Consider the following 121,896-nt stretch of genomic DNA (forward strand, 5'->3'; position numbering starts at 1 on the left):
GCTCCCAGTTCTGGATTATTGCAATGGGTGATATATAGGGCTGTCTGGGCATCTAGTTCATTGCCTGCAAGTAGCCCAGAATATGACGGCCAAACTTATTCTACAAAAACCTAGATGAGTTCTTGTGTTCCATTTATTAGCAGAGTTCCACTGGCTGGCAATACAAAAGAGAATAGAATTTAAATTATTTTATCTCATGTTTGGAGTACTGTGAGGGGAAGGACTGTGGTATTTGGCAGGGAAATTGAACGAATGTGTGTTCAGTAGGCAACGGTCAGGGGACTTATCCATGTGTGCTGCCAGTTAAACACTTACAGATGAGGTTAAGACTTTTTCAAGCAAACATAAGAACATTATCATTGACATACTTGGATAGACCGAAGGTCCATCATGCCCAGAATCCTGTTTCCAACAGTGGCCAATCTAGGTCACAAGTACCTGGCAAGATCTCAAATGAGTACCATAGATTTTATTCTGCTTATCCTAGAAAGAAAGTGTGTATTTTCCCCAAGACCATCTTAATAAAGGCTTATGGACTTTTCAGATAGTAAATTATACAAACCTTTTTTTTTAAAACCCTGCTAAACTAACTACTTTTACCACATTCTCTAGCAACGAATTCCAGAGTTCAATTACACACTGAGTGAAGAAATATTTTCTTTGATTTGTTTTAAAATTTACTACTTGGTACCTTCATTGCATTCACCCTAGTCCTAGCATGTTTAGAAAGGGTAAACAAGTGATTCACATCTATCCATTCCACTCAGTATTTTAGAGACCTCTATCATATCTCCCCTCAGCCATCTCTTCTTCAAGCTGAAGAGCCATAGCCACTTTAGCCTTTCCTCATAGGGAAGTTGTCCCATCCCCTTTATCATTTTGTCATCTTTCTTTCTGCTCTATCTTTTTTGAGATGCAGTGACCAGAACTGCACACAGTATTCGAGTTGTGGTCACACCATGGTGCTATACAAAGGTATTATAACATTCTCATTTATGTTTTCCATTCCTTTCTTAATAATTCATAATATTCTAGTTGCTTTCTTAGATGCCACTGCATACTGAGCAGAGGGTTTCAACGTATCAACGATGACATCTAGATCCTTTTCCCGGGTGGTGACTCCTTACATAGAACCTTACATCATGTAGCTATAGTTTGGGTTCCTCTTTCTCACATGCATCACTTTTCACTTGCTCACATTATATGTCATCTGCCATTTGGATGCCCAGTCTCAAAAGGTCCTTTTGCAATTTTTCATAATCCTCTTACAATTTAACAGCTTTGAATGACTGTGTCATCAGTAAATTTAATTACCTCACTAGTTATTCCCATCTCTATTATCATTTATAAATGTGTTAAAAAGCAGTGGTCCCAGCATAGACCCCTGGGGAATCCCATTATCTTCCCTTCTCCATTGAGAATACTGACCATTTAACCCTACTGTCTGTTTTCCATCTTTTAACCAGTTCTAAATCCACAATAGGACATTACCTCCTATCCCATGTCGTTCTAATTTCCTCATGAGTTATTCATGAGGTACTTTGTCAAATGGCATTTAATGTGAGCAGGTGCGAAGTGATGCATGTGGGAAAGAGGAACCCAAACTTTAGCTTCGTGATGCAATGTTCCATATTAGGAGCCACCGACCAGGAAAAGAATCTAGGTGTCAACATTGATGATACTTTGAAACCCTCTGCTCGGTCTGCAGTAGTGACTAAAAAAGCAAACAGAGGAGCCCTTTTACCAAGATGTGGGATAAAGGGCCCTGAGTTGGCAGTGGGGGCCATTTTTCCCGCATGCCAGGGCCCTTTATACCGCAGCGGGTAAAAAAAAAATGCCCCCCCCCCCCCGCACACATGGTCATACAGCAAGAGAACTCTTTACTGAGGTGGCAATAAGGGCTACCGCACTAACCTGGTGGTAATCGGGCAACACGTGGCGATGCCCGATTACAACCGGGTTACTGCTGTCAAGGGGGGGGGGTCTTTTTTCCCTGGAAATGGCGCACGCTTGAGGTGGGACTACCGCCAGTGGCCACAAAGAGCCCCAGAATGTATTATTAAGAAATTAATTGAAAGCAAAAATCAGAATTTATAATTTATTTACTGTATTATTTATTTATTTACTAGGATAAAAGGCCTGTTTCTGACACAAATGAAACGGGCGCTAGCAAGGTTTTCCTCGGAGTGTGTGTGTGTTTTACAGAGTGTGTGTGAGAGTGAGTGTGTGATGGAGAGAGAGTGAATGTGTGAGTGTGTGTGACAGAGAGAGCGATACTGGGTGCGAGAGTGTGTGTGTGAGAATGAGTGTGTGCCAGGGTCCCCCCTCCCTCCCACCCTCTCTCCCAGTTTCAGGGTCACCCTCCTCCCTCCCTCCCAGTTCCTGGGTGCGCCCACCCCCCTCCAAGTTCCAGGGTCCGCCCTCCCTCCCTGTTCCAGGGTCGTTGCCCCCCCTCCCTCCCAGTTCCAGGGTCATTGCCCCCCTCTCTTCCCCCCCCCCCCCTCCAGCCACCCTGCGATATTTAACTGCAAAATTAGGGAGCTGTGTAGTGTAATAAAACGCACCTGCAACGTTGTGAAGCTGACTCCGTGGCTTCACTGAAGTGAAGGGTTCGTAAGGTCCGTCAGATTCGTCAGTCTGTCACCATCTCTCTCGGCCCCGCCCTCCCGCCTCTGATAGGTCCGCCGCCCTTGACGTCATCACGTTTTGACGCGAGGGCGGGGCTAAGAGAGATGGTGACAGACTGACAAATCTGACGAACCTTCGCTTCAATGAAGCCACAGAGTCAGCTTCAGAACGTTGGAGGTGCTTTTTATTATAGTACAGATTAGGATTTATTTACTGCCTTTTTGAAGGAATTCACTCAAGGCGGTGTACAGTAAGAATAGCTCAAACATGAGCAATAGGCAATTACAGCAGCAAAAATATTCAAAAACAATATAAAGTATGGCATGGTATACTATTTACAATTTCATATGCACATACATTAGAAACCGTTGTACATCACTAGTAACTTTTTTTGTAATTTTTTTTAAAAATTTGCTGTGAATAACAAATTATAGCATGCAGTTGTTAATTTAGTGGGTGCTCGGTAAAAACATGTTGCCGTGGCTGGACTAGTGAGAAGCAACGTGAACCTCAGCATCATCGCACCTCTGCCCTCCCTACCATCACTTTAATCATATGTCAAACTTATATAGAGGTATCACTTCAATGGTAGAAAAATTCCTGCTACTTAGCTCAGGGTCAGAGGAGACAAGCTGGGGACCTCTTCTTGCTCATCAATAGTGCCACCGCTCTAACAATGGTGAACAGTGTAGAAATTTAAAAAAGAATAATAGGACTTCCATTCGTTGTTCTATTCATTCCAGTGGCGTTCCTAGGGGGGGCTGACAGCTGGGGTGGATCGCCGATGCGCCCCGCCCCCCCCGAGTGCAGCGCCCCGCTCCCCGGATGCAGCGTTACCCCCCCCCCTGGTGAAAGAACCCCCCCCCGGGTGCACACTGCTGGGGGGGGGTGCCGCGCGCACCTGTCCTTCGTTCGTTCCATGCTCCCTCTGCCCTGGAACAGGTTACTTCCTGTTCCGGGGCAGAGGGAGCATGGAACAAAGGACAGGCGCGCGCAGCACCCCCCAGCAGCGTGCACCCGGGGCGGACCGCAACCACCGCCCCTCCCTAGGAATGCCACCGATTCATTCTAGAGTCCATATTCATATATTCTTTAAACAGTTGTTCTCTCTTGTCCTGTTCTCAACACAACGTGTGTTTTGCTTAAAGCGCATCATCACGAGAACTTGAGGAAAGGACTGAAAAACAATCTTCACAATCTAAAGGTGCGCCGCCCTGCTCTTCAGCGGCTGACTGAGCTAAGTAGCAGGAATTTTTCTACCATTGAAGTGATACCTCTATATAAGTTTGACTTTGTTGAACAGTTTACATCATTAAGGTGACGGGAGGGAGGGCAGAGATGTGATGATGCTGAGGTTCACGTTGCTTCTCACTAGTCCAGCCACGGCAACATGTTTTTACCGAGCACCCACTAAATTAACAACTGCATGCTATAATTTGTTATTCACAACAAATTTTTAAAAAAATTACAAAAAAAGTTACTAGTGATGTACAACGGTTTCTAATGTATGTGCATATGAAAATATAACACTGAAACCAGAACGATAGAGTTACCCCAGAGTTGTTGCAGTACTATACTATTTACAATGTCAACACAATAAGTAATGCCTTTGTATTACTCCATGGACTGACCACACCTCAAATACTGTGTGCAAATCTGGTCTCCGCATCTAAAAAAAAAAGATATAGCAGAATTAGAAAAGGTACAGAGAAGGGCGACGAAAATGATAAAGGGGATGAGATGACTTCCCTATGAGGAAAGGCTAAAGCAGCTAAGGCTCTTCAGCTTGGAGAAAAAATGGCTGAGGGGAAGATATGATAAGAGGTCTATAAAATAATGAGTGGAATGGAATTGGTGGATGTGATTCACTTGTTTACTCTTTCCAAAATATTAGAACTAGGGGGCACGCAATGAAGCTATTAAGTAGTTAATTTGAAACAAATCAAAGAAAATATTTCTTCACTCGACATGCAATTAAGTTCTAAAATTCATTGCCAGAGAATGTAGTAAAAGCAGTTTGTTTAGTGGGGTTTAAAAAAAAAGGTTTGGACTGTTTCCTAAAGGAAATGTCCATAGACTATTATTAAAATGGACTTGGGGAAAATCCACTGCTTATTTCTAGTATAAGAAACATAAAATGTGTTGTAATGTTTTGGGATCTTGCCAGGTACTTGTGACCTGGATTGGCCACTGTTGGAAACAGGATGCTGGACTTGATGGTCCTTCGGTCTGTCCCAGTATAGCAACACTTATGTTCTTACATAACAAGAGGGAAGAAATGCCAGTTCAGATGTACAGGCGGTGACCATGTGTTTATGTGATTTGTGCTGTCAAAATTGACTTTCAACTGTTTTCTTAAGTTAAACAATAACATGGCTCAAAGATTGTTGCGTGTAGGACCTGGTGTGAGATAATTCCTGTCCTGTCTGGCTGGGATTACACAACAGAAGGCAAACAGGCTCAGAAGAATGAAGAGACACTCAGGTGACACTTCTGGAGTGTTAACCCTCATATCTGACAAAATATTATTATTATTATGAATTGGGATTTTTTTTTTTTTTTAAGAAAGTCACTCAAGGTGGCAGGAGTGGACACAGGGATCGGGGCCTCTGGGCAATAAAGGTCATGGGCCCCTAATAGACTATCAAAAATGACTAAACTAAATGGAGCCTAGGGGAGAATGGTCACCATAGTGGTGTGAGCCCTCGGGCACTACCCTATTGTCAATCTGCCCCTGCAAGGCAGCAGACAGCAATTATAAGTCAAACATATACAATAGATAATTATAGCAGTAAAAAAAAGTCAAACAATAAAGTATGGCATAGTAGGTTACATTACAATGTCAACAGAGTAGCAATAAAGCATTTTAATAGGCAGCATAGGATGTAAATAAAGATGGAACATAGTGAGGGGCATAATCGAATGAAAACGTCTATCTCCATGGGCGTTTATCTCCGAGAACGGGTCCGTGAAGGGACGGACCGAACCGTATTTTCAAAAAAAATAGACGTCCATGTTTTATTCAACAATGTGTGAGCTGGGCGTTTTTGTTTTTCAGTGATAATGGAAAATGAAAGCGCCCAGCTCAAAAACGAATAACTCCAAGGCATTTGTTCGTGGGAGGGGCCAGGATTCGTAGTGCACTGGTCCCCCTCACATGCCAGGACACCAACCGGGCACCCTAGGGGGCACTTTAAAAAAAAAAAAAAAAGGTAAAAGAGCTCCCAGGTGCATAGCACCCTTCCCTTGTGTGTTGAGCCCCCCAAATCCCCCTCAAAACCCACTGCCCACAAGTCTACACCATTACTATAGCCCTAAGGGGTGAAGGGGGGCACGACGACTAAGCATTAAGCAGCACAATTGTAACAGGTAGGGGGGATGGGCCTGGGTCCATCTGCCTGAAGTCCACTGCACCCCCTAACAACTGCTCCAGGGACCTGCATACTGCTGCCAGGGAGGTGGGTATGACATTTGAGGGTGAAAATAAAAAGTTGTGAAACATAATTTTTTGTGGTGGGAGGGGGTTAGTGACCACTGGGGGAGTCAGGGGAGGTCATCCCCGATTCCTTCCGGTGGTCATCTGGTCATTTAGGGCACTTTTGGGGGCCTTATTCGTGAAAAAACAGGGTCCAGGAAAAGTGTCCTAAATTCTAGCTAAAAACGCATACTTTTTTTCCATTATCGGTGAAATGCGCCCATCTCTGTTCGGCCGATAACCACGCCCCAGTTCCGCCTTCGCCACACCTCTGACAAGCCCCCATCAACTTGTCCGCATCCGCGACGGACTGCAGTTGAAAACGTCCAAAATTGGCTTTCGCTTATACCGATTTATTCGTTTTTGGGAGATAAATGTCTATCTCCTGATTTGGGTCGCAATATAGGCGTTTTTCTCTTTCGATTATAAGCAGGATAGACAGATAGGATAGAGTAAGAGTAACAGGAGTAAGAAAATAAAGGGCCTAATTTAAAGAAAATTGTACATGAAGTCAGAAAGGGGCATGAATATAATCTCAGCTAGGGTAGGAGTGGATAAGCTTGTCGTGTGTGTGTGTGTGTGTGTGTGTGTGTGTGTGGTAAGTTAGTTATTTCTTAAATTAAAGGCCTAAATGGAGAGCCAAGTCTTCAGTTAAGTGAAACCTTTCAGGGAGTTCATTCCATAGTGTGGGGTTACTCCAGAGAAGGCTCGCTTGCAGGTATCACATCGCGTGTGGTTAAGGATGCTCCTTGGGAGGACCTTAGAGACCTTAGAGGTGTGTAGAGGGAGAGCCTGTTCCTCATGCAAAGTACAGAGAAGATGACTGGGTGAAAACGATGATGCTGTATGATCTAGGATTTACTGATCAGCAAGAATGACTCGACACAGCCATGTTTGGGCCCAAAGGCCTGCCTCAGGAGTCTTCTTTAGACTACAGACTAGGTGTCACACTCTAGAGGAGATTCTAAGTGTGATTGCAGAGGGCGTACGGCGCTATCAGCAGTGCTTCCCGCCTTTTTAAATATTTACCATACTAGCAAAAAAATGTGCAACACTTCTGTACAGCAAGTGAAATTGACAGGAATCGCCTACACAATATGGGAAGAATCCTGAGGCAGGTCATTGGGCCGAAACATGGCCATGTCGAGTCATTCTTGCTGATCAAAAAATCCTAGATCCTACAGCATCATCGTTTCATTCAGTCATCTTCACCGTCTCATGAGTGTGATTTTCTCTGCGAGGTTTTTGTTCTTCTCTATCCCCGTTTTCATGCACAGTACCCATCACTCATAAATATGAGAATTTCCAGTACATATGGTTACTCTGACGGTGAAGTAACAGCAGAAAAAGACCTGCACGGTCCATCCAGTCTGCCCAACAAGATAACTCATATTTGCTGCTTTTTGTGTATACCCTACTTTGATTTGTACCTGTGCTCTTCAGGGCACAGACCATATAAGTCTGCCCAGCACTATCCCCGCCTCCCAACCACCCGCCCCTCCTCCCAACCCCGGCTCCGGCACAGACCATACAAGTCTGTCCAGCACTATCCCTGCCTCCCAACCACCAGTCCCGCTGCCCACCACTGGCCCTGGCACAGACCGTACAAGTCTGTCCAGCACTATCCCCGCCTCCCAACCACCAGCCCCGCCTCCCAACCCCGGTTCCGGCACAGACCGCACAAGTCTGTCCAGCACTATCCCCGCCTCCCAACCACCAGTCCCGCTGCCCACCACTGGCCCCGGCACAGACCGTACAAGTCTGTCCAGCACTATCCCCGCCTCCCAACCACCAGTCCCGCTGCCCACCACCGGCCCTGGCACAGACCGTACAAGTCTGTCCAGCACTATCCCCGCCTCCCAACCACCAGTCCCGCTGCCCACCACCGGCCCTGGCACAGACCGTACAAGTCTGTCCAGCACTATCCCCGCCTCCCAACCACCAGCCCCGCCTCCCGATCCTGACTAAGCTCCTGAGGATCCATTCCTTCGGCACAGGATTCCTGTAACCATTTGTACTGGAAATTCTCATATTTATGAGGGATGGATACTCTGCATATTTAAAACAAATGGACCACCAGAGTACTTGAAGAACAGTCTCCAGCGAGAGAACCATTTTATAATTTTCTACAAACAGTACCGAAGTTTCCGAAAGCAGATAAGCCACCTTTGCAAAGAATTTTCTTTGTAACTTCTAATGAAAAAAAGAACATCCGAGGTCCCTGTGGATTTAAATATCTCCCATACATTGGAATTATCAGACTCGGCGAAAATTGGTATCTTTTGTTTTTCATCAGGTTAGGGATTCGGTTCTGGGATTATATTTTAAGACTTCCGATACTTCGTTCATGGGTGAGAGAGAGTGCAGCAGGTGTTTTCTCTGCTGTCTCTAAATGGACACAGTCTAGATGGAAGAAGTTATTGGAGTTCCATTCCATCGAATTAGGAGCTTCTTCCCAACTTACTGTGTAAATGTTGCATTATCAGAATGGTCGATGTACGTTCTATGAGCCTTCTCAGTTGAGATTTGTTTCTTGAAGAAAAGGGTGTAACCTCTGTTTGACCCTCCAGTTTTGATTGTCTAGGATTATTGTTTGAAGTCGGGTCTAGTGAATATGAGGAGAGGGGATTTTCTTACTTATTGCTTGTATTTGTTTTTCCTAAAAATGTCCATCTTTCCATGGATTTACTCTTTTCGATCCTATGTGGACTATGTTTAAGTTTTATTTTCTACTTTTGAATGTATATTACAATTTCCTTTGTTTAGTAATCTGAATTTCTTGTAAAAGAATTATGTCTGTTGTAAAAATTGAAATGCAAAGTGAAAAAAAAAGAAAGAAAAAAAAAGCAGCTTCAAATAAAATCATGTTCTTAATTGTCATAGCATTACAGACCTATGAGGAATGAAAGTGAGTTCTCATCCCATAATGTTCATCCTATTATGATATAAAGAGTTGCCTAATATCAGAGTTATATAAGTTTAAAATACATTATAATAACCTCTCTCTCTCTGCCCTTACTGTCACATGGCAGCTTTTTAAAAAGGGATAATTCAACTAATTTTAGAACTATTATTTAAGAATCTGGCTGTGTATCTTTTTCTAGTAGAGGGGCAATTAACTGACTGGCACTCTGAACGCAAAATTTTCAAATTTAGCTCCTAGATCTGGTAACATATGTTACACTCCGCCATCTCACAAAGACCTACCTACTGACTGACCCACCAGATGGAACCTTGGTTGGTACTGGTTTGTAAACATTCATCTCCGCTAGCTGGAGGGGGGGGGGGTCTTTCACTAAGCTGAAGTAGCGTTTTTAGTGTGTGATAATGATTGGCGTGCGCTAACCCCTAGAGATGCCCATATTTCTCTAGCATTTAGCACATGCTGAAAACGCTACCGCAACTTAGTAAAAGACCCCCATGGATTGTTATAGTGACTGAGAACTCCAAATCCCAGAATGCCAAGGACTGGCTTCAGTTTTGTCCAACTAACTTATAAAAGGCCCTCTGGAATGCAGTGCAAAAAATCCATTAGAACAAGATGGTATATTCCTCACATACTAATAGAATGTGTCTTCCCACTGGGATGAGTATTGGGTGTACCAAGTAACGTAGTAGCATAGTATATGATGGCAGATAAAAGACCTGTATGGTCCATCCAGTCTGCCCAACAAGATAAACTCATTTTACATGGTATGTGATATTTTATATGTATAACCGAGTTTGATTTGTCAGATTGAGCAGTGTTTCTTTGCATTTTTTGGAAATTTTGGACTTTTGCAAGACCTAGATGAAGGTGGCTTTGCCGAAACACAGACCGTGTCCAGTCTGTCCAATAAAATTTGAGTTGATACCCCCAACCCCCAATCCCGAAGGCTCTGTGTGCTTTTACTCTTGGCTCCTGAACAATTTAAAAAATAGAATTTTTGAAGATACATCACAGTACAGCTCTAAGTACGGACATCTATCTTTTTGTAAATCAAAATTGAACTGGTCCAAACAATTTCAAATGGCAGGGGTGATAAATTAAATATCCATCAAGACCCAATGCTCACATATCTCTATCCAAATTATCTAGATGTGCCACATCAAGCCAAAGATGGTTGGGAGGAGGGGCTGGTGGTTGGGAGGTGGGGATAGTGCTGGGCAGACTTATACGGTCTGTGCCCTGAAGAGCACAGGTATAAATCAAAGTAGGGTATACACAAAAAGCAGCAAATATGAGTTATCTTGTTGGGCAGACTGGATGGACTGTACAGGTCTTTTTCTGCCGTCATCTACTATGTTACTATCCAGCTTATAATCGAAAGTAATCGCCGGCTATTTCCCGACACAAATCGGGATATGGCCGGCGATTTCGCAAAAGCGGCAAAAAGCATATATTTGAAAGCTACATTTGTGATAGCTTCGCCGCTTTCCCTTCGCCTCGCCGGCAAAAGTTCAAAGGGGCGTGTTGGCGGCGAAGCGAAGGCGGGACATGGGCAGGCTTGGGCGTGGCTACCAGATGGCCGGCTTTCACGGATAATGGAAAAATAAAACCCGGCGATAAGCAGTATTTCGCCGGGTTTACTTGGTCCTTTTATTTTCACGACCAAGCCTCAAAAAGGTGCCCCAACTGACCAGATGACCACTGGAGGGAATGGGGGATGACCTCCCCTTACTCCCCCAGTGGTCGCCAACCCCCTCCCACACTAAAATTATTAAAATACAAACCTTTTTTGCCAGCCTGTATGCCAGCCTCAAATGTCATACCCAGCACCCAGACAGCAGTATGCAGGTCCCTGGAACAGTTGTTGTTGGTTGCAGTGGACTGCAGAAAGGCAGAGCCAGGCCCATCCCCCCCCTACCTGTTCCACTTGTGGTGGGTAATGTTGAGCCCTCCCAAACCCCCCAAAACCCACTGTACCCACATGTAGGTGCCCCCCTTCAGGCCTTAGGGCTAGGGTAATGGTGCACACTTGTGGGCAGTGGGTTTTGGGGGGGATTTGGGGGACTCAGCACACAAGGGAAGGGTGCTATGCACCTGGAAGCTAATTTGGTCGTTTATAAAAGATGTTTGATGTGCCCCCTAGGGTGCCCGGTTGGTGTCCTGGCATGTGAGGGGGACCATTGCATTACAAATGCTGGCTCCTCCCACGGCCAAATGCCTTGGATTTTGCCGGGTTTGAGATCGCCGGCAGTTTTTTCCATTATTGCGGAAAAACAAAAGTGGCGATCTCAAACCCGGCGAAATCCAAGGCATTTCGCCGGCCCACACCGTATTATCGAAAAAAAAGATGGCCGGTCATCTTTTTTGAAAATACGGTTCCGGCCAGCTGTTGCGCCGCCGCCAAAATAGATCGCCGGCGACGATCGATTATTCCCCTCTATGTTACTATCAAGCCAAAGACCTCAGTAGTGAGGGAGGGAGTACAGGATACTACAGTAGATATTTTTAAAACAGAAAATAAAAATTACAAAGGGCCGCAATGGGATTTGAAGTGGTATCCTCCAACCAGCTGCTCTATTAGGCTACGCCTCCACATGGATGTCTGTATGATTGTTTTATAATATTTATTATTTATTTTACAGATTTATAGACCACTTAAAGCGGTTTACAAAAAGTGGTGAACACAGTAAAAATTCAAAGGAAGGGAAATGAACTACAATAAATGTATATTAGGGCTGTTCATTTAACACGATTAATTGCGTTAAAAATATTAGTGCAAGAGAAAAAATTTAACTCGATTAATCGCATAATGCTGCTCTCGCCAATAAGGAGGGAGAAAAATGACAAAAAGTTGAATGTGAAAGATGTTATAGGGGAAGAAGTGAAGGGAAGAAGTGAAGAAGAGAGGAGGAGAGAAAAGAAATAGTGAAGAAAGAGGAGGCCCTGAAAATAGAGTTCAGAGGAACAGAACCAGAGACAGGCAATAAGATGATTAAAAAAATAAATCAGACAACAAAGGTAAGAAAAATGATTTTATTTTCAGTTTAGTAACTGAAGTACAATACGTCAGTTTTCAGAATTGACATCTGCAGTCTATATTTTGCACTGTACAGGTGAAAATCTGAGGGGGACACTTTATGCGATTAATCGTGTGATAACATTTTTAGCCACGGTTAATGGTGCAATTAAACTTTATATATATACATAAAAAAGTTTAATTGCACAATTAATCGTGGCAAAAAAAAGTTTAATTGCAGAATGAATTCTGTCAGAAAGTTTTAATCACACAATTAATTGCGGCAAGAAATTTTTAACGCACGATTAATCGCATAAAGTGTCCCCCTCAGATTTTCACCTGTACAGTGTGTGTATATACACACACACATATATATATACTGTACATATATATATATATATATATATATACACACACACACACACACACACACACACATACATATACATACAGTGCAATCCGCTTAAGTGCAAGGGTCTGGGACGAAAGAAATACATGCAGTTAACCGGAGCGTGCACTTAACCGTTGTGACCCAAAGAAGCTTGACATCTGATAAACATATGTCTAGTACTGTTTATTATACGTACAGTCTCCATTAACTGACGTTAGGCTTACTTGAAGTAATCATTCATAGTCCTCTGTACACTCTTGTGTCTGAGTTCCATAGACTACGTCTGCCAGATGGTAAAAACTGTCATAGCACTGACATCCAGTGGCCTCCAGATAGGCCCGCATGGTGTTGAGACTCTCTAGCGCTCTTGCAAAAGTGACAGGTTGTTGAATTTCGTCGGCATGTGCCTCAATGCTCATTTCCATCATCTGTTTCATCATCAGCCGTTGCCTGCATGTAGACGCATATCTCGACATCAGTGCTGTCGTCAACTGTTTGTAGATCGTAATCAACAGCTACGTAGTGATGAAACTCCTCTTCAACACCGGCTGAGATGTCAATAGCCTATTCATCTGACGCGTTTGCAACAGCTGCATCTGTTTCGTCCCTCTCCACATCCCTAACAAAGCTTGCCCGCTTGTAGCAGTTCACAGTGGTTGCCTGTGTAACATGATTCCAGGCTTCTTTCTGCATATGTAGGGAATCCAACAGTGATAGATTATGAGTCAGTTCAACAGCACGATTATCCTTGCCAGTCTGGTCATCCAAAACGCTCATCAGACATCGTAGCACAAGAGCCCGATAATGTTGTTTGAAATTGGCTATTATGCCTTGATCCATAGGTTGGATCAGAGAGGTAGTGTTTGGTGGCAGGAAAACCACCTTGATGTAGACAGCCTGACATCACTGTGTGCAGCACAATTATCACAAAGCAACAAAATCACTTTTGTGCCCGCATTCTAGTGTCTAACTTCTTTAGCCACTACTTCCAAATTTCCCCAGTCATCCATGAATTTGCGTTAGCCTCGTATGACACAGAAAGTCGCTTAACATTCTTGAAGCAACAGGGCTGTTTGCTCTTTCCAATGACTAGTGGTTCCAACTTCTCACTCCCATCCATATTGCAGCAAAGGAGGATCGCCAGTCAGTCCTTCTAAGTTTTACTTCCTGTAGTTTCATCTTGTTTGAATGCAAGTATTCCATCAGGAATCACTCACCAGTAGAGACCATTTTCGTCAGCATTGAAAATGTCACAAGGTACAAACTTGTTCAAGATGGTAGGAAGAACTGAAACAACCCAATTTTCAGCACCAAAGTCATCAGTGTCTTGTTTTTCACCATGCTATTTCTTGAATTTTATGTTGTTCCTCTCCTTCCATCTTTCCAACCATCCAACAGTGGCTTTGAATTCAGTTAGTCCAAGACTTTCAGCTAGCTGATTAGCTTTCTCCATAAGCAGTGGACCACTGACAGGAAACTATCTGCTTCTGACTTGAGAAAACCACCGAAGAAGAGCATCTTCTACCTCCTCAGCTTTTCCTGCCCGTTTTCGTTTCCGGTGTGGATTTGTGTTGTTTTGCCAGTCTTCCAGAAGCTGGTCTTTCTGCTTCAAGATACATGAAATTTGACTGGGATTGACACCATATTCTTTAGCAATAGATGCTTGACTTTGTTATCTAATTTTTTTAAAGAACTTCTATTCATTCAGCCAGTGTTAAAGTCTTACAGTTGTGCGACGATGACGACTCCGGTGTACACTCCAACAACATTCTTTCACTTATTCTGCCCGTGGCAGTTAACCAACGAGATTTCAAATTTACCGCCCCTTTGTCACGCACCAATCGGCTTATGTGGAGTCTTTCCTGCAGAGGAGCGGTCTTAAACCATGCATATAAGTGAATCTTGCACTTATTAGTGGTGCGTGAAACCGAAGTTTGTCCCCATAGAAACTGATGGCGCCAAAAACGGGACCAAAGTACGGCATGCAGTTAAATCCAACGTGCACTGTATATGTATATACAAAAGTCCATCAAGCCCAGTATCCTGTTCCCAACAGTGGCCAATCCAGGTCACAAGTACCCTGGCAAGATCCCATAACAGCACAATACATTTTATGCTGGTTATCCCAATATTTATATAAGAAACAGATAGGATACACTACACATACAGAGGATGTCAGAAATAGTAATGGGAATCGGAAGGGAAAAAGGGAGGTGGAGGGTGAAGCCAGAAGGGAGAGGTCAGGTACTCCTGTTAAGTGAGTACTAAGACTCTCCTGATTAGTTTTGATCAAAGGCCAAGTTAAAGAGCCATGTTTTTAGACCTATTTTGATTTGTGGGAAGGTTCACCATGAATCACATTAGGGAGCGAGTTCCAATAGTAAGGTGCTGCAATGAAAAAAAGCAGAGGAGCGTGTGGTTTCCATAGTAGCCTTTTTTGGGCCGGGGAGAATTAACCGATGACCATCCAATGAATAAGGGGAATAAGGAATAGTAAGCGTTGAAAAATAGCCAGGAACACCTGCTCTAAAAGTAAGTGAGAGAAGCTTAGACTGAACCCTTTGTGCGACCAGTAACCAGTGATGCTTTTCTAGCAATGGTAGGGAGCTGTCGTAACGACGTGCATGACAGAAGGCGTATGGCTGTGTTTTGAAGCGATTAAGTGGTTTTTTTTAATCGAAAACGAGGACAACTTAGGAAAATGATATTACAATAGTCGAGCCTTGTGATAAGTCAGGACAATAAAAGAGAATGAAAGGAATTAAAGTCAAAATAGCATTGAACAGATCGAAATTGGCGTAGGGTGAAGAAACCAGTTTTACAAACTCAGGAGATATGCTGATCGAAAGAGATAGGAGTCTAGGATAACTCCCAGATATGGCCATGTCACTCTCCTTCTTTTAAAACATCATTGGTTATTAGTCACTTATCATGCCCACATAGGCGGTCGGTGGCCCTACTGTTTGGGGAGGCTAAAGGGGGCGGGGTTAGGGGTGGGGCGAGGGGTGGAGCTTAAATCCATAATTGTCTGATAACACGCAGAAAAAATAAATAAATAAAAATAAAAGTCACAATCGCTCAACTGCAAAACACTATGCACAACTTTGTGCAAAAACACACTCAGAAACTTACTGTACCATAAATATTACACTGGGCAGAACCTAATACACCAATATACCACCCATACGGAAAATGCAGACCGTCAACAATATAAAACAAGGGATCATAATATCACAATTCTCATGTACAGCCACAAAACACCCTAATTCATGTTTAATGTGGGATAAAATGCCATAAATAAGTAAATAAATAAATATAAACTTTTAATGTTGAGCACCTGATTCTCAAAGTGGACATATTCCAAACACTATAATGACAATAAAATGATCTTTTCTACCTTTGTTTGGTGACTTTTTCTGATCATGCTGGTCCAGTATCTGCTGCTATCTGTTCTCAGTGCAGGTCAGGAAGTCATCCTCATTAAATATCTCCCTGGCAACCCAGGACACCTCCAGCCCAGGGGCGTATCTGCGTGGGGCCTCAGGGGCCCGGGCCCCCGCAGATTTTGCCCTGGACCCCCCTACCGCCATCAACCCTCCCCCGCTGCCATTGCTTACTTTTGCTGGCGGGGGACCCCAACCCCAGCCAGCCGAGGTCTGCTTCCACCTGCCGCTGCCGTAAAAACTTCTTCTTCAGCCGGCGGGGGACCCCAAACCCCCGCCAGCCGCCCCGCGGTGTTTAAAATTCATCTTCGGCCTCCATGGTCGTGCTGCTGTGATAGGCGCTGTTGAAATCCACTTCGGAGTCTGACGTCGCAGCACGTACAACGTACAACGACGTCAGACTCCGAAGTGGATTTCAACAGCGCCTATCACAGCAGCACGGCCACGGAGGCCGAAGATGAATTTTAAACACCGCGGGGTGGCTGGCGGGGGTTTGGGGTCCCCCGCCGGCTGAAGAAGAAGTTTTTACGGCAGCAGCAGGTGGAAGCAGACCTCGGCTGGCGGGGGTTGGGGTCCCCCGCCAGCAAAAGTAAGCAACGGCAGCGGGGGAGGGTTGGCGGCGGGAGGGGGGTGGAGAGAGTCATTGGTGGCGGTGGGGGCTCGGCGGTGGGGACTCGGCGGCAGCGGCGGCAGCGGGGGGGGGGGCTAAAATGTGCCCCCTCCCTCTGGCTCTGGCCCCCCCTACCGCCGGAGTCCAGATACGCCCCTGCTCCAGCCACCCCCTTCCCCCGCTCTCCCAGCAGTAAGGTAAACAAACCATAAACCAATTTCTACAACAGGACAAGGCTAGAGGGCTTTCACTGCAGCTCCTGCTGTGAGGATGGAGGTAAATCAACAATTTAAACCCCTCAGAGCACAGCAGGGTAGGCTTAGCCTGTCCAAGCCTCTTATACCGGGCGCTTATGCATGCCCACTTTTAATAATTCTTGCCCATAAGGCGATCTACTCCAATTCCCCTTCCTACCTTGCCTCCCTTATCAAGCCTTATTTGTCCTTTTGCCTCCTCCGCTTATCCGGTACACTTCGTCTCCACATCCCTCCCCAATCTTGAGACTATAAGAGACTCAGGGGATGATATTCAGACTGCGGGAGGCAGTTTCCGGTGACCGGCCTTGAATATCCGGGTTTAAACTTAATTGACAAAGCCAATATCCAGCACTGGCCACAAAACCTAGCCAGCAATAAGTTGAATATTAGCGGATAGCTGGCTATATCTTACTCTCACAATATAAATGGTTAGCCACTAAGCACTGACTGGGAATATTCAGTGGCAGATAACCTACTATTACTACTACTAATTATTCTATAGCACTACTAGATGTACGCAGCGCTGTACACATTATATACAGGTACTTTCTCTGTCCCTAGAGGGCTCACAATCTAAGTTTTGGTACCTGGGGCAATGGAGGGTTAAGTGACTTGCCCAAGGTCACAAGGAGCTGGGAATTGAACCCAGGTTGCCAGGATCAAGGTCTGCTGCACTAACCATTAGGCCACTCCTATCTTCCACTGACCAGTAATGGGTAGCCGGTTAAGCACTATTTAACCAGCCAGGAGATAAGAATATTGTGGAAGGGGAGGGTCAGCCTTTTTCTGTGTTGCTACTACTTTCTGGAATTGGTTACTGGCTTCACTACAACTGGAAGCTTCATTTCTTAGGTTTAAAATATCTCTGAAAAACTTACCTCTTCAGTAAGGCTTTTGGGTCAGCCTGTGGAGTGGGCTAGTGCACATGGATAAACTGACATACACTACTTTTCCCTTCCACTTCTTTCCACTCTATCCCTCCCTTTTTTCTGTTCAGATATTGGAATTCCTTTCCAGTTTCTTTCTTTTTTTCCCCCCATTAGTATTGCAAAATTGCCCTGTTTTGTGGTATATCAAATCGAATACACAAACCTAATGTGCAAAATACTGGCAATCATATAATTAAGACGGCACAGTAGAACATTTAAAAACAGAAATATGATATAATGTCAGCACAATACAGTGAAACACCTTAAGAGACAGCAGAAGGGACACACTGACACACTATAATTCACAACTGATCACAAATTTAACCCCCCCCCCCCCCTCCGTATATCATTTCATTGTCGCTAACGATACTACCAGAGAATAAAAGAATTAACGGTGGCGATTATGAGGAGGTGGTGGTGGTGGATTGGAGGCCTGCAACAGTTCCATTTGGGGCTGTTGCTATGTTTTTGTAAGACTCAATTCAAGATTTTGTCATCTAATTTGAAAGAAAGAGGTTATCGCTCCATAGTGCTTTGTCAAGCCTACAAAAGACCTAAATACAGTATCATGAACCTTTTCCTTTCTCTTTAATGTTTGACATCATTATGGGCCCCTTTTACTAAGCCACATAGGCGCCTACACGCACCAAATACGTGCCAAATTGGAGGTTACCGCATGGCCCTTGTGGTAATTTCAATTTTAGTGCACATAATGGACGCGCACCAAGTGGCATTTGACATGCGTAGGTCATTACCGCCCAGATTATTTACCCCTAGGTCTATAGCTGGCGATAAGGTCTCAGACCAAAAATGGATGCGTGGAAATTTTGATTTTGCCACACATCCATTTTTGGCAAAAATTTTAAAAAGCAGCCTTTTTTACAGGTGCGCTAAAAAATGGATTGGCGCGCACCCAAAACCCGCGCCTACACTACCGCAAGCCATTTTTCAGCATGCCTTTGTAAAAGGACCCTTTTGTTTCTAAAACATCTAACTGGTCAAATGAAATGAACAACGCCTATTCGACGACGCCATCTTTGTGATGTGAGGGCAATGAAAGAAACTATGAGCGGCCGTGCTTGCTTGTAAATGTGATTCTGCCATCAGATGTTTACTGTATAAGACTATCTTATGCTTATTTTTAAACATCCCTTTTCATAGGAAGAGCGGCAGTGTTTGTTTCAAAGCAGCATGAAATCGGTACTCGGCTGTTACAATTGAAGATTCCACGCTAGCAATTGAAAGTACTCAATGCCCCTGACGAAGCTTATGTGAAACAGTGGCCCCTTCGGGTTTCTGTATAAGTTAAGGGCCTGATATTCAGCCAGCAGTGGGCAGCGGTTTTGCTGTTCATTGCCAGTCTTAAACCCAGATATTCAATGCTGGGCCGTTTCCGGTGACTGGCACTGGAGATCGGGGGGGGGGGGGGGTTAGCCACTAAAAATGTTAAATTGCAATATTCAGCACTAACCAGTTAACTTTGGCAGTTAAAGATAGGACCGCATAAATACCTAACCTATTTGACTGCTAAACTTATCCAGTTAGGCATCGAATACCAGCGCCTAACTGGATAAGTCTTGCGATATAGCCGTTTGTGCACTAGGCACTAACCTGCAATATTCAGCAGAGATAACCAGTTATCTCCCACCAAATATTAGTGGTTTGGTGCAGATATGCTAAATAAACAGTCAGTGGCCGGTCAGTCTGGTCAGTCTGGCCAGTTAGTTTTAAATATCGGGGGTGGGGAGGGGGGTAAGTAAATAACTTCTGCATATTTTGTGGAACATTGCACAGTTTTGCACTGGCACAAAATATATTGGTATATTAAAAAAAAAAAAAGTTTTTTTTTAGACCAAAGTTCATACAATCCATGTTACCAGCCTTAATGCTTCAGTTTTAAACAGGGTGTTTGAGGTCTTTTCCTCCAGTTTCTAAGACATATAAAAGTTATGTTCTGTTTTGAATATACAAAACTTTGGTTGATCTTTTGACATTTATCTAGTTCATAAGAGCGTCAGCTAGGTTTTATGCCATCTCTCAAGTGTGAGTTTCTACACATATATCACCATATTGCTAGTCTTTCAGTTGCTCCAGTAGCAGTTATTACAGACTTCTAGGAACTCATTCTTCATGCCTGCAAGCTGTAGACGGAGAATCTGCCCTCAGTCTGCCCAAATTACTTCCTTTAGACCCCAGTTCACCTCTGGCTTTCCCTTCACGGCTAAGGATCCTCTGTGCCTAACCCAAGCTTTCCACCACAAGGCTGTTCCATGCACTCACCATCCTTTCAATCAAGCACTTTATGAAAAACATTTCTATGCAGCTTTACTCATCAGACCTCCCCAGCCCTGGCATCTTTCCCAGTACCGTCTTAATTAAGCATAATTCTTGCTTTTCAGATTAACATCCACCTATAACTGCACCTTTCCTAGACCATTTCATTTTTTTGATGGTTTAGCTTTCATTAGTACTTCTAAAGATGAATCTTCTGCGCATGGTACTACCTCTACAAATGGTCTATCTTTTGATTTTCTGAGGGGGCTTGAGCGAACATTGCTTATTTTGCTTCATCACAAGCAGCTTTGCTCCCTGCATCTATGCAAACAACTTTCAGCATCATTATTTAATGAGGCCAAGCACTGCCTCCCGGCTTTATGTACACATCCCAACATTTGTGCACACACATATCTTTTCAGCCCCAACATGCTCTGAACCGCCCAGCCATTTAAGGTTTGTCACTGGCAGAAACTAAGGGCTCTGGCTCCACATAATTTCCAGTCATCTAGATTTAAAGGGATAAGTATCCATGGGACTTCGCCAAGAAAGCCCATCTTCCACAAGCTAGGCGATCCAATCATCCAATGTGTTACAGGCACAGGAGAATGCAATGAGATAGGACAGCACTGCAGCCTAGAGCAAAGTTGGGCTGTGTAACAGGTGCAGGGACTCCACTAAGTTTTAAAAATAAACTCAAGAAATCATATAGTAAACAAAAGAGACTGTGTTATGTTTATCCACAAGCACAAATTTCATATACAATCCGGATGTCAAATCCTAGAATCATAAGGTATAGAGGGAAATATCACTTTTCTCATTTTTGATTTCAGATGCAGGTGCTACAAAAGTTGTGTGTGTGATTTATAGTCTAGGTTCCAGCTGTACCTGTCACCACTATGATACCTATTACTGATATATGGTATAATCTATGCAGATGAATCTGTGAGAAATACAGAACGTGTTGCTTTTGTTACACAGATTTCTTGAATAAACCTTTGACCATTTTTAGGTCTCCAGCTGGCCTGGTAAGTATTACGTATACTGCATCACAGGACAAAATAGTCCACCCAGTCACAATCCCCCTAATTCTATAAACTTGAGCACTCAAATTTGCACGATCATGTTACAGGATAAGGTCAGTTGTATATGTAACTTAAATTCAATGATTGGCTGTAATTGGTACAATTTAGCAGTTTCATGTGTAACTGCCCTTTGTCGCTCTTCTATAAGTTGTGCGCTCAAATTCCAGACTGCACAACTTCAGGGGGGGGCGGACGTGGACCTGGGAGAGGCATGGGTGGGTTGTGGGTGTGTCATACAGTTAACACACATGCAGGTTAGGCTAGTGTTGTTCTTTAATGACAGTTGCGTTATACGACAGTTTTCATTATAGAATCTGTACTTAGCATGCATCATCCCAGCACCTAAAATTTTGCTGACTTTTTTTTTTTTGTTACATTTGTACCCCGTGCTTTCCCACTCATGGCAGGCTCAATGCAGCTTACATGGGGCAATGGAGGGTTAAGTGACTTGCCCAGAGTCACAAGGAGCTGCCTGTGCCTGAGGTGGGAATCGAACTCAGTTCCTCAGGACCAAAGTCCACCACCCTAACCACTAGGCCACTCCTCCACTGTTGCCACTATAGAGATTCTACATGGAATGTTAATGTTGCTATTCCACTAGCAACATTCCATGTAGAAGTCGGCCCTTGCAGATCACCAATGTGGCCGCGCAGGCTTCTGCTTCTGTGAGTCTGACGTCCTGCACGTACAGTGGGGGAAATAAGTATTTGATCCCTTGCTGATTTTGTAAGTTTGCCCACTGACAAAGACATGAGCAGCCCATAATTGAAGGGTAGGTTATTGGTAACAGTGAGAGATAGCACATCACAAATTAAATCCGGAAAATCACATTGTGGAAAGTATATGAATTTATTTGCATTCTGCAGAGGGAAATAAGTATTTGATCCCCCACCAACCAGTAAGAGATCTGGCCCCTACAGACCAGGTAGATGCTCCAAATCAACTCGTTACCTGCATGACAGACAGCTGTCGGCAATGGTCACCTGTATGAAAGACACCTGTCCACAGACTCAGTGAATCAGTCAGACTCTAACCTCTACAAAATGGCCAAGAGCAAGGAGCTGTCTAAGGATGTCAGGGACAAGATCATACACCTGCACAAGGCTGGAATGGGCTACAAAACCATCAGTAAGACGCTGGGCGAGAAGGAGACAACTGTTGGTGCCATAGTAAGAAAATGGAAGAAGTACAAAATGACTGTCAATCGACAAAGATCTGGGGCTCCACGCAAAATCTCACCTCGTGGGGTATCCTTGATCATGAGGAAGGTTAGAAATCAGCCTACAACTACAAGGGGGGAACTTGTCAATGATCTCAAGGCAGCTGGGACCACTGTCACCACGAAAACCATTGGTAACACATTACGACATAACGGATTGCAATCCTGCAGTGCCCGCAAGGTCCCCCTGCTCCGAAAGGCACATGTGACGGCCCGTCTGAAGTTTGCCAGTGAACACCTGGATGATGCCGAGAGTGATTGGGAGAAGGTGCTGTGGTCAGATGAGACAAAAATTGAGCTCTTTGGCATGAACTCAACTCGCCGTGTTTGGAGGAAGAGAAATGCTGCCTATGACCCAAAGAACACCGTCCCCACTGTCAAGCATGGAGGTGGAAATGTTATGTTTTGGGGGTGTTTCTCTGCTAAGGGCACAGGACTACTTCACCGCATCAATGGGAGAATGGATGGGGCCATGTACCGTACAATTCTGAGTGACAACCTCCTTCCCTCCGCCAGGGCCTTAAAAATGGGTCGTGGCTGGGTCTTCCAGCACGACAATGACCCAAAACATACAGCCAAGGCAACAAAGGAGTGGCTCAGGAAGAAGCACATTAGGGTCATGGAGTGGCCTAGCCAGTCACCAGACCTTAATCCCATTGAAAACTTATGGAGGGAGCTGAAGCTGCGAGTTGCCAAGCGACAGCCCAGAACTCTTAATGATTTAGAGATGATCTGCAAAGAGGAGTGGACCAAAATTCCTCCTGACATGTGTGCAAACCTCATCATCAACTACAGAAGACGTCTGACCGCTGTGCTTGCCAACAAGGGTTTTGCCACCAAGTATTAGGTCTTGTTTGCCAGAGGGATTAAATACTTATTTCCCTCTGCAGAATGCAAATAAATTCATATACTTTCCACAATGTGATTTTCCGGATTTAATTTGTGATGTGCTATCTCTCACTGTTACCAATAACCTACCCTTCAATTATGGGCTGCTCATGTCTTTGTCAGTGGGCAAACTTACAAAATCAGCAAGGGATCAAATACTTATTTCCCCCACTGTATGTGCAGGACGTCAGACTCACAGAAACAGAAGCCTGCGCAGCCTTCTACATGGAATGTTGCTAGTGGAATAGCAACATTAACATTCCATGTAGAATCTCAAAGAGTAGCAAAATTCCATGTAGAATCTCCAATAGTATCTATTTTATTTTTGTTACATTTTTACCCTGCACTTTCCCACTCATGGCAGGCTCAATGCAGCTTACATGGGGCAATGGAGGGTTAAGTGACTTGCCCAGAGTCACAAGGAGCTGCCTGTGCCCTGAAGTGGGAATCGAACTCAGTTCCTCAGGACCAATATCCACCACCCTAACCACTAGGCCACTCCTCCACTTTTGAGAATTTACCCCAATGTGCCTATCCTAAAGAGCTTATTTGTTATGTTTGAACACAGGGAGATTAAGGAGTAGACAAGAGTCTGATTTGCAACCTGGAAGTCAAAGTTCAGAGTCAGAATCCTGACAGCAGCAGTCCCACCAGTTAATTCTGATGTCTACAAGCCGCAGAAGGGCCTTATTCCAAAAAAAGCTTTGCTTTTGTATTAGGCACAGAATAGGAAAAGTTCTTTTGGAATAAGGTTAGAAGGTTTGGAGATAAAAATAAGCAAAAACTGTCCACAAGTAAAGTTTCTCAAGTCCATTTCTGACCAAAATATGCATCTGCCCAAGCTCAGCGAAGCGCAGTAGCCAAGCTGTATGGATAGTAGAGGCACAAAGAAATAAAGTGGTTTGCTCAAGGTCCCTCCCAAGAGTCATTTGAGAGGGAAGAGGAATGGAAGTCTTGTACAGTACAGCTGCTGGACCAGATGGGCTCTGGCAAAGAGAAGGCCTTGCAGAACAAAGGCATTGCAAGAAGAGGCAGTGGGAGGGGACCAAGAGTGAGATTTCAGTGCTCTGAATAACAGTTGTGTCTTGTGAATCAGTAAGTGATTCAGTGTGCAGACTCCATTCAGGTTCTTCAAGATCTGCTGGTGGGACACAGATTACCTCTAGGCTTTATGCTTCTTAGTTTGATTTCCTCCCCACCCCCATATATGTTTTTTGTTTCCTCATTTATACTTTCAGGAAAAATAAGGCATACATTTTGGTATTATGAACACATTTTTTCTTTTGCTTGAGCTCCCTCATGCTTTGCATGTTATTAGTGAATTGCCTGCACAGTATTCCTGTACAGGACAGAGCCTGCATCTCGGTTTGTTTAGCAGTGGGAGAGAGTGAAGAAGAGGCACTTTAAAAAAAAAAACATTACATTTTTTTTGGGGGGGAGGGGGGTTAATGTTATAAAAATATAATTTCTGAGGAGATTAACTAGAAAAATCTCAAATCTTAATGGCTTTGTCTGCTCCTAACATCGACTCAAGTTAGTTATCTACCCATCCCCCCCCCTCCCATCACAGCAACTTTAAACAAAGCTTCAATTATAAACATTTACAATACATGGGTTGATTTATTTACAGAACACACTTATGCATCTGGAATTCTACTGTAACAAAAAACTGGAATAACAGAAATCAAGTCTACGCCTAGCACTTAACACCCATCCCAGCTCACACCCTGGCATGGGATTAATTCACATATGGCAATACAGCATAGTCTAGTAATGAGACAATTTCAGGCGCTTTACAGATAATGTGATGAAAGTTCTTTGTCAGACCTGAAACACTAACAATTAGCTGGCATGCAAGAAAAAAAAAAAAATATATATATTACATCAAGAGGGCTTGGAATCCTTCTGCACTTTGTTGGATATAGCCTTGAAGCAATAGCACCCCCCCCCCCCCCCAAAGGAGGATTCTGAAATTAAAGTACTTTCAGAACTACAAAGTCTGTTTGCAATCACATGGCCTGCCAGCTGCCACCCCTGCCTCCCTCGCCCGCCGGATCTATTTCAGACCAAACTGTCAAGCTCTTATGCAGTGGTTAGCGTAGACTGCCTCTGATTATCAGAGAAAATGACGCCATGGCCTTATCCTTTCAGATTTCTTCTAACCCATCCACAAAATAAGATCCCAGCTTTGTTTTCACTCAGCTGTTGAAACAGGTTTTGGGGGAGGGGTTGTCTGGTAATTCCCTCTCTCTTTCTCCATTTTCTTCCAGCTCAGTCAGAACCTATGATCCTGTGTGTGGTAGCAGTGGTGTAGCCAAGGGTGGGCTCGGGTGGGCCCAGGCCCATCCACTTTGGGTTCAGGCCCACCCAATAGCAGCACATCTATAATGTGGCTGGCAGGGATTCTCAAGCCCCACCAGCCGAAAACTCCCAACTGTCCCTCCTGCATACCTTTTAAATAGCAGATCTTTGCCTGCAGCAAGCAGTGACTGATACATACTGTTTACACAGACCCCGAAGCCTTCCCTCTGATGTATTCCCGCATATGCAGAAACAGGAAGTTGCATCAGAGGAAAGACTGTGGGGCCAGCATGAGCAGTATGTATTAGTTGCTGCTCGCTGTTGGTGAAAATCTGCTATTTAAAAGGTATTCAGGGAAGGGCGGATGTTTGAGAGACCATATGGATGCAGGCAAGAGAGGGAGAGACCAAATCACTTGTAGGACAAGGTGGAGTTCTGCCCACCCATCTTGGGCCCAGGCCCACCCAAATTTGGGTGTCTGGCTACGCCCCTGTGTGGTAGAGATAGGCTGTCATTTCAAATACAGCGATACCTCAGTTTTCGTCGATAATCAAGTCTGAAAACAACGAAAACCGAGGCAATTATTTCCATATGAATAAAAACACTGGAAAGCAATGGAATTGTTTGGCTAGACGCGCAGGGTGATGCTCACACGAGAAACGACGCCACACTGAGCAGGAGAACGCGTTTTCGCAAAATTAGCAGCGAGGACACGTGGGCACGCCAACGAAATCCGAGGCAACTGACAAAAATCTGAGAAATTTTTCACGAAAAAAAAGACGAAAACCAAAACAGATGATAACCGAAGTCAACGAAAACCGAGGTATTACTGTAATATAAGAAAGGTCAACAAAATAGCCCATGTCCTCGTATGTTATTAACAATAAAAGCAACACCCTCCCAACACACATTTTGTGGGGGATTTTTTCTTCATTTGCCAATATTGGTGCACTCTTTCAGTAGTGCATACCCTCTTTGCAAATAATGTGCATTCTTAACATTGCCCCCACAATGAAATGAAGACTAACCAAAACAAAAACCCAAGGAAGCGGTACAATTTAGGGGGTGTAGTTTTGTGCATGAAAGAGGAGCAGGACATGGGTGTGATCCTGTGTGATAATCTTACGGCTGCCAAACAGGTAGAAAAGGCAACAGCAAAAGCTAGAAGGATGCTTGGGTGCATAGGGAGAGGAATGGCCAACATGAAAAAGGAGGAAATAGTGCCTCTGTATAGTTGCTGATGAGACCTCATTTACAGTACTGTGTACTATTCTGCAGACTGTACCTTCAAAAAGATATAAAACAAGATGGAATCTGTCCAGAGGGCAGCTTCTAAAATGGTCAGTGATCTTTGTCATAAAGCATATGGTGGACAGACTTATAGATCTCAATATGTGTACTTTGGAAGAAAAGCGGGAAAGAGGAGATAGGTATCCTATGTGGCATAAATGCACAGGAAGGGAGTCTCAATTGAAAGGAAGCTCTGGAATGAGGGGGCAAAGGGTGAAGGGGACAAGGGGACAGATGCAGAAGTTATATGAGGAAATACTTCTTCACAGAAAGGGTGGTGAATTCATGGAACTGCCAACTGCATCCTGGTGGAGATGAAAACTATCTGAATTTAAGAAAGCTTGGGACAAGTATATAGGATCTCTACAAGAGTGAAAGGGAGAGCAGATTAGATGGGCAGATTGGAGAGGCTGCATGGTCTTTATCTGCCTCTATTTTTCTCTTTTTCTTATTAAAACAAAATGAACAATATTGCAAATGACATGGGAAACAAACAAAATAAAAAGTTTTGGACTGCCCAGCCCTAGTGTCAGGAACTTCCATTCACAATCATCTGGGGGATTTTTCTTCTTTTGTAACAGACCCACCCTTTCAAAATGGCCACCAAGAGTTGAAGTCTTGCGAGGCCGCTTCAACTCTTGGTGGCCATTTTGAATCCCTAGACCGTCACAGCAACAGGATGCAGGGCAAGGGCAGCGCTCTGGGCAGGAAAGAGGGGGCTCTTTCCTGCCCCAAAGAGGTCACTAGACCACTAGGGCAGTAGATAGTAAGTAAGGGATGAGGAGGCTAGGATAGGCCCGCCCGTTTGTCCAGAAATCCAGACAAACGGGCGGACTGGCAAAACCCGTCTGGACATGTCCTCAAAAAGCGGGTAAATCCAGACATATGGTAACCCTAGATGGGGATGCTGAGACCCACCAGCCAAGTAAAGACTGGTGCTAATTCCAGCTCCTTGTTTCCAGCTCTGAGCGACAGAAACAAGCAGTGGACAATAGTGGCAGTCCATTTATTGGCTGGAGGGGCTCGGCATCCCTGCCAGCAAAGGTAAGCCTAGTATGCTCGCACAAGGGAGGGGGTGAGAGAAGCAGGTGTTGCCCCTCCAGTCCACCCCCGGCACCCCAAATTGCAGGGCTGGCTATGCCCAGAAAGAGAGCCCATTGTTAAAAATTTACCAGCACCCCCCCCCCCCCCCCCCACTCCAGTCTGAGGCCTGTTACTTCACAAGCCTAGGAACAAAGGTAAAGTCTCTCTACTTCAGAGAAATGTCTTAATCAGGACCATGGTTGACAGGGATCAAAAAACACTCTGTAGCTTGTGATTACCATGTTCCAAACAGTCTGTAAATTTCTGCTCTCTCTCTCTCTCTCTCTCTCTCTGAGTTTCCTGGTCTAGCCCAAACAGCCCTCAGAACAAGGCTTACAAGTCTTCAAATTGAAAGTTTGCTTACCTCAGCCAGGTCACAATAGTAAGACATATGGTGTAAAGGTGTATGACGGTACTTCAGTTCTTCCTTCCATGGGCCCGCTTAACCCCACTCTGGCCCTGCCTTTTATATTTCCTGGTTCCTGCCCTTTAAGCTGCACCCCTCTCATCTCACTTCCTCTCTGGACAGGACTAGTGCAGTGGCGTAGCCAAGGGTGGGCCTGGGTGGGCCCAGGCCCACCCAGTAACAGCATACCTATGATGTGGCTGGCAGGGATCCCCAAGCCCCACCAGTCGAAAACTCCTAACAACTGTCCCTCCTGCATACCTTGTAAATAGCAGATCTTCATCTGCAGTGAGCAGCGACTGATACATACTGCTCGCACCGGCCCCACAGCCTTCCCTCTGATGTAGTACTGCCTATGCGGAAACAGGAAGTTGCATCAGAGGGAAGGCTGAGGGGCCAACATGAGCAGCATGTATTATGCTGCTCGCTGACAGTGAAAATCTGCTATTTAAAAGGTATGTGGGGGGGGGGGGGAGGATATTTGAGAGACCATATGGAATGCAGGCAAGAGAGGGAGAGACCAAATCACTTGTGGGACTTCTTCTGCCCACCAATCTTCGGCCCAGGCCCACCCAAAATTGGGTGCCTAGCTACGCCCCTGGACTAGTGGTTTTAAGGTGGTTCAGAATATTTGAGGGATCCCTTAGGGGCAGCATTCTGCATACCACCTCACAGTTTGCTTTATGAAGCAGTCAATTGGTACCCTAGAGTCTTTATAGACTATTCATGTTCACTGAGAATTCCTCTTTTCAAAAATAATAATTTAATGATTGTGAATAGCTTCCAATTTTTGTGATATTAAAGTGTCTTATTTATGTAAGACACAGAGAGCCATTTTTGGTTATGAGAGACTGACTTTTGATAGCAAAAGATCAGAATCTGTCATCAGAATACAAGCTCAGACAGGTCGAGGGTGTATCAAACCCTCAGCAGTCATACTGGCTATGTATATCCATCTTTCATTAATGTCCGGATGACTACACCCCACTATTTAGTGTATGCAGCATTTGCTATATTAAATTATTTTGTTTCAAGGAGGAGATGCTGTCCCAGGCACCAGAGCATGGTCTTGACCTGGCACCACAAAACCAAGCTGGTGCAAGCCAAGAGCTTAGTAGGGATGTGCAATGCACTAAAATCTTCAATTCCTTTGGGCTTTCCCCCAATTTGTAGATATTTCATTTGTTTCATTTCACATATTCATTTTTATTAAAAAAAATTGTTAACATACAATACAACTTAATACCTACTAACTGACTGGAGTATCACCCATTGGGACAGATCCTTGACCACGAGAAGACAACAAATCTGCAACTGAATCTTCAGGATCCACGCGCCATATCAAAATGAACCCCCAGATATTCCGACTAACTAGGGGAAAGAAAACTCTTGGCCATATTGACAATCCAACCCAGATGCTGAAGCAGCTGGACTATTCGAGACGTGGCTATTCGGCTCTCCTTGATAGACTTCGTTGGTATCAGCTAGTCGTCCAAGTAGGGGTGCACCAGAATTCCATCCTGCCTGAAGCAGCCACCATCACCTTTGAGAAGGACCATGGTGCTGTAACCAAGCCAAAGGGCAGTTCCCGAAACTAGTAGTGCTCCCCCAAGACTGCAAACTGGAGAAATTGATGATCCTGACGAATTGGAATATGAAGGTATGCCTCTTGACAGATCCAGGGAGGTCAGAAACTCTCCTGGCTGCACAACTCCTATCACTGAATATAGGGTCTCCATGCAAAAGGGAGAAACATGCAAGGTCCGATTCACCAGGAATCCTCCTTTTTGGGAACCTCTCTCTTTTGGAGGGATTGGAATCACTGCCCACAGGACCAAAAGCCTCTACAGGGTCTGACGGACTGCTGCCATCTTGTCAGGAGACTTGCAAGGCATCTGGAAGAGGATGACAAAACTCCAGCGCATAGCCGTCCTTGATAATATCCAGGGCCCACTGATCTGATGTCATGCAGGCCCACCTCCGGTAAAACAGCTGCAACCTGCTGCCAATGGGCACCACCGGAGGCTGGGCCCCCACACCCTCACTGTAAAGCCCTGGCACCTCCAGAAGCCCCATCAAGACTTCCCTGCCTATTGCCCCGAAAGGAACGAAAGGACTAGCCTCTACTCCAGTAATGACTACGCTGGGCACCTGCCCCTCGACCTGACTGATACCTTCTCAGCTCCCTAAAGCATCCCTGACCTGATGAACAGGGAGCTGAGCGGGACCTATCCTCTAGGAGCCAAGGCACCTTGGATTCTCCCAAGCTCTTCACCAGCTTCTCCAATCCCCAAAGAGCAACTTGCCCTGGAATGGAAGCCAACTCAAACAAACCTTGGAGGCCACGTCTGCCAACCAATTCCAGAGCCATAAAAATTGCCGTTCCGCTACCACCAGAGCCAGGTTCTTTGCAGACATGCAGACCAAGTCCGAGAGAAAGGCAGTGCCCAACTCTAAATTAATGACATCTGTAGACAGCTGCGAGGTGGATGTGTGCGAGAGGAAAGCAGACCTGCCCCATGTAACCCCCACAAATTGCTGCCTGTAACACCAAGGCTGATACCTCAAAGGATCACTTCAGAAGAGCCGCCATTCTACGATCTCAAGGGTCCTTAAGAACCACCCCACCCTCTACAGGAATAGTTGTCTTCTTGGTGACCGCCGTCACGTGTCCACCTTAGGGACCCAGAAAGACTCTAGGTCTGTCATAGGGCGCTGACAAATCTAAGCCATCGCCTGACCAATGCGCAAGTGTGAATCCGGTGTCTGCCACTCATCCTCCACCAGCTCCTGCAAAGCCTCATGATACGGAAAGGTCTGTGGCGACCGGCACACCCCCTTTAACAGCGGGTCACCCTTCCAAGACACCAGAGGGGAGTCTTCTGACAATTTGAGAGCCTGTAGGACCTCCGCCAACAAGGTCAGCAACTCAAGCCACCTAAAAATCTGAACTAAAGGCTCCCCCAGGCTCTCTCCTAGGAATCCCCCTGATCAGCATTCTCTGAGAGTGGGAGCACCGACCTGAGAAAGCACCTCGAGGTCCTCCCCAGCAGCAATGCGGGTCTTCTTGGCCCCAAGGGCCACCCCAGGAACCCCAAGCGACCCCTCTGGGGCCCTGGTCACCGGAGAATCCCCCAAAGCTTCCACAGGTAGCCCCCTCTTCAGGCAATAAGCCTAATGAAGAGGACAAATTTGGGGGAAAAATTAGAGACCATACCTGGTAAGAAGTGGGCATCTCTCTCCCAAATACAGCCCCGCAGCACTCAGACTCAACATGGTGGACATCCCCACCAAAACAGTGTCTGGAGCACCATGCGCCGAGCGTGCATTCTGAGTAGCCTCCTTACTTTGCTGGGGAGGGGGGGACCTGATTCCTAGTCAGCACTAGTCTCCACCTCCTTGCACGAGGCAAAAACCGCTGTGCACAGAGACCCCCCCCTCCACATGCGCACTCTGCCTAGGAGGCCATGCCACACCGTACCACAGCAGTGTTCAGCCACAAACGTCCCACCGCAAGACGCAGCTCACGGCAACTGGCCCGTCCTGCAGTGCTGTTCCAGCTATGGGCTCACCTTAAGGGGGACAAGGTTGAGGCACACTACTCACCAACGAACAGCAGGTGGAGGAGAAAATGAGGGGGAGGGGCCTAGAGACCAGAGTATACACCCCCCAAAGGCACAGGGGCCCAAGCCCAGATACTTTTTTGGCAGCAGCAAAGAGACAAGTCTGCTCCAGGTCACCCCTGAAGAAATCCCTTTTTTATTATTATTATTATTTTTTTTTTTTAATTGGGGCCAAACGACACACCCAACCAAACAGCAGGCTGCACAGTTCTGCTGGGAGACTGAGAAATACCGAGCAGGTCAGGGTTGCACATCTGTCACTATTCAACAGTTCTCAGTCTCCCTCAGCTGGTAGAAGAGCATATTACCCATTCGTCAGGAATGGTCTTCAGCAGACAAGAAGGGTATGTAAGGCAGGTCTTAAAATCTTTCACACACAGGCATTTGTTAGTCTCCATGTCTGGCTTGGTGGATAGCAATAGACATTGTAGCTAATTTTTGCATTCTAACCATTTCATAAATATCGTCCTGTCCTATTAACTATTGTAGTACCCTTGTTCAGGTCATGTGGTTTTATTCTATATAAAACAAAAAAAGTTTTGGGTGTGGAAATTTGAATCGCTAGACAAAAAAAAAATAAACAAGAAGTCCACAATATGAAAGGTGCTCTTGGCCTGGATTGGCCGCTGTCTTTGACAGGATGCTGGGCTCGATGGACCTTTGGTCTTTTCCCAATGTGGCATTACTTATGTACTTATGTTCTTATAAGGAAGGAAAATGCCTCAAAGAGCTCAAAAATAGCGATTTACAGAGCTGAACAGATCAAAGAATCCTTTCTTCATTATCGGCAAAAAACCTTACTTGTTAATGTCTTATCTTTTTTTATTGTAATTTTTTTTAAAAAACATTTTTTACTGGTTAGGCCATGCTGTATTAAGCTATGGCGAATCAACAAAAGTCCAGATCTCAACTACTGCTGCCAAACCCAGCAATCACAATATCAAAAGCACCAAAACTTGTTATTGGCATTTTTCAGGCACTCAGAATCAGATGTGCTGCCGATGCAAAGCAACCCCCGCTAACCAGGACCCTGAAGCAGCAGAGCAAAACGCTGGCCATCGTCAGCCTAGGGCGAGGAGAGCAGAAAACGATTCAGTACAAGTCCTTCAAGTGCCTCTCACAGATATGTGATTTAATGTTTCACCACGAATAAATGCCAATAACAAGTTTTGGTGCTTTTGATATTGTGACTGCCGTGATTGCTGGGTTTGGCGGCAGTAGTTGAGATCTGGACTTTTGTTGATTCGCCATAGCTTAATACAGCATAGACTACACCACTAAAATTAGGATAAAAAAAGACATTAACAAGGAAGGTTTTTTTGCCGATGAACAGAAGATTCTTTGATCTATTCAGCTCTGTAAATCGCTATGATTTTTGAGCACTTTGAGGCGTTTTCCTTCCTTATATGAACACTGTCATACTGTGGATTTTTATTTATTCTGTAAACTGCCATGTTATTTTGCAATTAAGGCTGTATGACAAATCACCAGTAAACAAACTGCATGAACTGTGTTAACTTCAATTAAGTCTGGTGGTGGGCTGATCCAAACATCACGAGAAAGATAGCTTTGAGGCTCTAGGCAATGAGAAATGTATGATCAAGATCTCTAACATGATGTGCATAGGTTGTCTGTTCATATTTCCACTTGTTTTTTTGCCTTTAGTCCATTCTTATCTTTCTTCAGCCTCACTCACTTATCCCCCTTCTCATCTTTTGTTCTTCTCCAATATGTCTCTCCTCTATGGTTTATTTTATCCCCTCTTTGTATCAAATCCCTTCCGTTCATAACCTACAATTTCTCATCCAACCTTCCCATCCCTTGGTAGCATCTTAAAGCACCACTATCCCCCAGTCAGAAGTAACACTTCTCTCATCAGCTGGTGGATTTATATTTTCTAAAAATGTAAAGAATGTGGAGGCCATTCCCTCCAGGCTATCATTTGACTTCAGCATACAAAATTTACAACAGAGTGCACAATGGAGGATGTAGTAGGGTCAAACCCAATTGTTGAAAACACTTGGGAGATAAGAGGAAAGAAGAGGTAGGAGCAGCGGAACACTTGTTTTCAGTCCAAGCTTAGCAGCTGCTAATGCTATATGGGACATAATGCTGGTTGAATCACAGACCTGGCCATCCACCCTATTGCACTGCCTGCTGCTTGAGGCATTTCCTTCATCACCTTTAGTGCACAGCCCCTGTGGTAAGCGCACACATGCAAGGTTTTGCACAAATGATGCAACTCCAAACTATATATATATATATACAAAGGGTCATATTAAAGGTAGCAGATGTATGTGAAGCAGAATTAGATAGACCACCAGCAACGTGCCTATCTTAGCTCACTGGGTTCAAGCTTGTCAGGTTTTTAGGATATCTGCAAATGAATATGCATAACAATTTCTCAAATATTCACGTAACATGGAACTGGTTACCCTTTTTGTTATGGTCCGTTATTTCTTTGTATGTTTTACCTTTGTGCTCTTCTGGAGCTCCATTTCTATTCTTTACAATTGTATTTTAAAGCTTGTAAATTGCTGGTTTGGTAAGCACTGTCCTAGCCCAGGTCCACTCACTTCCACCTCACAAACTGATCAAGGCTGTTGGGGGGGGGGGGGGGGGGAGGGAGGAAGGCCGGCCTTAGCCTTGACTGCTTCCACTACTTCAACTCTATGGTACCAAGAGATGGTTTTCAACATGTTCGCTCCTCAGAGGTTGTGCATGTGTTGCAGGTGCTTTGCACCCCTTATTTTGTTTTGGAATTGGTTAGGAGATTTTTGTATTAACATATCAAAACCAACCAGCAGCATAAGTGATATGTTCTAGTTTGTTATGTAGATAGGTATTACTTTACCAGTTCTAAGCAGCCTTAAACACCTTTGAGAGACAGAATGTTAGAAATGCCCACCCCCTTACACAGCCTAGAGAGGCCATGCTGGTCCTGTCTGAAATCATTTACTTTAATACTGTGCTAGTACCAGCCATGCTTAAGAAGAAACAGCAGCTCCAGTATAGAATAAGAACTTTTGTCATTCGGAGTTTTCTACTGCATAGGAAATTGCCCTCTGCTCAAAAAGATTAAGTTTTTGGCTAGGTTTTATTGCATAAATGCTTTTTTTTTTTTTTTTTTTTTAAATCCACTACAGCATGGCCCCTGCCCCCACCCCCTCTCTTGCTTTAACTCTGGCTACTATAATGCATAAGCACAAAAATTACACAAAGCAGGTCCATATTATCCTTAAGATTTACTTCTTAAAAATACACACGTTCTGGCCAGATGCTGTGAAATAGTTTCCCAACTCTGTCCCAACACGTTTTATTAAAAAAACATTCAAGAGGTAGGCATGTTCAATTACTGCCACAGGAAGCATATCTCACAGGTCAGTTTTGGGTGGTTGTTGTTTTTTTTTTTTAACCAATCATCCACAGACATCTCAGACACATGCTAGCAGGCTGGCCACTACTGTTCAATGGCACTTAACTGTGCAGTGCTGCTACATAGCAGCTGACCACTGCAGCATCTCTGGTTACTGCCAAAAAGGTCCATGGGCCATACCAACACTTAGCAATAATATTCAATCCATTAACCAGTTAAGTGTATAAAAAGATAGGACAGTAAAAGGCTATCCTAACTTTATTTGCCAAGCGAACCAGGCACTGGGCTTGAATACTGGCTGGTGACCAGTCACTCAAATATTCAATGCCAGAGCCTGGGCATAGCCCAGCATTGAATATCCAGGCTTAGTTTAGCCCACATCTTAAAAACCACTGACAATCATAGGAAGACCATTAGGCCCACTGATTGTTTTTCTTAACTGCAACCCAGGCCATCTAGTATAAAGCTTATACCAGGAGGCTCATGCTGTGTGAGAAGGTCAGATCCTGTTTTTCTTAGCTGCAACCCAGGCCATCTAGTATAAAGCTTATACCATGAGGCTCATGCTGTGTGAGAAGGTCAGATCCTGTTTTTCTTAGCTGCAACCCAGGCCATCTAGTATAAAGCTTATACCAGGAGGCTCATGCTGTGTGAGGAGGTCAGTTCCACAAACCAAACAGGACCAAGATGACGGTAAAGCAGCTCAAACCACCACAAAAAATGTCAACATTTTGAAAATAACACACCTGTTCCAGGCTGCACATTTTTAGGTTAATTAGTTCAGAAAAGTCCCTGCCGTTGCGAGGCTCTTCTACTGTTTTCACTGAGCCTGGTAATTCACTGTGCTGCTTGTCCTCAGAGAAAGCAAAGTTACATACTTGTAACAGGTGTTCTCAGAGGACAGTAGGATAGATATGCTTAGAACCCTACCACCTCACTGAGGAGCTAAATTCTTTTCCTGCTGTTACATTATTAAGGGTCCCAACCCCCCCCCCCCCCCCCCCCCCCCAAATCAAGTGAGAAGGGATTCGTGTATACGTGGTGGGGCCAGTTCCCAAAGCCTCTTAAAAGTTGCAGAGTGCTAGATAGCGTCCTGTGCTGGGCTTCATCAGGATAACATCACCCAGATGTAAGGATACCACTGGCCTTCTCTTCCTCAGAGAAATTAGAGTTTATGAACAGAAAAATTGGTGAGCTAAACCAATTAAAAAAAAAAAAGTGATTTTTTTTTATTTTTATGCAAGAGACAGACTTTGTCTGATTTTTGTGGCATTTTCTCTAAGAACCTGCAAGTTGATCACTGAATAGAGAAGGCACAAGCAAATCTCAGTTCATTACACTCAGCCATAGGCTATATGGTTTTTATAAGCTTTCTTCAGTTCTACTGCAACTGAAGGACTTTTCCACGAGGCTAAATCTTTGGTACACCTCTGAAAGGTCTTTGCCACAGTGCAACTACAGGCTAGGTAGAAAATAGCATCTCCATATTTACTCCTTGCCCACCAAAATAAAAACTAAATTATTCTAAACCTAGGGAATAAAGGCCTTCAGGTGCACTTTAAAGACCTTTCAAAAAGGTCTAGAACTTGGAATTTAAATAAAAATAATTATTTTTAAAAGGGCTAGGTGTTACAACTTTCATCAAAAAATTAAAAAGAGTTTTACAAAATTAAATACACAAACAAGGTTTTTAGCCCTTCAATTACAGGTGCAGAAGCAACCTTTTGTTTTTAGGGTTGTTTTTTTTTTTTGGAGAAGATAGTAATGATATTGCTGGAACACTTGCTTTTTGCCCAAAGTATCAATGTTCCATATGTACCAGCTGGAAAGCTAAAACAAAACTCAACAATTCTCCAGCAACTTAAGGCACAAGAGGTCCAACTGTATTACCACCTACATCGTCTTTCTTCTGGAGGCTTGGTAATTTCAGCTGAGAATACAGCGATATTCAGCACACTTTAAATCTGCCTTCCTATTGGCCATTTACTTTACATTGTGCTGCCTACTGAACACAGTCACATACTTCTGCTTGACCAATCACAGTATCCCAACCACAACTTTATAAAACCTTAGACTAAGCTATGGACACCAGTCCCCCCAATTACATTATTGATTGTCCGTTAAACATTAAATATATACATTTTTTCAATTTTGGCTTCTATTTAGTTAGATTGCAGCAAGGGAGAGAGATAGGGAGGGAGATCATGACAAGGGTTAAAAGCTGTAAATGAAGACCATAAAACTACTAGATTTAACAATTGTTCCCTTCAAAAATACCCAAGTTGCTGTCCCCAGCATGCTTGGAACTATCAGAGTGGCTGTTTTGCACAGCCCACTCATTTTAGGCACAGACCATCCATGTGACTTTCACACTGGTCAGATGGTGACCCCCTAAGTTGCCAATCTGAACCTTGAACCCAGAGTCTGTCACATCAACAGCCTTAACAGAGACCCCCACAGAGCCCTCGGTGCTCAGCCCAGAGACCCCCAGCGTGATGATAGGCTCCTTCAGGAGACGGTGTGGGAAGCCAACCTCACGGATATGCGGCCAGCTGCAGTCCGCTGCAGTCTCACAATATGTTTCCACTTCTCCAGAGAAACCTGTCAGAGGGACACAAATATAGAATTTGTTAAGATGTGCTTCTAAGCTGATTACTGGCCCTCCTGTTGTGGCGCATGTCAGCGTCTGACAAGATATTAAAAGCCTTCTAGACCCAATTTTTCAACAGGGCAAGTACTCAGAGCTGCCAAATAGTGTCAGCTTTCTTTAACCAAGCGGGAAAAATAGACCACAGCTACAGCAGAGGGAGCTGTGGCCTAGCAGTCCATTCTAGATAGCATATTCAAGAGGACTTTGTCTCATCTACTGCTGCTTACTAAACACAATTTTTAAAACAATGCATTTATGAGCAGTGCTTCTGTAATGGTATCAGTTTATTATATTTTGCTGGATTATATATACACCAATATATTTGTGCAGCTTTTATATATTTGACACTGCAGCAGAGAAAATAGTTTCATTTCAAGCCCCTCTCTCCCCATCCCTTTTTCTGGGAACTTCTGATAGCAGGGATAGTTAATTACAAACACTTAACAAACACAAAAGAGCTTCCTCTGCCCTCCCACCTAACAAAAGATGGACTAAGGTGGGTACCTGGACGCTCATCAGGACATCTCTGAAAACCAAAGACCCAAGAGACCGAAAGTCTGGAGAGCCCATTGAAGACAAAGACTTCAGAGGGGAAACCATAAACAGGACATTTGCTTGCCAAAGGTATACCTGCCCCTCCCATCAGCTTTCAGACATGTGCAGAAAGGAAGGACTTATAATGTGGTCATGTGAACAGACTACATTAACCATAATGCCTTGCAAAATATCCAGGACATGCACACACCATGCTTCTCTGCTAACATTATAAAAGGCCTGGAAACAGCCCAGCTCGCTCTCTTGGAACCTGCCTCCTCTTGGGACCTGCCGCTCTCTTTGGGGTCCGCTGATGCCTTGCTCCTGAAACATGTGCTCATCAATCAGCTGGACCACAGCATGCTTGTAACAAAGACTTGTAAGTAACATAACTTTTGATCTAGACCTGCTACTTTGCCTTACTTAAGCACAGATTATCTGTAAAGATCTCTTAAAACCTACCTCTCGTGTGCAATTGTATATTAAATCAACCTTTTTGAAGCTAAAAATACGGTCTCTTTGTGTTCTGAGTATATGGTATCTTTTATATATACTTAATCTATTTAATTTATTGCAATTATCACCTTTGGTGATTGGTGGAGAAATTAATATCCTAAAACTTATAAATACAGCATCTGCTCTTAAATTATAAACGGTAGCGAGTGCTCTCGAGCTATTTTCCCCAAAATAAATAATTTCTTGTAACACTTCCACTTTCAGGTTTTTTTGTGAACACAACCCCCACTGCAAAAAATTAAAAATTTGCTTATAAACACCAGAAAAATACCACTTCCGCTAGCTTGTCTTGCATCCTCTATTACGTTTGTGACTTTCTGCAATGATGACTCCTACACGATACAAATGTATATTTGATTCCATCAGAAAAGGTAACCAGTAATAAACTGATAACCCCTAATAAAGCTAGAAAATAAAACATTTAAACATCTATAGAAGCCACACAAGACTGCTCACCCATATGTAATAGTTCAGAAATATTTGTACAGCGCTGTGTAAGTCTAGTAGCGCTATAGAAATGTTTAATAGTAGTAGTAGTAGTAGTAGAAATATACAGTGCAGAATACTGATACCTCCCTCTTCCAGAAAGACCTACCAGTATCATGTACTGTGCAACCGAACCAGCTGGCACCACAAGGCCCTTGTCCCCAAATAATTTTCCCTTTTTACAAAGCAGGAAAAAAAATGGACAAAACATGATACAAGAGTGCCACCCTGTGGACAGTGCCATGTGCCTTCTGCATCACAAGGCAGTTTCCTAATGTTAGTCAAATCCAGGGAAGGCAGCAGCAGAACATGAAGTCCTCCTCTGAAGAAAAACATGGCCTGTGTGGAGTCAACTGCTGGCTCTCAGTCTGGATTACTGATTAACCATGTGCAAAGACGGACTACATTCAAAAACTTCAAAAAGGTATAAAAATCAGATGGAGGATGGTGTTTGACTTAGAAGCAACATCAGAAAAAAAAAAAATATTTAATCACAGAAAGGAGGGATAGGTGTACGGAACCGACTCCCATGAGAGGAGGTGAAGACAAAAATGGTTGATGGAATTAAAGCCTATAATAAGCACAGAAAATATCCAGTAGCAAAGCTGTGAGAGGAAAGCCAGAGATCAACTGGGAGCTTCTGCATTGCAACAAGAATGAAACAAACTGGACAGACATAAGCTTGATAGAATGACAGCAAAGAAAGGCTATGACACTGTCAGGAAAAGAAATAAGAACCCACCCTCCCCTCTCAAGAGTAAAGACAAAGGGAGAGATAATAAAGAGAAGAGAAAAGGGTTGATAAAGAAAGCATGACTTGATATTATTGCAGGCCACAGATAGCTACAGATGAGTGCAAAGGTTTAGGTACCTTTGGTCAAATAGTTTCAATGATTCCATGTAGAAGTAGTAATTTAGGGAACAAAGTTATACAATGTCTTTCTGTAAATTTTAATGCATTATAATTACTATTTTGCTGATCTTAACAGTGATTATGACAGGTACAAAAATTTGGACACCCTTTCGGTTGATTTATTACTCCCCCCCCCCCACCTTTTTTTTTAACCTTCAGTTATTCAAGTGAAGGCAACTCTAGGGATGAACAAATTCTCTGACCCTTCTAACCTCTCGGCTTGCGATTGTTTTCTGTCTATTTTCCAAACACCATAGGCTCTCTGTCAGATCATTTGAAAATGAGTTATATACTCTTACAAAAGCAGGGGGAGGTTAAATATAAACTCTAAATATTATCAGCCAGAAATTTCAACTGTCAAACATTTGTTAAAACATGAAAGTTACACATACCAATTGATATCACAGCAAGACCTGGAAGACCAAGAAAAATCTGACAGAATTGCCCAAAAACCCATATCTGCAAAAGAAAACCTACAGATCAACCCAAATGACCTGACGAAACGTTTACCTGAACCTGAAATAGCTGTCTATTGTAAAGCATTGTTGTGAGAAAGAAACTTTTTCTATGAACGTTAGTCACTGTTAAAATATGCATACTTTAGATTGATAAAACAACTAAAATTGAACTGCTGGACCAGAGTCACCCAAGATGCATTTGAAGAAAAGAATACCTTGTGAACTTGTTAAGCACAAGGGTGGAATTAGTATGATTGTGTGGCAGCCTGTGGCATAAGAAATATTCTACAGAGGAGAAAAAGAATGGATTCACAGAAACTAGATTGTCCTCTAGTCAGTGAAGAAACTGAAGCAGAGCTCAAAATCAACCAAAAGTGCCTATAGAAAAAAATAAAGGTGGATGGCTTTAAAATTTGATAATTGAAAATCTGAGAGGAGATTTCAAATATCCAGTGCATGCAAGCAAGGAAACTTAAGAATATATGTGAGCTAGAAGATTTCTGCAAGGAGCAATAGAAAAAATGGCAAAAGAAAGTACAGCAAGACTCTTAAAAGTCACCACAGGAAAAGCTTTAAAAATGTTATTTTGGCAAAAAGAAGAGTTAAAAAGTACTAACTAAAAAGGCAGACAAATTTTAGCACATGCCATAGTTTCATTTTGAATCTGTGAAAAAAAATTGCAAAAGAAAATAATTATCAACTGAAACTTGCAGAAAAGGTGTTTCAATTCTGCATTACGAAAAAGGTTAAAATCGGTTTTCATTCACTAAGGAATTCATTTGAACACATAGTTTGACTGGCGACTGCTCAGATTAGACTTTGACACGGATGGGGTGTTGAGCACACAAGATCCCATATTTACTCTGTTACCCAGAACAGTTGAGAAGCAATGAGCGAAAGAACAAAAACATGGACCTGGATAAGGAGCAATTTTCTACAAGTGGAGGTACTTCCAAAACTGGCAACTAATATATATTCTTGCAACATGGACAGGAATAACTGGGCAGACTGGATGAGCCTGTTGGTGTTTTTTTGCCATCGTATTACTAGGTATATGAAAACAAAAACCAAAACTAAAAACCTGCACCCATGGTAATGGCTTGCTCCCTCGAGGGTAATCAAATCTAGACGCTCTACTGCAGTGTAACTATTGTATGCTAACATAGCTTATGTCTATGTAGTCTACAATGCTGCTGCCTATGCTGTACTGTTCTTTAGAGAGCTGTATATGCCAGTGACAGACAGAAGACAATTTCTAGGTAAGTCTGGGGTGGAATGGTGGGCACATGTATTTCCTCTCCACCCTCAGCCTCTCCCACTCCCCAATCAAACATAAAAAAAATATATATACATCTTGGCTGGAATCTCCAAGCTTCACCAGTTGAAAGTATCAACAACCATGCTCCCAGCCACCCCATACATGCTTTCTCGTGCATGAGCTGAGCATACACGAGGAGCCAGAGTCAATGAGTGCAGCCACCAACTGCCACAGAGTTCGGACAGCCTGGAGGGTACCAGCGGAAGTTTTCTTCAGCTGGTCGGGATTCCCACCACCTACACAGATGCACACCAGTACTGGGTGGCCCTGAGCCAAAGAGGATGGGGCCAGGTCTGCTAAGGCCCGCCCGTAGGTGTGCTGCTGGTGTATACAGGAAATCTTGGACTAGGTTTAGATTTTTTAAATTACTAGCCTTTCCTAGATCAGAGCTCAAGAATGAGTTCCATACTGAGGATCAGTTAGTAGGTCACTGCCCAAAACAGGCAAGGCTCACAACTTAAGTATTATTATTCTGTATTGTCTCTCTGTTTAAATTTCCTACTTCCTTACAAATCTTCCAGTTCTCTCAGATCATCCTAGCAAAGTCTCCTAGTAATATCTCATTGATTCTTACCTTGACTGCACTCGTGAATCATGCTTTAATGTTGTGTCTCAAATTTTATGGACTACCTTACCAACTGATATGCTGAACAATAAACTTACTTTACTCTTGCTTTTCTCTTCTAAGAACACATAGAAGCACTACACAATTTTTGCAGTCGATAGACCTGCTCTGTCATTCTCTGCTGCATTCGTCACGGACCTAAACTGTCAGTACTGTCCTTGGCACTACGACTTCTGTTGCTTTGTCTTAGCATGGTTATCCCTCCCTCCCATCTGTCTCCTAGGTAATAATTTCATCCAGTATTTCACATATTAGATTTTTATTACGATTTTGGCAGGGCCCAAATTATTTTTAATTGAAATTATAATCTAAGCACCCCTAATGTGTTCTCATTACATAGTACCCCTTCTTATAATTTTTAAATTTATTGTTCTCAACCAGTGTGTCAGGAGACACTGGTGTGTCACCAAAAATTTGGCAGACAGCACGCTTTTGATTTTCTTAACTGTGCGCACTGCAGGTTGGAGGGCATTGAGAAGTCAGGTACTTAAACTCTCCATAACTGGCCCCTACTTCTGTCACCAGCCACAGATGAAAATGTTGCAGCCCACCTCTTTCTTCCACCTCGATAGACATCACCCTTGAGTCTGTATTTCCTTTACATCACTGTTAGCAAAAATTAAATGATATATACCCTGTTTCCCCAAAAGTAAGACACCCCCCGAAAATAAGACCTAGTAGAGGTTTTCCTGAATTGGTAGATATAAGGCCTCCCCTGAAAGTAAGACCTAGCAAATTTTTGTTTGAAAGCAGGGCTGCTGAGAGCCGGACAAGGCCGCCCCCCCACCCGAGGTCGCCGGGCCCCCCCCTCTGTCGCTCCCGGAACTAACCTTAAACGCCTCCTTTCACCTTCGCAGCAAGCAGCAGCAGGGCAGACCTCTCCTTCCTTCCGTGTCCCGCCCTCGCGGACGTTACGTCAGGCAAGGGCGGGACACGGAAGGAAGGAGTGGCCTGCCCTGCTGCTGCGCAGGTGAAAGGAGGCGTGTAAGGTTAGTTCCGGGAGCGACGGAGGGTGGGTGGGCCAACCCCGATCCAACCCCAATGTTTCCCCAAAAAATAAGACAGCCCCTGAAAATAAGGCCTAGCCATTTTTGAGGGCAAAAATTAATATAAGACAGTGTCTTATTTTCGGGGAAACACGGTAGCGCTTTTTTCCTTTGTTCAGCTGCAATTTGTAGTGTTCAGTGTGCCACACATGTGAATATTGTTCATCAGGTATGTTACAATAAAAGAAAGGTTGAGAACCACTGGCTTAGGCAATCACTATGAGCAGTATATCAAATAAAGATGAACTATGAACTAATACCTAAGGCAATGGAGGTGAAGTAACTTACCAAGACCACATGGAGAGAGTCATTGGAATTTAAATTCTGGGTTCAATGGTTCTCAGCCCACTGCTCTAACCCCAATAGACTACTTCTCTTTACATTGCTGTTACCTGAGCTATGGGAAGGGTGTGGGTGTGTTCCCACTTCTGTTGTCGTTAAGATCTCCCCACCCCCCCCCCTCAAAAAAAAAGAGGAAAGATAGCGCTGTACTCCTCTCCCACACTTTCAAATGACCAGTGCATACATAAAAGTTACATTAAAAACACAACACCAGTATCTGCTCACACTTCTGGATGTGGCTTCCCATCTCGTCCAGCCCCTGCTTTAAACGCTGCAATTCCTGTTCCACAGCTCCTGACAGCTGCACATTCTGATTCACTGATCCAGTCTCTACCTGGAAAAAGAAGGGGAGAGGAGGAGGAATGCAGCCAAATAGTAAAAAGATTCTCACGTTTAAAAACTAAAAAGAATGCCTGCATTAACATAAAGCCTAGTGAGGGGGGACTGAGCTCACTATCCAAGGCTGTTAGAACTGATAACATTCTCATTTTCCACTTGGGGAGGGTGGGGTGGGGGAGGGACCACATACTGCTCTTACAGCAATACCCAGAGGACAGCCAAGGCAATCCCGAGCTCAGCAAAAAAAAGGGAGCTCAAGGTCTCCCAAGACGTTGCCAACACCGCTTGGGCAATGATAGGCAAAAGCATTACACTGAAAGTTCAAACATGCTCCAAGCCTGCCTCCCTCTGGCTGGGAACAGTAGTACAGCCATAAAGGAAGAGAATTCCTTATGCATGGCTCTTAGCCGAGGACCAACCCTGCAATAGTTGATCTGGATGAAGTTGGCAGGGATATAAAAACAGGGGAAAACCCCACCAACACCATGTAGGTGTGAACACCATGTAGGTGTGAACATGGCATCAGTTCCTAGCCCTGGTTCCAACTGAGCTGTAAGTGAAAAAAAAAATAAGAAAACTTCCAGAGTAAATTAAATAATATTTCTATACCACCTCCCTCAAACAAAACTTTGATCTGTTGTTCAAAATACCTCAATACAAATTAATATCATATTACAGTGACTACAGCAATAAATAAGCATGAACTCTGATATTCAAAATACCTCAATAAAAATTAATATCATATTACAGTGACTACAGCAATAAATAAGCATGAGCTCTGACATGAATGCACATCCAACACAAACATAAGTCCTAATAAAATCCTTAAGATTTTAATTATTTTATCCTTTTCTCCATAAATCCACAGTATAGCCAGACCTCGAGTATTAAGATGACAGGAACAACCAATACTGCACACATCACCAAAAAAAAAAAAAAAAAAATAGTGGAACTAGAAAAGGTTCAGAGTCAAACAAACATATAAACGGCAAGTGACCGACTCACCTGCAAATGCGCAGTAGAGACTTCGCTCTCTGTCCCGCCCTCGTGTCAAGACGTGATGACGTCAGAGGGCAGAACAGAGAGGGAAACGGAGTCGGAGTCATTGTTGGACGCTGCCACCTGGAAACGAACATCAGACGCACTAACCTCCACCCTACCCCCCCATCCCCGCCGCTGCTCCCGCCCTCCTCCCTATCGGGCTCCCTGTACTGACCTGACAGCGCCTCACCTCCGTGTAGAAGCGCTGCAGGCAGCAAGCAGCAGAGCGATCTGCTGCTGCCTGCAGCGCTTTCACACGGAGGTGAGAGGCGCTGTCAGGTCAGTGCAGGGGGCCCGGCAAGGAGGGGGGAGGGAGCGGCGGCGAGGAGGGTAGCTGGAAATCTTACCCATTTTAAACGGGCTTAATGGCTACTAAAAGAGATAAAGGAAATGAATAGCTCCATTGTGAAGTTCGCAAGAGAGACAATATAGGACATATGACAGAAGTTTATAAGTAAGTGGGGTGGAACATGTAACCCAGAAATAGTCGTTTACCCAATGAGGTGACACTTTAAGAGATCTACGACCTGATAGTTAAAACAAACTGGAGAAAATATTTTCACTCAGTCAGTGCACAATCATGCTATTGAATTTGTTTCTGGAAAAATGTGGTTGAGGCTTCTGCTATCTAACAGTAAACACCAAAAGAATGCAATTTACAGTCACATTCTAAGAAAGATTAACAGATATGAGAGAAATCAACAGGATTCTGATTCTATGCAACGTGCATCTGTTGCAATTTGGTTACGCACTATAAAAAATTTAGGGAAAAATTTGTTTCAGGAATACAGAGAAATATCCTATTGTAACATACCATAACAGTGTACCAAGGGCAAAACGAGACTCTGACCTAAACACAGAAGCACCATGGTCCTCTTCACCCAGGGGGTTGCTACCAGCATATATCAGATGGTTTTGTGTACATCCCTTCAAAGATTCACCAGAGCAATCCTCTAGCTAGGTCTCTGACCCCAGGGATACAATATTCTTGTTTCAAACAGCTTCAGTCCAAGTTTGCCCACAAGGGAGTTAATGAACTAGCTCAGGGGTTTGCATGAGTGGTAGAAACTGAAACCACAGTCTGTTCCACTCCCTATTAAGAACAACAGTTTACAGCCTGAGGGACAGCTCATACTTCAGAGTAACTATACTAACACCTTGTAATGGTGCCAAATGAATTAAGACTCCCCCTTTACCATTCTGACTAGAATTCTAGGGATGGCAACTTGCTGCTGCCAAGAGGTCCAAGATAGAAAATGATCAGGGGAAGGAGGGCACCGACGTTGGCAGTGGTGGATTTAGCTTTGTGCCACCCTTAGGTACTTTACCTGTGCTAAACGGGTCTGTAGAATGCCAAGAGCAGATTCCAGGTTTGCCGCCTTGCCCTCCAGCTCTCTGCGTTGATCCTCTACCTGGCGCCAGACTGAGTTCACTTCTTGTGCTATGGACGACTTCTCCAACTGTAGCTGCTGGATCAGCTCTCTGGAAAACACAAAATTAAACAATGCAGCACATCTTTGAGCAAATAAAAATTAATTAAAATCAAATCTCCATTGTACGGACGTATGCACAGGTAGTTCAACTGGCAATGTGGCTATATAGTATCATTTAACTGCTTCAAAATGAATTCCATATTCAGTCAACACTGGAATAGGTATTATGGACAGCATTTTAAATATCTTTCTTCCTTTTAAATTTTTTCCACACTGATGCTTGTATATAACAGCACAACCAATTAGTGACTGTGCTTCTGATGTCAGTACAGAAATGCTTCATATGCAGAGCTGCAGTGACAACAAAAGCCCGGGTCCACACTGCTGCATTTATACACAAAGTAATGTGTATGTGTTTAACATGTATCAGTTATATGCCAGTGTTGGTCAACACAATTCTCATAATTCCTCTAACCAGTAGTGTTTTCAGGACATCTTTAATGAACATGCATGAAATGCTTGGTGCGCGTGACAACCAACGAGATTTCAAATTTACTGCCCCTTTAGCTGCCACAGGCAGTATAAGCGAAAGAATGTTGTTAGAGTGTACACTGGGGTCGTCGTAGTCATGGCGGAACTGTAAGACTAACACTGGCTGAACGAATAGAAGTTTTAAAAAAAATTAGAAAAAGTCAAGCATCTATTGCTAAAGAATATGGTGTCAATCCCAGTCAAATTTCACGTATCTTGAAGCAGAAAGACCAGCATCTGGAAGACTGGCAAAACAATACAAATCCGAAACGGAAAGGGGCGGGAAAAGCTGAGGAGGTAGAAGATGCTCTTCTTCGGTGGTTTTCTCGAGTCAGGAGCAGACAGTTTCCTGTCAGTGGTCCACTGCTTATGGAGAAAGCTAATCAGCTAGCTGGAAGTATTGGATTAAATGAATTCAAAGCCACTGTTGGATGGTTGGAAAGATGGAAGGAGAGGAACAACATAAAATTCAAGAAACAGCATGGTGAGAACTCGTGACATTTTCAATGCTGATGAAAACGGTCTCTACTGGCGAGCGATTCCTGATGGAACACTTGCATTCAAACATGCCGAAACTACTGGAGGTAAAATGTTGAAGGACCAACTGACGATCCTTCTTTGCTGCAATATGGATGGGAGTGAGAAGTTGGAACCCCTCATCATTGGAACGAGCAAACAGCCCCGTTGCTTCAAGAAAGTTAAGCGCCTTCCTGCGTCATACGAGGCTAACGCAAATTCATAGATGACTGGAGAATTTTGGAAGCAGTGGCTAAAGAAGTTAGATACTAGAATGCGGGCACAAAAGCGTCAGATTTTGTTGCTTTGTGATAATTGTGCTACACACAGGGATGATGTCAGGCTACCAAACACTACCCCTCTGATCCAACCTATGGATCAGGGCATGATAGCCAATTTCAAACAACATTATCGGGCTCTTGAGCTACGTCGTCTGATGACGTTATGGATGACCAGACTGGCAAGGATAAACGTGCTGTTGAACTGGCTCGTAATCTATCACTATTGGATTCCCTACATATGCAGAAAGAAGCCTGGAATCATGTTACACAGGCAACCATTGTGAACTGCTAAAAGCAGGCAAGCTTTGTTAAGGATGTGGAGAGGGACGAAACAGATGCAGCTGTTGCAAATGCGCAAGATGAACAGGTTATTGACATACCAGCCGGTGTTACTGAAGAGGAGTTCCATCGCTACGTAGCTGTTGATTAATATCTACAAACAGATGAAGACAGCACTGATGTTGACATATGCGCCTACACGCAGGCAACAACGGCTGATGATGGAACAGATGATGAAATGAGCAGCGAGGCACATGCTGACAGAATTCAACAACCTCCTCCTGTCACTTTTGCAAGAGCGCTGGAGAGTCTCAACACCGTGCGGGCCTATCTGGAGGCCACTGGATGTCAGTGTATTTTTGACAGTTTTTACTGTCTGGCAGACGTAGTCTATGGAACTCACAGACCCAATAGTGTACAGAGGACTATAACCTATTACTTCAAGTAAGCCTAACGTCAGTTAACGGACACTGTATACTGTACGTATAATAATAAACAGTACTGTACATATGTTTATCAGATGTCAAGCTTCTTTGGGTCACAAAGGTTAAGTGCATGCTCCGGTTAACTGCATGCATTTCTTTGGTCCCACACCCTTGCACTTAAGCGGATTGCACTGTATATACATAAGACCACCACGCAAATGTAAGGACAGCAGCAGCCACGGTTGCAACTCTCTCATGCATATTCAATAGGAGTATACTGAAAAACTCCATTGCCTAGGGAGAGCGCCAATTCTGTGGGTATTTCAAAAAACGGTGATAGCAGCGTTTTTACATGACATTTTGGTATAATGCGGGTCAAAACTGAAGTAGCAGTCACAAGAAAACACAGTAATGTGAAAGAATTATCATAATCTTCCTATTGTTTAGGTCTATTGGAGTTGATATACCATTCTTCAAGAGACAAATCAGAGTTGTGTACAATGTATAAGATACAAATGATAATAATCAAAACAAAGGAACTCCAACAAAATAAAACAGTGATAGCACAGATCAGAAATAGATCAAATAGAAAGGGAGAGTAGCTTCACTCCCGGCCAGCCACCCAAGCTCTGGGACATTTCTCTGCACTTCTGAAGCAACGTTTAAACCCAAGAACTCCTGATGGACAGATGGTTGAGAAAGAATAGCTTAAAGAACTGTGAAGTGCCAAGTTCTTACAGAAAACACAAATGAATAAAAACAAAACAGTCAGGCCCTGATGCTCAAAACTCCTGCGCTGTTCCGAATAGCGCCATAAAAATACCGCCGCAACAGCACAGAACGCCCTAATGCTCAACACTAATGACATGCAAATATAGGCATGCTCATAGCATTGAGCATTAGAGTTTGGCGGAAGGACTATGCTTGGTGCATGCACAGAAGAGTTCCACGGTAAGCTCAGAAAACAAGATGCCAATGTGTGCTTCATGTTCGGGTTTTACCAGGCACATGCGCACACGCTGGTGTCTTATTTTCTGCAGCCTAAATATAAGTGTTTTTAATTTTAGCTTGGACATATATTTAGACGCAGGAAACAGATGCCAATGTGTGCTTTCGCTTGGATCTGCTGTTTCTCACAACCAGTGCTTAAGGGCTTGCTTGTATGGGCTTCCTTCTGCTTCCAAAAGCAATCAAAATTGGAGGATTTTGCAGAAAGATTCATGAGAGAAGCATGAGACATTCTCTCTTCCAACACCCTAACACCTGTTGTTCATCTGCGCGTTCGTTTGTTCCCATGCTCCGTGCCTCAAAATATTCTGCACAGGTAAATGCGAACGCTAGTACAGTGCTAATGGCCTCTAGCGGCAGTGTTGGTGCAGATTTGCTCGATTCACAAGCACCACCCGACTAATTGCTGCAGTGGCTCGGTGGAGGGGGAGTTTGGGCTGCAGCATTTGGGTGTCATATTAGGCCCAAGAAGAGGTTTGGTGAAAGAAAACCTGGAGTTTGCTTTTTTTTTTAAAGATTTAGCTCCTAGCAAGCTGCGATGTGCGGGAAAGCGCGGGGTACAAATGTAATGAATAAATAAAATATTTAAGTACAGTAGGTATTTCCCCATCCCCAGAGTGCTTACAATCCAAGCTCAAGTTCTCTCACTATTGCTCCTTGTCTTGTTATGAATTGCAAAGTACTTTAACAAATACTATAAACCTGTGAAGTGCAACCAAAATGAGAAAAGGGAAAAAAAAATCTCAACCCAACCTCCACGGTTGCACTTCACAGGTTTACAGTATTTGTTAAAGTACTTTGCAATTCATAACAAGAGAGATTTTTGTGTGCTGAGAGACATAAGCATACACTTCCTCTTGGTATGCAAATCTATTCCATGCATATTCACTGTGAAAAAGCAAGTGGAGTAGCCTACTGCAGACCCTCTCAACCCAGTCCTTGGGTCATACCATCAGGTTTTCTGGATATCCACAATTTCCATTATTGTTGGGCTACTTAAAATGCACCACATTCAAGCAGACCTGCAAGGGTCTCTATCCATAGAAGGGTGCATCATTACCCCTCATTCTTGCTTCCTTTTTTTAGCTCCCAGAGGCACTTATCCAGAGAAGGAATGTTAGAGAACTCTTGCTCCCAAAATTACTCTTCGATTAATTAGGTTTCCTTGGCATTTTCAGCTGAAACCCAAACCCGGATTTCAGGCCAGTTTCGGTGCCAAAAACAACTCAAACAGCTTCTACCTTGGCTGGTTAAGCGGTGAATATTGGCACTTAACTGGCCAAGTGCTGACGCTGCCCCGGTACACCCCCAAAATTGCTGGTTTTGCAATAGATGCCAACCAGACATTTTCAGCAGCACTAACAAATGCCACTGAAAATGGGCGGTTAGCCCCAAACAAGCAACTGAACTGACCAGGAGCCATTTCTGCCTGGTTAAATAGCTTTGAATATCAACTTCCATTGTGTTTTAGTTTTACATACTGTTATTACTGGAGTGTATTTATACACCCAAGAAGCCTTTCCACAAAATTTAGCGGATAAAACTCAGGTGTTCTAAAGAAGACAAGTTTTGAAATAATCACTGCTTGTTAACAGACATCACCACTATTATGCAGTTGCTCCTTACCTAAGGCCCTCCAGCTGTTGGGCGCTCTCTCTCCAGCTGTCTGTTTCCTTCAGATCATGCAGCAACTTCAGCTGTGACTGCACAGCTTCAAACCACCTTTGGGTCTCATTAACACCTCCATCCAGCGCCAACATTTTACTAAGCACAGTATTCATGCCCTCTGTAACCTCTATATTAAGCGCCTCCAGCTTCTCCTGGACTATCTGCACCAGGTGCCCTGTCTGTTCTACCTTACTGAAAGCCTTGGTGAGTGAGACAGTGATGGAAGTAACGTTCTCCTTCAACATAAAGCTGGTCTGCTGCATGTCATCCAGATTCTGCACCATTTTCTCCAGGTGAATTGAGTCCAGAAGCTCGATTTTCCTCTCCAGCCAATCAAAGTCCATCCTAGAAGGGAACTCCTTCCTAATGTCAGCAAGGCTACGCTGCACCTCTGCCTGCAAGGATGATATCTTAGCGATGGGGTCAGAGGACAGGATCTGTTTGGTAACTTTTGTGGCTTGCTCTAGCTTCTCCTCATACATTCCATGTGCCGCCTCCAAATCGGCGATTCTTCGCCCCAGCTCCACTGCACTTACTACCTGGAATGTAAAGAAACAAAACCTCAAAGAAAGACAGTTAGGGCAAACATCAGTCACTTTCCCTTTTATTTAAAGCACACTATGGGCCAAGTGCACTCAACTATCCCTGGCAGAGCTCACTTACTACTACTACTTATTTCTATAGCGCTACCGTACGCAGCGCTTCACATTTGAATATGGAGAGACAGTCCCGGCTCAATAGAGCTTACAATCTAATTATGGCAGAAAGGCCAAGTAAGGGATAAGGGTTAGGACAGACAGGACACATCAGGGATAAGGGACAGTTGAAGGTTTCACTGTATGGCCAGTACCACCCAACACCATCTTCTACACCCCTGTATTCCCCTAATCTCACCATAACCACCAACCTCTTCTACGTCCATATTTCTCCCACATTATCTGCAACGAGTTCAATGCAGCTTACATTAAAACAGCTGGAAAACTGACATTCAGTTCTGGTTACATTGAACAACGAGCTACTTTACACATTCAAATAACAAATTAAGACTCTGAATTGACATAAAGATGAAGGCACGAAATTAAGAGTCGTATTTTCTTCACTAGTTTAGTTAAAGGTCTGACTGTTTCTGTGGTTAGTCATCATCAGTCTTATCAGTTGTGCCTTTAATAGTTTGCGAAATAAGGTGACGTACTTTGGGCCAATGAATTCCATCCGGTCCCCGGGCCTTACCTTCTCCTTCAGCCCCTCGAGTCCCTGCAGGCGGCTCCGCAACTGCTGCACCGTCTCCCCGAGCTCCCGCATCGTCTCCCCCTGCCGGAAGAGCAGCCAGCCCTGCGCCCCGAGCCCGGCGGCCAACAGCACGAGCAGGAACCAGACCATCCCTCCCGGGCCCCGGGCCGGTGCCGAAGACGAGCACTCCTCCTCCGCCGTCTCTTCCTCAGCCCCCCGCGGAGACGACGCCGCCGCCTCCTTCCCCGGCTTCCGCTGCCGCACCGCCATGCCCAGCCGACCGGACCTGGCTCTGCCGCCCTTTTTTTTACCCCCCCACACCTAAGTCACCAGAAAAAAAAAACAAAAACTTGGCTCCCTAGAACTGTAATAGAGCGCGCCGGATGAAGTAGATACCGACTCACCGCACGGAACTTCGGCGGGCGCGCAATAAAGTCAAATGCACCTGACAGAAACGCGCGCAATGCAAAAAATGCGGGAAAAAGAGCTCAGCAGCAGTGCAACACCGCACGCGCAGCAGCAGCAGCATAAGCAAGACCGCAGCAGGAGAGGGCGGGGCCGCGCACCCGCCGCCGGGGAAAGAGGCGGGGCACCGCACGGCTATTGGTTGAGGGTTAAACCAATCACTGTGAGCCCGGAAGAAAAGTAAGCGCTTAGCCATTGAAAGATACAAACATTGCGTTAACGATTCGTAGCCAATGATCATGTGATTTGTATTGTGATGAAAAGGGCGCAGACCAGACGGCGGGGCCGCGCCCGCGGGGTTTGCCTGAGGTCATGGTAGACGTGTGTGTTGGAGAGTAGTACACTATTGGAAAAAGACAATGAAAGAGAGCCGAGAAGGGACTTTGCGAGACAGGCACGCAGCCTTCCATCCCACCAGTGTACCCCACTACTGTATTTCGAACCCCTAACCTAGTAAAAAAAAACCTTGCAGATCCCCTCAACTCACTAGTCTATGCCACTGAGACCCCTCCCCCCCAAACCAGTGCAGGGGCCCTGTTCAGAGCAGTCCAGTTCGGTGGGGCCCCATGCACCCACCTAGCTCCGACCCTTGTTGACAAGATGTTTTATGTTTCAACAATTTTATTGATGATTCAACAGAATAAACAACCAACATGCTCCATTTGCCAAAAGCTAACACAAAGATATCCCAATAAGAGCATCGTCATGGAAATCTCATCAACAAAGTTTTAACATTTCCTCCCCCCCCCCCCCCCCCTCACCAAATCTACAGTTCCATCTTGCTGACAAGATATTTTAAAATAAAGACAAATCAAGCACAACTTGTACAGAAAAACTAATTCAAATAAGCACAATGCTATCATAGGAAACCTTTGGGTTTAAAAAGCAAAAACATGTGCATGCAAGGACTGGATAAATGAATTAAAACAAATGCCCTTGATCTGTAATACTTGGTAGTAATGAAATAGTGATTGAATGTTCACATAGCAAGCAGCCTGAGCCAGTGGCGTAGCCAAGGGTGGGCTGGAGTGGGCCCAGGCCCTCCCACTTTATGTTCAGGCCCACCAAGTAGCAGCACACCTATAATGTGGCTGGCAGGGACCCCAAGCCCCACCAGCCAAAAACTCCCAACAACTGTTTGCTGCCGGTGAAAATCTACTATTTAAAAGGTATATGGGGGAGAGGGGATGTTTGAAAGACCATATGGCATGCAGGCGAGAGAGGGAGAAACCAAAATCACTTGTAGGACAAGGTGGAGTTCTGCCCACCCATCTTGGGTCCAGGCCCACCCAAACTTGGGTGTCTGGCTACGCCCCTGGCCTGAGCCAACCGATTTATGTTCCACTGAACATAATTAACTTATGAACTTGGCGGCTAATAGTGTGCTGAACTGGACAATGTTGGAACATTTGGACAGATTCGGGAGAGTTCTGCACACAGGAAACCCTTCCCTCATTATTCAATACCTTCTCTGTGAAATAGTAGTAATAACAAAAAGGCAAGTGCATTTTTATAATATGCCACTGCATTCCACAAAGCAAAAGGAGCAAGTTCACACATGCCATCTTTTTCTTTTGATGTAGGCACAGGAATAAAAGATGTTAAATGCTCCCAGGTCTTAACCTAATTAATGATTTTTTAAAACTGTACTTATAAATAGTAAGTCTGTTTGTTAAGCACCTGATACTATTAATGTCTGTTTTGGTCGCCATTTACTAGGTGAAAACATCAGAATAGAGTGCTACTACTACTACTATTTAGCATTTCTATAGCGCTACAAGGTATACGCAGCGCTGCACAAACATAGAAGAAAGACAGTCCCTGCTCATAGAGCTTACAATCTAATAGACAAAAAATAAAGTAAGCAAATCAAATCAATTATTGTGTACAGGAAGGAGGAGGGAAGGTGGAGGCGAGTGGTTACGAGTCAAAAGCAATGTTAGAACCAGCCCCTCCAAATGTATTTATTTGTTGCATTTGTATCTCACATTTTCCCACCTATTTGCAGGCTCAATGTGGCTTACATAGTACCATGATGGCAATCGCCAATTCCGGTATGAGAAATACAGGGTGTATTGCGTTAGAGTTCAAGAGTGGTATCGTAAATTAAGTAGAGGAGTTGAATTTTGTCCACTTCCATTATAGGTTTTGTTGTGTTGCATGTTTTTGGTGTTTAAGTTGGATCGTTTTGGTATGCCTTTTTGAACAAGTTGGTCTTTAATGATTTCCGGAAGTTTGTTAGGTCGTGCATTGTTTTCAGGACGTTTGGTAGTGCATTCCATAGTTGCGTGCTGATGTAGGAGAAGCTGGATGTGTAGGTTGATTTATATTTTAGTCCTTTGCAGCTTGGGTAGTGAAGATTTAGGTATGTGCGTGTTGTCCTTTTTGTGTTTCTGGTTGGTAAGTCTATGAGGTCTGCCATGTATATCGGGGTCTCCCCGTGAATAATTTTATGGACCAGGGTGCAAATTTTGAACGCTATTCATTATTTGATTGGGAGCCAGTGCAATTTTTCTCATAGGGGTTTGGCACTTTCGAATCTCGTTTTTCCAAATATGAGTCTGGCCGCGGTATTTTGGGCAGTTTGGAGTTTCTTAATGATTTGTTCTTTCCATCCGGCATAGATTGCATTGCAGTAATCTAGGTGACTTAGTACCACTGATTGCACCAGGCTGCGGAATAGTTCCCTCTGGAAGAAAGGTTTTACTCGTTTGAGTTTCCACATTGATTGGAACATTTTCTTCGTTGTAGTTTTCGCTTGGCTTTCTATTACGATTTAGAACTAATTAGAGGAAACCAATACTTCCTCTGTATACATCCATATGCTACCCACGCCAGCACCTTTGAAAATATGTGAGGTCTAATAAATATGCTACCCACAATAAAGAACAACAACATGGATAAAGCAGCTCATAGATTTGCTTGCTTTTTTGTTAGGGGATGAGGGGTGCGCAGAGGAGAAGGAAAGGAAGACCGACCTCATGAGCTTCAACGGCTGTCTCACTCTAACTGCCTTCAGCTCTCTCCTACTCGCTCCCTTAGTTCCAGTTCGCAGCACCGCTGCCTTCTTCAATTTTCCAGGCCGCCGGCAGCATCAGTAAGGTAAGCACACTGCCTTCAGTGGCCCTGGAAGCCCTCCCTCTGTTGCAGCGTCCCGCCTATGCCCGAATTGAAGAAGGCAGTGCTGTAGGGAGCCGAAAGTAGGAGATAGCTGACCAAGACGGTTAAGATTGAGAACAGGAGACGGGATGATGGCTGATGCATGGAGTGGGAGGTTGATGCTAAGGACACCATAGGGCCCCTGGGACCACGAGGCCCTGTGCGACCGCCCCTGAACCCATTAAGATCCATAGTCACACTCTAAAATCTGGTAACATAGATGGACTTAGACCACTGATCTTCTTCCCACTCATGTACTCCACTGACGCTCTCCAATCCAGTATATTGTACAGCGCTGCTATATTGTACAGCGCTGCGTAACCCTAGTAGCGCTTTAGAAATGACAAATAGTAGTAGTAGTAGTAATTTACACCACCTTGAAACTCCTAATCTAGTAACCTACCCTACTGATCCCTCTCCTTACTAATGTACCCCTTTTATACTAGATTTAATAGCATAGTCTCCTGCCACCGCCCCCCCCCCCAGCCTCATGTAGCCGACTGTGACTCCCAACTCAGACCCAGTGGCGTACCAAGGGGGCGGTGGGGGCGGTCCGCCCCGGGTGCACGCCGCTGGGGGGGGTGCCACGGCGTGCGCCTGCTCTGAGTTCGCTAAACTTCGTCGCTCGTTCACTGCAGCTCCCTCTGCCCCGGAACAGGTTACTTCCTGTTCCGGGGCAGAGGGAGCTGCAGCGAAGCGAAGTTTAGAGAACTCGAAGCAGGCGCGCCGCGGCACCCCCCCCCCCAGCGGCGTGCAGCCAGGGGGGGGTGTCATTTCGCCAGGGGGGGAAGGTGTCATTTAGCAGGGGGGGGCGCGCTGCACCCGGGAGGGGAGGGGGCGCATCGGCGCTCCGCCCCGGGTGCCATCCAGGCCAAGAATACCACTGCTCAGACCTCACTGAACTAGAGACCTGCACGGGAACAGGGTTTTGTGGGGATAGAAGCAGTTCTGCAGGGTTCCTGTGAGGACAGAAGCAGTTCCTGCAGGGTTATTGTGGAAGTGCAAGCTGCACCTGCGCCAGGCTCTCACCTACCTAGTACCAAGTTAAGTGCCGTCTCCTCCTCCTCGCTTTAACAGTGCAGATATGGACAGTCTTCCCTTAAGGGAAGCACAAAAAAAGCAGCTCAATCAAAGAAAATAGTTTATTGAATGACAACCAAATAAACAAGTCAGCGAAACACGGCCAGTGTCGGGCTGATTTGTTTATTTGGTTGTCATTCAATAAACTATTTTCTTTGATTGATCTGCATTTTTTTTGTGCTTCCATCTTGGAGTTTGCAGATTGTTTGCCTTGTTGTTCTCTTGGACCCAGTCTTCCCTTAATCCTCTCTGCTCCCGGGCTGGATGTGCAGGCCTCAGCTCTGACACAGGCACAAGCAGCAGAGGGCACCTGACCTACTGGTGCGTGCATATAGCAACCTCTCAGCACACAGTGCCAGCGAATCAGAAACCAGTCTTACATGTGCACACCAGATGGAACCAAGTTCAAACTTCTGTTCCTTCCTTACCTGCAGGGCTGTGGCTGAAACCCAGAGAGACAACCAGAAATTTTTTTTTTATGTACCATTAAATTCTTATGGGGATGGATGGGGACAGGCAAGATTTCAGTGAGGATGTTAAGGGAAATCAGGGACGCAAACAAACTGGGCAACACAATAATAATGGGGGATTTCAATTACCCGCATATAGACTGGGTTAATGTAACATCTGTACACGCAAGGGACATAGGATTTCTTGATGAAATCAAGGACAGCTTCATGGAACAGCTAGTTCAGGAGCTGACAAGAGAAGGAAAAATACTAGACTTAGTCCTTAGTGGTGCTCATGATCTAGTGCAGGGGGTAACGATACGAGGGCCGCTTGATAACAGTGATCATAATATGATCGGTTTTGATATTGGCATTGAAGGAAGTGAAACTAGGAAATCAAGTACGCTAGCGTTTAACTATAGAAAAGGTGATTACGACAAAATGAGAAAAATGGTGAAAAAAAGACTGAAAGGAGCAGCTCGCAGAGTAAAAAACTTGCATCAGGCGTGGATGCTGTTTAAAAACACCATCCTGGAGGTTCAGGACAAATATAGTCCACGTATTAGAAAAAAGGGAAAAAAGACTAAACGTCAGCCGGCGTGGCTAAACAGTAAGATAAAGGAAATCATTAGAGCCAAAAAACAATCCTTCAGAAAGTGGAGAAGAGAACCAACTGAAAGTAACAGGATAGATCATAAGGAATGCCAAGCCAAATGCAAAGCGGAGATAAGGAGGGCAAAAAAGGACTTTGAGAAGAAATTAGCGTTGGAAGCAAAAATACATAGTAAAAATTTTTTTAGATACATTAAAAGCAGGAAACCGGCCAAAGAGTCGGTTGGGCCGCTGGACGAAAATGGTGTTAAAGGGGCGATCAAGGAGGACAAAGCCGTAGCGGAGAAATTAAATGAATTCTTTGCTTCGGTCTTCACCGAGGAGGATTTGGGGGGGACACCGGTGCCGGAAAGAATATTTGAAGCGGGGGAGTCGGAGAAACTAAACAAATTCTCTGTAACCTTGGAGGATGTAATGGGTCAGTTCAGCAAGCTGAAGAGTAGTAAATCACCGGGACTTGATGGTATTCATCCCAGAGTATTAATAGAACTAAAAAATGAACTTGCGGAGCTACTGTTAGAAATATGCAATCTGTCCCTAAAATCGAGTGTAGTACCGGAAGACTGGAGGGTAGCCAATGTTACTCCGATTTTTAAGAAGGGTTCCAGAGGAGATCCGGGAAATTATAGACCGGTGAGTCTGACGTCGGTGCCGGGCAAGATGGTGGAGGCTATTATTAAGAATAAAATTGCAGAGCATATACAAAAACATGGACTGATGAGACAAAGTCAGCACGGATTTAGTGAAGGGAAGTCTTGCCTCACCAATCTAATGCATTTTTTTGAGGGGGTAAGCAAACATGTGGACAATGGGGAGCCGGTTGATATTGTATATCTGGATTTTCAGAAGGCGTTTGACAAAGTGCCGCACGAAAGACTCCTGAAGAAATTGCAGAGTCATGGAATCGGAGGTAGGGTATTATTATGGATTAAGAACTGGTTGAAAGATAGGAAGCAGAGAGTAGGATTGCGTGGCCAGTATTCTCAGTGGAGGAGGGTAGTTAGTGGGGTCCCGCAGGGGTCTGTGCTGGGTCCGTTGCTTTTTAATGTATTTATAAATGACCTAGAGATGGGAATAACTAGTGAGGTAATTAAATTCGCCGATGACACAAAATTATTCAGGGTCGTCAAGTCGCAGGAGGAATGTGAACGATTACAGGAGGACCTTGCGAGACTGGGAGAATGGGCGTGCAAGTGGCAGATGAAGTTCAATGTTGACAAGTGCAAAGTGATGCATGTGGGTAAGAGGAACCCGAATTATAGCTACGTCTTGCAAGGTTCCGCGTTAGGAGTTACGGATCAAGAAAGGGATCTGGGTGTCGTCGTCGATGATACGCTGAAACCTTCTGCTCAGTGTGCTGCTGCGGCTAGGAAAGCGAATAGAATGTTGGGTGTTATTAGGAAGGGTATGGAGTCCAGGTGCGCGGATGTTATAATGCCGTTGTATCGCTCCATGGTGCGACCGCACCTGGAATATTGTGTTCAGTACTGGTTTCCGTATCTCAAAAAAGATATAGTAGAATTGGAAAAGGTACAGCGAAGGGCGACGAAAATGATAGTGGGGATGGGACGACTTTCCTATGAAGAGAGGCTGAGAAGGCTAGGGCTTTTCAGCTTGGAGAAGAGACGGCTGAGGGGAGATATGATAGAAGTGTATAAAATAATGAGTGGAATGGATCGGGTGGATGTGAAGCGACTGTTCACGCTATCCAAAAATACTAGGACTAGAGGGCATGAGTTGAAGCTACAGTGTGGTAAATTTAAAACGAATCGGAGAAAATGTTTCTTCACCCAACGTGTAATTAGACTCTGGAATTCGTTGCCGGAGAACGTGGTACGGGCGGTTAGCTTGACGGAGTTTAAAAAGGGGTTAGATAGATTCCTAAAGGACAAGTCCATAGACCGCTATTAAATGGACTTGGAAAAATTCCGCATTTTTAGGTATAACTTGTCTGGAATGTTTTTACGTTTGGGGAGCGTGCCAGGTGCCCTTGACCTGGATTGGCCACTGTCGGTGACAGGATGCTGGGCTAGATGGACCTTTGGTCTTTCCCAGTATGGCACTACTTATGTACTTATGTAGGATGGGTTAGATTCCAGCGGGGATGAGCAGGAACAGTTTAGATTTCTGTCCCCCAGCAACTCTCTACCCTGACCCCACCCCCCCCCCCCCACACACACACACACAAAAGGGCAGTGCCCAGTCCCAAGCAGTGAATCCTAATGTGACAGTGACACATTAGCATATATACATGTCATTATGATTATCTGAACAAATAGATTGGATAGGAACCCAGTTTATTGGACAGTGAAGATTTTTTTTTCAGCACCAAGGGAAGTTTAGCTCATGGTACCCTCACTCACATCCCCATGATTTATCAAGGGCAGCGCATTCCTTCCCCTGAGTACCACAGCCTGCTCTTGCCCTCTTTCTTCCTTCCTCCTTCTTCAGCCAGCTCCCCACACTCTTCCCCAGTACTCCAGCATTTTCCCATACCACACCAGTAGGAACCTTAGAAATACAAAGGCTCTAGCTGTAGCAATGCTGTATTTGGGAGGTAAAATGGCTGACAGTGACAGCAAGTAGTTTCTTACCTACCACCGAATAATGTTCTTATCTTCAGATGGATTCATTTTGCGTATCCCCTAACAGTTACCGAAATAAACCTCACTCTTAAATCAGAGTACGTTGCCCAGAGATGATCTCAGACGCTTAGATATACTGTTAATGCTCATCTCAACACTTTTCATTATATCAAAAACAGTCGCCTCCAGAAGTTTGTGGGGTGTAATATCGACAAGGAATAAATACACTTTGGTACATTGCTTACCAATGATACACCTTACAAATTTCTGAAGGAAGCCTGGAGGAAAGGTTCATAGTCTGCTATTTCATTTGACTGTCTCAGTCAACGTCATGGATCCAAAATGTTGACAATGGCCAATTTTCACGTCAAAACAAAACTGAGTTAATAAGTTCCCTACTTAGTTTGTTATCTAATCTACAGTTTTCTAAAACAAGGTGGAGTGCACACAGGTACACAAAACCGTTTGTAACGTGGCGCCGTGCACATGGAACAACCCATACCCAGCAGGCAGGAGACTGCCAGGTTGCCCAGGGCTGGGGTGGGGAAATTCTTCACTGCACCCTGAACACCCTGCTGCGGGGGAAGTGCTTGTGGCAGGGGTTAAAAGCAAGGAGCGAGGGTGCTTGGGACTGTTTCTATTAGGTACTTTTGGAGAGGCTTTTTCTGGCGATTTTCGTCATGTTTCTCACAGACGCTCACATTTCATTCATCCCATTTAAGTGAATGTTCTTTTTTTTTTTTTTTTTTAAGGCATACATACTTTGACTAGTTTCACAAACATGCAATAAAAACAGCTTTTTAAAAAATTTTGGGCATGTGAAATTACTTAAAACAATGTGATATTCCTGACCCTGAGAACAAAAGCTGGCCAAGTCCATTATATTACAGTGTGAGATATTGGCCATCTAAGTTGAGAGGCACATTTCAGTAAAAAGAACAAGCAATGCCTGAATTAGCTTTAATCTATATGTATGGATGTGGCCCAATTTTTCTTCTAAGTCTTCAGGTCATAGAGGCTATGAATCAGTGCATAGCTGAAATAATGCTTTTGGTCTTAAGGGCTCATTTATCATTGACGTTTTTCTGTTTTAAAGTGATAGCACATCACTACAGCAGTGTGGGGAAAGAGGCTGCAGCCTTTCCTCTCCTTTCCCTATATAAATTCACATCTACAGCCCCGGAAGCCACTCATTGAAAGGAATGAGCCAAGCATGTGGGATACCGGCCACACTCACAACTGTGGGAGCCAGTGCATGTTAATGGCATAGCCGGGACTGATTTCATTGTAGGTCTATAAAATACTGAGTGAAATGGAATGAGTAGATGTAAATCGCTCGTTTACTCTTTCCAAAAATACAAAGACTAGGGGGTACTAAGTAGTAATTTTAAAATAAATCGTAGCAAATATTTCTTCACTCAATGTGCAATTACACTCTGGAATTCATTGCCAGAGTGGACTAGATTCTATATATCAGGCCCAAAATTTGGCTAAACTGGGGCGTAGCCAGACCTCATGGTGGGAGGGAGCAGGAACCTGAGGTGGGGGGGGGGGGGCACATTTTGGTCTGCCACTCCCCACCCACTGCTGCAGCAAATACCTTGGTTGGCAGGGGTCCCTAACCCCCGCTAGCTGAAGCATTGACCACTGCTGGTCTTTGGCACCACCGCGTTGCCTGCCCTGCTCTGTCTTCCCCTCATGTCCTGCACACTCCTTTTAGTGAACTTGAGCATGCTCAGTTTCACTAAAAAGAGCGTGCCGGATGTGAGGCAAAGACAGAGCAGGGCAGGTAACGCGGCAGCGCCAGAGACCAGTGCTGGACAACACTTCAGTTGGCGGGGGTTGGGGACCCCTGCCAGCAAAACCAGGGACCAAGAGGAAATTTGGGGGGCCTAGGCCCCCATGGCCCCATGCAGCTAAGCCACTGAAACACATTCAGTAAAGGACACCTTAATTTAGATGCACTTTATAGAATAAGCCTAAATGTCCATGTGGTTTATAGAATACGCCAAGCGTTGGTCTGTGCAATTCAATTTAGGAGTAGGCAGTTATGCCAAGTAAAACCAGGTGTAAATGCCGACGTCTAAATTAGGCACACACCGGGTGTATTCTAAGCAATGTAGAATTTATATGCAGCATGTTATAGAATATGCTTAGACAGTTTCTTTTATTTTTGTTACATTTGTACCCCGCGCTTTCCCACTCATGGCAGGCTCAATGCGGCTTACATGGGGCAATGGAGGGTTAAGTGACTTGCCCAGAGTCACAAGGAGCTGCCTGTGCCTCAAGTGGAAATCGAACTCAGTTCCCCAGGACCAAAGTCCACCACCCTAACCACTAGGCCACTCCTCCACTGTTGCTACTATTTGAGATTCTACATGGAATGTTGCTATTCCACTAGCAACATTCCATGTAGAAGTCGGCCCTTGCAGATCACCAATGTGGCCGCGCAGGCTTGTACATGGAATGTTGCTAGTGGAATAGCAACATTCCATGTAGAATCTCCAATAGTAGCAACATTCCATGTAGAATCTCCAATAGTATCTATTTTATTTTTGTTACATTTGTACCCTGCACTTTCCCACTCATGGCAGGCTCAATGCGGCTTACATGGGGCAATGGAGGGTTAAGTGACTTGCCCAGAGTCACAAGGAGCTGCCTGTGCAGGGAATCAAACTCAGTTCCTCAGTTCCCCAGGACCAAAGTCCACCACCCTAACCACTAGGCCACTCCTCTGCACATAAATTCTAATTAATGCCAATTAGTGTCGATAATTGCTTGTTAATTGGCCTTTCAGTACTGATTGGCTTGTTAACCAACTAGGTTATGTGCATTCTTATGGAATATGCTTCAATTTCCCTGCAATATATAGAATCCAGGGGTCACTGTAGTAAAAGCAGTAGCTTAGCAGGGTTTAAAAACAGTTCCATAAGCCATTATTAAAATGGACTTGGGAAAATCCACTGCTTATTCCTGAGAGAAACAGAATAAAATATATTTTTTACTCTTTTGGAATCTTGCCAGGTACTTGTGTCCTGGATTAACCACCATTGGAAACAAGATAATGTGCTTGATGGGCCTTCGGTCTGACCCAGTATGGCAATACTTATGTTCTTATGATGACCTGGGTGGGCACTGGACAGTGCAGATGCTGGCACTGCTTTGTGTTTTCCTCTTATTTTTCTAGGTTGTTGCCACTGACTGGGTGGCTCCGACTTGAAAGTAGAAGAGCCACAGCCCCCATAGGCCCACCTTTGGCTACGCCCCTGGTACAGAACCCTGAAGGAATTAGAATTTTAAAAGAGAATAAAGAGCGTAAAATGTCTGGAGGGCAAAAAAGCCAGCACAAAGCCGAGGGAGAGGACCAGCCTTCAATAAATATAAAGAATTTGGCTCAGCTCTGAACTGCAGTCTAACATCCCAATGGCAAAGTAGCTTAGATTATATATTCTTTACAATAATCTAGGTGCAAACTCACATAACACTCCTCTAAAAGGTGTTATAAAAGAAAGAGCCAGAGAGGAAATAGAGAGAAGACACCAGCTTAAGAAATGAAGCAGGAAAAGGGAAGGAAGAGAAAAAGCTGCATTGGGTTGTACCTTCTCTCTGGCACAGCACTGCTGAATCCTGGCCAACTCAGTGTAGTGAAAATGAATGGCAGGGAAAGAAGAAAAAGGGACCAGGTGCTGAGAGTTTATTTACCTTATTGGGAAAGGTTCAGAACATTCTGGCTGTACAGGGAACTGACTGGTGCCGTAGAATCTTTGCTTGGCTACAGGGCTGTTTTAGGTGGGGGGGGGGGGGGAGGAGGAATTTAGCTCAAACACTTTTCAGTAGTAGCTCAAGGAGACTTACATTTGAAAATTGTCCAACTCGTATATGAATAAATGTGTGTCTAGTTTTACCTGGATTTTTGTGGGCAATGAAGTCAGGAGGCAACAATGCATACATTTTCAAAGCTACACATGCTCTTTTGGCTGGATAAAGGAGGTGTGAAACTCTACAGGTTCTTTTCCCATGGACAGTTTCCAAAGGGAATGTATGTGAACATGTTCCATTTCATCACTGGTGCAAAATCTGTGGGGAAACGTACAAGGACGGCTTTGCCACTAGGTGGACCAGAGTCTGCCTGGGATGGCAGAAGTTAGGGGCAGCAGCAGGGCACTCATGTGGCAAGAAAGCAGCACTTTAAAGCTGCTGTCACTGGGACCTGGGGCCTTTAAGTACACTCTTGCACTCAAGGCCTGCCACCTCCTGCTCCCTCCGACATGAAGCTTGCCTCTGAGGGGGAGGGATATGGAAACAGGAGTCTGTGCTCAAGTCTCCAGGCCATGCTAACATTCACTGAAGCAGCAGCCAAGGGTGGAAGTAGGAGGCAGGTTAGCTGAAGGGGAAGAAAAGCAAACCTGTTTCTTTGTGTAAAAAAAATTTACACAAAGAAACAGGTTTGTATAAAAATTACTCAAGGGGGTTTACAGAGATGCCAAAGGTGAAATATCCCAACAAGTGAGATTTACCACACCAAGGAGTGAAACTGAAGGCCAAAGAGTGAAATTTTTCAGATGGTACATCCAGGGTGTAAACCTAGAATGATTTAAGTATAGTATTGCTTTGCAAATGAATCAAGGCAGCATTAAATAATATTGACTTTTCTTTGGAGCTGCTGAAAGATTGCAGACAAAGTGGGAAGCAGTTTGGGTATATTTTTGTCTTCCACCCAGTAGTTAAAAGTAGTGGCATAGCCACGGATGGGCCTAGGCCCCATCCAGTAACAGCACACCTATGATGTGACTGGCGGGGATCCCCAAGCCTGCCATCCAAAAACTCACAACTCTCTCTCTTGTATATCTTTTAAATAGCAGATCTGCGCCAGTAGCGAGCAGCAACTGATACACACTGCTCACGCTGGCAGCCTTCCCTCTGACGTACTCCCGCCTATGCAGAAACAGGAAGCTGCGTCTGAGGGTAGGCTGTAGGGTCAGTGCAAACAGTGTGTATCAGTAACTGCTGAAGAAGATCTGCTATTTAAAAGGTTCACGGGGGAGGGAGGGGTGAAAGACTGCATGGTATGCGGGTGGAAGAGGGAGAGACCGAATTGCCTATGAGGCAGGAGCGGGGTTCTTCTGCCCACCCACCTTGGGCCCAGGCCCACCCAAAATCAGGTGTCTGGCTACACCCATGGTTAAAAGTATGTACATTGGTTTCAGAGCACATGTACTTACAGTAAAGGGAAAAGGGTCAGGGCAAGGGGAAGTAGTACTACTACTACTACTAATCATTTCTATAGCGCTACTAGATGTACGCAGCGCTGTACACTTGAACATGAAGAGACAGTCCCTGCTCGACAGAGCTACAATCTAATCAGGACAAACAGGGATAAGGACAAAGAGTAGCAAGATTCCGGAATCCCAGTGATTAGCAAGATTCCGGAATCCCAAAGAGTAGCAAGATTCCAGAATCCCAAAGACTACTACTACTACTCATTTCTATAGCACTACTAGACGTACGCAGCGCTGTACACTTGAACATGAAGAGACAGTCCCTGCTCCACAGAGCTTACAATCTAATTAGGCAGGAAAGTGTGCTCAGATTTCTTCCTACTGGTTGTACCACTTGGTTTATTTCGCTAAGGCTTCCCTCTCCTGAAAGCAGTGATCAAGATCTCCCAATGATACTGAAGCTCTGATGGGTGAGACATACGGCTCAAAGAGTGTGAAAGTGAGAACGCTTTCGAGTAAGTGTGACTGGCATCACTGGGTTTACACACCTATTTTGCCCTTCAGCCCTAAATTTAGGATCTATTTTCAGCTGAAACTTCCTCTTCATTTAGGAGCTTAAATGTTATGCATATAAATTTAGGCCTGTCATTCTTTTGTCTAGATTTATGAGCCTAGCGCTGAAAATCAGTGCTAAAGCTTTTTTTTCCTCAGTCATTCCCACTTTTTATGCTCTAAGTGTTTAGTTAAAATTGCATAAATTTAGGGACTCAAACCTAGTTGTCTGTCCTGATTAGATTGTAAGCTCTGTGGGGCAGGGACTGTCTCTTCATGTTCAAGTGTACAGCGCTGAGTACGTCTAGTAGCGCTTTAGAAATGATCAGTAGTAGTAGTACGTTTTCAAAATAGGCCCAGAAAATTTACACATGTACTTTTGAAAATCAGTACATATTTCAAGTCCACTTCTGCCCATCCCCGGTAAAAGGATATGAAATGACAGCACGTGCACATACCCCAGACAATTCAATGACAAGCTATTTCTACAAATAAATGACTTTTAACAATTACGCCCTGAGTTATCCTGCTGGCCCTTTTTATTCCTTTCCAATTTACCTGTAGTACAGAACACTTTTATCATTATAATCAAATCCTTGTCTAGAAAATAAAAACTAGTTTCTGTTTCCAGATCAATTTTAAAAGCACCTCACGTGGCTGGAAATGCGTCTCTTGGGGCACAAATGTCCCAACTGTGATTCTTCTCACATCCACTATTACATGGGAGAATGGTCTCAGTTCTCACACTCTTCCCATCACCCTCCTGCACTGTTAGATCACTGCCCTCAAACTACTTTATAACATGAAAGAATAAAAAAGAAAGGCAATCCAGGAAGAATTCTCAAACAGGAAGCAGGAAATGTAGAGTGCGAGGTATTCCTAAAAATAAAAAAAATAAAAAACACCTTTCTTCAAGATGTAGACGCTGCCAAAAAAACCTTGGTGCCTTGGCCTGCTCCGATTTCACCCCGTGTGCAGACCCTCACCGCTGCTTCACTGTCCAGTTTGCAGATAAAAACTGTCACTGCCCCTCGGCTCTGGGCCACGATCCTAGTGGCAGTCTGGATCTTAAGTTTCACCCCTCCTGTGATGTCATGGGGCAGGGCAGAGGTGAGCACATCTGGCTCAGAGGTACCATCCAGTTGTGTGACAATAGAATCTACCAGCCTTGCACCTGTAATTAATTAAAAAAAGAAAAAAAAAAAGAGAAGAAGAAGAGATATTATGCTTTTTTTTTGTTTTGTTTTTTGATTGGCAAGTTTGCTTCTGCTGCTTTGGGCTTCCAGGGTGGTAGAAACCCAGCGAGGAAAGTGGCAAATAAATCGACTTGGTTAAGGAGAAGGATCTTGCAAGCAGTCATGTCCTTATACTTGGAAGATGTGATGCATCTTTAGTATAAACAAGAAAAAGCAACACTGGGCCTTCAAGAAAGAGACAATGGCAGTCCTTTATTGTGAAAAAGACCCGACACGGGCCGTGTTTCGGCGCACAAGCGCCTGCCTCAGGGGTCAAAGTGTGTCTTCACAATATATGAGCAGGAATGTTCAGACAGTCTGAGTAAATTGCCAGCCACCACCGAGCGTTTGTTCAATCCTACCAGACGCTGATACTATACATCTTTAGTAGACAGAAATTACTGGGCAGAGCGGATGTGATGGTTGACCCTTTTCTGCCATTCTGTAGAAATCCCACTCCAAAAATCATTGCTTTCATCCAGTGATAATTCCACCCTGGAAGTGGCTGCATGCAATTCTTTTTTTGTTTGTTTAAGGGCTGTAATTAAGTAGTTCTGTTGTTCTGCTTAGGCTGGGCTGTAAGCCTTCTCCATTTTGGATAGTGGATTCAGTCCTGGCCTTTTCTCTTCAGGGAAAATGCAGGGTTACAGTTCAGACATACAACAGAGGTAAAACCAGAACTGGATATTACTGGCCTAACAAGGAAAAGAAAGTCAGCTAGGATTCCCAGTCTTGATGCAAGGAACTAAAAATTCAGCTTACTGCTGCTGTGTTATTATTTCTTACCAGGGTTGTCTGGTGGCTGGTCAAAGATCCCTTCCACATCCGTGAGGAATACCACATGCTTTGGAGAGAGCTCTTGGGACAGGATCTGTAATAAAAGGGGGGCAGAGAGATGAGGGATAGGTTCTTAACCCAGTCCTCAGGGCACACCTAGCCAGTCAGGTTTTCAGGATATCCACAGTGAATACAAATGAGATAGATTTGCATACCAAGAAAGAAGTGCACTTGGTATGCAAATCTCTCTCATAAATAGTCATTGTGGATATCCTGAAAACCTGACTGGCTGGGCGTGCTCCAAGGACTGGGATAGAGAGGCCTTAAGTCCTCAATCTTCCCTTCAACCCCCCCCCCCCCCCCCAACATATTGTACAGGCTCTTAGCCTCAGTCAAAATGCTAAGGATGGACTGTTCTCAGTTCAGAACGTGCACTTGATGCTACAGAAAACAAGAAAGTCTGTTAAACTCTAACTTTAGAGCATGGAAATCAGTGGCATAGCCAAGGGTGGGCCTCACTTTGGGATCAGGCCCATCCAGTAGCAGCACACCTATGATGTGGCTGGCAGGGATCCTCAAGCCCCACCAGCCAAAAACTCCCAACAACTGTCCCTCCTACATACCTTGTAAATAGCAGATCTTTGCCTGCAGCAAGCAGTGACCGACACATACTTCTCGCACCGGCCCCACAGCCTTCCCTCTGACGTGTTCCCACCTATGCAAAAACAGGAAGTTGCATATGGGAAGGTTGTGTGGCTAACATGAGCAGCATGCATAAGCTTCTGCTCCCTACTGGTGGAAATCTGCTATTGAAAAGGTATGCGGGAGAGGGGGGATGTTTGAGAGACCATATGGCATGCAGGTGAGAGGAGAGACCAAATTACCTGTGGGAAGGGGTGGGGCTCTTCTGCCCATCCATCTTGGGCCCAGGCCCACCTAAAATTGTGTGTCTGGCTACGCCCCTGATGGAAATTGCAACAAACACCTATAAGGTGATTTACATTTCAAAGTCACGCTAGACTGTAATAAATCTATTGTATATTGGGTCCTTCCTAGGAAGGTTTGGAAACTTCATTCCAAAGAAGCATGTTTAGACATCAGGTCTGGAAGGCATCTTGGTTCACGAGTTCAAGACTCCCACCAGCCAAGAGAACTCTCCTCGTGACTTTGGCAAGTTATATTCTCCCCCTTGCTTCTGACACCCAGCTGAAAGCAAGGCACTTGGAAACATCTGGGGTTTCCTGGCCAACAAGTGAATTTTAGTTTTTGTGGGGCAAAATTAATAGAAAAGCAACGTCAAGGGTTTGTCTTTGTAAGATGCTGCAGATGCTACCAAATCACACAAAGATCTTAAATCATGCTCCTATACCTGTAATATAATCTATATGCAACTCAACCTAACACCACCTCAAGGCTGCGAAATTTATGAAAGTTGAGGCAGGGTGTCCGAAGGAAAATCTGTTACAATGCAAAAAAACACCCACATGAGAATCTTCCTAGATAATATTTGCATATTAAATATCTTTCAAATATTTAAATGTCTGTATCATATCACCCCTAGCCTTCCTTTGATCTAGGGTACACACATTCAGTTTCTTGAGTCTCTTCTCAAATGTTTTTTGGTCCAAACCCCATTATCGTTTTTGTCACTTTTCTCTGAACCGCTTCAAGTCTTTTTACATCCTTAGTGAGATACGGCCTCCCAAATCAAACACAATACTCCATAGGGGCATCAATACCTCATTTCTTCTGCTGGTTATACCCCTGTCTATGCAGCCTAGCATTCTTCTGGCTATGACTACCGCCTTGTCACACTGTTCCGCCGCCGTGTGCCTATGTCTGTGATACACATGTAAATATATGCCTCCCCCCCACACGCCATCACAGTCCATCCATATGCATTCCCACCTGTAAAATACATGCAATGTAAGATACATGCCTATGCACCGCTCTTTAAATATGCAGAGAAGGGCGACGAAAATGATAAAGGGGAATGGGCCGACTTCCCTATGAGGAAAGGCTAAAGCGACTAGGGCTCTTCAGCTTGGAGAAAAGACGGCTGAGGGGAGATATGATAGAGGTCTATAAAATAATGAGTGGAGTTGAACGGGTAGATGTGAAATGCCTGTTTACGCTTTCCAAAAATACTAGGACTAGGGGGCATACGATGAAGCTACAATGTAGTACATTTAAAACGAATCAGAGAAAATGTTTCTTCACTCAACGTGTAATTAAACTCGGAAATTCGTTGCCAGAGAATGTGGTAAAGGCGGTTAGCTTAGCGGAGTTTAAAAAAGGTTTGGACGGCTTCCTAAACGAAAAGTCCATAGACCGTTGTTAAATGGACTTGGGGAAAATCCACTATTTCTGGGATAAGCAGTATAAAATGTTTTGTACATTTTTGGGATCTTGCCGGGTATTTGTGACCTGGATTGGCCACTGTTGAAAACTGGATGCTGGGCTCGAGGGACCTTTGGTCTTTCCCAGTATGGCAATACTTATGTACTTAACACCAACAGAGGCTCTTCAAGTCCGCAGCAAACAACAAAGGTAAAAAAAAATCTAAGCAGTCCAGGAAAACTTTTACTGAAGTAGACCCGATGTGGCCACGTTTCGCCAAATAGGCTGCATCAGGGGTTTTACAACACACAAGCCAGAGAGAAAGATCCTGTTTACCCTACTTCTATGAGAGCAGGGAAAGAAGCTGTTGCTCTGTTCCATTGTTGCTGTTATGTTCTGCAAGAGCTGCTAACTGCAGTCTTGAATGCTTGTGTGATAGCTAGGGTAGGTCGGATAGAGGAGTACCGTGATCAACAAATCTCTTCCTCGCTACTCCTCTGTCTGACCTGTCTGGTTCGTACTACTACTACTACTTATCATTTCTATAGCGCTACTAGACGTACGCAGCGCTGTACACTTGAACATGATTCGTAGTGGATCTTGTTCCTCCACCTAGGTGGTTGACCTCTGCTAGCTAAACGGGATCTTTATCCCTGACTTGTGTGTTGTAAAAAAACTGATGCAGCCAACTGGTAAGTGGAGGAGTGGCCTAGTGGTTAGAGCACTGATCTTGCAATCCAGAGGTGGCCGGTTCAAATCCCACTGCTGCTCTTTGTGATCTTGGGCAAGTCACTTAACCCTCCCATTGCCTCAGGTATGAACTTAGATTGTGAGCCCTCCAGGGACAGAAATACCCAGTGGTAGCTGAATGTAACTCACCTTGAATTACTACTGAAAAAGGTGTGAGCAAAAGCTAAATAAATGTTACTCTCTATTCTATAAAATGACTCTTTAAGCATTTCTAAAAGAAGACAGTTGATTGCTTAGTTCTTGTACTGTCTCTTCCATGACATGGCATTGTCCTGAAAAAAATTGTAGCTCTGCCTTAACACGCTATTGCACTCTAGTGAGCACATTAGATGAGTGTGTCGGAGAACAGACTGGGTACAGCACCCCACTTCACCCTATAAAGTGTGGAAACAGCAGTGTTGGAAGGGGTGGCCTACAACATCCCACTGCACCCCATACAGTGAGCAAATAGCTAAGCGCTGCACAGGCAACCTTTTTCCATCAACATTTCCAGTGTAACCGAGTTGATAACAATGCATACCTCTATGATTGTGTCCCCAGATAAGATGCAGCACTGCTGTTCTGTGTCTAACACAGCATCTCCATGCAGGACAGGAACGTACCCAGCCTCCAAGGCCTCATGCACCGCAGCAACGTCTGGCCTCGCGACCTGTTTACCTGCTGTCTTCCACGCTCCAAAGGGCTGCAACGAGACACAAATGTGACTTACAAATCACACCCCTGCAACCAGCACTCTTGTCTCCCAGCTGCAAAAGAGTTATTCATGAAATCTATGATGAGGCAAAACACCTACGAGAGAATCTTCCACAATGAGGTTCACAAAGATACCCATTTTAGACAGGTTGAAGAAGCAGGAATTGAGACGTGCAGGTCAGCGCATCTTAACTTTCACCAATATTTTAGAATAGACTCTGCCGACATAGAACTTGTTCTAAAATACAGGTGAAATGGACGTTTACTAGCCAGGTGCATGCAGCACAAACATCCATTTTATGTTTAAATCTTTTTTTATTGACGGTAACATAGGATAACATGTACAGTTCTCAAAGAGAAACATAAATACAGAATGTCATCATGCAAACTGAAGTCACCATGCAGTTTTACATTTTCTCCCCACATCCCATCCCCCTCCAGCAACCAGCTCAGACCCCAAACTTATTCTATGGTTTCATCTTTTTATTAACTCATCGAATAACACAACCAAGTTTTTGACAACGTCACGATTTGCAAAGGCATTAAAGAGAAAACATCCCTCCCCTCTCCCATCTATACTGCATATGTCTAACAAATTACAGTCTCATTCATAGATCTTCATCATATATCAGAAGTTCAGTAACTGTCCTCTGGCGGCTGCAGCGAGAGTCCCCCAAACCGGGGACCATCTGTATTGAAACCTTAGGATTTCCTCAGGAGCTGCAATCTCTCCAATCGTAATAGGAATATCATCTGAGGCACCCGGTTAGTAATCCATTGTGTAAGAATCATTTTCTTAGCAATGATAATAGCCCAGACATGGTTGACCAAACAAGAGCGTGGGATCGTAGCGCCATCCTGTTGCCCACAAAGCAGATATCTGCTTTAGCAAAGTTTTCCAAAATATTACTATCTGTGGGCAAGACCAGAACATATGCCCTAATGTCTCTCCCTCTGCTCCACATCTCGGGCAGGCTCCATCTGGCGATAATCCCATGTGGAAGGCCTGTCGTGGAGAAAGGGGTAAGAACATAGTGATTCATGCATTCCTACAACATACCGAAATCCCTACTGCAGGGATGCTGTGCTTCACCAGCTCCTCGGTCACCAGGTGATTCAACTGCAATCAGAAAAAAAAAAAAGAGCCAATCAGTACAGGCTGAATGATGTGACAGGAATTCAGCAGCCCCTGAGCAGTGACCACCACACAAACTCATTTGGCTGCTACTTTCATCTGGGGGGTAAAACGGTAATGGGATTTGATAAACTACTTTTCTGTGTACACTTATATGTACAATGTATCTCATCACCACACCAAGCAGCAGCTGGACAAGGTGAAGGTGTGAATGACCTCATGTTGGCACAATCTACCTGCAAGGGCTGACACAACAGAAGGTGGGATGGTGATGTCCCACCCCTAAATGGCTATTCTTCTGGAGATAAAAGGGTTGTCTGATTAGCGCATTCACAGGTTGACCTCCTTCAAGCATCCCCGGATCCGTTGGGCTTTAGGGATGATCTTCTGAATGGCCTGCAAACCTAACTCTTGACTCAGAAGGATGACCGGGTCTCGCTCTGTAACAATGGACTGAGCATAGCTTTGTAGTTTATGTCAGGGGAGTTCTTCACCCAGAAAGCAGAGGGGCACAGGCAGAGGCATTAGTATTCCAGAAAGAAATACAGCAGAACGGAACACAAATCATTGCTGTTACTGACTGGCTTGGTGTCCTTTTAAAAATATGTTAGAAGTCCAACCCAGTCTTGAGTCAATGGCACTTAGAAACTGCATCTCAAGCAGAGAATGTGGATTCAATTCCTTCGCCAGCTGAGGATGCTGAGACATTAGTATTCACAAGCCCTGAAGAGGGAAGGAGTGGCGGAAGGGCATCATACATAGTAACATAGTAGATGACGGCAGAAAAAGACCTGCATGGTCCATCCAGTCTGCCCAACAAGAGAAACTCATATGTGTATACCTTACCTTGATTTGTACCTGCCTTATTCAGGGCACAGACCGTATAAGTCTGCCCTCCACTATCCTCGCCTCCCAACCACCAACCTCTCTTCCCCCACCTGCTCCGCCACTCAATTTTGGCTAAGCTTCTGAGGATCCATTCCTACTGCACAGGGTTCCTTTATGCATATCCCACGCATGTTTGAATTCTGTTACCGTTTTCATCTCCACCACCTCCCACGGGAGGGCATTCCAAGCACCCACCACCCTTTCCTTGAAAAAATATGCAATAAATGCAAAAAATGCAATAAATAAATAGAGTAGAGCCATTGCTCAATGGTGACATCTGGTGGCCAGACTTTGAAGGAACCATGATTATGTCCCTTGGCCTAGAACTGCTGCTGTGATAGCCACATTGATCTAAGAGGGTGGATATAAAAATAAGAGAATATATAACAGGGAGCTGCAAATGAAGGCTCATAGTTATCACAGCCCAATAGAGACTAGTTTGGACTGAACAAGAAGCCTTGAAAGGAGCAGGGAAAATCTGCTAGAACCCCCCCCCCCCCCCCCCCCCCCCCAAAAAAAAAAAAAAAAAAAAATTAAATAGCCTCTTAGATGGAGATAGCAGGACTGGACAACATACAGCTAGAGATACTAATGTGAGCCACTGCATTACAGGACTCAATTACTAAGTTGCGTTAGGCGCTAACACACGCCTAATGCAGCTTAAAATGGCGTACTGCGGGACATACTCAGGTGTCCTGTGGTAACTTCCAAATCAAAGCATGCTAACTGCACACTAAAAAAATATATTTAAAAAAAACCCATTTTTTGCAGGGCTGGAGAGTGGGTATTCCTGTGCTAGTCAGTTAGCACAGCTACATTACTGCATGCTAACTGGTTAGCACAGGATTACCGCGTGAGCCCTTACCACCCACAAAATGGGTGGTAATTACTCATGCAGTAATTGCTTTTAATGGCTAGACACTAATGACAACATTACCACATAGCCATTCATTGGAAAAAGTCTGTTTTTACAGCGGAAGTTAAAAATGGCCTTAGCGTTTGGGAAAAATGCATACAAAGGCATGCTAAGGCCACTTTTTACCGCAGCTCAGTAAAAGGACCCCAAAGATCATTAGCATATATTAGTATAAAATGGAACCTACAGCAAAAAATATGCATTAATGGAGTTTATGTGCACTTCGGTAACTAACTGCTAGTCTGAGTCTCAGTAATAAAACGAAAACTTGGGTGACAGAAGAAACTCAACTCTCTCATTCCCAGAAGTATATCTGCCCCATTCCCCAAAACACTGTGAGATGGGGACAATGCCTTTTGCCTTTCAGTTCTATCAATCTGGCACCTTCCACAGCACTATAGTCACCAAAAATATTTAACTGAAAAAAAAAAATCACTAGCTAATAGGCCAAAAACTCTTATCATTAATGTGTAGGACTAGGAACCCAAAGACTGGCTTCCGATCCCCTGTAGGTCATATTGAGGGGCATAATCGAACGGCACCGGCCATCTATATGGCCAGCGCCACAAAGAGCAGTCCCGAACCGTATTATCGAAAAAGATGGTCGGCCATCTTTCGTTTTGATAATACGGTTGGGGCCGGCCAAATGTCAGAGATGGCCGGCATCGGTTTTCGTTGATAATGGAAACCGAAGCCGGCCATCTCAAACCCGGCCAAATCCAAGGCATTTGGTCATGGGAGGGGCCAGCATTTGTAGTGCACTGGTCCCCCTGACATGCCAGGACACCAACCGGGACCCTAGGGGGCACTGCAGTGGACTTCAGAAATTGCTCCCAGGTGCATATCTCCCTTACCTTGGGTGCTGAGCCCCCCAAATCCCCCCCCAAAACCCACTCCCCACAACTCTACACTATTACCATAGCCCTTATGGGTGAAGGGGGGCACCTACATGTGGGTACAGTGATTTTTTTTTTTTTGGGGGGGGGGGGGGTTGGAGGGCTCCCATTTACCACCACAAGTATAACAGGTAGGGGGGGGGGTGGGCCTGGGTCCACCTGCCTGAAGTGCACTACACCCACTGAAAACTGCTCCAGGGACCTGCACACTGCTGTCAGGGAGCTGGGTATGACATTTCAGGCTGGCATAGAGGCTGGCAAAAAAGATTTTTTTGGGGGGTGGGAGGGGGTTGGTGACCACTGGGGGAGTAAGGGGAGGTCATCCCCGATTCCCTCTGGTGGTCATCTGGTCAATTGGGGCACTTTTTTGAGGCTTGGTCCTAAAAATAAATGGACCAAGTGAAGCTGGCCAAATGCTCGTCCAAGCCGGCCTTCTTTTTTTCTCATTATCGGCTGAAGCCGGCCATGTCTTAACAACACCCCCGTCCCGCCTTCCATACCCTGCGGAAACGCCCCCTTTAACTTTGGCCGGCTGTGTGACGGAAAGCAGTTGGAGCCGGCCAAAATCGGCTTTCGATTATACCGATTTGGCCGAGTTCAGGAGATGGCCGGCCATCTCCCGATTTGTGTCGGAAGATGGCCGGCCATCTCCTTCGAAAATAAGCAGGATTATCATCTACTTGCAAGTAAGTCATTGCATTTTAGTGGATCCAGTTAAGTGACGGCTTAATACCTTTATTCTCTATCCCACACCCTCTTTAAAAGCCATCTAGTATGAAAATGATCATCTACCTCAATGGTGCTACACCAGAGGCCACGAAGAACACACTTACAAAACAAACACTCCCATGCCTGCATTCACAATCAGACTATCATGTGACTTTCTTCCCCTTAATCTGATGTCAATAGATGCATAAATCTTTTCATGAAGAAAATTCCGCTCGTTCCTCTCCAACACAACTGCTGACTCTAAATGATGTCCTAAACAATAATCCTCTATGAATGACTCCTAGCCACTACCAGCTGGGCTAGAGCTTGTCTGACATTGCTGTCTGGATGTCTCAATGCCACCTGAAATTAAACATGACCAAAACCGAGCTTCTAATTTTTCCCCCCAAACCCACCTCCCCACTCCCCTCGTTTTCTATTTCTGTTGATGGCTCTCTCATTCTCCCTGTCTCCTCAGCCCGAAACCTTGGGGTCATCTTTGACTCTTCTCTCTCCTTCTCTGATCATATCCAGCAGATCGCCAAGACCTGTCGCTTCTTTCTTTACAACATCCATAAAATCCGCCCCTTTCTTTCCGAGCACTCTACCAAAACCCTCATCCACACCCTTGTCACCTCTCGTTTAGACTACTGCAATCTGCTTCTTGCTGGCCTCCCACTTAGTCACCTCTCCCCTCTCCAATCGGTTCAAAACTCTGCTGCCCGTCTCATCTTCCGTCAGGGTCGCTTTACTCATACTACCCCTCTCCTCAAGTCGCTTCACTGGCTCCCTATCCGTTTTCGTATCCTGTTCAAACTTCTTCTACTAACCTATAAATGTACTCACTCTGCTGCTCCCCAGTATCTCTCCACACTCGTCCTTCCCTACACCCCTTCCTGTGCACTCCGCTCCATGGATAAATCCTTCTTATCTGTTCCCTTCTCCACTACTGCCAACTCCAGACTTCGCGCCTTCTGTCTCGCTGCACCCTACGCCTGGAATAAACTTCCTGAGCCCCTACGTCTTGCCCCATCCTTGGCCACCTTTAAATCTAGACTGAAAGCCCACCTCTTTAACGTTGCTTTTGACTCGTAACCACTCGCCTCCACCTACCCTCCTCCTTCCTGTACACATTAATTGATTTGATTTGCTTACTTTATTTTTTGCTATTAGATTGTAAGCTCTTTGAGCAGGGACTGTCTTTCTTCTATGTTTGTGCAGCACTGCGTACGCCTTGTAGCGCTATAGAAATGCTAAATAGTAGTAGTAGTAACTGTATGTTGCATGTCTGGAGGGACAGGGCTTCACAACCATTCCTGTAAGAGCATAACACACTAGTAGATCCTTTGCCTAGACTCACTTTGGTTACAGACAATCTGGTCAGACACAGCCCTCGTCTTAGGTGGCCAGCGTCGATAGAGTCTTCCATACTACCTTTTGACACACTGTACTCTTTTGCTTGGAAATGCCCAAAGGACCTGGTAAAAGAAGAGTCAGTTGTTAGAGGGTGCAGAAATGAGACAGAAAGAGCAAGAAATAAAAAAGTCTTGAGATAAAATTTCAGAAAGCCGCTTAGCAGCAAGACATACATGTCCTTATGTCCCTGCAGAACTTTAGCAATTTTTCAAAAAGCAACTGTATTCTGCTCCCACCTCCCTTCTACAGCTGAGATATTCAATTTTACCCCTTCTTAATTTTCACCCCCTGGCTGATGACAATGATAAACCCAGGACTGGATCAACCTTCTCAGGTGAATCTGGAGCCAGCTGGTAACCCTATAGGCTAGAGCAGTGGTTTCCAAACCCGGTCCTAGAGGCATCCCAGCCTGTCAGGTTTTCAGGACATCCACAATGAATATTCATGAGAGAGATCTGCATGTACTGCCTCCACTCCATGCAAATCTCTCATGAATATTCATTGTGGCTATCCTGAAAACCTGACTGGCTGGGGTGCCTCCAGGACCAGGTTTGGGAACCACTTGGCTAGAGCACTGCTTCCCAAACTTGTATCCAATATGACCCCAATTTAACACTTTAAAAAAAAATCAAGTGACTTATGATGATTAAAACAATAGCCGATCTCCACTGACAGGGCCAGTGCAAGGATACTGGGCACTCTGAACAATCTTCAGCCTTGTACCCCCTCCCCCACACCCTTGACAGCCCTCAGGGGTGGAGGAGCAGCTCAATGGTTAATGCAATGGCCTGAGAACCAGGGGAACCAAGTGTGAATCCTACTGCAGCTCCTTGAGACTCTGGGGAAAATCATTTAATCCTCCATTGCCCCAGGTGCAAAATAAGTACCTGTATATAACATGTAAACTGCTTCGATTGTAACCACAGAAAGGCAGAATATCAAATCCAATTCCTTTTCCCTAGCAACACCTCCAGCAACCTCCCATCAGTGGTGACGCTCTGGCACAGTGTTTTCCCCTTTAATAGTGGTGACTCAGCACAGCATTCTCCCTCTCATCATCCCACTCTTTTCCCAGCATCACCGTATCTTTCCTCCTTCACTCCTCCATCCCCTGCCCAACATCTCCCTCTCTCTCCATCCTCCCTGTGCCCATCTCAGCTCCACTATTGTGCATATATATCTTTCCTTTCCTTCTTCCTAGCATCTGCTCTCCTACCTCCTTTCACTGCATCCATGTCTCTTGTCTCTCCCTCACCATCTGCTTATTGCCTCTTCCCCTCCCCAGCCCCCTTCAGCAACTGCTCCAACCTCTTTCCTCAAGACCTGCCCCAGTCTCCCACCTTGCCCCAGCATCTTTCCATTCATTCTTCTCACCCCTCCCCCAAATCAGCAACTGTCCTTATATTGCCCCTTCTGTCCATTATCTGTCTCACCCTCTCCCCTAGCATTTGCCCCATACAAAGCTAGGTCAAAGAGTTGTGGTACCCTGCACCAGCTGTTACTCTGGCACCCCCTGTCTATATCAGTGCCTCCCCGCCCGGCCCCCGCCCCACCCTGTCTTCAGCTGTAGCCCCAACTCCCTGCTGCTATTGGCTCTATCATTTTGCTGTCCTCTATGCTGGGCTACCAGCACCATCCCAGTTTAAATGCCAGAACAGGAAGTACCCGTTCTCAGGTTTAAACTTGCAACAGTGCCTGTGGCTATACAGAGAAGAGAGCACAGCAGGGAGAGCAAAACATGCTCTGGCTGATATGAAGGTTGAGCCAGGCTTTTGGCACCCTGCACCAATGCCTAACCTGGCCCCATGCCTCTCCTATCCCCAGCAGCATATTTTTCCATTTCTCCTCCCCTCTTTCCCCTGGTAATATCTATCTCCTGAGATATGCATCTGCCTCTCTTCCCCAGCATTTGGCCTCTAGCAAGTTTCTCTGGGTCCTATGGTTTGATTGAGCAGTGGAAGCCTGTGCCTTTCTTCCCACCATTTTACCTTCTTTTCAATCCTGGCACCTTGAGCACAGTGAAAACACGAGCTTGCAGGCCAGCACATCTCGATGATAATCACACAATGCACAAGATTAACACTAAGAAATGCTGACCTGAGAGAATGCATTATGAACATACTTGTGGTTCCAGCACTAAAGAGAAGTTACAGCAGTGGGGAGCCACATCCCAGGCTCCCTCCCACCGTGCCATTCGGCCAGCTTTACAGAACCTTTGATTTAGGGAGTCTTTGCCAATCACCTTTTTTGCTACCCTCTAAAATCTGATGCTCTAAGCAATCACCTAGTTTGTCAGTGGTAATACCAGCAACAGTAAGCTGGATGAGTTTCCACTTTAACTGGAAGCCCACACAGGAGGAAGGGGCAGGACCCATCAAATATTTACTGCAAGGAGGTTAGATTGAGTCTCAAACACAAATGGACCCCCATGCTGATCAAGGAGGTTAGATAGAGAATAGGAGACAGTTGAGGCTATCTAGTCCATCATATGGGTTGAAGACTATTAGAAATAAGGGACTGCCTATACCTGGTCCATCTGTAAAAAGTCAAAAGATGTTCCAATTGGATAGGCAGTTCCTTAAAAGGTGGAGGACAATATATATATATATATATATATATATATATATATATATATATATATATGTTTTACTTATTTCACAGTTTTTAATGTATTTGAAAGATTCCCATATGTTGATATAAATACCATGAAATCAAAACTGAATATCACTAAAACAACTTCAAAATTATTGTAGCTGGTGTAGAGTGATGTGGTAGCCATTAGTCCACTTTTAAAGGTAATCCAATAGAAATAAAATAAAACAGAGAAAAGAAAATAAGATGATACCTTTTCCATTGCCAACAAAAAAGGTATCATCTTATTTTCTTTTCTCTGTTTTATTTTATTTCTATTGATTACCTTATAGCTGGTGGAAACAGCACTAATAAAGGATGCATTTTATGCTAATTTGCCTACACTGTTCCATAGAATACAGTAATACATGGCCAAATTTCAGTGAGGGTATCGTGTTTACTGATGGGTTCATCTTAACTGTGGTTGCAATCTGCCTTGGGAAGCCTGGTGTTATAAAGATTGCAAGTAAAATTAAACTTTCCTTTCAATGGGGCACATGGAATCACATCTTCACCTCATCTGTTTTGTACACATGGATTATTCTGTTCTGAGCATATTCCATGGACAAGTGGTTTTCATTAATCACAATAATAAAAATAAATATTTTCTTTCATGTAGATCTCTCATTTGTTTAAACATAAATAAATGGGCTATAAGCCCCTGATGCAGTCCATTGGTTTTCTTATATTTTGTCCTTGTGATGATTTATACTGTGCCAAAACTAGCAATACCGTGAGGAAGAATAATAGAATTCAGTAACATCCAAAACGTATTCATTAACCTTATAATTGTGTTCACATTTGGGTAATAACTGAGAAAATGCTGTTGAAAAATTACTTGAAGAAATACATAAATATCACAGAACTGGAAAATGTTGGTACATTTAGACTGATTCTGGACTTCTGCATGAATGTAGCTCTGCCCTCATTATTGAATATCTCTCTTTTAAATAGTAATAATAAACAATATTAAGTGCATTTTTATAATATACCACTGCATTCCAAAAAAAAAAAAAAACAACTGGAGCAAGATCCCACAAACAATCTCTCTCTTTTGATCTAGGCACAGGAAGAAAAAAAAAAAAAAAAAAGATTTAAATACTCCCAGGGTTCAACCTAATACATGTCAAATGTGGGATATAACTGCCATAAATAAGTAAATATATAGAGAGATAGAAACTCTGAAGTTGAGCACCTGATTCTTGCAACATGGTGTCTGTTTTAGTGGCCCCTTACCAGGAGAAAAAGAATCTCTGCACGAATATAATACATGCTAGGGTGTCCCTATAACCAGCCCCTCCAAATGACACGCTGATTACGATTTATAATAAATTACTACTCTACCTATGAAAAGTTATTGTTACTATACTTCCTCTGTCTACATCCGTATGCTGCATAAGCTGGAATGTTTGAAAAATATAAGCGAGATTAAATAAAAAATGCTACCAACAGTAAAGAGCTGGTGGTGGGAGGCAGGGATAGTGCTGGGCAGACTTAGGTCTGTGCCCAGAGGAGCACAGGTACAAATCAAAGTAGGGTATACACAAAAAGTAGCACATATGAGTTGTCTTGTTGGGCAGACTGGATGGACCGTGCAGGTCTTTTTCTGCTGTCATCTACTATGTTACTATGTATGTATGTAACAGTAAAGAACGACAACGTGGAAGCAGCACCTCACAGGTTTGTTTGCTTTGTTTTGAGTGTACGCAGAACGACGGCTACGCGGGGTAGAGGAAACACAGACAACCTTAAGTGGCTTCAACGTTTTGACGTCATGCCGACTCCTGTTGTCAATCAAACCTCTTTGGTGCTGATAGATAGGTATGCCCTAATGCGTAAAGTCATAAGAACCAAACGGAGGGAGGCAGCAATGTTTCTGTGCCATCCCTTGCACTCTTCAGACATGAGTTTGGGAACCAGGGGGCTAGAGTGAATAAGAAACAGAACGGGGCAGACAAACAGAACAGGGAGGGAGTGAGTCTGCATTTTTGTGCAATCCTTAATGCACAGTCAAGAACGGCAATAGGTGACTGTAGTGCGTGGTTTTATCAGTCTTGCAATCTTAAGGTGGTATGTATCCAGTTCCTCAACCCCCATGCTGCCCCCTCATCCTTACCCAGCTCCGTGCACTACGATGCATCGCCGCCCCTGCCTGTGAAGGGTCTGCACGATGCCAGCAGCTCGCTGAAGGGACTCTACGTTCAGGGATTCAAAGCAGTCCTTGTGTGTCACGGCGCTACCCCCCAGCTTCACAATACAATGCAAGGCGGCCATGCCCGGCTCTCCCTGATCACTGCGTGGGCGTGGTTAATTATCACGCGGGCGGCCCACAGGAAGGGTTGGGCGTAGTCTATGCCTGTCAAGTGTACAGTGCGCGCGCGACCATTAGATCATGTGTCCGATAATAAGCGTGCATGCATCGGAGACCTGGAGTACAAAAATCTGTCTTCGGTGTATTTAATTGCGGCTACCCTGAACACCAGCCTATTGGGAAATGCTTAGCTTGCTCACCACCCGTCAAGATCGTTGCTGGTTCTGTTCTTAACTCCTTAGGTCTCGGGCTTAACTTATCTTTCTACCTTGTAATGTGTTTCATTTCTGAAAAAGAGGTGGGGGATGGGCGCCCTGAATAAGAACCAGCACATCTTCACCCGATTTATTTTCATAATAAGGTTGTTGTAGAAGACCACTAAGGTTAATGCATTGGTTATACTGCCTTTCTGTGGTGCAACCGGTTTACCTATTATATACAGATACTTTCTCCGACTCTACAAACCCTTCGGGGTACTACTACGTCCACTACTACTATTTAACATTTCTAAAGCGCTACTAGGGTTACGCAGCTCTGTACAATTTAACATAGAAAGACAGTCCCTGCTCAAAGAGCTTACAATCTAAAGGACAAAATGTACAGTCAGACAAGTAGTAATGCTTTAACGTCATTAGTTTTGACTTGTTACTATAAATGAACTAATTTTCCTGGTTTGTAACTCGCATTTTCTTGGCTCCGGGGCGGACGATGTCTACAGAACGTTCGTTCCCTAGACAGCAGCTGCTAGTTTTGGTGGGCGATTCTTGTTGCTCCGGGAGATAGAAGTCCTTCCAGAACCAACCGGAACCAAGTATTGTAGATTTGCACATGAAACAACCAATCGAGCTGCAGAAGGCGGATCTTCTGAGCCTGACTCTGATGTTCTCTCAGTACTGGATAGAGGTCTGTGCGCAGCACACGTCCTGCAGATGCTGTGTTGGTGAGGATGTGAGGTGAGCCTTGGAGATTTTGGGGTCCCCCCCCCCTCGATCTTTGTAGATCTACTTTAATTTATTTTCACGTGTCATCGGGGAGGCGTCAGAGAACCTCGGGGTTTGGTAGCATGCAGAGGATTGATGCAAATGGGGGGATGGAAAAGGTTTGCAGCAATGCAGTGATAAGAGCAGGGTTTTGGGCATGGCATTGATTTAGCAGTTTTAGGCTTGGTAGCATCTGTGGATCAGAAACCGCCGGGGCTTTTTGGAGACTACATGACATGAGGCTAGTGTAAAGATCCCCATTATCAGAGCCGGGAAAGGATTTTCCTCATTCTTTTCCCCTCCTGGGCATGAGGGTTTGGCTCGTTTTCAGTACATCCTGATGGCATGTGACGAGCATGACATAAAGGCCTTTGGCGGCATGGATGGGGCAACGTGTGGCACAGACGCCTGAAAGAACCGAACACATGTGCGTTTTATTCGCCCCTGGTAAAAACCAAACTTTTCATTCCAGGGGTGGGTGCTTACTTCTGAGGAACTGTACCATAAGATTCAATGCTGTCCTCTTATGTAATAACCCTCTTGCAAAAATGCTTTTTAATTAACACTATGAGTGCTTTGGATGCTGTCATACATGCCATAAGCCATGTTGCACAACAGTCCAGACTTTAGGAGTAGGGACGTGCTTATTGTTTTCAGGTCCAATTGTAAACTGTCCATTCAGTTGCCATTGTTTTCTCTCCATTTCAGGACCAAGTGTGTACAGAACACGTGTGTAGAACATGGAGCTGCTTTCATCGGTGATCCTGTGCTTATGTCTCACTGCATTTCCTCCTCAGGTGCAGGCTGACAAGGTAAAGCATCAGAAAATGTACACATATAAACCAGGCCCAACCATGTCAAATGCAGAGTGATTAATGTGACTGTGGGCATATTCATAATAATTTTGCATTTAAATTGGGTCCTTTAAAAATGTGAGAGAATTTGCAATAATTGTATTTTGATTACACAAGTAGATGGTTATTACTTTGGATGCCTCTTGATTCTCGTCTGAGCAAAGGCCAGGTGTCCTTTGTTCTATAAGTTGCTTGTAAGCTAAGGAAAAGGAAGCCCTCCTTTGACATTCCACACTTGGTTCAGCTTTCTTTTGAACTGTGTGTTGTTTTGGACTGATATATAACAGAGGACACGTGCTAAAGACATCTCTTCTAGAGGCTGACCGAATTTTAGATTCGGCACCGAAGGTAGTTTGAAATCCAAACACCTCCCCCCCCCCCAACCCCCCCGGGCCTCCTGACCACTCGTAGGCCCCAAGAAACCCACTCATTCCTGCCTGGTGCTGTGCCTCCTTCAAAATGAGTTCTGGGACTTCCAGCATCAGTCTCACGAGAGAGGTACCAGCACCCATATTGAGACTGGAACCAGCATAAGCGGGGGAAATCTCCAGTTGCTCCTGCTTATGCTGGTTCCAGTTGCAAAATGGCAGGGCTGCCGAGAGACTGAGCCACTGCCACCGGCCACCCCCCGATCGCCACTGCCCCCCCCCCGATCTTCGCCGCTTCTACCTCCCCTCCCCCCAGGATCGCTGCTGCCGCTTAAGGCTGGCTGGAATCCGAAGGCCCTGCCAGCGGATGAATCCAGCGCTGCTCTTCACTCCATGCCTGCCCTGCCCCTGCGGCTGCTTTTTTCTCTCATCTCGCATGCGCCTGAGGGGGAAAAGCAGCCGCTCGGCACGGCGGTAGAAGCAAACGAAGAGCAGCGCTGGATGGGGGTCCGGTGCCGGAGTTTTCTCTCTCTTGTTCCTGTCGGGACCCGATCACTCAGGGCCCGTCAGGAGCAGGAGAGAAAGAGAGAGAGACCCCAGCGCCGGGCCTCCCTTGGAGGCCAGAGCGGGAGAATTTTGCCCCTCCTGCCCCCCCCCCCCCCCCTCTCAGCGGCCCTGTAAAATGTCCACTGGGACTTCCTGCAGTCTTGTGAGGCTGCCATAGGAGGTCCCAACAGCCATTTTCACGATTGGAGCCAACATAAGCAGAAGTAACTGGATATTGCTCCTACTTTAGTCAAAGTATTTATATACTGCCTTTCTAAAACAGTCAAAGCGGTTTACAAGGAACTACAATAAACAGATAGAACAGTACAAAAAAATAGATATCATTTCAAGTGCCACATTGCTAACAGGTAGATACTAACCCAGAAATCCGCTTAGTCTGCAAATGCCTGGGGGGGGGGGGGGGGGGGGGGGGGGGGGGGGGGGGGGGGAAGAAGGGGCTTGCTAAGAGTTTGGAAACAGGGATAGGAGAGCTCAGCCCGGATGTCCAAAGGCAAAGAATTCCAATGGAAAGGGGCAACTGCAAAAAAAAGACGGAATGGCATGTGGATTCAAGCCTTGTTAAATATAAAGGGAGTGTGGAGAGCTGATGGTCCAGAGAAGAACGGAGTGTCCGAGCAGGTCTATATGAAGTGACAAAACATGCCAAATACAGAGGGGGACAACGGTGAAAGGTTTTAAATGTTAAAAAGTCAAAAGCTTGTGGATTATGCGGTACTTTATTGGCATAAAAAAAAAAACCAGTAGAGCAATGGAACCTCTCACAGCTGGGGCTCAAAATTGTCTTTATTGGAAACTATAAGAGTGACCCGACACGACTCGTGTTTCGGCCTCACCGACCTGCATCAGGGGTCTAGGAAACTGTCATCCAATAAATGTTCCTAGATTGGTCATTAACGAATTAAATCTCCGCACAATCGTCACCCCAGAAGGTATATAGTACACAGCGCAATCTCTGTGGGTACTGTTTTTTTTTGTTTGGTGCCTTCCTTCCAGTGGAGCATTTTGCCTTCTGTTTGTGACAGTACTTTATTGGCAACCAGTGATGCAGTTTCAGAAGGGGGAGTTACACGATCATAATGACAAGCACCAGTGAGTAAACGAATCGCTGTGCTCTGGACTGTTTAGAGTTTCTTAAGAGCAAGTGTAGGAAGACCAGCGTAGACAACATTACAGTAATCCAACTTGGAAGCGACCAGAGTGTACGGTAAAGCTATCCTTGCCCAGGTATGGCCTAACAGTCCAAGGAGTAGAAATAAAGTTTAGTAACTGCTTAGATTTGGGAGTGAAAAGCGAGTGCTGAATCAATGTACACACCTAAAAATTTCAGAATATCCACCAATTGAATAGGCTTACCCTGCGGAAAAGGGACAGAAGAGGGCATAGGTTCCAATCTCAATATGGCTGCTGGGACCTCCTGTGGCTGTCTAGGAAGCCATTTTGAAAGAGGAGCCGGCTGCGCACAGGAGCGAATGGTGGGTAGTAGACACAGGAATGATCTCCAATAACACGGTAGGCCCAGGAAGGGGGTTGCTGCGTGTGTGTGTGTGTGGCGGGGGGGTAAAAGTGGGTTCATCGGGGGTCTATCATTTGAGAGATTTGGGAGGAGGACTGCTGCTGGCGGGTGGGTCTGGGAGGGGGGGGGGGGGGGGGACAGGACCAGTTTCGTCTTTGGTTACAGCTGAAAACCAAGTGGCCGGTTTCAGTTTTGCCAGAAACAGAAGATCCTGGTTTCAGTCAGGCTCTAACATGCCTCTCTCCTTCCACAGAATTCCGAAGATGTGCGCTGTAAATGCATTTGCCCTCCTTATAGGAATATCAGCGGACACATATACAACAAGAATATGACTCAGAAGGATTGGTAAGAACCTCTGATGACTCTCTGACCTGACCCATCAATGCAACTTCCTGTCCTTTCCCTCCCCCCTAAAGAATCAAATATCTTCAAAAGTCATGGTGTTTATACAGGAAATGGACCTACATCCCTGGAACACAGCAGGCCAGTCAGGTTTTCAGGATACCCACAATGAATATGCATGAGATAAATTTGCATGCACTGCTTCCATTGTATGCAAATCCATTTCATACATATTCATTGTGGATGTCCTGAAAAACCAGACTGACTTGGTGTGTCCTGACGAGTGGGTTGAGAACCTCTGATCTAGAGAAGGACCTCTACCGTCCGAGAAACTCGTGGACATCTGTGGATAATTTTGGGGCCTATGAAAGGTTATCCCACAACCTGCAAAGACACTGGTGTTCTCAAGGGCTAATATATCTACTCAAACTGTGCTGTGCAGATTACCCTTCCTTGCCTTTTTTGGGGATGGGGGAAGGGCAGTGCATTTAATTGCTGCATTTGCTCATCAGATTTTCATCCTCATGAAAGTTCTCGGTGGTTGAACGGTGGGCAAAAATGAAAGCTCTGCCTTTCATGTGTGTAAGATAGTGGATCAATTGGTTTTTAGGAGCCCCAGCTTTGTTAAACTTAGGTAAGTGTTAGGTGGATGGAAGGGTCTTTTGAGAAGTGACCAGAGGCACGCAAGGGTGCATAGGGGAGAAAATGGCTGCCAGAATGCTGTTGTCCCTCAGCCTTCCAGCATACGTAAAGACTGTGAGGAAAACACCTATAAGTCAACGTGCAAAGTTCTTTCCCTTTGAAAATTAGATAGAAGCATTCCCATGGACTTTGCGTGTAGGAAGGGAGATTGAAAACTATTCCCCAGAAGGCTTTGAAATGAGACCGAGGTCCTTTTACTAAGGTGCGCCGAAAAACGGGCTGTGCTAGTGTAGGCGCATGTTTTGGGCGCGCGCAGATCCATTTTTCAGCGTGCCTCTAAAAAAGACTTTTAAAAAAAAAATTTGCCGAAAATGGATGTACGGCAAAGTAAAAGTTGGCGCACGTCCATGTTGGGTCTAAAACATTACCGCCAGCCATTGACTTAGCGGTAAGGTCTCATGTGGTAATCGTCTGTGCGCGTAGAAGGACGATTACTACCCAGTTTCCGCCGTGCGCAGGAAAAAAAATTATTTTCCAACGCGCGTAAAAAAAAAAACTTACCACCCGGGCCTCGCTGTAACCGGACGGTAACTCCAAATTGATGCACATTGGGCACGTGTAGGTGCTTATAAGTACATAAGTAATGCCATACTGGGAAAAGAACAAAGGCCCATCAAGCCCAGCATCCTGTCCCCGACATCAGCCAATCCAGGTCAAGGGCACCTGGCAGCTTCCCAAATGTACAAACATTCTATACATGTTATTCTCGAAGTTGTGGCTTTTTCCCAAGTCCGTTTAGTAGCGGTCTATGGACTTGTCCTTTAGGAAACCGTCCAAACCCTTTTAAAACTCTGCCAAGCTAACCGCCTTTACCACTATGTGGCTTAGTAAAAGGGCCCCTTAAGGATCTAAGTTTGTACATCCTTGAGGGGATATCAGTGGCATAGCCAGACTTCGGCGGGAGGAGAGTCCAGAGCCCGAGGTGAGGGGGCACATTGTAGCTCCCCCCCCCCCCCCGGCGACACTGACCCCTGGCCACTTTAGACCCCCCCTGGTGCCACCGCCCTCCCTGTCCCTTTCAACCCTCCTCCCGCTGCCATCGACAACTTTCCCCTGCTACCGCCAGGTACCTTTGCTGGCAGGGGGTCCCCAACCGAGTCCAGTGAATTCGCTGATCTGGATTCTGTTTCTGTGAGTCCTGACGTCCAGGATGTCAGGACTCACAGAAACAGAATCCAGATCAGCAACGCGCCGGAGACCGACACTGAAGAGGACTTCGGCTGGCGGGGGTTGGGGACCTCCACCAGCAAAGGTGCCTGACAGCAGCGGGGGGGGGGGGGGGGGGGGGGGGTGAAAGCAGGGGGCCAGGGCTAAATCTGCGGGGGCTCATGCCCCCGTGGCCCCACCTAGCTACGCCCCTGGGGGATATAATAGAGTTCAACAGATGAACCTGGTACAGATAGTCTAGGATGAACAATTGGTGGACACCAGTATGGCACACAAGAGACGATCTGGCGGATGAACACAAACCTTGATACAGCCACGTTTCGGAAGTTGCCAGCATCAGACTTCTGTGTAACTGCTCATTGATTCATTACTGATTTACTTTTAAGACTGAGGTCTGATTGGCTATTCATCTACAATGTTAAGTCTTTTTGTGTGCAGATCTGAAATTATACCCCCGACGCTGGGAACTGCCACAGCGTGGCCATATTGGGTCTGTGTTCTTCCCAGAAATTATCTTTGATGTGCCGTATTGGTGTCAGTGTGTTCTTTCATCCACCAGTTGTTCACCCTAGGCTGTCTGTACCAGGTCCGACTCAGTTTGGGATATGATAGAGACATTTGCATATTTCAGATGATATTTCCCAGTGGAAATAAAGCTCTAGAACAAGAGGGATAGATTCAGAAATAACATCAGAAAATATTTCTTCACGGTTATGGGGGTGGATGCATGAAAGGGCCGTCCTCAGGGACGATGGTGAAAAGTCATACCCACTAACAAAAATCCAGAAAGCCTGGGATGAGAACAGAGGATCATTCAGCCTGAGGCAGTGAGGCTAATGCCTGAGATGGAATAGGCACTGACTGGATGGGACTGGTGGGCCTTTTCAGCCATCAGACTCTTGGGTTTCTATAGCTACACACTAGATACTGAGACTGGTATGGGAGTGCCCTCTAGTGGTAGATGCTGAGAATGCCATCTCTTTTCAGGTTATTTGTGCCTCTGCTTTTTATGGAGATTCACTTTTTAACCTTTAGTGAGTTTTAGGACCTTCAGGGTAGGTTGATGGCTCAGGAAGAGTTTTCAGAGGTCTGTGGATCTGCTGTTTTATTTTTGAAAATTTCTCAGAATTTGCATTTAATTCGTATGCACATATTAGTCGCCCATGCTGAGGGTCTCAGAACCCATTCCCTGCACCCACTTTGCATTCATTGCTAGCATTCTTCACAGAACTTATAACCTCTCAAAGGTGGGGCTCTTCTCTTCTGGGTCTTTGTGGTCTGTTATGCATCTTGATTTGGTTGTATTGGTTAGAACTTTTCTGAGGGCCAAGTGTCAAAGTGCCTCTGGGTTCTAGTCCCAGCTCTAGCACAGTTTGAGCAGCATCTTTTTTTTTTTTTTTTTTTGCTGATCTCTGTGAAGGAGGGAGTTTTGTCTCTTGAAGGCTGAGGAACAAATGTGTTAAGTTGGTGGAAAGCTTGTGCAAGTTTCCCAGCCCAGGATTTTTAGTGCGAGAACAAGCATTGGAAGAGGAATGGGATAAGCCGCTGGGGCCATAGCTTAAGAACATAAGAATAGCCATACCGTGTCAGACCAGTGGTCTGTCTAGCCCAGTATCCTGCTTCCAACAATGGCCAATCAGGTCACAATTACCTGGCAGAAACCTAATTAGTAGCAACATTCTATGTAGAATCTCAAATAGTAGAAACATTCCATGTAGAACCCCAAAGAATAGCAACATTCCATGTAGAATCTCAAATAATAGCAACATTCATTCCATGCTTCCAATCACAGGGCAAGCAGTGGCTTCCCCCATGTCCATCTCAATAACAGACTATGAACTTTTCCTCCAGGAACTTGTCCAAATCTTTTTTTAAAACCCAGATACACTAACCGTTGTTACCTCATCTTCCGGCAACGAGTTCCAGAGCTTAACTATTTGAGTGAAAAAATATTTCCTCCTATTTGTTTTAAAAAGTATTTCCATGTAATTTCATTGAGTATCCCTTAAGTCTTTGTACTTTTTGAAAGAGTGAAAAATCGATTCACTTTTACCCGTTCTACAGCACCCAGGATTTTATAGACCTCGATCATATCCCCCCTCCGCTGTCTCTTTTCCCATAATTTGGCATATGCTAGGCACGGATTCCTCAAGTTCTATAATACTGCTTGCATCTTTAGTGAATGCCCCAATTTGCTCATGCCCCTTCCATGGCCACGCCCCCACCCCCTTTTGAGTTGCGTACTTAAAGATTTGCACACAGATCTTTGTAGAATAGCATTTAGCAAGATATGTTTGTTTATTAGGAGATTTGCTTAACCCGCCCTAGTTGCAGGGCAGATCAGAGCAATGTACAATACATAATAGCCATATAGTGAAATGAAACTAAACTCCATTAAAAAGTAGAACAGAGACTCAGAACTAGACTAACCAAGCCATGAACAATCTTAGAGACAGAGCCACCTCGTCAGCCACGTTGACCGGACTGTCAACTAAATCAGTCAAAAGCTGTTGAAAAAAAAGATGAGACTTCAGCGCTTTCTTAAAATTAGGAAAAGATGGCTCTGATCTCAGAGCAGGCGGAGGATTGTTCTGTAAAAATGAAGCCAGAAAATAAAAAGCGCTCTTGCATAGAGACCCAGTGTGTTTGATGTGGGCTAGGTAGGTGAGTCTGTGGTCATTCAGTTAGTGAAGCACGCAGATTGGGGAGTAGCGGAAAATAAGTCTGGCTAGATATTCAGGAAGGCTGGTATGTAACCATCTTTCTGACCTCATGTGCACCTTACTTTAAATTAGTCACCTTATTTTCTAACTCTTACTCTCTTACCTATCTGTGGGCCCTGTTTACTAAGCCACATTATAGGCACATTAGCATCTTTAATTTATAACAATTTTATTGATGACAAGCCAATACACATATTCCAACCTTACAGAGACAACTGGAAGATCCTATATAATAATTCTCACCTCCAACGTTCTAATGTGTCTGGTACCGTGGGTCCCTCGGAGGTGGTCTGCTAGGCAGTTTAGAATGCACTGACGTCAGTGATGTCACTGACAGCTGATTCCAAGGCAAGGGGAGGAGTAGGGAAACACACGGAGCGTGTTTCCATACTCCTCCCCCTGCCTGGGAAACAGCTGTCAGTGCCCCCCACTCGGCGCAACACCCAAGCCCCTGCCCTGCAAAACCGCGAGCCAGGCAGGGGGAGGAGTACGTGTTTCCCTACTCCTCCCCCTGCCTACCAATCAGCTCTCAGTGCCCCCCCCCCCCCTCGGCGCAGCACCCAAGCCCCTACCCCCCCTCGACGCATCACCCAAGACCCTCCCCCTGGCGCATCACCAAAGCCCCTACCCCCCCCCCTCTCGGGCACATCAACTCCCTCGCCACCCGCAGCCACCAATACTAACGCTGTCCAGCCGCTGCTGCTTCTCCTGTGGAGCAGCAACGGCTGGTACAAAAAGAAAAAGGCCAAAAAAAGATTTTTAACCTGAAACGCGGCTCTGTAGACAGCCATCTGGCATTGGCTGTTGTCACTGCAGCCGCTCCTCCTCTCCCCTCCACGTCACTGCCCCTGCAGGAAGACCCCGGAGGAGCGCAACGACGTCAGAGGGGAGAGGAGGAGCGGCTGCACAGATGACAGCTAATGCCAGATGGCTGTCTACGGAGCCGTGTTTCAGGTTTAAAATCTTTTTTTGGCTTTTTTTCTTTTTGTACCGGCCGCTGCTGCTCAACAGGAGACGCAGCAGCGGCCGGACAGCGTTAGTATTGGCGGGTGGCGAGGGGGTTGATGTGCCCGAGGGGGGGGGGGGTAGGGGTTTGGGTGATGCGCCGAGGGGGAGAGGGGAGGGTCGCTGGACATGGGTGGCTGCAGGGGGAGAGGAGGGTCGCTGGACATGGATGGCTGCGGGGGGGGCAGGGAAGAGGGAGGTGGGGAGGGGGTCCTGAGACGAGATGGGTGGCTGCAGGGGAGGGCAGGGGAGACAGAAGGGACGCTGCAGGGGGAGAGGAGGGTCGCTGGACATGGATGGCTGCGGGGGGGGGCAGGGAAGAGGGAGGTGGGGAGGGGGTCCTGAGACGAGATGGGTGGCTGCAGGGGAGGGCAGGGGAGACAGAAGGGACGCTGCAGGGGGAGAGGAGGGTCGGTGGACATGGGTGGCAAGGGGGGGGCAGGGGGGAGAAGAGGGTTGCTGGACATGGGTGGCTGCGGGGGGGGGGGGAGGAGAGTCACTGGACATGGGTGGCTGCAGGGGAGCAGGGAGAGAGGAGGGCCGCTGCACATGCGTGGCTGCAGGGGCAGAGGAGGGTTGATGGGGAGGGGGTCCTGAGACCAGATGGGTGGGTGCAGGGGGGGCAGGGAAGACAGGAAGGACGCTGCGGGGGGGGGGGGGGGGATTACCTTGCTAGCGCCCATTTCATTGCCTACCGAAACGGGCCTTTTATACTAGTTACATAGAAAATGGACAAGAATCTCTATAGTCATCAACCTTTTTTAACCCCTCCCCCCTTTATATCATCATATTATAATTAACATTTAATTGAAAAGGGGGCTACACCCCACAGCCTTCCTAGTGTACCTTATCCCATTTACACCCCTCAAATCATCAGAACAAAATATTCAGAACAAATTGACAGAAGGCAAACCTTCCTCACATTTTATCCCACCCCTCCCCCCCTTTCCCCCAGGTCCCTCCCCCTGTATACCTTCACCCACCCTTACCGTAGCCTGAAGCAATCCAGACAGCTTCATTCCCCCTCCTACTAATCCTAGCCCCTCCTCCCACCCCTCCCCCCCTTTGACCGGCACATTAGCATCTTTAATGTGCATTAACTACGTATGCACCTACAATATCCCTATAGGAGCCTACACGGTTAGCGTGCGCCTAATTGTAGGCACATTAAAAATGCTAGCGCACCTTAGTAGAGAGGGCACTATATGTTAACTATCTCTCTGACCTCATGTGCAGCTTTCTTTAAATTAGTCGCCTTATTTTCGAACTCCTCTTACTCTCTTACCTAACTATATCCAGTGGCGTACTGAGGGTGGGGCGGTGAGGGTGGTCTGCCCCGAGTTCAAGCTGCTGGAGAGGTGCAGGGAGCAGTCGCGTGGCTATTGGCTTCGCTGGTTCCCTGCTCCCTCTGCCCTGGAACAGGTTACTTCCTGTTCCGGGGCAGAGGGAGCAGGGAACCAGCGGAGCCGACAGCCATGTGGCTGCTCCCAGCAGGTAAGAATGCACCCGGGGGGGGGGGCTTGGGCAATACGCCAGGGGGAGTAATGCGCCGCGGGGGGGTGTCGTGTTGCACCCGGGGGGGGGCTTCGGTGATACGTCGGATGGGGATGTCATGCTGCCCCTGGGGGGGGGACACCGCTGCGCCTGGTGGGGGGTGGAGGGGTGTGCAACGGTGATCTGCCCTGGGTGGCAGCCGACCAAGGATCGCCACTGTCTATATGTTCCATCTTTGCTTATACCCTACTCTGTCAATTAAGATGTTCTATTATGTATTGTGTTGACATTGTAAGCAGTATACGATGCCCTACTTTGAATATTTTTACTGCTGTAATTGTCTATTGCTCTTGTTTGATTTATTCTTACTGTACACCGCCTTGAGTGAATTCCTTCAAAAAGGCGGTAAATAAATCCTAATAAATAAAATAAATAAATAAATAAAATGTAGGGGGTCAGATAGGTGTGCAAATCCTAATTGGAGCCAATTAACTGCAATAATTGGTTATTAGTGGCCCAATTATTGCTAGGTAACAGTTTGTTACTCAAGATACGTGCCCCCAAATTTGAGTGTGCAATTTTTGGGTGCCATATATAGAATCCGGGGGTTGATGTTTTGAAGATAGCTGTTAAATGTGACCATCTCCGGGAAAAGCTGACTGAAGTCACCAGAAACAAAAACTGAGGTTTTAATGAATAGTATTACTAATTGTTTGCTGTACTAGGACAGTCCGAACCAGGGGCATAGCCAGACTTCGGCAGGATGGGGGTCCAGGGCCCGAGGTGAGGGGGCACATTTTAGCCCCCCCCCCCCCCCCGCCGCCGCCACCACCACTACCAATAACTTTGACCCCCCCCCCTGCCGACAACTCTCTCGACCCCAACTCCCGCCGCCGCCGTTGCCTACCTTTGCTGGGAGGGGGGAGCTCCCCAACCCCTGCCAGCCGAGGCCCACTTCTTCCCGCGCAAGACAACGTGCAGGACGTCAGACTCAGAAACTGAACGAAGCCTTACGCGGGAAGAAGAGGACCTCGGCTGGCGGGGGTTGGGGTCCCCCGCCATCAAAGGTATACGGCGGGTTGGCGGCGGGAGGGGGGTTGTCGAGAGGGTCGTCGGCAGGGGGGTCTAGGGCCAAATCTACGGGGGCCCAGCCCCCGTGGACCCACGTAGCTACGCCCCTGGTCTGAACCCCATCCTTCTTTTTAAAAAAATTTTTTCACATAAAAGTTACAAAAGTGAAAACGTATAACTTTTACAGACTGCTTATGGTCCTAAGACATGGACACTCAGCCATTCTCAACATTTTGGATCTGCTGCTTTAGTCACCTTTTCCTAGAGATGGTCACAAATATGGAGTATAGATTTAGCTCCAAGATTTTTTTGATTGTCTAATCTATAAGGGTGCGTGGGGACCCGATATTCAGACTGTGGGACTTAGCCCGGCTAACTCCTGCGGTCGGCGCTAAACCCTGATACTGAATGACAGGCCGTAATCCGGTTTGGTTTTGGCTGGTTCGAAGATAAATTCAGATTTAGTCGGTTATCTTCAAACCGGCCAAAGATATTCCATATTTTCACACGGCCAAATATAGCTGCTAAAGTGGGGATGAAAATTGGCAGATAGCTGGTTATATCACCTGCTAACTTCGCTATCCCCCACTGAATATCGTTGGACAGCCAGTTATATGGCATTTAACCGGCCAGATGCCAATCCTGGACAATTAAATGCTTTTGAATATCGGTGGGGGGGGGGGGGGGGGGGTAATGTCTTTTTTTTCTATTGTTGTTGAATTCATTTTTTACTGTAGGTGTCATGGATTCTAAATATGTTAAGTAAATGTATTGATGATGTGAACTTCAAGGTCCTAAGCAGTTCTGACATGCGATTTGCCTTCATAATGGTTATGGGGTGAAAAGGCATTTCTAATTTTGTGCCTCCCCCTACCCTTCCTCTTCCATTGTCCCCTCCCACCCTGGATACCCTCCACTATTTTTCTGTATTTCTCATTTCCTAATTTAATTTGGGTGTTTCCCCACCCTTTTGCATGAGCTGCAGCTGCACTGCATCTTGATTCTGGTGGTGGGTGATGATATGGGAATCTTGCTTGTCCTGCCGCTCTCGTGGAGCGTCAGTTTCCAGCGTCTCCCTTGGCTGATCTAGCTTGCTTTCTTGCAGTAACTGCCTGCATATGGTGGACCCAATGCCTGTGCCAGGTCATGACATGGAGGCGTATTGCCTGCTGTGTGAATGCAAATATGAGGAACGCAGCACCATCACCATCAAGGTATAGTTAGCAAAGTATTGCCCCTCCCCCACACTCCTTAGGAGACTAAGCAGAGCACCAGGCCATTGTACTTCATTGGGGCAACATGAGCCCATAACAGCCCCTCTTCATTGGGGCAACATGAGCCCATAACTAGGGTTACCATACGTCCGGATTTACCCGGACATGTCCTCTTTTTGAGGACATGTCCGGGTGTCCGGACGGATTTTGGCCAGCCTGCCCATTTGTCCGGATTTCTGGACAAATGGGCGGCTGACATGCGGGCGGCGGACCTCCCCTCCCCTTACGATCTTCCCTGGTGGTCTAGTGACTTCGGGGCAGGAAAGAGCCCCCTCTTTCCTGCCCGGCACGCTGCTCTGCATCCTGTATGCTGCCTGTGACGGTCTGGGCGAGATTCAAAATGACCGCCGAGAATTGAAGTGTTGCGAGGCCGCTTCAATTCTCGAGAAGATTGTGAGTAAGGGGAGAGGTGGTGACGGGGCTGGGGGGGAGGTGAGGTGAGGGGGTGACCAGGGGGAGGGGAAAATGCGACAAGGGTAACATTAACATAACCCACATGAGCTGGCTTTCCCTCCCCCCTCTGCCACCCCCCACCACTGGGGTAATTGAAACAGCACAGCCTCTTCGGGTAACATGTTGTATGAATAATTTTGCCTGTTTGATGTGGTATGGCTTGTGTGAACTCTGATGTTGGTGTACGTCTCTCTCTCCAGGTCATAATCATCATTTATCTAACTGTGGTGGGGGCCCTTTTTCTGTACATGGCTTTCCTGATGCTTGTGGACCCCCTGATCCGTAAGCCAAACTTCTATGCTCAGCCCCTGCACAATGAGGAAGAGAATGAGGTGAGTATATGCTGGGTGGAGAGAGGTGGTGATGTGCGCTCCTGGGGGTGCGCTGCCCCCTCCCTAGTCAGATTATTTGTTTTCCTTTGATGTCACTATCAATGATGATGTTGGGGCTCTGCTTCTGTGTATCAAACCTTGGTTGTAAGCAGAGCTTATGATTTTAGGGGTTTATAAAATGTAAGGGTCCGTGTTGATTTTTTTTTTAGCTAACTGAGACCTCTTGAAGATGTTTCAGTTGGTGTTTTTCCATGGTTTTGCATTGCTGTAACATTTATTGGTTCTTATTTTCAGTTATTTCAAATTAATAATACATTTGGTAAAGACTCGTTATCAGAAGTCTTACTTAGTGTTCTCTGCCGCACAGCCCCAGCACACTCTGCCCTCCCAGTGCTTTCCCCGCCTCCCACCCAACACCCCCAAGAGCCACAGCCAGCCAAGTGCTCCCCTCCACAGCACCACAACACTCACCCCATGGCAGAGCCTCCCACAGCTCCACATTCTCCCATCAAAACCAATCGCCTCCCCTTCCCACAGTCCCCACACCCTCCCATCACAGCCAACCACTCCCTCCTCCCGCAGTCTTAACCTATCCTCTAACCACTGCACTCTTCCTCCATCTGCAATACTGCTTTTGTGGTTCTGTATCCTTCCCCCTCCCCTCTGCATTCTTCCTTTTTCAAGACCGCTCCTGCATTCTTTGCTGCCAGTAGTACAGCCCATTCATCGTTTGTCCCTTTCCAGCGCAGCCCCCACATCCTTAACGCTATCCCAACCCAGCCTTTAACACCCTTGGATTGGCCTGATTCTAGCAGCAACAGCGGCGTACCTACCTTATATTGCACCTGGGGTGGAGCACCCCCCCCCTCCAATCAAAGGGGTGTGCGGAGCAGGCAAGCGACTGCCAGCTCTGCCGGTACCCTGTCCCCTCTGACGTCAACTTTCTATTCTGGGGCAGGGGACCGACAGAGCCGACAGCCGTGCACTCCCTTGCTGCTGGCACCCAGGGCAGACTTCTCTCACCGCCCCGCCTAGGTATACTAGAGAGCAGAAACACTCTGAAGGCCCGTGGGCTTAAGGCTAAGTGAATGTATGCTGTGCTCTGACTCCTTTGTCTTCCATGTGGAAGTGGAGCATGCACTGTTTTCATCCCCAGTCCCTTGATCATCAGAGCATCATACTGCCACAGTTAGACCTCTGTAGCTTCTGTAGACAGGATCCATATGTACATAAGTATTGCCACACCAAGAGTCCATCAAGCCCAGCATCCTGTTTCCAACAGTGGCCAATCCAGGTCACAAATACCTGGCAAGATCCCAAAAAAGCACAATACATTTTATGCTGCTTATCCCAGAAATAAGTAGTGGATTTTCCCCATTTTAATAATGGTCTATGGACTTTTTCTTTAGGAAGCCGTCCAAACTATTTTGAAACCCCGCTAAGCTAACTTCCTTTATCACATTCTCTGGCAACAAATTCCAGAGTTTAATTGCACATTGAGTGAAGAAAAAGTTTCTCCAATTCGTATTAAATTTACTACTTTGTAGCTTCACCGCATGCCCCCTAGTCCTAGTATTTTTGGAAAGAGTAAACAAATGATTCACGTCTACCCTTTCCACTCCACTCATTATTTTATAGACCTCTATCATATCTCCCCTCAGCGTCTTTTCTCGAAGCTGAAGAGCCCTAGACGCTTCAGCCTTTCCTCATAGGGAAGTCGTCCCATCCCCTTTATGCGCGCGATAAGAGGGTGGTGAGGCAGGGGGTGGTATTCACATCAGGGTTTACTGGTTTTATATGATAATCACAAATCCTGATTCTACCCAACAGACCTTATCCCCCATCAGTCATGCAGTTTTTCAGCCCTCAGATTCAGCTAATATGTACTTTAGACATGTTTTTTTTTTAAATATTGGGCTCATTATCTAGTCATCGTCTGCATCAATTTGCATAAGTTTAAAACAAAAATTTACTACAGGTTATACAGAAATCTTTTATCTGCTCACCATGCTGTGATGGGTTTTATACTGATAACAGTTATCAGGGGCATAGCCAGACTTCTGCGGGAGGGGGGGCCATAGCCCAAGGTGAGGGGACACATTTTAGCCCCCCAGCCAACTTTGACGACCCCTGCCAACGACCCTCTCGACCCCCCCCCCCCTCCCACTGCCAACCCTCCCCCGCTGTCGCCGTGGGCTACCTTTGCTCAATCACAGAAACAGAACAAAGCCTTGCAGATCAGCCAATGTTTCTGACGTCCTTCACGTTGTACGTGCAGGACGTCAGACTCAGTGGCATAGCTAGGGGGGGCGCCAGGGGAGCGGCGGCTCCCCCAAATGGAGTTCTGCCGGTACCGGCGCCTATTTTTTTCTCAACGTGTTGCATTGAAAATGTGCGCCAGTGCCACCGGAAGTCCGCGCTCATGCTGCTTTCGCTCCCCCCGCGCCGTCAACCTGGCTATGCTTCTGGTCAGACTCACAGAAACAGAAGGAAGCCTTGCAGATCAGCCAAGCTTCGTTCTGTTTCTGTGAGTCTGACGTCCTGCACGTACAACGTGCAGGACGTCAGAAACAGAACAAAGCCTTCAGAGGAAGAAGAGGACTGGCGGGGATTGGGGTCCCCTGCCAGCAAAGGTAACCCATGGCGACGGCGGGGGAGGGTTGGCGGTGGGAGGGGGGGTCGAGAGGCCAAATGTACGGGGGCCCAGGCCCCCTGGCCCCACATAGCTACGCCACTGGTTATCCATATCCTTGAAGGCAAGGGTAGCAGTGGCCGAGGGGTTGTCCAAAGAGTTCTCCATAGGCCTGACTAAAATGGATCAGTAGCAGGACCAGCTGCACATACAACAGACCAACAAATGTAGAAAATGATGGCGTGGACTTTAATTCAATCAAAAAACACTTATGCGTGATGTGACCGTGTTTTGACAGAAGGCTGCGTTGGAGGCAAAACTGGGGGTGGGGGGGGGGGGTGGGGCAAAATAACAAAATTATAATTGCATACTAACAATCAATTATAAAAACAAAAATGACATTTGAATAAATAAAATCATAATACAAACTTACCTATATAAAACGTGCAAAAGCATAAAATTTCATAAGTGTTACTCGAGAGAGAAGTGTGCTTTTGGTTTTTACCTCTAGGTAGGTGCTGTCATCATTTTGCACTAGTTGCCTAATGAGCCTGTTTCATTTTGTACATTTTGATGCAATATTTTGCCCATTTGTCACATGTTAGTCTTTCACAAACTTTTATGTGGTTCCCTCTGCATGTCTGATATAGCTCTGCATGGTTCTTATATTTTTTGTTACATTTGTAACCCGCGCTTTCCCACTCATGGCAGGCTCAATGCGGCGGGCAATGGAGGGTTAAGTGATTTGCCCAGAGTCACAAGGAGCTGCCTGTGCCAGGAATCGAACTCAGTTCCTCAGTTCCCCAGGACCAACGTCCGCCACCCTAACCACTGGGCCACTCCTCCACTGTTGCTACTATTGGAGATTCTACATGGAATGTTGCTATTCCACTAGCAACATTCCATGTAGAAGTCGGCCCTTGCAGATCACCAATGTGGCCGCGCAGGCTTCTGCTTCTGTGAGTCTGACGTCCTGCACGTACGTGCAGGACGTCAGACTCACAGAAACAGAAGCCTGCGCAGCCTTCTACATGGAATGTTGCTAGTGGAATAGCAACATTCCATGTAGAATCTCCAATAGTATCTATTTTATTTTTGTTACATTTGTACCCCGCGTTTTCCCACTCATGGCAGGCTCAATGCGGCTTACATGGGGCAATGGAGGGTTAAGTGACTTGCCCAGAGTCACAAGGAGCTGCCTGTGCCGGGAATTGAACTCAGTTCCTCAGGACCAAAGTCCACCACCCTAACCACTAGGCCACTCTATCTTATGTAATTTTATGTTTTTGCATGTTTTATATAGGCACGTTTGTATTTATTTCTGTCATTTTTGTTTTTAAATTGATATCGTAGATGACTGTAGATAAAGACCTATATGGTCCATCCAGTCTGCCCAACAAGGTAAACTCATAGTATAAGTTATGATGTGATTCTACTTACATATATTTGTCCTTGCCATTTTCGGGGCACAGACCGTAGAAGTCTGCCTGGCACTGACCTTGTTCTCCAGTTACTGAAGCTGAATCTGTCCAACCACGATCAGGGCACAGACCATAGAAGTCTGTTCAGCCCTGGTTTTGCTTCCCAGTTACTGGTGTAGCCATCTCATCACCGTTACACTTGTTTGGTTCCCTGCCTTCTATACAGGATTCCTTTGTGTTTATCCTATGCATTTTTTAGTTCTGTTACCATTTTCTTCTCCAACACCTTCCATGGGAGGGCATTCCAGGCATCTATCACCCTCTCCGTGAAAAAGTACTATAATTCCTGAGTTGGCTCCCCTGCAACCTCATGTCCTCCAGTTCTACACCTTCCCATCTCTGGAAAAGGTTTGTTTGTGTATTAATACCTTTCAAATATTTGAATGTCTGTATCGTATCACCCCTGTCTCTCCTTGCCTCCAGGGTATATATATATATATATATATATATATATATATATATATATATATATATATATATATATATAGGTTCAGGTCCTCATACGTCTTACGACGCAAACCCCTTACCATTCTTGTCGCTTTTTTCTGAACTGCTTCAAGTCTTTTCACATCCTGAACAAGTTACGGCCTCCAGAACTGAACACAATACTGCAACTGGGGCCTCACCAACTTCATCTCTTTACATCTTGGTTCTAAACCCGCTGTGCCCTGTCCCTGAGGTTCTGACAGCCTCCATCGCCACATTACTCACTCTGCCGTCGGTTGTTAACAAGCTTCATTCCGTGCCAAATCATTTTGCCCCACAGTTTTGCCTCTGAGGCAGCCTTTTGGTGAAACGTGGCCGTGTCGGGCATAAGTGTTTATTTGTTGATTTAAAGCCCTTGCCATCATTTTCTACGTTTGTTGTTCTGCTGTGCTTGCATCGCAGATTTTCTGCCTCTCTTGTGTTTATGTACATGCATTCAGCACAGCCCCTCCAGGAACGAGTGCCATGGACTATACAGATAATGTGCCACTGGCTTCCAGCATTTTTCTCTCTGGCAGCCACCACAGCTGAATATCTTGCCCGATGCTTTGATGATAGGCAATTCTGGAGGTGTGTATTACTCTGCACAAGGTAATTTGTGTGGTTATTGTTTCCCCAGAGGTCAGGTAATTACAGAGTGAAGGCTAGCATTATGATTAGAGCAGTGGATTGAGAACAAGGGAAGCCCAGTTCACATCCCACCGCTGCTCCTTGTGATCTTGGGAAGTCACTTAACCCTCTATTGCATCAGGCACAGACTTAAACTGTGAGCCTTTCAGAGACAGGAAAACACCTCCTGTACATATAACTTGCCTTATGCTATAACTGAAAAAGGTGTGAGCTAAATCCAAAATCCCTTCCCTCTAAGCCCCCCCCCCCCCCCCCGTCTGTCAAGAAACTAAGTCCTCAGGGGCAGGCTGTATTGTACCCAGTTTTACCCCTTTGTTGCATCAAAGCCCATGACCACAAAGAGTTAAATCCAGAACTGGCTCAGACTCTCCCTCCTGACATGGAATGAAACTTGTTAGCAGCCAAGGGCAGAGTGAGTAACATAGAGTTGGAGGCTGCTAGAGCCTCAGGGACTCGGCACAGCCGGGTTTAGAACCAAGACACAGAGATAAAGTAGCCTTCCCAAAACCACATGGTATCATTGATAGAGCTGAGATTAGAACTTGTGGCGCCTGCCTACGAGTCTCCAAGCTCCATCTCATGACCCTTCGTCTTTGAATTTTTCTTTCTTTGGATGAAGTAGCATGAGTGCCATGTCATTGCATATAAGTGCACAGAAATAAAGGTCAAGAAATAATAAGAAATATGGAGATTCCTGTTATTGGCTAATACATGTCTGAAGTTGTTCTTAGCAGCTGGTGCTCCTTACCTCAGGCCTGCTTTAGACTTCAGCCCAATTGGGATTGCGAATTGCTGTGCCAGCTCCAGTCTCAAAATGGCTGCCATGAACTCCTGTGGCAGTCTCTCAAGACTGCCACTGGAGGGCCCAGAAGCCAGCATGGGCAGGAGCAAGTGGGGGTCACTCCTGCCCCACTAGCCACCAGCAACACAGTAGGCTGAGGAAGGGGGCTGCTGCTGACGGGTGGGTTCTTCAGGATGGAGGCTGCCACCTACGGGTGGGTCTGAGAGGGGGGTTGTTTCTGATTGGGAGGGGAGTGGGTGCTGTATGGGGGGCCAGGGTAGGTCTATTTTCATTTTCAGCGTTGGTTTTGGCCAAAACCAAGCAGCCAGTTTTCAGCCGCAGATTCAGTTTTGGCTGAAACTGAAAATCCTACTTTAATTCTGGCTCTAACACAAACCATGCCTTCTTTCCAAAGACAGCTAATGTGGTTTATAGATGGCCATTGGGTGTCAGAGTTGAGCAGCGGCAGAGGCTTCCTCCCCAGGGCTGTGAACACCATTTCTGCGGCCTTCTGTGCCCCTAGACAGGCTGGCGAATGGGGTTTTTCCATGGGATTCAAACCCTTTACTGAAGCTTGTGAGATAGTTGGAAGGGTTTTATCGGGAAGAACTGAATATGTCCTGTTTGTGCAGATATCCTGGCAGACTGTTCTGGTGCTTAAGTCCATTTTGCTGGGGCAGCCTAGAATAGATAATTTCAGTGCCCCCCTCCTCCCCTTTTTGTGTTTTTATGACAAACAAAATAGGCTGTTGTGAGGTGGGGGAGCAGGATAATGTTTGGGTGGTCCTGCTTTCAAGAGAGGAAACATGGAGCTAGTAACTGGTTATTAACCTGCAGTAATACCATTCCTGACAGAGGGGGGGTGTATTCTTTTGTCCTTAATAAACACATAGTGATTAGCACTAATGTGTTAATTGCAGGCCGCCTGGCTGTGATAATTGAGAGCTGCACCAGCCCTGATTATATAGTGTCACTGCCTGGCGCTGGGAGGCAGGAACTTGGAGGGGATGAGATGGGGGGGGGGCGGGGGGGAGGGAGGGAAGATGACAGGCAACATCTATCCACTCACTTTTGGCTACCTTTTTGTTGTTGTTGTCAATCAGCATCCTGCAGCCTTTTGTCATCCCAAATATCTTTTCAACGTTGAGGTATAGATTAATGACATTTAAATTTATTTATTAGGATTTATTTACCGCCTTTTTGAAGGAATTCATTCAACTATATCCCTTCCATCAGGTAACTTTCCTAAATGAGACTGGAAGGTCGTCCATGTGAAGATGCACTGTTACCTTGCTCTCACCGTGTTAATAGAAATCTTTGTTTTTCACACATGGTTACTGCAAGGGGGGGAATAGATTGCAGGGTGAGTTCTGTGTACATTTGAGGTACAGGGCCTCTCTCTTTAACCTTTCTCATCCAGGAAGGTTTAGAGGTCATCCCTGAGTACCAGTCCAGTCAGGCACTCATTCTGTTCTCACAGATGAGATGTCCTTAGGCAACGGAAGTAAGACATTCCCCTTTCATGCAAGTAGAGGAGTGTGGTAGCCGTGTCAGTCCACTCTTAAGGTCCTGTAAAATGCTGACCAACAGGGATGGGAGCCCTACTGGCGCCAGTATTGTTCATGTGATGTCTATGTAAATTGAATCTTGTCTTAAGCATCTGGCCTGTTTCTCCAATATAGCATCCTTTGTTACATTTTTTACACTGAATGATATATACCACATTGGAAGATGAGCAAGTGAAAGATCCCTTTATGTTGAATATCTTTCCTTTGTGGATGACTTTGGGGTCCTGTGAAATGTTTTGGCATAGTTTGCAACTGGATAAATTACAGGGAAGTGTGCCTTTCTGTTCCTTTTCAGTCTGTGATGGAAGTTTACTTCTGATTAGCTTGTGTTTTAAGTTGGGTGGCTGACGGAAGGCCAGTACTGGTGGGGATGGGAATATCTCTTTCATGCAAGAAAGAACTGGGGTTGTTTAAAGAAGTACTGCCTGTTACTCTTTACAGAAGGCATAATAGTCTGGACTGACTTGAGTTAAGAACTTGAAATATACCATACTGGCTCAGAGCAAAGGTCCATCAAGGCCAGCATCCCAAAGCATCGATCCATTCCTTGCAGTTGCCTTCCAGGGATGAGCAGGAGTTTTCTGAAACGTATTTGGCTACTAATTTAGCAAGATTATTTACCTGTAACAGGAGTTGTCCATGGACATCAGGATAAATCTGCTACACCGATGGGTGGCTGACTGATCCTGCTTCTCCATGGAGAATGTATGAATGTCTTCTCCAGGAATTTGTCCAGCCCAGCTACGTTAGATGCCTTGACCACAGCCTCTGGCAACATATTCCACAACTTGGTCATTCAGTGAGTGAAAACACACGTCTAATCCATTTCCTGTTAGTTTCATGGAGTGTCCCGTAGTCCTGGTAGAGTTTGAAGACATAACTAACCCTTCTCTGTTTACCTGTTGTACAGATGGCAAATGGGGGTCAAACAGACCCCAAACAAAGCATGAAAAATATTCCTCATTGTTTCTGGTTTGCCAGTAAGACACTGCTCCACTAACAGACTCGGAGACCGCATCTGCCTGTTTGACAGAAGGTTTTGGCATCCAAATCATTCACCATACAAAATCCCACTCTACGGATGCTTGACTGTTGTCGGTGTTCTTCGTGTCCCACCACCTCACTGAGCTGCAACCAGGACTGACCGATGAATCCCTGTTTCACAGGCAGACCATCCTGTACAATCCTCTCTCCTTATTCCTTCCCCTTCCGCTGCAATCAGGAAGCCATCATACATGGCCAAAATTGAATATTTTATTTATTTATTTTTATTTGTTACGTTTGTATCCCACATTTTCCCACATATTTGTAGGCTCAATGTGGCTTACATAGTACCGGAGGGTCTTTGCAGGTGTTGTGGTAAGAAAAAGTTCATGTGGTACAGCCACATTAGGGAATCATAGAACGGAAGAGTTGTGTTATGTCCATTGTGTGCTTTGGTTTGGTCACGTTGCTGAGACTGGGCATTTAGGTCGGGTTGTTAGGGTATGCCTTCTTAAACAGGATAGTTTTTAGTGATTTGCGGAAGTTTAGGTGGTCGTACGTCGTTTTCAAGGCTTTAGGTAATGCGTTCCACAGTTGTGTGCTTATGTAGGAAAACCTGGATGCGTAAGTTGATTTGTATTTAAGTCCTTTGCAGCTTGGGTAGTGCAGATTTCGATAAGTCCGTGTTGATTCGGATATATTTCTAGTTGGTAAGTCGATCAAGTCTGTCATATGAGATTAATAGGGCCTGTTGAGTACGAATCTATGTTAATACATTATTACAGTCAGAAATCTAGGATCTGAGAGAAAGGCAAGGCTGGAAATGGAGAGCTTTCATCTTTACTTCTCATTTATTTATTTATTAGGATTTATTTACCCCCTTTTTGAAGGAAATCACTCAAGGCGGTGTACAGCAAGAATCAGTCAAACATAAGCAATAGACAATTACAGCAGTAAAAATATTCAAACAACAATGCAAAGTACAGCATAGTATGCTACATTACCAGGCCAACACAATACATGTTAATAGACTGCATAGGGTGTAATAACTACAAAGCTTTGCAGCAGTGATCAGAGGACAGATGTTGGCTTCCTTTGAGGCTCTTGCATTATGTAGCTTGTAGAGAGGTCTGGATTCAGGTGGATCAGACAAGCTGCCTTTCCTAGTCATTCACCTGATGTCAGGTTTCTAGACTCCTTTTGTTCACTGAGCAGGACATGATGATTGGGCTTCAGTGGGCTGGAGGTTAAAAACCCAGGGACACAGTCAGATCAGATCTCCCAGATGATGGCAGGGCCAGCTCAGCCGTTAGACAAGACTAGGCAGTCGCCTAACACAGCAGCTGGGGGGGGGGGGGAGCCAGCAAAGAGTAGCTACAGTCAATGCAAAACAATAGAGTCCGATGGCCACATAAACTCAAAGAACTATCAATACATACTTCTATCTGCTGGAAGGGTAGGAAAGTTTCAAATAGTCCTTGAGTAAATGCCTTTTGGAAATTGCCCTTAGTTGTGTGTGAGTGTGTATATATAATCTCACACAAACACACCCCAGTTGGGGGTGGGTGGTGGGAGTAAAACTGAAGGTCTGCCTATGGCACCTGATATCTTTGCACCAGCCCTGGATGACAAAAACGTTATGCTGTATGTAAAACCCTCTGAAAACCTCCAAACAGCCCAAATTCTGCACAACTGGAGCAGATGTGTTGTTACTTAATCCAGTCTAATCAACCTATTAGCAATGAGGGAACCGTAGCATACAGGGAAGTGTCTTGCTAAGACTTTACAGGATGAAGTTAGATTCTGTGGTAATGTGGGAAATTCAGACATGTCTTTGACACGTCAGACTCTTCTGTAGCAAGTTTTGGTGAAGGAGGGAGTGAGAGGGGGGGTTGTTTGGGTAATTGCACAGAGCTGGTACGGTTGCACACCTCTCGAGGTGTCTCGTCGGATGACTGCAGGCTACAGTCTGTCCCCCCTCGTGATTACCTTGTGTTTCTACCTACCCTCCCCCTACAAAAAGATACACATGGGGAGAAATTCTATATATGGTGCCTTTAAAAATCGGAGCCGTAAAACCACACAGTTGATGATTCTATAAACTGAGTCTAAAGTTAGGCGTAATTTATGGAATATGCTCACGTGCTGTTCTTGGGACTAAAATTCAGGCGAACTCATTTAGGCCACCTAAAACCAGGCCTAAATACCTGCACCTAAGTTAGGCGCAGGTCGGGTATATTCTATAATAGTGCGCATAGTTTTTTGAAAAGCCCACGACCCGCCCATTCCACACCCATGGCCACACCCCCTTTTTGACTGCACATGAGAATTTACATGCACCATGTTATAGAATGCACCTAGAAAGTTGTGCGTGTAAAATCTAATTAAAGCCAATTAATGTTGCTGTTTGGTTGTTAAGTACCAATTATTGGCACTGATTGGCTTGATAATTAAGTTGCGTGCACAGGCTGTGCGGCCAAATTAATGCGCACAACTTAAGGCGCCGTGTAGAGAATTTGAGGGATAGACCATACATAGAAATGTTACATACGGGTTAGGCTTGACTTGTTGCAGTGTTTTCTTTGTGATAATATCACAAGCCTCACCATGAAACTGGTGTCCTAAACTGCCATTATATTTTCTTCTTTCCGACCCCCTACTCCAAATACATTGAAAAAATTCCCTTGGATTTTACATTGCCCTAACATTTATTGAAGCAGGAATCTTATGATAGTGTCACCTTGTGATTGTCTCTTGTTTGTCGGTTATAGAAAGAACACTGCTTGGACTGTGTAAGTCTGTTCTGCTGTGCAGTAGTTGAATATGTGTATACAGAAAAGTAATGGCTGGAAGTCACAGTGGCAACCTCTTAATAACCATGTTCAGCTAAGGAAAAGAGGAAGCCCTCTTTTTTCCCTGTTGGCACTGTTGTTCCACTCCTCCCCTCCCTTCGCTCTTTACTCTCTCCAGGGAACAAACACAGGCAGGAAATCAAGGGAGGATGAGGATGGAGGCTGTCCCCCAGGTAGTGATTCAAAGGGGGTGATCCAGGTGACTTGCAGCAGCATGGTAATCTTGAGGACATATTTCTTGACAGAAAGGATGGTAGATCTATGGCACAGTGGAGGTGACGGAGATGGGAATTGTATCTGAACTCAAGAAAGCATGGGACAGGCACCTTTGAATCTCTAAGGGAGAGGAAGGGATTATAGAGATTAATAGTTGGTATAGATGGGCAGACCGGAGAGGCTGTATGGCCCCATTATTTTCTATTGGCCAAATATCCAGCGACACAGATCCTGTGTTGAGGGGATGCAAAAGATGTGAGGGGAGAAGCTTAAAGCTGACTGATTTAGTCAAGGATGAGTTAAAAGGCGAGACAGTGTCAGTTACCACAAAGTCTGATCAAACAAACACTGCATTCAAGCTTTGCCTTTTTCCAGGGGAGGGTGGAGAGCGAGGGCTTAAGATGTTGTTTACATTAGAAAAGCCTGATTAGGATGTCTCTTCTGTACAGGTACACCTTATTAGGACATCCTGTTGAGAAAGATCATAGTTTCTGAAATTTAGATGTGTGTCCTGCCCCAGCAGAGAGAGAGAGAGAGAGAGAGAGAGAGAGAGAGAGAGAGAGAGCGTATTTTAAAGAATAAATTTGCAAAGTCCCTCCTCCCCCTCCTCTGCCATTTATTTTGTAAGGACATTCTTCTATCTTGATCTCAAGAGCTCATGCAGAAAGCTGGTGTGAGTGTAACCGTCTTTCCCGCAGGGTTTACACATATGTTCCTGTCCAAGCTTTGCAGGAAGGAAGTTGGCAGGTGTGTGGTACAGATGGCCGCAAACCAGGGGTGTAGCCAGAACTCACGGTGGGAGAGGGCCAGAGCCTGAGGTGGGGGGGGGCACATTTTAGTCTCCTGCCCTGCCGCCGCTCCCCCACCACCTCGCCACTCCCCCCACTGCACTGACGCAGCCCACAGCAGCAAATACCTTGACTGGCGGGGGTCCCCAATCCCCACCAGCTGAAGCCTTGTCCAGCGCCGGTCTCCGGCGGCGCCGCGTACCCTGCCCTGCTCTCTCTTCCTTCTGACATTCTGCATGCTCCTTTAAATGAAACTGAGCATGCTGGACAAGGCTTCAGCTGGTGGGGATTGGGGACCCCTGCCAGCAAAACCAAGGGCCCAGATAAAATTGGGGGGGGGGGCCCAGGCCCCCATGGCCCCACCTACCTACGCCACTTCCGCAAACTGTATTGAAATGCATTCGTATGAATGGCGATGAGGCCATTAAGTGTCCCGCCATATTGCACGGACAGCCAATGTAATGCTGGGAAGGAAACCATGGCCTACAACATGAGAAACTTTCCACTAGGTCAAGGGTAGCTTAGAAATGTGCCTAAAGTGCCCGAAGAAGATTGCACATGTCTTATACGTCAATCTTTCATTCTATTTTCCCACATCACTACTTATAGACCAACACTTTTTTCACTATTTCTTTCCTTTTCAACTCATGTGCCCTCGGCACCATCTTTTTCAAACATTTTTCCAAGTGGTTTTTAAGTCAAGCGGTTTTTTTTTCATCCGCCCCCCCACCCCCCACTAAAGTTTCCCAGCTGGTTACAATTGTCTTCCATTTTGCATGTCCCAGAGGCATAGCCCTCCAGTTTCTTTTATGGGGGGGGGGGGGCACCAGAGGTGGACCCAGGGGGCAACATATTCCCTCCCCCCCTCCCAGTACGTTAAAAATAATACTTTGGGTGGTAGGGATACCAAAGCCAGCACCGTAAACACTGCAGTGGTACTAAAATAGTGAACCTACTGGAAAACTAAACAAACCTAATAGCTACAGATTGATCCCACACAGACATTTAGAGCTAGATGCACAAAAGTCATCGGTAATTCCCGTTCCCTACCGATTCCATAGCGAATCGGTAGGGAACGGGAATGCATCAACGATAGGGAATGCAAATGAGCTACTCGTTGTAGCTCACTTGCATTTGCTATTTTCCTCGGTTGCCAGTCGGAGAATCGGGACGTCCCTTTCGATTATGCACCTCTTCCTGGTTTCTTCAGCCAATCAAAGCGCGTTTAGCTGGCTGGTGTCAGCTAAACGCGCTCTGATTGGCTGAAGAGACCAGGAAGAGGTACATAATCGAAAGGGACTTACTGATTCTCCGGCAACCGAGGAAAATAGAAAAATTTTGCTGTGGAGGGGTAAGTGGCGCGGCGGAGACAAAATAGAAGGGGGAAAAAAACGCCTCAGTCACGAGCGCCGGCAGAGCGAAAAACAGTGAAAAAAAAGACGTCCCTCACAAGCGCAGGGAGAGTACGTCCATAAAGGACGCCCCTCACATGCGCTCTCTGCTTTTTTTTTTCTTTTTTACCTTTTTTGGGGGGCCCTTTTCCTTTCCGATTCCCTCACAGGAGTCCTAACGAGAGGTGCAGACCTCCCGTTAGGGTTCCTATGGTAAGGGAATCGGAAAAACGGTAGTGCATCTCATTATAATGGGCTGCAATGGTAGTGCAGCTCATTATAATAGCTTTTGAATAATTTGCATTCCGTTTTCGTTGCCTGCTACCGTGACAGGGAAAATGCTCTTAGTGCATGCCCCCGGTAAACTACTTGCGTTTTAAACTGGCTGGAACCAGTTTAAAACGCAAGTTGTGGGCATGTTAGGTTTAGTGCATCTGGCCCTTAGTGCTAAAAGTATACCTGATCTCTTTCACACGTTTAGAACCTCACTAAGTCTAAGTAATCACAACTAAAGATAGAAATACATAGACTACTACTACTACTACTATTAAACATTTCTATAACGCTACTAGACTTACGCAGCGCTGTACAAATGAACATGAAAAGACAGTCCCTGCTCAACAGAGCTTACAATCTAAATTGGACAGACGAACAGACAGCTAGGGGTGGGGAAATTGCAGTGGTAGGGGTGATAAGTGAGGGTGTTGAGTAAGAGAGTCATGGTTAGGAGTCGAAAGCAGTAGCAAAGAGGTGGGCTTTAAGCCTAGACTTGAAGACAGCCAGAGACTGAGCCTGACGTACTGGCTCAGGGAGTCTATTCCAGGCATAGGGAGCAGCGAGATAGAAGGAACAGAGCCGGGAGTTAGCAGTGGGGGAGAAGGGGGACGACAAATTAAATTGAACTCCCAAGAAGCCAGACACTGCTTACAATGCAACAACTACGAACCCACCTATTCATCACCTAATCCTGCAACAACGGCAATGACTCGGTCCATGCCTCCTCCAGTTTTTTTCCCTATGTTTACCCTGTCCCTATCCCCTGACTATCTCAATCTAACCTAAAACTAGCACCTTCTCCTACCTCCTCTACCCCCCTCTCCCTTATAATATTACCTATCTACGCATCCCCATTACTCTGCTAAGCTTAGCCTGTTTTTTCTGTATTACATATTATAATCTTACTACTGTGTAAGCCGCATTGAACCTGCTACGTGTGGGAAAGTGCGGGGTACAAATGTAATAAATAAATAAAGAGAAGCAGTGATGCATGAGCAGATGTGAATTTCAAAAACTGACATATTCTAATCACATTTCAAATTAAGAAACGGAAACAAAACAAAAAAAAAAAGGAAAAGAAGATACTATCTTTTCGTTGGATTAACTTAATAGTAGAGTATACCATACTTCCTTGAGGAAGGAGGTTTTGGCCGCTGAAAGGTAGTCAAAAATGTTTTTAAGTTAGTCCAATAAAAAGATTTCACTATTTTCCTTTTTTTAAATAGAGGAGTGTGGTAGCCGTGTTAGTCCACTCTTAAGGTTATCAATAGAAATCAAACAAAATAAAACATGGAAAAGAAAATAAGATGATACCTTTTTTATTGGACATAACTTAATACATTTCTTGATTAGCTTTCGAAGGTTGCCCTTCTTCGTCAGATCGGAAATAAGCAAATGTGCTTATTAGAGCCAGGACACTGTACCAGTGATTTCACAGTGAGAATACTGAAAGGTAACTTTAAAACCATACAAGAACGTAAGACCTTTGAAGTCAGAATGATTGAATATTTTAACACCCAACAGAAAGGACTTAACAAGGATCTGGGGTTCCTAGCCCATTATAAACCATAAAGCTGTATGTCTCTGTTGATCACCCCACCCCTCACCTATCCACACCCATCCTGTTAGAATATCAATGATATGCTTTGATGTCCCCATGCATACCTCCGACCCACCCCCCTCCTCCCACCCTGTCAGACTGTCATAGTAATGCTTGAATGTTTTCACTTATATACACTGTCAGCTAGCACATTTGCTTATTTCCGATCTGAGGAAGAAGGGCAACCTTCGAAAGCTAATCAAGAAATGTATTAAGTTATGTCCAATAAAAAAGGTATCATCTTATTTTCTTTTCCATGTTTTATTTTGTTTGATTTCTATAGATTCTACATGGAATGTTGCTATTCCACTAGCAACATTCCATGTAGAAGTCGGCCCTTGTAGATCACCAATGTGGCCGTGCAGGCTTCTGCTTCTGTGAGTCTGACGTCCTGTTACGTGCAGGACGTCAGACTCACAGAAACAGAAGCCTGCGCAGCCTTCTACATGGAATGTTGCTAGTGGAATAGCAACATTCCATGTAGAATCTCCAATAGTAGCAACATTCCATGTAGAATCTCCAATGGTATCTATTTTACTGTCATAGTAATGCTTGAAGGTTTTTTACTTATATACACTGTCAGCTAGCACATTTGCTTATTTCCGATCTGAGGAAGAAGGGCAACCTTCGAAAGCTAATCAAGAAACGTATTAAGTTATGTCCAATAAAAAAGGTATCATCTTATTTTCTTTTCCATGTTTTATTTTGTTTGATTTCTATTGATAACCTTTTTAAAAAAAAAATGTATTAACCTCTAGAGTTAACACAGCTACAACACTACTTTATCCTAAATTAAAAATAAAATTATTTTTTCTGCCTTTGTGGTCTGGCCATTTCATTTTTCTAATTGTGTTGGACCCAGTCTTTGATTTCTGCCTTCCTGTCTTAACAGGGATTCCTGTCCTTTTGTCATTTTTTTAGTGCCCCCTGGTCTTCTTCACCTTCTCCACTACAACCGTCTGCAATATTGATCTTTCCCTTTCAGTTTCCTTCCATTTATTTTTCTGTCTCTCGGTACAGATTTCATTTATTCTTACTATTCAGTCTTCAATTTCCCTTTTTTAATACATCTATCTACAGTGGCTTAGAGGGGAGAGAGAGAGGCAGGGAAGGTAGTGATGGCTACGATGCTGACGCTGCGGGGCTTCTAGACACGTGAGGCTCTGTGCGGCCGCCCCTGCCTAAGACCAGGCCTGAGAGGGATAGGGGGACCTGGGCCCCCGAGGCCCCCCTGTAGCTATGCCGCTGGCACATACTAACACGATGGATACGTTTTTAAGTAATTTGACGAACCGTTTTAAGCACTATCAGCATGTGCAGTTGGAAACCCTGATTGTTATAGGTGTGTAACCAAAGGCACAGATGTATATGAGTGTATCTTACATTTTTCTTGTTGCTTTCCACCATAGCTGCACCTGTGCAAGAAAGAGACAGCATTTTTTCTTTTCATCGGATTCACAGTGGCCTAGTGGTTAGAATGGTGAACTTTGGTCCTGGGGAACTGGGTTCGATTCCCACTGCAGGCACAGGCAGCTCCTTGTGACTCTGGGCAAGTCACTTAACCCTCCATTGCCCCATGTAAGCTGCATTGAGCCTGCCATGAGTGGGAAAGCGCAGGGTACAAATGTAACAAAAATAAAATAGATACTATTGGAGATTCTACATGGAATGTTGCTACTATTGGAGATTCTACATGGAATGTTGCTATTCCACTAGCAACATTCCATGTAGAAGGCTGCGCAGGCTTCTGTTTCTGTGAGTCTGACGTTCTGCACGTACGTGCAGGACGTCAGACTCACAGAAGCAGAAGCCGCATGGCCATATTGGTGATCTGCAAGGGCCGACTTCTACATGGAATGTTGCTAGTGGAATAGCAACATTCCTTGTAGAATCTCAAATAGTAGCAACAGTGGAGGAGTGGCCTAGTGGTTAGGGTGGTGGACTTTGGTCCTGAGGAACTGAGTCCAATTCCCACTTCAGGCACAGGCAGCTCCTTGTGACTCTGGGCAAGTCACTTAACCCTCCATTGCCCCATGTAAGCCGCATTGAGCCTGCCATGAGTGGGAAAGCACAGGGTACAAATGTAACAAAAAGAAAATAGATACTATTGGACATTCTACATGGAATGTTGCTACTATTGCAGATTCTACATGGAATGTTGCTATTCCACTAGCAACATTCCATGTACAAGGCTGTGCAGGACGTCAGACTCACAGAAGCAGAAGCCTGCATGGCCATATTGGTGATCTGCAAGGGCCGACTTCTACATGGAATGTTGCTAGTGGAAATCTCAAATTAAATAGTAGCAACAGTGGAGGAGTGGCCTAGTGGTTAGGGTGGTGGACTTTGGTCCTGAGGAACTGAGTTCGATTCCCACTTCAGGCACAGGCAGCTCCTTGTGACTCTGGGCAAGTCACTTAACCCTCCATTGCCCCAGGTACAAATAAGTACCTAAGCTGCATTGAGCCTGCTATGAGTGGGAAAGTGCGGGGTACAAATTAAAAAAAAAAATATATGGCTGCCATTACCCAGTGGAACAAATTGTGCATCTGTTCAGTCACCTCCTCCATGGAACAGCGCAATTTGATCGTTCTTAAAATTTACATATGATTTGATTATAGCATCAAAGCAGCATTTTTTCTGATTTTCGTAGTAGAGAATCATTAACACATGACTCAACCACATGTCTTTCTGCACTAGCCCCCAAATAAGTGTTCCTGGAGGGGACTCCTTAACTCACTTCTCGTATGAATCCTTACCCTTCCTCTGCCTGCTTTTCCCAGCTCTCTCTTTCTCTTTACAAAGTAGTGACCCTGGTGAAAAATTTCATGGCTTCAGTAAGTTATCAGTCCAGAGAAGGGACTAGCCTGGTGGTTAGTGCAGTGGACTTTGATCCTGGGGAACTGAGTTCGATTCCCACTGCAGCTCCTTGTGACTCTGGGCAAGTCACTTAACCCTCCATTGCCCCTGGTACAAAATAAAGTACCTGAATATATGTAAACCGCTTTGAATGTAGTTGCAAAAACCTCAGAAAGGCGGTATATCATGTCCCATTTCCCTTTCCCTTTATCCTGCTTGGACAGAGAAAAGTGATCAGACTTCCTAAAATTGGTGGAAAAGGCAGGCCGCATTAATCTCTTTAGGCACGGCCTGGCAGAAGATGAAACATGTCAGGCAGTCACTTCGGAAATCCATGGGTGAGATTTTGAGCTGCTTTGGTTGTAATCCCCAGTAAAAGCAGACTTTTCAACCTTTCAGGAAATCGCCGCACTTGGCGTCTTCACAGGGCCCACTTGGCTGTAATTACAGGAAAGTGTTTGTGGTTGTGATGTGCAGGGAAACAAGAGGTACATATCCCCCCAAAAAATAAGAGACAAAAATGAGTCTACATGCACAGCTCTGCTGCCTGCTATGAAGAATTCTGTGTTACAGGGTCTATTCATGAGGTAGCCTGCTGAAAGAAGCAGCCGTCGGATAGCAGGGGTTATATGAGGCTGTTTATATATGATACCAGAACATATAATTGCTATATCCAACTCGCATTTAATACTAAAAAATATGAGATACATACTGGCCGAAATTCAAAAGCATTTAGCTGTTTAAATATTCAGCTCCGCTGATTATTAAAAAAATTATTTTATTTATTTATTTTTACACTATGGGTTTGCTGGCCATCTTTGGCCGTGAATATAGCTAGTATATCTTTTTTGAACATAATCAGCCAGCGCCAAATATCAGCTTGGCTGGTTAAATTCAAACCGGCCAGAAGTAAACCAGATATTCAGTGCCGTTCACTGGAAACGACCCAACATTGAATATCCAGCATAAATGCCAACTGTGGGAGTTTACCGAACTAAGTCCCGCGGTCTGAGAATAACTTCAAACATAAAAGCACAAAAATTTGGAGAAAAGACCTTAGTGAAAGAAATACAAAAAAAAAAAAACAACCCCCAACTCATTGGAATGCATTTTAAAATAACCCCAGTTCAAACAATCGCCTTCACAGGCAAAAATACTCTAAAATAACAAATTGTAATTAAAAAAAAAAAAGAATTCTTTCTCTAGCTAGACATGATTCATTTGGACATCATGGAGTCATTATTCAAAATGATTTCAGTGGACAGGAGAGGCTGCTGCCACTTAAATCACGCTTTGCAGGCCAGCTACCCATATTCAGCAGCACGAATCTATCTGGCTTGTTCTGTGAGCTGAAGCCAGTGGGCGGAGCTTTTCACCATATTGTGTGACCCCCAAGCCTTTGCAGACACTATTGAAAACAATAGCAAACTTGTGAGGTTTATGACTGCCTTTATTCTCCAGTACCTACAGTGCTGACCGGTGAAAGTTGTTCTGTTGTGTGGGTTCAAGGCAGAGCTGGCCCAAGGGACTGTGGCGCCCTGAGCCAACATTTGGTTTGGTGCCTTCCCATTGGCATGGTCCCCCGAAGGTCATCCTCTTTCCCCCCCCCCCCCATCGCCTACCTTTAAAGGCAACAGTGGCGTACCAAGGGGGGGGGGGGGCGATGGGGGCGGTCCGCCCCGGGTGCACGCCGCTGGGGGGGGTGCCACGGCGTGCGCCTGTCAGCTGAGTTCGCTGACTTCGCTGCAGCTCCCTCTGCCCCGGAACAGGTTACTTCCTGTTCCGGCCGGGGCAGAGGGAGCTGCAGCGAAGTTAGCGAAGTCAGCGAACTCAGGGAACTCAGCTGACAGGCGCGCGCCGCGGCCCCCCCCCCACCCAGCGGCGTGCACCCGGGGGGGGGGTGTCATTTTGCCGAGGGGGGGGGCCGCGCTGCACCCGGGGGGGGGGGGGTGGGCGCATCGCCGATACGCCCCGGGTGCCATGCCGGCTAGGATCGCCACTGAAAGGCAATTTCCTCTTCCTGAATACCGACAGCGTTTCACCTAACACTATCCGCATCGGCCCCTGCATCTTCTCTTTGCCGTTCCCTGTGAAAACAGGAAGTTAAGTCAAAGGAGTGGCCAGGGCTTGGCAGAAGGAAGACGCTGGGGCACTGATGAGGGTAGCATTAGGTGAAATGCTGTCTGTGTTTGGGAGGGAAAAATTGCCTTTAAAGGTAGACGGGGGAAGATGGCCTGAGACAGAAAGAGGAAGGGGATTTCTGGCTCTTCGTTTTTCCATGGACACGCAATGCCGCTAGGTAAGCTCTGGGCCAGCTTAACCTATAGGGCCAGTGACTTTACAGGCTCAGGCATTTGGCGCCCTTTATCTCTAGCAGCCTGGGACAGAGTCTCATCTGATCCATAGGTTAAGCCAGCCCTTGTTCAAGGCCAGTATCCAAGTCTTCTGCCAGCCCACTGTGCCACAGAGCACTATGGGGGGTTTGCCTCAGTGGGACATGTATGTGTGCAATCCACAAATGCCATTCTCTCACCCCTATATAAGATGATTATGTTATACTGGGGTTCAATAAAGGGATTTTGAATTTAGTGAGGAAGTGTTTTTTCACGGAGAGAGTGGTGGCTACTTGGAATGCCCTCCCGCGAGAGGTGGTGGAGATGAAAACGGTGACGGAATTCAAACATGCGTGGGATAAACATAAAGGAATCCTGTTCAGAAGGAATGGATCCTCAGAAGCTTAGCCAAGATTGGGTGGCAGAGCCGGTGGGGGGAGGTGGGGCTGGTGGTTGGGAGGCGGGGCTAGTTCTGGGCAAGACTCCTACGGTCTGTGCCCTGAAAATGGCAGATACAAATCAAGGTCAGGTATACACAAAAAGTAGCACATATGAGTTTATCTTGTTGGGCAGACTGGATGGACCGTGCAGGTCTTTTTCTGCCGTCATCTACTATGTTTCTATGTAAACAGAGGAGGCACTTTTCGGTCATCTCACATAGCCTCGAGAACTTTGCTGCTGTGTACCTCATAGGCAGTTGCCACCTGGATGGCTTCCCTATGGGTACAGTGTCCTTATGAATTTTGTACCTGTTTTTTTCTGCAAGTTGTTATTTATCTGGGCCTTTTTAAACAATCTTTCCATGTTGAGTCAGTGATAGTAATCCCACAGCTTCTCAAGTTCCCAGACCTATTACAGCAGACCAACTTACACCCGTTTTCTCCCATTTGAATATTTCAGGATGCCCGTGCGCTGGCAGCAGCCGCCCACACTAGGACCCGAACTAGCACGATGCTGGAGAGAGTGGAAGGTGCGCAGCAGCGCTGGAAGCGGCAGGTCCAAGAGCAAAGGAGGACCGTGTTTGACAGACACAAGATGCTGAGCTAATCGTTGCCACCGCAGAGGCAAGAGGAAGGAGAGGCTCGTCTCAGGACCGCACAAGGGATAGAGATTCTCAGTACGCTTACAGAATTTATGCCTGTCTTAGGGACTAAGGCCTTCCTTTGCACTGCCTGCAGTTCCCTACCCTCTAGGGCTGCTGAGAAAGTGGGCAGCACACAGGTAGGGTTCGGGAAGCCTCCTTTAGTCCGTTCCTCCCCTCTCGCAGCTGTCTTTGGGCAGTGGGACTTGAAGGGGATACACTGCTATTGCCATTCACGCCTTCCTCTGAGCAACAGCAAGACATCAACTTGGAGGAGCAAGACAGTCGGGCTTATTTTCGAAAGAGAAGGGCGCCCATCTTTCGACACAAATCGGAAGATGGGCGTCCTTCTCCCAGGGTCGCCCAAATCGGCGCAATCGAAAGCCGATTTTGGGCATCCTCAACTGCTTTCCGTCGCGAGGACGACCAAAGTTCACGGGGGCGTGTCGGAAGCGTCGCGAAGGCGGGACTGGGGCGTGCCTAACACATGGGCGTCCTCGACCGATAATGGAAAAAGAAGGGCGTCCCTGACGAGTACTTGGGCGACTTTACTTGGTCCATTTTTTGTTACGACCAAGCTTCAAAAAGGTGCCCAAACTGACCAGATGACCACTGGAGGGAATGTGGATGACCTCCCCTTACTGCCCCAGTGGTCACCAACCCCCTCCCACCCTAAAAAAAAACTTTTAAAATATTTTTTGCCAGCCTCTATGCCAGCCTCAAATGTCATACCCAGCTCCATGACAGCAGTATGCAGGTCCCTGGAGCAGTTTTAGTGAGTGCAGTGCACTTCAGGCAGGCGAACCCAGGCCCATCCCCCCCACCCCCCACCTGTTACACTTCACCCCTTAGGGCTATAGTAGTGTTCTACAGTTGTGGGGAGTGGATTTGGGGGGGGGGGGGGGGTTGGGGGGCTCAGCACACAAGGTAAGGGAGCTATGCACGGAGCAATTTCTGAAGTCCACTGCAGTGCCCCCTAGGGTGCCTGGTTAGTGTCCTGGCATGTGAGGGGGACCAGTGCACTACGAATGTTGGCTCCTCCCACGACCAAATGGCTTGGATTTGGTCGTTTCTGAGATGGGCGTCCTCGGTTTCCATTATGGCCGAAAATCGGGGACGACCATCTCTAAGGTCGACCTAAATTTCGCGATTTGGGCGTCCCCTACCGTATTATCGAAACAAAAGATGGACGGCCATCTTGTTTCAATAATACGGGTTTCCCCACCCCTTCGCCGGGACGTCCTGCGAGGACGTCCTCAGGAAAACTTAGGCACCCCTTTCGATTATGCCCCTCAGAGTGTACCAATTCATTTATAAATGGGTCCCATTTCTAGCTGTTCAAACTAGGAATAAGTAAATGAAAATTGTTAAGGGAACAATGTCTAGCTCATGGAGCAGAAGTCTTGGAGGATAG

At 45.4% G+C, this 121,896-nt stretch overlaps 3 protein-coding genes across 4 annotated transcripts; 1 reads left to right on the top strand and 2 right to left on the bottom strand.

Moving 5' to 3' along the window:
- Positions 1–35,079: 35,079 nt before the first annotated feature.
- LOC115481779 lies at positions 35,080–53,410 on the bottom strand. The gene is made up of 5 exons (XM_030221159.1): positions 52,863–53,410; positions 51,591–52,171; positions 46,820–46,973; positions 44,337–44,445; positions 35,080–37,824 (listed from the first exon to the last, which is right to left on the bottom strand). The coding sequence occupies exons 1-5, from the start codon at positions 53,130–53,132 to the stop codon at positions 37,565–37,567; spliced, it is 1,374 nt and encodes a 457-aa protein (XP_030077019.1). The 5' UTR covers positions 53,133–53,410; the 3' UTR covers positions 35,080–37,564.
- A 14,108-nt stretch (positions 53,411–67,518) lies between these two features.
- LOC115481930 (isopentenyl phosphate kinase-like) lies at positions 67,519–83,651 on the bottom strand. Its single transcript, XM_030221401.1, has 6 exons — positions 83,485–83,651; positions 78,682–78,799; positions 73,839–73,898; positions 72,606–72,767; positions 69,005–69,089; positions 67,519–68,157 (listed from the first exon to the last, which is right to left on the bottom strand). The coding sequence occupies exons 1-6, from the start codon at positions 83,640–83,642 to the stop codon at positions 67,895–67,897; spliced, it is 846 nt and encodes a 281-aa protein (XP_030077261.1). The 5' UTR covers positions 83,643–83,651; the 3' UTR covers positions 67,519–67,894.
- A 926-nt stretch (positions 83,652–84,577) lies between these two features.
- Positions 84,578–120,835, top strand: TMEM9 (transmembrane protein 9). Of its 2 annotated transcripts, none has more exons than XM_030221166.1 (6): positions 84,578–84,632; positions 85,368–85,471; positions 88,215–88,306; positions 97,571–97,679; positions 98,393–98,524; positions 120,302–120,835. In XM_030221166.1, the coding sequence occupies exons 2-6, from the start codon at positions 85,400–85,402 to the stop codon at positions 120,446–120,448; spliced, it is 552 nt and encodes a 183-aa protein (XP_030077026.1). In that variant the 5' UTR covers positions 84,578–84,632; positions 85,368–85,399; the 3' UTR covers positions 120,449–120,835. The 2 variants fall into 2 exon arrangements, with proteins under 2 accessions (XP_030077026.1, XP_030077027.1); XM_030221167.1 differs by lacking the exon at positions 84,578–84,632 and adding an exon at positions 84,677–84,778.
- Positions 120,836–121,896: the final 1,061 nt, after the last annotated feature.

The sequence above is a fragment of the Microcaecilia unicolor genome, chromosome 12, assembly GCF_901765095.1.
Source record: "Microcaecilia unicolor chromosome 12, aMicUni1.1, whole genome shotgun sequence".
Taxonomy (NCBI): domain Eukaryota; kingdom Metazoa; phylum Chordata; class Amphibia; order Gymnophiona; family Siphonopidae; genus Microcaecilia; species Microcaecilia unicolor.

Excerpts from the sequence above, each read along its gene's own strand:
- LOC115481930 (XM_030221401.1), bottom strand. The coding sequence starts at position 83,642 with ATGGCCGCCTTGCATTGTATTGTGAAGCTGGGGGGTAGCGCCGTGACA. Across the intron at positions 78,800-83,484 it reads ATCGTAGTGCACGGAGCTGG|GTCCTTTGGGCATTTCCAAG; the intron begins GTAAGGATGAGG and ends TTCTTTTACCAG. Across the intron at positions 73,899-78,681 it reads CCAGATTGTCTGTAACCAAA|TTGAATCACCTGGTGACCGA; the intron begins GTGAGTCTAGGC and ends TTCTGATTGCAG.
- LOC115481779 (XM_030221159.1), bottom strand. The coding sequence starts at position 53,132 with ATGGCGGTGCGGCAGCGGAAGCCGGGGAAGGAGGCGGCGGCGTCGTCT. Across the intron at positions 46,974-51,590 it reads CAACAGCTGGAGGGCCTTAG|AGAGCTGATCCAGCAGCTAC; the intron begins GTAAGGAGCAAC and ends TGTGTTTTCCAG. Across the intron at positions 37,825-44,336 it reads GGGAAGCCACATCCAGAAGT|GTTTCTCTGGAGAAGTGGAA; the intron begins GTGAGCAGATAC and ends TCCCTCTGACAG.
- TMEM9 (XM_030221166.1), top strand. The coding sequence starts at position 85,400 with ATGGAGCTGCTTTCATCGGTGATCCTGTGCTTATGTCTCACTGCATTT. Across the intron at positions 85,472-88,214 it reads CTCAGGTGCAGGCTGACAAG|AATTCCGAAGATGTGCGCTG; the intron begins GTAAAGCATCAG and ends CTCCTTCCACAG. Across the intron at positions 88,307-97,570 it reads AATATGACTCAGAAGGATTG|TAACTGCCTGCATATGGTGG; the intron begins GTAAGAACCTCT and ends GCTTTCTTGCAG.